The following is a 138,638-nucleotide window of genomic DNA, read 5'->3' on the forward strand; positions in this document are numbered from 1 at the left end:
ACACCATAAATGCTGTCGACTAAATGGAAGATTAAACAATTAATCTTTTTAATCAGTGGTCGTGAAATAGGGAGTACTGCACTGTTGAAGTGGTGGTTGACATGTTTGAGTTGCCTTAAAGGCCAAAAATTGAATATTCACCTCACACTCAAACTGTCATATTTTTTTTGTGAGTGTCACACATTTTGGTGCATGTGAAAAGGTTTTTTAGTGTGGAAGATTTTTTTCCCCCTAAAGTGTGAGGCAATTGTTTTTTTATTTGTGTGTCCGTGTGTATGTGTGTGTGTGCGCACGCGCGTGTGCATGTGTGTGCACGTGTGTGTGTGTGTGTTTGTATGTGTGTGTGAGACTTTTTTCAGTTAGTGTATGTGTGAGAAATGATTTGGTCTTTGTGAGTGAGGAAAATATTTCCTACATGGTGCATGTGAGAGTTGCTTTGATGTTTGCGAGAGATTTTAGGCATGTGTGATTTTTCGGGAGTGCGTATGAGAGATTTTTGTTGTGTGAATCTGAATTTTTGTGTGATAGTTTTGCATGTGAGAGAACAGAATGATTTGGCCCATCAACAAACAGAAGAAAAAGTCCACGTGTGACTGTTTGGCTGACTTTCTGATGACATTGTCTCATAACTTTTTCATAACCTGGCTGACGTCATTAGAAGAACAAGAATTGTGTGCCTGTTTGTGCGCAAAACAAAACCTGTGCGCGCTTGCGTGTGGTTCTATTATAAGCAAATACGTTGTTAATGCCCTTTGCATTCTCTCCGTGGCACTGTAGTGAGTTTCCTTCCAAATTTACGTGCTTTGAATTTAGGTCATTGCATTTTTAGTTCACCACTAGATGCCACTAAATTCGACACAATGTACGTTTAATGAGCACAACAAATCATTGTAAATTCAGATTTAATTTAGGGGGGTTTGCCCGGGTGCCAGAGGTTTCCTGCAAACGAAATAGGCGCTCATAGACGGACATAGATGACCGAGTACTACCAATCACTGAATTACAGGTTCCCACCGACCATTTGCCACATTCAATATGGCGGCGCGTTACTTACGCTTTTGATCGAAGAACATTTGGTTTCTACAACACAGGCTTACGTACGTGTTATCTCTGCACGTTTGTAGTGTGTATTTATTCCACGCCATGTGACTTCCTGGCTACGTGTGTGTTTGCGTATGTGTACAATCACGCCAACTTCTCGCTTTGTCACTCTGTACTGCCTTACAAGGTAATTCAAGGTGAGTCTTTTCCCTTCGTCTTACTGTCCAGTTTATATTTGTCAACAATAACAATTCATAGGCGGACAGTGGCAGCTATACGGTGAGGATTTTTTTTGTTGCATCTAGAAATAAAAACTTAATTTTTCTCGTGTCAGCGCGAACGATAGCAATGCTAGGCTAACCTGTGATCAGTTGTCCTGTCCACCGAGCTTTAGCTCCACTTTTGAAGCTTATACCATTTCAAAGCAAACATAAGTACAAAACTCTACATTGTTACTCTTATCATCGCGCTCGGAGTTTAACAATTGAAATATAACCAGCAATGTTGAGTGTAAAAGATTGTTTTGAGGCCTGTTGACACGGTCTAAATTAAAACGTATCCATGGAGGCCACCTTGAACATTTAGTCGATAAATTTCCTATCCATTAGCTTTATATATTAGTGCCTCGTTGGGAAGACCGACCAGCACACAAGAAGAACGACTGGGAATCGTGTCCCAAAAATACTAGGGTTACTCTTTAGAGCTACTATTACGACCTTGAATTGGATATCAAGGCTGAAGCTGTTTGAGCATATGTTCAACAATAACCCATCTACTTGTTCTCTCTGGTGTAAAGGAAGGCAAGACCGATCCTAGGGTGCTGCTGTCATGCCTGTTTTCCAGTATTCCATACTGCAGCACGCCCATTTCGATTAATTAGCTCACCAGCAAGCCCATATAAGAATGACAACGACCCTGATCATTTCAATCACGTATTTGAGCAAGGGAAACTTCTAAAACAGGCAGGATAGCGGCTCTTTACGTCTACCCCCGCACTAGTACGATAACATTGGCAACTACATGCTACCAGTAAGGCTATGTGATGCTAGTACTACCAGTACCATTTTAAAATTATGCTAGTTAACATCTTGCACATACCTAGTAGTTCATTAAGATTATTCAGTATTGAAAACACATTTAAACAACTTGCCATGAACCCAAAGCCTGTACTAGTACACAGATATCACTTAAATCCTCCAATGGCTTGCCATACTAGTAATGTTTTTCACTAGTAATTGGCCTAATATTATACAATTAAAGTTTAGAAGAAACTTATTAGTTAAAAAACCCAACATCAACAATGCTTTTACTAGCGCACTGAACTGTGACGACAAACAGCGTACTAGTACTGCAACCTTAAGATGGACAACAAGTGCTCAATGGGTGTCTGTAATTTACTTTTTTGCTAAATTGTGGTGAAATGCAGCAATGAAACTTTTTTTTTTTTTTTAGATTTATTTGAGACAGTCCTCTGATATCAATTAGTAATGGAGCAAATATTTTTGCGATATCTCGTATCATAAAGAGCCGTGGTCTAAAGCGCATCAAAGCAATCAAAAGCCCTAACTGTTTGAAGCGTTGAGTCAGTCAAGAGAATGCTACTTGCACAATCAATGGTGTTAGAAAATACATCAAACAGTGGATGTCCCTCATGAGAAACGAAAAGTAATTTATGGCAAGTTACTACTATGTGGCAAATTTGCAATTCTATTTCAAACCTGCTGATGTTTAGTGGTGCTGAAAGCTGAACGTATGCTAATATGCTGAAATACCTTACTAGTGAGGACAAACTAGTACTTGGGTTGTGTATAGATAGATAGATAGATAGATAGATAGATGTACTCAAAGGTCTGGGTGAAGTCTAACCATGTGACGGTTGCCTGATTGATGAGATTATAGGTGTCATCTTGCAAAGCCTTCTTGTTTAGTGTCAGTCTTTACAGCAGCGGATGGTTGGCCCGTACGATTTGGTGTTCTTTGAGGACACAGACGGGAAGGTACACATAGGTTTAATGCCCCAAACGCACCAGGGAAATTCTCAACCGTTGTAAAAATGTAGTTGGGCTGTACGTAATGTCAATGACGCTGATGTATTTCTGGATGGAAAGAATGTCTGAACCTTAGCTTTCCGGTGCTTTCCCACTGGCTTTCTGACGCCACCTCTTTTGTCAACCAGAACAGGTTTTGACAGTCAGCGCCCCGCCTTGACTCTTTTAATGTCATCTCTGGCGGTAATTGTGATATGACATCTTTGTTTGCTCAACAGGGAGCCAGGATGGACTCCAGGTCTGTCCGACTTCCATTTTGCCTGTCCAGTTCAAAGTCGTCATACACTTCTAGTTCCAGAGCAGCGTCATCATCATCATCCTCGACGTCAGCGGGCTCCAGCAGGTTGTATAGCCGGGAGACTCTGCCTCATCATGACCACTTTCCGAGGGTGTCATCCACTTACAAAGCAGATGTGGACCAAAAGGTAGTACTATTTGTGGTCTTGCTGTATGTTTAGTCAAAGGGCATCCACCCCAACCCACTTCTTGACTGCTCACATCAAGTTACAGCTTTCCCTGTGAATATACTGATATGTACTATCAACTTTACCGGTCAACTTAATTTAACCTCTAAACTTGGAATGTTAAAATCTGTCTATGACTTGACCATTTCCTAGCATGTCCACTTTTTTGCCTCTTAAAACATCTTGTCTGAATTGAGCAAACTCAGCTCCATCCCATAGGCTTGTGGTGTCAGTTAAAAAACTTGCCTAAGTCGCTCACGCTGATCAACGCTGTCCAACTGCGTTAATGCTTGCTGTCATTTGAGATGGCTTCTATCAATGTTCTCAACTTGCGTTCTGAGCGAATTAGAGCAGTGTAGCCATGTATGCAGTGTTGCCATGTATGTCAGTGGAGAAACAGTCGACTCATCGGGGCTCTTATTATAGAACATTCCCTGGCAGCTAACGCGCGTGTTTGTGTCCAGCTATTGGTCAAGACGCCTCTCACAAGATAGTGTTACTGATGGTCGGAGTTTGTTTCTGTTTCTGTTCCTGTTCCTGTTCTTTCCAGGAGAATCCAGGTTAATCCAGGTTTAGTGCAGGCACAATAACAAGCTTGCACATGTCTAATTCAGAACTAATTTTATTTTAGATGCCATGCTGGAGTTGATGCTTTTTACTCTGTTTTATGTTGCGAACTCTAAATTTACAGTCCTTTTTGGGGGTGCAACTAATCGATTTATCTGATCCAGATTTAATACTGTCCAAGTTTTTGGACTTTTAGTGTCACGGTTTAATAGTCTGATTTCCGTAGCCCGCCACAAAAGCACTGAGTATCTTTGTGTTTAATCAAAATTAAACAATTGTTTACGTCAAAAAAACAATTACATTTTGCATATCTTCTGACATAACCCTAACCCCAACGAGTAACCCAAGCATAATTTGCGCTTTTTCTGCAACGTCAATGTGAAATGTCAAATTTCAAAAATGAAGGGATGGAAATCAAAAGGTTATTACTTTTTTATTTTTGTTTAATGGATAAGTCTACAGAAGCCATTCATTAAAATAATCATTAGCTGCAGCGCTAGTACTTTTTGGCTAGTACAGTTTGTATCGCCAGATACTCAAAATCAAGCGACTTGGACCCGGGTACAAAAAAATATATACTATCATCAGGACATCTCAATTCCTAATTAAGAGTCAACTGTCAATTTTGCAAATGTCTGCATCCCTGTTCCCGCATTTCATTACAAGTGAACAATTTTTTTTTCCTTCTTCATCATAATTAGTTAGTAAATTAAATATAAATGTAACTAAAATGTTCTATTTTCTAGAGTTCTCGCCTGCCCAGCTCATCCAGAGACTACAGCAGCTCTGACAGCCGCAACAGCTGGAAGCCTCTGACATCTACCACTCGATCTTATGAGCGTCCATGGGCAGAATCTTTACTCAGCAGCAGGACTAAACTGGTACTAAAGCTTTAACAAGATTTTGTTTGTAGCATGATTCATTAAGTTGTGGCCCTTCTCCATTATACCGGTTCTATCTCAAAATTGGCTGTTTTAGCCTTGTATGGTCATTTAGCCATTCCGTTTTCTTGGCGGCGAGCTATAATAGTTCCTCAGAACCTAGATCTAGAACGCAAGCCGAGGAAGGCCGTAATGTTACTGTCATCTTCTGATTGTTCGAGGGATTAGGGCGTTTCTTTAAGTGACGTGGTAAGGAACTCCACTGCACACTCCTGCTTCATGGTTTTAAGTGAGCCAGACACAGCCCCCTGCCAGCTGCCTTCACTTCAATGAACATGCAGGTTTAGAACAAGTTTCTCTATAAGGCAAAAATAGGCCAGCCCGTTGTGAAACCTGTAATGGAAACGTGCCTTTAGTAAACAATATGCATCAGGGACTGGGACTTTCCAAGTGATTAGAATTAAACTGAGGAGATCCAGATCCAGCTAGTTACTGTAGAGTCCAAAAGACTTTGTGATCTGAAACACCTACTTTTTCTGCAGACTGACTCCGAGGAGAACTTTGGCCGTTCAAGTCTGTTGACCAGAACTGATGATGGAGACAATAAGCGGGCCAAACTGACATACAGCAGCAGAGGACTGTACTCTAACACGCCCAGCACCTCACAGACAGGATCCACTTACGCTAGTAGTGGGTTTAACAATGCCAGAGGTACCTTAAAACCCAATTTAACCAACAACAACAAAAACGCAGTTATCTTAGCAGCATTCTCTCTCTCTCTCTCTCTCTCTCTCTCTCAAAGGGATGAGCTCAAATTGGCACTTAGAAATGTCCTTAGTTTTGAAATAAAATCACTATTTTTTTTCAATGAGGTTAACGTTAACCCAATCAGAATATATAGTTAATGTGTTAAATGACTATTCTAGCTGCAAACGTCTGTTTTTTTTTTAATGCAATATCAACACAGGTGTATAAAGGCCTATTTCCAGCAACCATCCCAGTGTTTTAATGGTCCATTGTGCTAATTGTGTTAGAAGGCTAATGGATGAGTAGAAAACCCCTCAAAAAACCCTTGTGCAATTATGCTAGTTTTCATGGGATATACTAAATGGCCTGAGTGACCCCAAACCTTTGAACGGTAGTGTATACAATAGGTCTGTAAGTAAAAAAACAACAGCAATTTATTTTTCTACAGATTGGCATGCCAACTTCAGGAACTAATGTAAGTAGTAGCTAAGCTTGATAGACTAGATAATGCTTCTTTTCCATTGCCGTTGATTTGTCGGTAACCATTTATGATTCAAGAGGTAACAGCCGGTCAGTGATCAATTGTCACCAATGGCCAACACCGTTTAACATATTAAATCATTTTTTTTTAGGGTTTGACAGTGAGTAACATTAAGTACAAATCACAGCACCAACAGAAAAGTTATCTTTCATTATTGTGCTTGTTTTTACACTCTGTAAAGACATGGACAATGCAATGTGATTTTCAGCCTATATGGCACCTAATTTCTGTACTTTTTCAGCAGGTATTAAAGAGAAACACAGCGAGTCATCCTGGACTTCGAGCCATTTTCTGTCGCGGTCTTCACCTTTCCGCTCAAAGCCCCTGTTGCCAAACAGAGAAGTGGAGACGCCGAACGAGTCGGGTCTGTCAGAGCTGCGTGATGGAAGGGCAAGATTTCAAGAGCTGAAGTCTTTGTGTAGGTTCTTTTTGTGAACATTCTGAGGATTTGCCTGTTTGGTTGTTGACATGCTGTCTTTGCTGCCCTCAGACCACACCTCAGACCGTCTGACTTCCACTTACGCCCAAGGAGCCCGACCCAAAGACTCGGCCTACTCTTCTTGCTCCTTCACTGCTGAGCGAGAAAGGTCTCCTGGCGGTCAAGTTGCCTCCACCTCCTCTGCCCATCGCTTCTCCACACCACGTGACTACAACAGCCGACCCTCAACGCGGGTCTTGAACGCCTCATCCAGCTATGCCCCATTTCAAGAACAGCCTTCCTCCCGCAGGCGTGAAGCCCCACTGCCTTCGAGAGTTACTTCCGACGGTGGTGACCGCCAACGGCGAACCTCCACACGGCATCTCTTATCCCGCCTCCTGTTCTCGCCCCGCTCCAGCCAAGACTCCTCCTCCTCCAGTAGCTCATCCAGCGGCCTCTCGGTTGATGATGACAGTTTGTCTTTGGAAAGCGACGAGGGCGCCGGGACGGCTGCGGAGCCAGCCTCTCACCGGTGGCAGGCAAACGCCACTGGGACCAGGCAGTGCAGAGCTGACCTCTCTCCAATATGGGAGGATAAGAATTGCGGTGTGGCAGGAGCTAGGGTGGTGTCACACAGAGAGCCTCAAGTTATGAGCAGAGAGGCGGCCAGTGACGGAAACTCCAGGCTCTCTTCCTCCCTGCGGAGCCGCTGCTCTCCTCTCCTCTCTCGTCTTCAAAGACACGCAAGGGGAGTTGGCGCACAGTCATCTGCCAGCCAAAACCGTCCTCAACACTTGCTGAGAAGATGGGACAATCGTGAACAGAGAGCGCCTCAAAATGATGACGAAGATGAGGATGACGACGATGAGGAGGAAGAGGAGCAAGGGGCGGTGGGTCTGAATCATTATACCACTCCTCGCAGGCAAGAGGAGTTACCTCAAGTAGAGGAAACTTTAGCGGGCTTGGCGCACCGCCGCAGGGGAGATCCACTCCAAAACGAGTCCACGAGACCTCAAGTTGGCCCTGAGAGGACGCTGGACGTCGCAGGGAGCAAACAAGAGAAGCTTCGCATTATTAAGGAGAGGTAATTGACAGGGCTATAGGGTCCCGACAAAGAGATGAGCAGCACTTTGGGAGGGGGTACATGCCAAAGCATTGTATTGCCAAGAATTTACAAGAAGACAGATGTACAAAGTCCTTTTGTGCCGCACTGTCAGAAGACGAAGGCTATAAAATCTATGCTCAAATTCATTAAAATTGAATTTAAGTGATCCATTTCTAGCGTTTGTTAGTAGTGTGTCATCATGGTACAAGACAAAGTCACACTGATGCCTTTTCCCCCCTGCTAGATTGCTGCTGGAAGATTCTGACGAAGATGAAGGAGACCTGTGCCGAATTTGCCAGATGGCAGAGGTGTCGGCATCCAACCCCTTGATTCAACCATGTCGATGCACAGGAAGTCTGCAGTATGTCCACCAGGACTGTATCAAGAGATGGCTCTGCTCCAAGCTTGGCTCAGGTGAGTGGTGTCAATTCGCAGTAGGGCTTATTTAAATTTAGGCTTCACGCGGCAAAATAAGCAAGCTCAATGCTAATGAATTCAAATGACCCTTGCATCAACCTTTTTGGTTTTCTAACAGCCTTGCCACAGTGTACCATCTACAGTATTTTCTGTCCCATAACGTGCTTCGGGTTAAAAGGAGCAGACTCAATTATGGGGGTGGCCCATGCGAGTTAAAACATATGGTATACAAAAAAGGTAATGGGACCAAAACACTGAGTTCGGCTGAACTTAACAGTGTAGAGTACGATATTCACATTGTTTATCAATCTTCATCTACAACTCCAAAGTTCTCATCTTTTGTCTCCGAATGAAACTGCTCGGCAAGTTCACCAATAAACATGCCAAGTTTCTTCTTGTCATTATAGTCAGCCTCGTCACGTTGCATTTCAGCAATCATCTATTTTTACCAGGCTTTTTTTTTCTCCCAAGTTTCTGTTAAACTAAAGTACCTGTATTTCTACTTAAGCACAATGTGAGATAGTTTTGCCAATTCTGTCTTTTAAGCCATTTCAACAATCATCATCTATTATTACTAGGCTTATTTTTCCTTCCAGGTTCCTTTTTAACTAAAGTACCTGTATTTCTACTTAAGCACAATGTGAGATAGTTTTGCCTATTCTGTCTTTTAAGCCACCAACATGGAGGCCATCACAACTTGTGAACTCTGCAAAGAGAAGTTGTGCTTGAACATCGACAACTTTGATATCCAGCAGCTGTACAGGACGCACGCGCAGGTAAGGATGTCACTGTCGACCTTTTCGGAAACATTAGCGCACAGTGTGCTGAGGCGTCTCGTCTTGCTCTACAGTTTAAATATGACGACTTCATCAGCCGTGGTGTCCATCTGGTGGTCCTGTTGCATCTTTTTGAACAGAGGTTCGCTGATGTCCTGGGGGCAATCGATACAGCCGGGGTGAGTAAACAAGCATGAACACACACCTTTTCCGTCTACATCAGAGTCCAAATCCAATAGTGTACTTATATTTCAAATGAAATACTTCATAAACATTTGCCGACCAATAACTAATGGCAGGCATATCTGTATCTGTATGCTTTGTTACACCCATGATTTCACTGTGTTGTATAGTTTGACTGCTTTCTGTTATGAATGAAACTCAGAAGTATTTTACTGTTTATAGGAATGTTAGTTTTGAAAAGAGCCAATTGTTCCCTCTTCCCATCCAGTCATTTAACCTGGTGAGAATTCTTCCAGAACACTTGGACAACCCTGAAAGTATGTCTCTTATTTTTTTCCTCACATGCTGCAAACAAAGGCGCGCACATATATTTATATTTTATATATATATATATATATATATATATATATATATATATATATATATATATATATATATATATATATATATATATATATATATATATATATATATATATAAAAAAACGTTTGAGCATTTAGTCCAGTTTGACGCCTATTTCACACTGACTGGAACGGCGGCGTTGTGGCCTCCGTATGGAGGGTAGGCTAAAGCATTGGATCCAACATGGCAATCCACAGCATAAGGTTTCTATTTTATCTGGATGCTGCATGCGTGCTTTCATGAAGCTGAAGAAATTACGGGAGATGGACAGCAAGTCGGGCATCGGAATAAGAGTTAGATCTGGTATATTTCCAAATATATATATATATATATATATATATATATATATATGTGTATTTTCAATACATACATATACAACATACAGCTGCATGTGGGGAAAAAAAACGCTCAAATGGCTTTCCACATTTCCGTGCACGCGCGTGCCAATGGTCTGGTTCATCAACTTTGTCATTGTTGCAGATCTTCTCGAGGAAAGTCTCCGCCAGGGACAAGACGACCGACCTTCTGTTGACTTCTCTGACTCGGACGACAGCCTGGACGAGGAATACTGATCATGAATGAATCTGCTTGCGGGAAATGGGAAGCTGTTGAAGAATTTCTTCCATATCCTTGATATTGTTGCTGTTGGGCGAAATTGTCCCATTTTCAAAATTGCAGTTTGTGAAATAAGAGAACTGGCTTGCACTTCTGTTAATTTGACAAAAAAACGCTGAGTTAAGTTTTTTTACCTTCAGTGTCACAAAAGTAAATGACTCAGGTTACATCACCTCAAAGTATATTTTCAAAGGCCAGAGACATCAGTGATGCAATTAAAACTTAATCGACTAAGGAGTTTAATCAGGAAATTAATCTGCAGACGAGACTGTCATTCACTAAAAAAAACGTCTGGACTTTGAATATTCACGGGACATAATGGTGCATGACCCCAACAGTTCTCAACAGTTCACATTACCTTTCCCCACATTATCTGTTATTTACACATAATTTCCCAATTAGTATCCGTTTGCATAAAAATGAGAAATGAAACCAATTTGAAAATCACCCAACAGCGAAGGTTGTCAATGCCCCCCCTTTGCCTCATTAATAATGTGGTTTTTGTACCACTAAGCCAAAGTTGTCCCAGTGTGCAGCAATCGTGTCCAGTAGTGGGGGGAAATGTTTTACTAGTAAGACAATCACTCTACAAGTGCACTGCAATGTCTCACTTGAGAGGACAAAGAGTATTCTAGTGCTAAAGGCTTGGTAAGGCAAGGATGAGGAATAAATACTTCACTCACAGTTTGGTTTTGATTGCCCACTCTGCAAACATTTACAGATATGCAAACTACAAATGCAGTGGTGTGTGAAATCAGTTGCTTAAGCACGTTTGGTATGAGTGCACTTTATTTCGTATATTTCAAGACAAATGCAACCACAAGTGCTTTAATGTTGACAATTTCTTTTGGTCTGCTTTTCCGCTTGAGCGCAAGCGTGTCCAGCTCTCAGATATCTTCTTTTCAGTGTTAAAGGGTGAAAAGATGTGTTGAAGTTGAGTTTTAACATGTTTATCGAAATAAAAGTTGATTGTGAAAAGCTATGTTTTAACATGTTTATCAAAATAAAAGTTGATTGTGAAAAGCTTAACAGGGAGTTACTTTGGTATGTTATTGCTGTTTGGAAGTCGCCTTTCTGTGATTCCTCCAGTCTCTGTTACACCTGCTGATTTAGCAAATTTTTTTTTTTTACTAAACTTCTAATACCTGTTCAGTTTGCCATTCAGCGTCCTTGCAATTTGTAAAACGGTCAGTGCCTCCCCAGTCATGAACCTCACCACACGTCACTGATTGATACCTTCACTCCTGCTCCGTGAAGGTTGGCGTTGACTGGTCTTTGGGTGTTTCCCGACAGCTCTTTCAAATGCTACTGAGTCACCTTTCTCACTTGAAAAGTTGGTGGCTTCAAACAAAAGGTGCTTTGTACTGAGATATTCAACACATCAATATGTAAATACCTGGGATTCTTAATGTCTTTTGATTTGAAACCCCAACGTCATTGGGGTTATATATAACAAAAACAATGCAATTGACCTTGCCGCTCCAATGCTTTTAGGGGCGATTGAAATTAATCACAATTAAAAGGCAAACAAGTATTTTGAGAGGAACATTTTACTGTAGAGACCCCATACCTGATTTTTAGAAAAACAAATCTGCTTTACAACATAGAAACCAAATTTCAAGTTAAAAACAAAAGACAAGCTAAAGGCTGGCTTTCAAAAAACAAAGCATCTTTGGTTTGTTTGGAAAGCAAACACCAAACATACAAAGCATGGCTAGCAAACATGTGCACAGAAGCTTAACACTCCAAGTATGTCTTCCACGTGGTGCCGTTAAAGTGCATTCTTGCTTAGTAGTCTAGTGCATAGAAAAGTCTTGCAAAGGCATCAATTGGGAACATTTGTCTGATACTCCCTCTTCAAGCAAACATCTCATGAACGTGCGTTACTCGTGGCCCATTCGAACCGAGTAACAAAAGGCATTCCAGTGATGTGACAGCTCCCATTTGTTTTCAAGATATCCAAAAGGCACAGTGCGTGAGAGCCATTTTTTTTCTTCCTTAAAAAGGCACACACCTTAAAATAACTATTATTTCCTTCGAGCGCTTCCTTCAGACATGAGCACAAATTAACGGGACATTTTACCCAAAGGAAAATTAATTCCACATCCTGTTCATTTGTGCAATTGAACCTGCCATGGCAGAGATTATGTTCTTGTGACTTTTCAAAAACTCCATTTAGTTAAAATCAACTTCTGTATAAAAACAATGTCAAAACAACCAGCAGTACAGTGAACCCACTAACACGTGCACGCAATATTAATTTATAGGCCCTATTTTTCTTTGATGGAGTAGAGTCACCGGTTTCCTCCCGCATCCCAAAAACATGCTTGGTAGGCCGATTGACTGCTCCAAATTGTCCCTAGGTGTGAGTGCGAGTGCAAGTGGTTGTTTGTCTCTGTGTGCCCTGCGATTGGCTGGCAACCAGTTCAGGGTGTCCCCCGCCTACTGCCCGATGACTGCTGGGATAGGCTCCAGCACGCCCGCGACCCCCGTGGGGACTAAGCGGTTCAGAAACTGGATGGATGGATGGAGTAGAGTCATATTTGCCCTGGATGTGTTGCTTCTCGTGTGTCAATAGTTCTCTGAATATTTATTGTTACCATAACATTGATGCTACTTTACACGCGAAGACAAATTGTGCATCAAATTCGTGTGTCATTACTAGAATTGCAAATTGTCTTCATTTTTAATATCTTTTTTTTAATATTCGACCAATTTTTACTCCTCTGATTTGAAAACGAGTTATTTGTCAGTTTGTTTTGTAGCTTTTACTGTATGAGGCAGGGGTGTCGCACTTCAGTCCTCAGGGGCCGCGTTCCAACATGTTTTCCAAGGTTCCCTCGTTAAGGGCACCTGTGTGAAAAGTTAGGCTCCTGCAGACCATGAAAATGAACTGAACTTTTCACGCAGGTGTGTTTAACGAGGGTAACTTGGAAAACATATTGGAACGCGGCCCCTGAGGACTGGAGGTCGACACCCCTGGAAGCTAGGGTTAGAGTTTCAAACAACTCATCTGATTTAAAAAGGAGTTATTTGTCAGTTTGTTTTGTAGCTTTGACTGTATATAATATGAGTTGCTCATACATTTATGTGGGTTGACAGTCATAATGGCCCTCCGAAAGAAGCTATGACTACAATGCGGCCCGCCAAAAAAATGACTTTGACACCCCAGCTCTAGGTAATTAGTTTTTGGTGGGGTACCAAGTTACTTGAGGATCTTAACTATTTGCGGCAACACTCAGTCCCAATCCCCAAAAATACAATAATCCCTTGTTTATCGGAGGAGATGCATTCGATAAGCAAAAAGTTGCGATTTACAAATTGTATTTTTACACAATATTAGCTTTATAAACCCTCCCTCATAATTTTTCCGCTACATAAACCTATCCCATTCCCTTAATAACCATTCCCACATTGTTCTGTGCATGAATTGTACCTTCATCGCTGCTAGTGGTCTCTCCTTACCCGCTCATCAGGGCGTGTATTTAAACGCTGTTCTCCCACCACTCGCTGCCAGTTAGTCTTGCTTGTCGTGAATTATTTTTTGCATTAATTTCTTACAAAGTCCGTGAAATATTGAAGCTGCAAAAGGTGAAGCCTGAAGTGGCAAGGGATTATTACTGTGGCATAATTGTTAGCATTAACCCAGGCGAGGTTCATCTGACAAAATTAGATTGTTTGACTGAGACGGCGGTAGCAAATACTAAAAGTGTGTTTTCGAGTTTTAAGTGTGGTTAAAATGAGCGTAAGGGCTGCTTTATTTATTTAGTTTATTTAATTTACCTAAATGTGTCTGGTCCCGCTGAATTGTAGATTTTCACCTACAATGGGTGTGTCTGTATCATATCGTTCTGATGAACCGGGGGGCTCACTGCACTTCAAAAATATAAAAGATTCCAAATTAAGTCACTGCATTCAAGCAGTCTGATTATATTTTTACCGTCTTCATAGAAGCAGGTGGGAGCATTGATAAATAAATAAATTAACCAATAAAAAGGTTGGGGGGGGGGGGGTGAATAGGCTTCACAGCCAAACTCCCTGAGGCAACCATGCCGCCTGTCTCATTCGTCTTCTGTAATAATACTTGTGGTGTCCAACTCGTTGGTGGTCCTCTTGTAGCGCACTGATGAGGAGAAGTGGGCTCGCTTCTTCTTGTACACGATGAAAGCCACGGTAAGCACGAGAGCGATCAGGATGAACACAAAGAAGCCCACGGCCACGGGAGAACCAGAAGGCTCTGGCAACACAAAGTACACTACCATGTCAGAAAAAAGAAAACTCAAGTGAAGCACAGCTACCTGATAATCGACACAGTCGTACACTGGCAAAATATTTGTATTTCATAACTTGGAGAACAGACACACTCACTGGCTTCGGTTTGACAGACGACACGACTGAGGCTGGCCTGGCAGCTGACGACACTCCAGCTCCCTCCGTCCTCGGTCGCCATGACGGCACACGGGGCCTCCTTCTGCCGCGCCGCACTAACCAAGGCGCCCGACTTCCAGTTGGAGTAGGACAGAGCGGAACCATCCTCCCAGCCTGTGGGAGAACCTAACCAAAAAGACTTCCAATCAAATCTTCACACAAACACACTACGAACAAAAAATATTGGAGCAAAATCAAAACTTTGCTCGTCATGGAATCATGCTGGATACCAAGGATAGACAATACAAAAAAATGGATTTATGAAAAGCTCCTTGCTACACCTGGGCTATGGATGTTATATCACCATGAGCAATCTTACTAGTGAGGACAAAGAGCGTAATCGTCAATGAATGCAATTTTAAAAAAATGCTGACAAGGCAGTTAGTTTACCTTGAGCATCGAGGGCAACGCCGAGCCACAACCGACTGGTGATCAGAGGGTCATCGCTCACGTACTTGGCCACAAAGTCATTCTCCTCTTTGCTCTTGACAGATAGCAGTTGAGCGTCTGTCAAAATAAGACAACAAAAATGCCAGCGGTTAGACAAAGGTGGCTGGCAAAAGTGGATTGGCATGAGTGGAACGGACGAACCCATGCTCTGACAGATGCTCTTGGCCTGCTGCATGTCGTAGACGCTGTAGTTGTAGAAGCTCATGTCGAAGGCGTAGCAGCGGTCGTTGCGCTGCACCCACTTGGAAGTGCCGTTGCTCTGAGGGCAGTCGTTGACCTGTGCGCTCGCCTGCAGCTTGGCTCCTGGTGCCAGAACACACACAAAGCCAGAGGTTTGACATTGGGCCTTGCACAGAGCAGGTTAGGACAATTTTAAGAAAATTAACAGAGAAAAGTTGGAATATTTGTGACAGAGATTGAGCCCTGCATAGAGCATGGAGTTCACCATATCAGATGGTGCCATTTTGTTACTAAGACATGGCTGTAGCCTAAGCACAAAAACAGCAAAAAAGTGAGTTTGGGAGGAAATAATCAGGAATAGTTTAGCCTAAAATTCAACAAATTTGCAAAAAGCCAAACCGAGACTACTATGTGGGAGTTGTCATTCATAATGGGTGGGAATGTAATTCATTTTCAGGGTTTTGTTCTTAATTGTATGAGGATTTAAACCCATTTTTTGTATGTTTGCTGTTAATATATGAGGGTTTCATTTGAACTTTTTTTCCTAATAGTTTTTGTGTTCATTTTGCAATTTAGGAGATTTTTTTTTAATTGCAAAATTACAAAAATTATTTAAAATTAAAAATAAATAGCATTTAGGCGTGTCTTTCAAAATTGGCATCTTACTCTGGAATGGGGTGCTGACGTTGGTGCTGTAGCAAATGGCGCCATCTTGCAGTGAGTAGCAGCTGCTCCTCACCCAGGCACCAGAAGGTGTGACAAAAACACAGCTGCCCACATCTCGCTCGCCTTGGCTGGCGCCATCCACGGACTCGGAGATGTCCGCTTTGTACTGGTAACTGGTCCCGTCCGACCACTTCCAGGACTCGCCTTCTTCCTACATGGATGGGGACATGACAGGTCACCTCGTTAGCATGTGAGCTGAATTTGTAGAAAACAAACTTTTAAAGGAAAACATTTTCATCCTTTTTTAATCAACCCTAGAATAAGCAGTATGTTTTCTATGTGCATACCTCCTGGTTGGACAGGCCAATCCAGAGTGGGTATCCATCTGTCTTTGCGAGGAGCTTCACATGTGCGTGGTGCTCGGCGTCATGCAAACTGGCTAGGTGGCCTCCACGCTGGGCGCACTCTTCCAGAGCCTGGTACCAACTCAGCCCACGTCGCGTCACCACCGTGTAAGTTAAATTGCCAAGGTGCTGGTAGTCACTGGTGGACTTGGAGTACTCCTGTTGTTGCTCTTCGGAGAGAAGAAGTGTAAACATGACATTTTTTATGAATACTGCCTTGATGGAATAAGAATCAAGCAGATCAGATTAGTCCACCTGTTTTTAGACATGTGAGAGTGTAGACGTTTTGACATTTCACTGCTCTTTCCTGTTGATTGGAAGTCACTCGGGCTCACATTGAGGACATCATGGTGTCAATTTCAGTCGACGGCAAAGGGTGGCAGAGGGATAAAAACTTCCATCCATCCACTTTCTGAACCGCTTAGTCCCCACGGGGGTCGCGGGTGTGCCGGAGCCGATCCCAGCTGTCAACGGGCAGTAGGCGGGGGACACCCTGAACTCGCACTCACACCTAGGGACAATTTGGAATGCTCAATCGGCCTACTAAGCATGTTTCTGGGATGTGGGAGGAAACCGGAGTGCCCGGAGAAAACCAACGCGGGCCCGGGGAGAACATGCAAAATCCACACAGCGAGGGCCGGAGGTGGAATCGAACCCGCACCCTCCTAACTGTGAGGCGGACGTGCTACCCAGTGCGCCACCGAGCAGCCCAGATCATATTACTGAAAATAAAATTTTGGACTGAACTTCCACCTTAGAAAGGTCGTCACGCTTAATATTATATATTTTTCGGCGACAGACACAAGTATTACTTAAGAATTACAAACCATTATCCAGTTTGCATGCCACGATGGATCTTTGCCTGAACTCGGAGAATAGCATTTGGTTGGTGGTGAGGACCCATTTGCCTTGGAGATTGACACCAGCCATGAAGTCGTCGTCTATTTCTGGTCTACCATTCCTCCAATTGGAATATTGGACATTAGTGCCATCGTACCACTTCAACTGGTTACCTATCGCAATAAATCCACACACATTTAGTACTTTGATAGACAAGAGTACAGTAGTAGATATTTATATTTCTTGAAAATAGAGTACCGTATTTTCCGCACTATTGGGCGCACTTAAAAACTTAAAATTTACTCAAAAAACCACAGTGCACCGTAATGAGGGAAATGCTCACAATTCAATGAGATTTGAAACAAAAATATCAGCCTTTCTTATTGTTCTATATCTAATGTGGCTGTCGTCGTGAGAGGTGTTTCTAATATTTTAGTCATATGGATCTTATTCAGTTGTGCAAGTGAACCTAATGTTGTGGTCCAAGATCGTACATGCAAAACAAGCAAACCAATTGAAACACTTACTACTGGTGTTTTTGAACATCCCCAGCCACACAAACTGAACCAAGTTTTGAAAGGGCAGAAGTTGCTGCCTGATAAACTCGTTCTCTTCTGCATTCCGGATGGTTAGGATATCCGCACCTTTGTCTGCAACACAAACATCTCATCCAATTCTCATATGACACTCCTTAATCTGATTTCTTGTAGGTAGTGACATTCTCACGAAGGTTAATGCAAGTTCTGCGGATGGGCCCTAGGGCCATGTGCTCCCATCTGGATGCAGCCAGCTGAAAGGAGTAGCAGTTGTTTTTGAAAGGGATCCAGTTTGGGCCGTTTATTTTGTGAGGGCACTTGACTGTAACGTCTTCCGGTGTGGTTATTATTTCTTCTGAAATACAAAAATAGAACATTCAACCCTCTGCTGGCCATTTGAGTCCACAATACATCCTGTTTTTGAACCATTTTTATGTAATGAAAGCAGATTTTCTTTGACCCGATTTGGAAAAAAAACATTTTCACTTGATTGGGTAGTGTTCAACATTTCTTTTGAAATAAAAAACACATAAATCCTCACTCACTGTGTGGTTTGTGGCAGATGGCACCTCCGAGCTCCTGCTCCCACTCGGTTGCTTTCCAGAATCCATCAGTGTCCAGGTAGACGCAGGAGCCCGTTGTGACCTCAGCAGACCAGCGACTGAAGACAGTGTGACTGTGGTCTGCCCAGCGATAGTGGATCCCGTCCTGAGTGGCGTGGGTATGGAGAGCTTTTTGAGCATTTGTTCCATATCTTTGATATCCATCTTAACGTTCACATCCTAGTACAATCTATGTCCTTATTAGCAGAACAATTCCGGATACGAGTAGAAGACGAGTAACAAACTGTCTTACTGGTGAGTACAAAGAGCATACTAGTTCTCACTCATTAAACTGGATATCAAGGACACTGACTAAAATCTGAAATGTGAGCGATGTGAGCCCTTGCTTGACACGTACATCTTCCCTGAAGAGGCCGATCCACATGGGCGTGCGTGCACGGCTCACGTGCACGCTAAGTGTGGACTGCAGGAGGGTATCGGCAATGCTCGCCAAATTCATGCCCATATTTATGCACTGCTCCAAGGCTTCGAACCAGGTGACGTTCTTGATGAGTAGCTGGAAGGTGTGGTTGTTAATCTGGAAGGGCTCGGTTGTGACGCTAGGCTCCTCAATTTGATCTGAAATGTCAAGAGGGCTACAATGAAGGTAGAGAAGGTGGTTCCTATTTTCAGTTACGTCGAAGAAAGCAGATTAAAAGAATCAAGCAAAAACTTGTTGGATAGCAAGGGAAAGAAGTCGTGATTGACCTGCATAATGTTGGCAAATCGCCGCATGTTGGTACTGGGTACAGGAGGTGTAATCCCATGTGCCCATCACAGCCGAGTTAGGGCTGTTAATCATAAAGACACACAAGTCCATGTTGTCTGGCTCAAGCGGCTGGCAAGAAAAAAAAAAACACACATTTTGAACATCAGCAGATGTTCAAGACCAAATTCACAAAACAAGGGAGTAAATTGAGGACTGTGGCGCTGGTTAATATAATGTGCACAAGTATGATGACCTCGGACAGCCCCCAAGGACCATGTGGGTGGCCCATGGCCCTGTCCTAAAAATAACTCATCAGTGATGGGACGCTGTTTTTTTTTAGGAGAATGAAACCATGAACAGTGGCAGAGATTTTTAGAAATAAAGTTTTGCACGTAGATATTGATGTTTCCCAATGACTACACGAAACATTGACATCATCATTGTCTCACTACAAACATTTATGTAGGTAGAATTTTTTATTAGCGTCTTCCCAAACTAAAAACATTATTTTACAGCTGATTCCTTTTGAGGATAAAGCAGTTCAGAGGATGGATGGATGGATGGATGGATGGATGGATGGATGGATGGATGGATGGATGGATGGATGGATGGATGGATGGATGGATGGATGGATGGATGGATGGATGGATGGATGGATGGATGGATGGATGGATGGATGGATGGATGGATGGATGGATGGATGGATGGATGGACGAATGGCATTAACTCAAACAGTTTTTTCTACACAGAGTTGGCTTTATGCAGCCATATGCGCATCTCCTCTCTTGCTCACAGTACATTTATTTATGTGAAGGTCTGCCTTACAGCGAAACGCTCCTTAGCCTTTTTGCCCCCCAGACAGCTATTGTAATAACAGTCAGAATAAAAACCACTCACATTGACATTTATGGCCTTGAGCATTCCACCGAGCAGCGGATGGAAATTAATGTAATTCACCGGTGAGTTGTCCACCCACTCCAGTTTGTTATGTTTCAGTTTGAGACCAACCCATATGCCTCCCATGTCCTTCATTCTTGGCAACAGGCTGGTGATGAAGTCTATATGTGGGGAAAAAAACCTTGTTGTACTTTATGTGCTAAAAATATAATTTGAGACTCTTGTTGGTGTGTCTGTCAAAGACTTACCTTGCTCCACTTGGTCAGATATGATGACCAGGGTTCCCCTCACTGACAGGCACATCTCATTGGCCGTCTTGAACGACACTGGCTTTGTATTCGACAGCAGTGTGTAGCACTAAAAAATATATATTTATGTATGTACAAGACCAAGACATTTACTTTTCCTCTGTCAGGCTCTCTCCCATTTCTGATCATTTGAATTGCATGGGCCAATACTAGTCATTTTGAAGGCTCTAGGTAGATTATATTGACAAGACAACTCTAGCTGAAATCTGTATGCCCCACTGTATAGACTGTTGGGATTTAATGAATACAATTAATGGAACAAATACTAGACTTTTGGTTGTAAATTCAGGTTAGTGCTTCGGTTTATAGAATATTTATCAACAAGGCACTTACCCCATTGTGTCCATTCATTTACGTACATGCTCCTGGCAAGCAAAAGGATCATGACAAGTGCATATCAAAAGTATCAAACCTTATTTCTGAAAGCCAGGGAGGCATTTCCACAAGGCAAGCCCCCTGGGTGAGGCTCCAGGGGGTTGCTCTCCACGGTTGTGATGTTAAGCCTTTCGCACACAAAGGGCAACTGCTGATTGCAACTGTGCTCATACTCTGCAAGAAAGCAGGGAGAAAATATATTTATTGTTTTAAAATAATACCTTCTGCTGGCCATGGAAACAGTTTACAATGTAATTAATGAAGTGGCAGCTTTCTTTACTGGCTGTAGAAAGACAGTACTAAATTTACCGATATAATATAAATGTGAAGCAAGAAAGACAATTGAAGGGGTAAAAAATGATAACTAATTGATGACTAGAACTGATGTTAGTTAAAAACTATGTGGTAACCGGTAGAGGAAGCAAATGTATGACAAACCTTAAAAATGAGACTTTTTTTTAGATGCGAACAAGGGAAGGGGATCGCAAACTCAAACAAGGCCTGTAGGTTAAACACATCGGGCTCAACTTTCTTTACTCACTCTGAATGAAGCTCTCAGGACTGATGGAGGTGCATCTTCCAAAGAGAGCTGAATAATAGAAGTGCAGCCGCGAACGCCTAAAACAAATGTATACATACAGAAGTCACACGCCATAAACTACAAAAGTGAAAAATGAACAGCCAGGTGCATATGGTCTTACGTCATAGGGAACATCCGCTTGGGATCTCTCAGATTGAGCCACCAACCTTGCTTGGGAGAACTTGACAACTGCAGAGAATCATCAATAGCATTACCCTTCTGGCGCATTGATTGCTTTCAGATTCTTACGTTAACATTGCACAAGCATAACGGTATGTTACAACTCCATTTACCAACACATATTGTATTAGGTCAGTGGTTCTTAACCTTGTTGGAGGTATCGAACCCCACCAGTTTCATACGTGCATTCACCGAACCCCTATTCAGTGAAAAATATATATATTTTTTTCAAATTCAAGACATGGATGTTTTTTACTGGTGCGCAAAATGAGTCATGCATGCTGCTGTTGCTTTTGTGAGACCAGATCAGATATGCGTCATCATGAATTCACACGATAAATCAGGTGTGTTCGGACCTCTGCAGTGGAGGCTCTGCCGAACCCCTGAGACAGACTCACCGAACCCCTAGGGTTCGATCGAACCCAGGTTAAGAACCACTGTATTAGGTTGTGCCTTTTGTGCGTCCACTAAGGAGTTAGTGGCTCTACTTCACGGTGTCATCACAGGGACACTTGCCTTTTGTAGGTTCTCATGGATGACTCTGGCAGCAGTGGAGCTTGGCGGCGAAGCAAGCTTGCTGCCATTCATATTGCAAAACAGAATCGCCTCCTCAAAAGTCAGCTGAGGTTCATTCACAAACCAATACTCGCCTCCATCAATGAAGATGGACGTTTCATGGTGCACACCTGAAAAAGGCAACAGAACTCAATCATGACACTCTTGACGCTCAAAATTTTTATTCTATATGAAGATGAAGCTAAAGCTAAAGCGCTTTGTACTGTAATTTCCATGGGAAGTGAAGCTAGGGAACTTTCCAATTGGCAACTTTCCATTTAAATCAACTAGGGGTTGTGGCTGATTTAATGGAAAATTTATTATATTCAATATAAATACAAATGTTTTGTTATGAGGAGACATCCCTGAAAAATAGACAGCTCTCCTTGACCACTGTTTTTTTTTTTTTTACTTCACTTGTACAGATTGTAACTCAAATTTTAGCTTGCACAACAACAACAAATATCCACCAAGCGTCGGCTCCTAACTGAGAAAATACAAAATGAGTTATTTCAAGGTCAAAGCAGACCTAATTTACTGCACCCAAAAAACAAAAAATAATAAATGCTTTATCACTTTATTACCTGGATTGTACCAGTCTGGATACGATAGTTGCTTTCCTGTGGAATGAAAAGCAAAGTTCAGTTTTTAAGCACTACATCTTAGCTTTTAGATTACCTTAAGACGTGTCTCATTACTGCAATACTAGTGTGGCCCATTCTAGACAAATTCCTTGTGTGTTTTTTACATATTGTGATACTAAGCCGGATGATTCTGATCCTGATTAATATCATATGATAGGAATAATGTGTTAAGAGCCCGATGGTTAACATAAAGGACATTTCAGCATTTGTTAGGTTTACTTCATATTTTAAGGTAGCACAAGTAGACAAAAAGTAACAATAGTAGCAGAAACAAATTATTGGGAAGACAATCATTTTTTTTCTACTGCACAGAAACATTCTGTACAATTGGACTAGTTTATCAGGGCAGGAGGATCATTGCACTCACTGTATTAAGCATTCAATCATGTTTCTAATGTGACTACAGTGCTAAAAAAATAATAAAAAAAAAAAACAATTGTAGTTCAGATTTCTTTATATAGTATATTGATATGGCTTACCGCGAGGAATTTGGCAGACCCATTCCAGCTTGGCATCGCAGTGAAATGGTGATGCAGAGAAAGGTTCGGGAAGGTGGTCGTGGAATAAATAAATGAACAAATGCTTCATGGTTCTCTTCATTGTCTAATGAGAACAGAAAATTGTTGCATTATTGTCACTGCAGCAAGTTCATGTTGAGATCATGTTGCTCCCGGTGCTAAGAGGAGGGCAACCCTATGGAGGACTAACACAAAACAAAACAGAAAAATACAAGCGCTCTTAAATTAAGCACAGAGGCCTTGTGATATTTTCCGAGGGCCAGTTGTGATAATGCAAATATGTAGGGCCCAGCCGATCAGTTGGCCAGCTGATTTGATTGGCCGATATTACAACTCGGTCAAGGGAGTTGGACGATTATTACAAATTTTTCTCTCTGTTGTAAAGGCAAACAAATACTAAAGGACAAATTATTGTACAACAGGCAAATGTTCTGCCTGTAATTGTTATTGTAAGTGTTTAGTGACCAAAAAAGAAATTATTTTGTTCATCATAATTTTTTTTTTTAATTAATCAGTTGCTTTATCTCATCAATATTTTATTCTAACAAATATCAGAAGTGTCATCAGCCTAAGGGAACAAAAATCATTTGGGCACTAGCAAAGAATTGTCCAAAATGTCTTGAAGAATTCACATTTAGGGGAAATAAGTGGAGAACTGTAGCCAAGCGTATGCAGCACAGACCAATTTAAGTCACCTTAAACGCAGTGCAGTCCCGACTGTACGCATCATCCTCATGGAAGTCTTGATGTAAAATATCCATAGTCACCTAAAGTACAGACAAAAAATAAGATTATTGTTGCTGTGTCTGAATGGACACGTCTTCACACACATGCACAATAGAATGAGCTAAAAACACAGATGTCAAACTCAAGGCCCGGGGGTCAGATACAGCCCGCCATACAATTTTATGTGGCCCGCGAAGACAAATTGTGCATCAAATTCGTGTGTCATTACTAGAATTGCAAATTGTCTTCACTTTTAATAATATCTTTTTTTTTAAATATTTGACCAGTTTTACTCGTCTGATTTGAAAACGAGTTATTTGTCAGTTTGTTTTGTAGCTTTTACTGTATACAATATGAGGTGCTCATACATTTATTTGGGTTGACAGTCATAATGGCCCTCTGAAAGAAGCTATGACTACACTGCGGCCCGCGAAAAAAATTACTTTGACACCCCTGACATAACAGAATGCTCAGATTGAAGTTTTACTCACAGGACGGCCATCACTCCACTGCCAAGAGCGGTCGGCTGGGTTTCTTCTGTTCAGGCCGACCCAGAAGTAGCGGTCATCACTGTAGCAACAAGAACATTGGATGCCAATCCACTGGTTAGGACTATTCCCTCCCGTTCAGGTGTACGCTTCATTAAATGTAGAATAGCCACAGTCTATACCTGATGGTGTCTCTCATGACATCATGTAGCACTTTCATCTCATCCAGAGTGGTGAAACTGGGCAGGTTGGCTCCAAGGGCCTGACAAAACCTCTCAGCTTCCTCCCATGAACGTTTACGACTGAGCCTCTCCTCATGAAACACCTGACGCAGACAAAGAAAACACCAGACACTGACGATTCTGAACTGTCTTACTTACTAGTACAAAGAGTGTGTTAGTAGAACTTCAAGGATATTGAATAAATGCCTAATTGGCTTTCAGTGTGTTATAAAAAAAAAAATTGCTTTTGTGCTAATAATTATAATGCTAGTGCTAATGAAGCACGCTTCCTTGGTAAAACACTCACTCTTACCTTGTAGCAGTATTTGTAATCCGGTACGGATACCCATCCATCCGGGCATGGCAAGGTTGGGTCTAGTTCTGGTTCTGGTTCTGGTGGCAGAACTGGACTGAGGTCTGTCCTACAAATGGTGCCGGCCTTAAAAAGCGTACAGTTTTTCACCTCCCATTTGCCCAGATGGTTTGCAGCGGCAATCACAGCACAACCTCCACTGTGCGCTGAAACAAAGCAGAATCACTGAATAGAACTTGAATTGAATAATTTCTTGATGTAGGTTTGGAGTAACGCATGTAGACAAACACACATGGCTGAAATCATTGCCTCATTGAGTCATTATCAACAAGGGAGTAGCAAGATACCATTCATTCATTAATACAAATTTGTCAATAGCAAAAGTGCATACCTGGTTCAAAAGAGCCCCAATTGGAGTACGTAACTTCACCTTGGGTATTATTCTGGACATGCCATTGATACTCTCCAGTGTGCTTAACGTCTTGCAGCCCAATCCAAAAATACTGAGGCACATTACTAATATAAGGGCCAAGCAAATGGCTGATGAAGGCCTGCTCAAACCTAAACAAAAGAAATGAAAATGACTGTTCAGACATGCAAAGGACAGCTTAAGACCTGTCAATCACACGTGCTGTGCACAATTTAATATGTCATAAAATATCCTCGCCACTGCCTCGCATAATTATTTTGAGTTATTAAAATACAAATAATTTAAAGTTCCTTGTTTTATCATCTACAATTACTTTGCTTTTACTGATCTTTTAGTCTTTGGTCGCTTCAGTATAGGTAGAGTACCAAAATTAACATTTTGCTATTGTGAAGATCATGCCAGTGTGTTTCTAGGTGCTAGTCCAGTCTTCAGGTGAAGCAACTCTTACCTGTTTCGTATGGTAATGTTACAGCGATCTTTGAAGGACACTTGTGTGGTGTTCACTCGGTAACAGGAGTTGCCGTGTCTCCTCCAGCCCTAAATATCAACAGCAGTGATATATTGGCAAACGTGGTCAAAAACCAACTTAATTCAGTTTGGACACAAGCTTGTCTTCGAGTAAGATGGACATATACAGTATTATGTACATTATACATTATTTGAAGGAAGGTTCTGTAAACTACTGGAATACTGAAATATTCAAATCACCCATTGTATTGATGTAGTTTTATTATTTAATATAACCCTTGCTTTAGGTTGCAGGGATAACCAGATAAAAATAGTTTTCTATTTTATTTGTATGGTAAGTAGTGCTTTAGTTTGGGTGTGAGTGGATCAGTATGTCAGTATAAGTGAACTGTAATTACTAATCATTTTGAAATATTGATGATATGACTTTTTTTTTTAATAAATTGAAATCTAAAGGCAAATCTGAATTCCTGTAAAAGCAAGTATCCAGAGGAAGAAATTACACCCATGTAAATCACCAAGAAATAAATCCCCCAGATTTTATTGCAGCCATAAAACTTGAATTAGCTGTCATGCAAAGTGACAAAAATGGTGTTTGCCCACTTGATTTTTCAGTGGCTCAACTATAATGGAAATAAAAGCCCAAATTGTGAAAATGGTTCAGAACTTCACACTTTGAGATCTGGTATGCAGACCGTACTCACGTCTTCAAAGCGACAGCCGGCTGTCCCCGATGGTTCATTGATTTCTCCTTTCGTCTGACACATGAAGGCTCGTTTCTCAGAACAGCGGCCAACCCGCCAACTGTGAGACTTGGGGGACACACAAAGAGCTATTATTTTCCATTCAAACTCACGTGGAGAGCATCACACAGACACAATGGTGGTCAGCACCAGTGGTGGCAAATAACAATGTGCAAATACAGTCCTGAAGACATTTTTTCAGGTATCTAGTAGCGACAGTATTTTTTATTTGTGAATTGACTTTTGAACTAAGTTTGCATAGCAAATGAACTTTCCCAGCACTGACAAAACACACACACATAAACACACCTCAGAGTAGAAAACGCAGCTGGTATCTTGGAGAGGCTGCAGTGGCTGGTTTGGGCCCCAGAATGTGAAGGTGACTGGTGTATGGTCCACCCATTTGAAGACAGTGGGATTGACGCCATCTCCCAAAAGACCAATCCACACATTCATCTGCTGGCCATCTGACAAACAATAACGTACATGTGACTGGTTTTTAATAGGTATACACATAAAGTCATATTCTGTTATTTTCTAAAAACTCGGGTCATGGCTCATGCAAAATACTGCTTTGACGACATCTAACAACAACCATTCATTGTTTCAGTACTTTTCCTACAAAAGATGCTGAATAGCAAAATTCTCAACATGTGTTTGAGACGTGAAAAAATTCCATGGACATCCTTTGTGGGAATCACCCAGTCTGTTTGTATCTCTGTTACAGAACATCATGATTGAAGTCTCTCGATGTTGAGGTACTGATCAATCAATTGTTGAAGAAGACTGTTTAAGAGTAGTAATTCCAAATGAGCAAAGAAATGGTTGATTATTAAAATGCATTCTGGTTTTCTCTTGAAATTTCACCCGAAAGCCGGATATCGAGTACTGTGACATCGTCTTATTTCTCTTCTATTCTGTAGATTTAAAAAAAAAAATGAAGGGAGACAAACCGGCATGAAAACTCGTGGCGATCATCTCCTTGCTGTCAATGGAGTGGAGGCTGGCAAGAGAGCTTCCTCCCTCTGTGTAGTTACAGTACTGCTGTGCGTCGCTGAAGTTTGACGGGTTGTCCGTTACTAATTTGTAACACCAGCCATTCCATGGGACCCAACCAGGAGCACACACTGTGTCTTTATACATCAGTGATTCTGCAGGCAGGAAATGTGGACCAAAACCAGGAAGCATGATCAACAAAGGCTTAAAAAAAAAAAACAATATAGAAAAGCTGACATTTATGTGAGTTGTAAGCTACCTGTTGGCCCTGTTTGAGTAGCATTCACTACTTTCTTGCAGATGTATGGGAGATGTTTGCTGCACGCTTCAGCTTCATATTTCTGCTTGGAGTTCAGAACACCACAGTCCGACTCGATGATTAGAGAGATGGGAGGCATTCCTGACAGAAGAATACAAAAACACTTCATGAGAGCAGACATTTGCTTCTGGGTATCTTTTAAATGCTCACATTATCCGTTATCTGAGGGGTTGAGTTAACAGCAAGGAAAACAACAGATTCTTGAAGATGCCCCCCCCCCCCCCCCCCCCTTCTGAACCAAAAGCCTTTTTCAGAATGTCCCAGACATGTCTGGGCAAAACGTCTTCAAGAATCTTCGATGGCATGTTGAAAGTAGCACCAGAGAATATTTCTCTTGCAGAGTTTGAAAGCGACTATACCATATTTTAATGAGAAAATTTCAATTCATTGGAATCAATAGGACTTATTCAGTAACACCCATGATGCAACTGTAGATGCCAACAATCAGCCACAATGAGTTTCTTCACCACAACAAGCCAGTAGTGACATTGTTACACCAACGGCCCACGCCAGTTTAGAGAGCGCGAGATTACATCAAGATGCATATTTGGTCAAATACAGGAGTTGTTTTATTAAAGTGAGGTAGACTGCAATATCTTCACGTTATTTACTTTTGGTAATACTTTTTACCATTATTACATACACGAATCATTGATTGAAATTATTTTACATAATTATTACGATCTTAAATTACATCTGCCAACATACCCTTGCTAATAAAAGCCTTTTAGTGCTCTAGATGAAGAGGGAAAAATGTGAGCTAGCTAGATGATGACTCAGCATCAGTCTAAGTGCTCTGGCTGTGGGTAGATTAAATACAGTCCAGTACACAACTGTACCGGGGATAAAAACAAATAAAATGATACCAAAAAAAAGTAAATAATGAATGCCTATATCAAAAGGTTCAAATTTATCAAAATTCCCACACATAACTAAACTGAAAGTTACTGGAAACCAGGGCTGAACTGATCATCTGTCATGAAAGGCAAGGCTTTCTTTTGGGGCAACTGAATGCTGAACAGAGGCTGTGATGTACTGAAGTCAAATTCCTTGTTTGGCACGCTCAAACATGGTGAATAAAAATTCTTGAATCTCGAATCTGAAGCGCTGCCTTCATTTTCCCCCAAAAGATCAACCCACAGATTACAGAGACCATTCCATTAATCCATTTACAATTTGTACAGGAAACTAAAGCAATTAACGACAAATAAAATGATATTGTACCAAGAAATTAAGCAAAGCAAAATGTTGCTTTTTACTTTGACTTGACCCTGCTTGTATTATTAGTGTGTTGTTCAAGTTTCTGGATATGTGTGCATTTTATTTCATAAAACTGCCAATGGTATGATAAACATCTTCTCAGTTACAGAAAGGGTTGCGAGCATGTGTGGAACCTTGATAACACCAAAGGAAAGGATAGCAAGCTGCATCACCTGCTTCCCAACGCAGGACTGAGAGCGGGGAGCCATCTGACCACTGCCAGCCCTGAGAAGCGTCTAGCTGATGGAGGCCTATCCACATTCTGTCAGGCATCACATCGAAGCCATCTAAAACTGAAACAAAGCAGACACAACAGGATCCCGTGAGAAAAAGAAAAGGACAATATGTACTATATGAAGGATGTCAAATAAATGCTCAATCGGCTTTGAATCTGAAGTCTTGTAGTGTTTTGTCAATACATTTCATCAAAACAGATTTTCTCCATTCTTACATGTAGGGGAATGAAGATCATCGGGACTAGACACACTGAGCAAATCTGCTCCTTGGCTTCGACAGGAATCCAGAGCTTGCTGCCAGGTCACAGCGGCATTGGGAACAAATTCATAGCAGGAGTTCCCCTCCGGTCCGGTGAACAAAGTCTGGCAACCCGTCTCTGAAAAGTGAATAAGACAGTTGAGTGCTTGCTTTTTGTATAAAACTAACCCTGATTCATCAAATGTCTGCACGCACAAAAACGACATAAAAAATATGTAAGCTGATCTCATAGTCATAAAAGTTTCTTTTATAACATGCCAGGTTTTAGACAGGTCCCCTTCTGTCTGTCTTGATCGTAGTCAGAGGAGGTGGCGCACCAGGAGAGTCCCGGCAAGTCAGAATCGGGGAGGCATCCATGATGCCAGCTTCCATTGTACTTGAAGGGGAACTCGCAGGGAGCGCCGGCAGAATTTCCATTGGTGGTGTGAATGACTGCATGAGAAAAACAAAACAGGAACACATGTAACATGTGAAAAAAAGAATGTCAAACGGAAAATACTGTGAGTTCTGAATGCAGAATCATTAATCATGAAAGAAGTCTAATGTTTCTGGTGTAAGCCTCCCACTTACACAACTTACATCGTATTCTGTGTTGGTTAGAGAAAGTACTGGAAAGACATGATGTTGATGAATCCGCAGGGAAGGACAACAGCAAGAGTGGGAATCACAAGATACAATTTCAAGTCGATAATTTAGACATTTTAAGTCTTTTACTCACACTTTATAGCAACCTAACACCCCCCCCCCCCACTAAAATGAAAAAAATTACTTCATCAAGAAAAATAGCACTACATAACACAAAAATGTGTAGTAAAATAAAGCCACTAAAGAGTGTCAAATGGCTGCATAAATAAAACGGAATGTAAAGAAATGAACTTTTAACCGCCTTCCAATGGATCCGATGACACTTGAAGATGTATTCCTTAACATATTATTCGCTTACTCTGGAGTAAATAAGCCATCAATCATGTGCTTTCAACTTATATCAAGCACTCGGTTTGACCAAGCATAGGTTTTCACACACTTTTGAGAAGGACTTTATTTTACTACTGGAAATCCCGTGCATAAAAGCAGTCCAGACTGAGAGGAATGAGGGTTGACGCCTCAATGCAGGTTTTAGAAATGTACAAGAACCAGTTTGGTCAAGTGACACTCCTCTTTTGGCTGTCCCACTTTCATCTTTTACAAACAAATTCATGAACTTTCTGTTGTCTTAAACACTATAAGATGAACTGAGCTACATTTACAAACTACATTCTAATATTTGCTCACAGTAAATGTATTTATTACTAACAATTTAATGTATCCATTTCTTAGCATTTTTTTGTCTGGAGGGTGCGTGCTTGTCATGTGATTAATAAACTATCCAAAACGGTTGTTTGTTATCCCTTGGCATTAATCAGTGCCCAAAAAGGAGCTCTCAGGTTTAATAAGGTCTTAAAAAAGTACCATAAAAAACAGTGGGATAGATCTGGCTCCTTGCCCTTGAGGTTGACAATAGAATGTGTTCCTAAAGTTTTGGTCACATGTCACTTACCCCGATATGGCCTCTGGCAGATGCTGTCCAAAGAGCCTCCTCTCACCCACGTGTCCTGGCCGTACCGTTTGGCTGCTAACTGGCCTCCGCTTACCACCAGGCCCATTTGGTAGACTGTGAACACAACTCCATCCAGGCAGTGCCACGATAGCAGCATGTTCGATTCGCAGTCCGCCAGGGACAAAGACTTGGATTGGATGTCTAATGCCAAACAGAGGGAAGTGGCCACATGGAAGAGGCGGTGACCTGAGCCCCACTTCCACAAGTGGAACGACGTGCTGTTTGCATCACAGGTGGAGACACCCAGACTTCCCGAGTCCTGAGCAGATAAACAATTCCCTGTGATGGAGTGCTGGATGGTGAAGGCATCCTCCCCTGTAACAGAAAACAAACTCAGATGAGTACAGTGGTACCTTCACTTACAAGTTAGGAACCCTGAAAAAAAACCTGCGATGCACTTTCTGCCATGCATTCTAGGATACAGTCGAAATTACAAATATGCTGAACTAGCACGCCCGTGACCCTCGTGAGGATAAGTTGTTTGGAAGCAAAATACATGAATGAATAGTACAGCCCCTGACCTCACTCATTAGGCAACGTCCCCTAAGCCACAACACATGGATTTTTTACACTAAAAAATAGGTTTGTATTGTTCTATTTTTAATGTCTTTAGATGTCTATTTTACAATACTGAGGGTTTTTTTGTTTTTTAAGCAAAGAATGGAAAACATATCAACACTTACAGACATCGCACCGTAATTGACGTATATTATATTATATTATATTATATTATATTATATATTACAGAGGAAAAATCGAAAGCATCCATAGCTTTGGCGTTTCTCTTTAAGGCAAGCGGATTGAAAGGCTAAGCTTTGTGGTGGTTGTGTTAAACAGACAATGAGCAATTTGTTTTATTTCAGGTTTAACTTGGCAGTAAACTGAGAGTGCCTGTAGTTGCAGGTCAGTGATTGTGATCGTGAAGAGCGATGGGCTTGCTGGTTTTGACGGCAGACCACTGGACTTCGGACTTAATATGCATTGTGCGTAATGTCGTATCGATTTCTATTTCAGGAGCACTCTCCACTAGTTTCGGACATATGTATATACAGTGGACACGCCCCAAGCACCTCTACAAGCACATACTACATTTACATATTGTAGGTAACTTGGCATGAACATGCTGATGACACAGTGATTCGGTCAAAGTCAAACTTTCGGTACGAGGGAAACCAAGCAAACGCTCATTTCAAGCACTTTTATAAATTATTTATTTACGCCCATCGTATTGTTGCGCAATAGGTCAGCAGCTATTGTCCTGGTTCGTGTGTAAAACAAGCTTTTGGGTTGACACATTTGACCTGCATTAATATTTCGCCTTGCTACTGAGAGGGAGGAAAAGAACGAAAGTAAAGTGCAAAACGTGTTTTGAAGGTGGCTGCTTACCAGAAGTCGAGCATGTCCCCCTCGGTACAGTTGTCCACAATAACAACAAAAAAAGTGTCAGCGTTCGGAACATTTTCAGCAATTTTATCATCTTCTTGGCGGAGTCATGAATACTGTGGCTTCCGTGAAGAAGAAAGTGCGGTCACTTGCTTTCGCCTGAATCGAAAGTGAAAAGATGGGCATAGAGTTAACGCCCGCTGTGCTGTCAGTTGGTCAAGCTAAGTGAAGTATAATTTCCGGTACAACGTACAAAATAAAAGTACCTTTCGGTCGTCTGCGAGACCCCTTCAAAAGAAAATGCGTCTACACGAAAACATTGTTACTACTGTACTTAAGTATTTTTTTTTTTTTTTTGGGGGGGGGGGGTAATTGTACCTTGGGTATTGTACCTACAACTTAAAAACATATTTTATTTTATTAGTTTATTTATTGTAATATATCCAAAGTATTTATTTCGAAAGTGGCAAAGTACTCAAATTTCAAGTACGCACTGTATTGCAACAAATTGAAAGTAAAATAAAGGCCGACATTATTTTGTGTGTATAGTTCATTTTTTCATTGTGCTAAGTTATCAAAATAGGCACTGTACATAACTAACAGTACAAATTGAGTTTTAACTTGAAAAAAAATGTACTTCAGAAGTTGAATTAATGCTTGTACTTTTGCCATTTTTTTACACAAATACCTGTATTTTCGTCACCTCTGAATACTGCACAAACATTAATATACATGTATATTTTTTGCAATGAAAATATTTACATGCATGCAAATAATTTCATTGCAAAAATAAATAGTTATATGTATACCTATGAAAGTACAGTATGAAAAGTTTGAATTCAGCTTTGGTAAAATGTGTTTGAAGAAAAGACTAACACAAATTGGGACAATATCAGTAGAACGATATCGCTTGAATTGTAATACATTTTTTTCTTACAGTTCTTTGGTACAGATTTGAATTGAACTTTTCAAAACCTTTTGTTCCAAATTCTCTGTGTACTTGTGCACACACACAAAAAAACGAGTTTATTCTTAGAACAAGTTGCAAATGCTTTGGTGTATGCGCATCCATGCAAATGATTATGTGCACGTCTTTGCTGTTTCTAACAGTATCAATTAGTTGTCAAGTTTCTCAATGGGTCGCTGTTGAATTGCCATGGAACAAACGCTAAACGCTCCATTAATATCCTCTGCTTAGAAATTCATGTCGTCCTTTTGATTCTGTAGAGTGCAGCTGCTGCGGTTTTACTCCTTCAAGGTAGCTATGAATTATTAATTACATCCTGCTGTCGGATTCTCTTCAGACTGACAATAGATGCACTTTGCTGTCACCATTTTTCGAATGATTCCTCTCTGCCAACTGCTCACCTCAGTTAAGAGCAATAATACAACATCCCAACTTTATCATGCGACCTTTAAACTCCTTGGCAATGATTTCGGAATTGCAAGAGGTGTGTAATATACTAACAGAATAGGAGATCAAATAAAATATCACTCACCTTAACTTGCTTACAACTGAAAACAGCATTCAGGTGTCATTTTATCACTCAAAACTTTGTTGGACCTCCTTGAATTTATTGAAATACATTTACACACAAATGTGCAAATTACAGCTTATAACTTGCTTTGCAAAAAAATAACACATCCAGTTATCTGTCATCTTACATTGAAAGCCGTTTGGTTAGCATTTATTCAATATCCTTGATATCCAGCTTATAGGAGAAGTCAACCCCAAAATAATCTTTACTGGTGTGTCCCCACCAGTCAAAACACAGCATTCTGATTAATATTGCGTTTGTGGAATGAGTTACTACGTAGCAAAATCCAACTGCGAGAGCAAGTGGCAAAATGGCCACCCCCTGAGATGGATAAAAACAGGTGGAATTTGCCACTTGTAATTCATCTTCCACAAACGAAACAATCACAACACTGTGTTTCCACTAGTTAGGCTGCACTAATATTACTACCAAGAAAATGTTGGGGTTGACTTCCTCTTTAAGTTCTATGTCCTGGTATGCTCTTTAGCCTCCCACTAAAAAAAAAAAAAAAATCAATGGAGTAATATAATACAATGAGAAAGCAGGATATCAAGGAAATTATAATTAATGCTTCCCATAACCTTATACAGTTTGAGGTTTGACAGATTTTAACGCAGAAAATCAGTAAAACATGTATTTACATCTATATTAGTAATACTGACAAAATACATGTACTGCAAGTACAGTTCCAGCAACACTAATTGGACTGTTAATTCAAATGTACAAAGCCCAAAAAGTAGATTGTAACAATCGCGAAAAGTTTCGTTTTTACTACAATTTTTTTTTAGGGTGAAAAGAATTTAAGTTTTTTTTTTTTTTTTTTTACCCATAGCATTACAGTATGTGTACATGATACCCAACTCAAAACAGTTTTCATCTTGATTTGCTTCCCAGGAATTAGTTACCCCTTATGTCATGTTAATTAGTGAAGATATTATACATTGATCATGAGCTGAAATAGTTCAGATGGGAGAGTAGTAGACTGAAGATCTAAAGGTACCTGGTTTGATCCTGGCTGTCGGCAGAAAGCATGTATTGTTTTTTTATAGGAAGCTCAGATCTGTGGAAAGCCAATGGAGCATTTATTCCATTTATATCCCTTTTAGGGGCCATGTGTTAGTACCCACTTAGTCCTCACTAGCAAGACGATTCAGTACCACTACACTCATGCAGACAAGTCGAACAGCAGTCTTAGTAGTAATTAATACCTACAACTACATGCTAGCAGTGAGGCAAAACTACTAGTGAAGATCTTGATGTTAACAAGTAGAACTCTATAATGTCACTAGTAGTACTAGTAGCATGCAGTTGTCAATTAGTGCACAGATATGTCGTAAAAGTAATATGTAGTTGTCCTATTAGTACGCCAAGGTTGTCCTACTGGTGAAGCCAAAGAGCGCAGTAGTAAATGGACGCTATCAAAAGATATTAAAGCTGCTCGAGCATTTATTCACTATCCTTGAAATCAAATAATAAATCCTTTGTATTAATGAACCAAAATGGCATTAATAGTGGAAAAAAAAATACTAGTAAGACAGTCATTCTACTCTACCCTTCCTAGTGAGGACCGAGAGCTACAGTACATGGGCCAATGGAAAAAATGTTCAAATGGCTTTCTTACACGTGCTTCTAAAAGTGAATCATAAAAGGTTTGCTACCACTGTCTGAAGCAATGTGGCAATGTCAGTCTTTCACGTTATCCTGTGTGATCGTCCAGCTCTGTGATCAGCACATTACCATCAGACTCTGCCGCTTGGGAGCCACTTTGTCGGTAATAGGCGCTACCGAGTGTAGGAAGCCCCCGGAAATGTGCAGCGTTCCTTCTGTAAGCAAAGCACAGCGCTCCTGCCAGCAGAGCGAAGATCAACACGGCCACTAGCACAGCAGCAAGGATGACGCCGTAATGTAGTCCTGAAATGCAAAACACACAATGGTTGGTTTAGGGTATTGTGTCTCCATTTGATTAAGCCACGGAACCACTTTCAACAAAGTAAGAATATCACATAAAAATGCTCCTTAGCCCAAGTTTTTGTCATCTGGTAGTAAACCTAAGAAACTAACAATTTTACATGTTGATTTTAGAATGGAAACCGTTTGATTCAATCCGGTCAATAAAGAATTACATATCATTTTCATGGGTTTCAATTGTCCAAAAGTGGCCACAATAGAGCCAAAGGGTATAATCTGATATCAAATTAGATACTAACAAAATGATGTACAATACATTTAAAGAGTTGAGTTCGGAAATGACAAACAATTCTTCAGAAGTGTTTGCGCTAAATGCCAGCAAAGATCTCAGCAAAGAGTTAACATGCACCATATCAAAAGAGGAACGGAAGAAACCCATGACAGACCAATAAAGAGTTGAACAGTAATTAAAGTGAAACCCTCACATGACAGCCCAATAAAGAGTTGACTAGTAAGTAATTCAAATGAAACTCACACGACAGCCCAATAAAAAGTTGAATAATAATTAAAGTCCACTTTACCACTGATAGGTTCCACTTCCACCTCAGTAGTTACATCTGCAAAAGAACATAAGTGAGGTACTTTTTGTTAGTTTTTTTTCCTTTTCAGAGCGGAAAAAAACTTCAGTAGCAAGTGTGTATAAGAGCATTTCCATAGTGTGTGAGAGGTGAATCTCCTTGTGATTCTTCAAGACAACCACAGATCACCTGATATGGTTTTGCACACAAAGCCGAGGCGCTGGGTGCACCCTGACAAGCGCCAGATTCCGTCAACCGCCCGGGTGGTGACACAGGTGTCTGCCTTCAGCGTCTTCAAGTCTGGAGCTTTGTTGGTCCAGCTGCTGTAGTCCAAAGGTGAACCGTCCACCCAAGCCATAGAATCGGCTACAAACAGAGATGACACGCTTTAGTGGCTTGTCGGTTCAGATTGTAACCAAGTGGCCTACTTAACTGATATCCATATACAAAATTTGGATTGTCAGACTACTAAGCAAAATCATTCAACTATTGCACCCTAGTTCTTTTATTGGTGTGCTAAATTGTCACTTTGGATGTCTCATAATTATTTGATCTCATTTGGGTGTTTAATAATCATTCGATATTTTCAATATTTACCTTATATGTAGTTGTCCTACAAGTATACCAAAGTTGTCCAATATGTTAGTTGTGTCCAGAAATGTCAATCTAGTAAGACATAGTTGTCTTACGAGTGTGTCATTCCACTACTCCTAAATTGTCTTACGAGTATTTAGTTTGAGATGATATCAAGGATATGAGATAGTAAGAGTTCAACGTTTGGACATGGACTTTATATGAAAGGATATGGAGTGTTCAAACAGCTTTCCAAATAGTGAAGGAAGCAGATGCTTACTGTCAATGTTGAAGTAAAGCCCCAACCACATATTCTGGTGAAGGAACCCTGAAGACCACAGCTGCTCCAGGACAAAGCGGTTCTCGACCTCATTCTCGATGGACAAGACATCTGAAGTGTTGACTGGAAAAACAAATAAGACACTCAAAGTGATTTGTCTTTTTTTTTTCTTGGATTATATACACGACTCACATTTTTCAGGTGAAATTCACAAATGAACTTAAATTTCAATATAATTTTCACAGGGGAAATTTCTATTTTAATTGGACCTTTTGAAGTTGCGTTTTCAGCCTTTCACATCAACTGACTGACTGAGTCAGGTCCTGAGGAGGATGGATTTTTTTCAAAGGTACTTCATCTTTTTAAATTGATGCTAATGTTGTATTTAACTTTGGATAGAGCCAAATTGTATTATATGTTGCCCCCTTGGCACCGATTGCAGCCTGGTTATCTTGGAATGCGTTACCACCCCCATCAGTGGTACTTTGGCTCAATTAAGATTGGAAAACTTTGGTCAAGTAGTTTGTACACTTCAGCTCAGCAGTACCACTGTTGTCCTGTAGAGAGAGTTCCTACATTTACATTTTAAGCACATTGTATCAGCTTAATTGGGAGAATGCAAAATAACCTCAGAAGCAGGATTTCTCCTCTAGAAAATACTTGCAAAACATCCAATAAAATAACAGACAAACTAAAACCACTAAGGCAGTAATATCCAGTTATATGTGTTTACATCAAATGTCCGGATTAAAACAAATTTAAATGTTATATAGTTTCTATATATTGCGATTGTCACCTGTTGTGGGTCGAATCCCTGTGACTCCGAACAGGATAAGTGCAAGAAAACAGATGGTGTGCCACTCTACCTTTTCGTCTGCAGTGCTCACGCGCCTCCTCAAAAGTCAATCTCTGCACCAGAGGCTCAAAGTTGTAACAGCCACGTCCAAATTTCACCCATGTTGCGGGGCACACAGCCTCATAGGAAATAAACGGCTTATTTCCTGCAAAGGAGAGCAGTAAACAGTTGTGTTCTTTTGTGGGTGGCAAAAAAAAAAATTAAAAATCATAGACATTAACTGCAATTCATGGCAATAAAAAGACAAAATAAAATGTGAAGGTTAGACCTTAATAGGGAACTTTAACTTGCTGTTGACTTACAAATACATTTGTTGCAAATGTTTGTATTTATACTTGAATATGATACCTTTTAATTAAATTAGCCATATTTCCCTGTTGATTGCCATAATTGTTGTGAAAAGCTTACCATTTTGAATAATTCCCCAACTTAACCTCCCATGAAAATTTGCTGCAACTTTTCCCCAAATTTACCATCAGTTAGCCATCCCTTTGCAACTCAAGTTGTGTATCCAGCACACATACAAAGCAGCAAAGACCTTGCATCAGATTAAAAACTATGTTTGAATTTGAAAGTTTACTTGGCGGAGGAATGTGACACAAAGCTCCTGGTAGAAGAGTTTCACAGTCAGCTCGCCGCCACCCGCCGTTAACGTCCATGTAAACGCATTCCCCGGTCTCTTCGTCATCTTCGGCCGCGTCCCAGTGTGTGTACACCGTATCACTGCCATCTGACCACTGATAGTTGATGCCACTCTGTAAACAAACATGATCATTATTATACATTGTGTATAAACTGAAGGCGATAATTAAATATTTGGTATTAAAAAAAGATTGCTTTCCAAGACACACTGTTATGTGTAGGCAAGTAGAATGCTTATTCATTTATATTTGGCAGAAATTACTGTAATATTGAATCACATAATTAGAAGTCACTTACATCTTGGCTGTACAGTCCAATCCAGTGCGGGACTCCTAATCTATTGACAAGGACCGTAAGGAAAGCCTGGTGGTAGGCATCTGTGATGCTCACTAGGTCCAAATCACTATCTATGCACATATGCATGGCATCATACCAGCTCATGTTGCCTGAAACCACCTTGTAACTGCGACTTTTGTACTCAACACTGTCGGGGAGAGGGTGGCGAGAAGAGTGGGCTGGGGGTTTGGATGCATCTAAGAAAAGAAACGAGAACTCTGTTAAATACAAATAAGATCTCAATGAGACGAATAAATGAGCTTTATGGTCAGGATCAAATGATTTTCATGTTCTATTGTACAACTTTTCTACACCCATAAAAACCCAAAGATGAGTGAGTATCAATCTTCATGTACAATTTTATAAGATCAAATGTGAGAAAACTGAATAAAAAAAATAAAAAAAAATCTGCCTCTCCAGATATAATAGTTCTCAGTTTTGATTTTACTGAGCAGCTTGTAACAATAAACTTGTAACACTGTATTCCATATTCAAACTATGGGATTATATTTAATGGGCTAAATGATAACATCATCCACTGAAATAAAAAATATAAAAATAACTGGTAGAAGTTTTGTGGCTGGTACCTTGAGGTTTTTGGCAAACAAAGCCATAGCCATCCTCACTGCACTTCTCATCATACCATTTCCCTGTCAGGTGAACGTTGTGGTTGTTGGACAGCACAGTGCACAGAGGTTCATCGATGGAGCTAATGAGCAACTCATCCTCCTGGGGTTACACAAACATACCAGTAGACACATGGACATTTATCATACATGCATGGACTCTTCATCCTACTTGAACACCACCTAAGCATACCATAAAGTACTTGTGTTTTTAACTACAGTGTATAAAATAGTTTAGTTTCTCTAAAAGGTCAAGTTCTTCCATGAGAAAAGGACGTTCACTGTCTTCATTTCACAATATGTTTGTACATTAAATGTCATCAAAATTCAGTGACTCGCATTGATGATAATATTTAGCAATGTAGGGCATGCTCTCTCTTACATTGAGGTAGCTCTTTGGTTCAACAGGAGACCAGTTGGTATAGCTGACTGGCCTCCCATTAGTCCATTTCATGGTATCTTGATTCCACAGACCAATCCACACGCCTACTGAGATGCCTTGAAGCAGCATGGTTATGTATGCTGCATGAAAAAGACAAAATGACATGACAGAAGAAGCTATACAAAAAAAGTATACATGAATTGTAGATCAGAAAAAGAACTCTCATTTGAAGTTAAATTTAATTATGTTACTATATGTCTTCATAAAGTATATTAAAATTAGATGCTTTTCTTTGTCATTAAATAAAAACGTGACAACAATGTGTTTTTAGGGGGAGTCTGGAAAGGATTAATATGATTACTATTCATTTTAAGGGGAAAGATAATTTGCATTTAATCAAGTAAACTAATTGAATTTAATCAAGTAAACTAAATACCTTGTTCAATCTCATCTTCTATAGCCACGAGTGAGCCTTGGAAAGAGGAACAGATGGAACGGGCGTCGTTCCAACTCTTTCCCTCCCTTGAAGTGTCAGGGAGGTGAAGCAGGAGACACTACACAAGCACACAAGGGGAAATGTCTCATTTGCATGCAGTTGCCTTTGCGACAGAAGCAAAGGAAGGGACAAGCAAAAGTTTCCACTTGGTTACAGTTCATTTAGTGCACAATTCATGCGGAACCTGCTGCTCTATTTCTTTTAATCAATTGGGCGGTGTGTCAAATTTACGTTTTTTTTTTTTTTCACTTCCATAAACAGACGACGTGTGTCAAGTCAGTTCAAATTGAGTCCCATGAATAACAGTTCAAAGTCAAGTCGGGTCTTTCATCAATTTTAGCCAAGCGTCAGGTCCAAAAATAGGTGTCTTAAGTCTGATTTTTGTGACTGGAGCCCCCCCATCTCTGGTGTCTGTACCTTGTGTCCAAAGTACAGCCATTTCTCCGGACAACCACCGATGTAATGCGGTTCCCTCGGAGTCTCCACTACAGAGACGGTCTTTCTCTTACAAACATATCCATAAAGATCGTTGCATTTATTGGCTGACCACTTCCCTGAATCACACGACAACACACAAAACACATCGGTACATGTTACACAAATGTACATTTTCTAACTAGCAGCTGTATGTTTACCTGTTGATGATGACATGGTGACACACAACCCATTTTTCTGAACATTGTGGCCATCACTTCCTTGTGCCCAGTTGGCAAAGTTGACCTCTGTCTTATCACTCCACCTGCAAAACAAAAACAAAACAAAAACAAAAAATTTGAAACCCTTATCAAGTGCTTCATTTAATTGCATTGCATGAAAAGCCGCTCGGGCATTTATTTGATATTCTTAATAATCCATACTTATGGCCCATGTACTAGTATGCTCAGGTCTGGTAAGACGATTCAGTGCACTAGAAGTAAAATTTTTCCATTAATATTGCTCGAGTCGTTCTACTAGTCTTACTCGTGAGGACAAAGTACATGTTTCTTAAACTGGATAACAAGGCTGTCTTTTTTTTAACCCAAAGTATTATTTGTACGAAACGAATACACAAATCAAAAATTTTCCAAGGCATCAATATTTCATTTTGTTGAGTAAGCTTCTCATAGTACCGTGAACATGAGCAGTTGAGAGAGCATTATAGTCTGAAGATCTAAAGGTTCCTGGTTGAAACAACAGTATGACGGAGTCCTATATTTTTTTCCCGACCAGATATGTCAATATACTGTAGTAGAACACTCGTTTTTCTCACAGGTAAGACAATTCAGCAAGTTATACAACACAGTTGTTCTACTAGTGCGTATGCAATATGCAATATGAAGCAGTTCAAAGACACACACACACACCTGACCTCCTCTCCATGCTGGTCAATGGAAAGACCAATCCACCAGTCAGTGGGTCCTACAGAGAGCTGGGGAGAAAAAAAAAAGCCATCAACCAATGAACAGTAATATGACTTTTGTCCATTGTCTAGTTTTGTGCCGATAAGAGGTGGAAAAAGTACTCACACTCGAAGCTTAACCAGAAGTATGGCTACTCGTATTAAAACTCTTTTACTTGATAACTAAAAATACTAATTCAAACAAAGCAAAAAGTATTGTTGGTGTCTGCACTTTTGCCTTTCTAGTAAAACAGTGTATTGAAATCCGCTGATAAATCTATTAATCAACTTGTGTGATTTAAAAACCAAAAAATGTGAACAAACGAACCCGGCGCAAGCGCTCTTTAACAAAGCTCAGCTCTTCTTTGGAGTGAATGGACAGCAGGTAAGCTCCCATCATCTGACAGGCAAGAGAAACGGCGTCCCAGTTAAAGGGCTGCTTGGCCACCAGGTACTCAGCTCCACGGTAAAACACCCACGGCTCACTCTCTGTGGGGTAGGTTAGGGATATTTGGCTCTGGGTTGAAATTTGAGGATGAATCTAAAATGCCCTCTAAGCTTTCATCCATAAATGCAAGTTCTAATACTGTAAAATTCTCTATTCAGAAAAATTAGTGGAGTGGCTACTTTTGTAATGTACAAGGAATATCACGGCTTTATCGCGACCTTGTAAAATGAATTGATATTTGTTTTGGAATACATTAGACAAATTTGGAGATAATTGCTGAAAACAGTTACAAACATTGAAAACGGTGGTGCTGAATTATGGAGACATAGCATGAACTGTTTTTAAAAATGTGCCTTAAATAAAAAGAATACACTTACGCTCAGTGTACCAGTAGGGCTTTTTCAGTTGATCTCCTAAAACATGAATAGATTTTGCTGAATCATTTGATTGCACCTTATCGCGCTTAGGCTAATGACTTTTACCTCTGGCTACTTTACAGATCCACTCATGTTGGCTTTCACATGGCCGTGGCATGAGGCTGTTAGGCAGGTCACTGTACACTGCACAGTCCCTCCTGTCATCCTCGTCATTTTTATCCTCGATGAAGGAGGTCATCACCTGCACAGAAATATTCAATCTACATTCATCTTCTAGAGATGCCAAGCCATTTATTTGGATAGCCTTGATATCCAAATTTAGCTCAACGATCTAGCCTGCCTTTTGTCCTCATCTGTAAAACAATTAGCCACACAAGTAGAATGACTGTCTTGACATACTAGTAGGTTACTAGTGAGGTATTTTTCTTTTACTTTTTAAGGTCCAAGAGGGTACTAGTGCGTGACACATGCCTACTACTTGGGGATAGTGATGTTACTAGTGCACCCCAGTAGTTTAATAAAATTTAGTTGTGCACATCATCATGTTGAGAGGTGCATGTAAATGCCAAATGTTAGGGACAATTGTTATTTGTTAGGATACAACATTTTTGAAATGGTTATAATTTGCATTGGACTTTGGACAGGTTGTGTGAAGTGCCCCATGACTGCATATGAATTTTGGAGGATATTCAAATGGCACTTACGGGAGAACCATCAGACCATTCCCAAGCTCCTGCATGTTCAGGATCTCTTTTATTAAAGCCAACCCACAGCCAGCGACCCTCTGTTCTGAAAAGCAGGAGGAGAATACTAAGTCTGATTATGTGTGCAGCATACCAGATTCTTCTCACATTAGACTCATTCTAAGATGGATTCTGCAAGAGGGGTTGGGGTAAACATTAGCCAAATTCACTTGTATTTTATGTCACAATTATGAGAGCCTATACCAACCCTTCAAACATGGTACTGAGCAGTTGCTTGACAAACACTTGCTCCTCATAGGTGCGGAAACTGGCCAGCTGAGCCCCAAGAGCCTGGCAAAAGTAATCAGCTTCCACCCAGGAACGCTTCATGAGCACCTTTTCATCATGAAACACCTAAAAGAACAACGCTTGGTGTCAGTTCAGTGTACAATCATAATTTTTCTGTGAAGCAAAATAAACAAAAATAAGAAACACAGAAAACATATTTTCAAGAGTGATGCATATTTGAAAAAGGTTAATGATCATACTTTAAAACAATAGAGGAGACCGGGCTGTGATTCCCATCCTGGAGGACAGGCGCTGAAGGCATCGATGTGGGCTACAGGTAGCAGCTCGCCTTCTTGGTAGTTGCTGATGCTCTGCTTACATACTGACAAGGCCTTGTGGGAATTGCAGTCTTTCACCTCCCAGTGGCCTAGAGCAGACCCACCTGACATCGCAACACAGCCATTGGCACTGACTAAAATGGGAAAGAATAAGCAGGTCAGTAAACTGTCCTTTGGACTATTTTTGAATATTAATAAATTTACACATTTTCTAAGGTTAGGGATATGGGCAGAAGCGTGCCATTTTACATTTTTCAGTTAATACAAGAAAAAAAATCTAATATAAAAACAAATCAGTCAAGCAATAAAGTAGTATCATGTATCTGTGGTTTCAGAATTACAAGGAGAAATACACATGGAGGTCATCTACACACAAGTAGTATAAGATACTTTCAAATTTGTAGATAACATATCTGAGAGCTCTCAAATTAAAAAAGAATGGGACCTAAGCTTGACCCTTGAGGAACACCATAGCAAATGGGTACAAACTGACTTATGCAGTCCAACAACAATGAAAAAAAAAAAGGATCCTCAACTTATCTATGATAATAACATCTATGATAATAACATAATAATATTTATGATAATAAACAGTGTCAAAAGAAGAAACCAGGATTGGACATGGTCAAACACAGACATAATAAAGAAACACAATAAATCAGCCCCCAAAAACCTGTTAAAACTTTATTTATACCTGGCTGGTGTTTGTTCCAGTTTGTGAAGGTGAGGGGCAGATTGGAGCTATTGTGATGAACCCATTTGTATTCTCCCCTCTCTCCTGAGTCTACAAGGCCAATCCAATATGACATGCTGCTGTTGGCCCCATTAGCACTCAATAAACTGTTGACAAATGCTTGCTCAAATCTTTTGGAGAGATGAAAAAACATTGGGATACAACCATAACCATTTTTTAAATACATGTCAAATAATATATTATTACAGCACCTGTTTTCCACAGTAAGCAGAGGCGCATTGCAGTAATAGCCACTCTGTGCATCTTTATGTGTCTGCTCATGGCTGGTGATTGTGTAACAGGAATGACCATGACGCTTCCAGCCCTGCAACAGTAACAAACTCAATTAGTTAATTTCCCATTTTAAATGTGGTATCTGGGTAAATCTCCTGCTATCTAACTAGGTGTTGTAACATATCAATTTGTCACCTAAATGACCCACCACATCAACTACACTTTCATCAGCATCAGTTTTAGTCAGAGTTTCATTTAGACAAAAGTAGCGCTTTGCCATCCTATTGTGATATCTATTGGCAAAAAAAAACTTGTTGGGCATCAAGTACTCATAGATCTGAGTCTGAGGCTGGGCCTTCCACAAATAGCAGAGTTCTATTGGATTTCTTTTCAAATGCAGTGAGTAAAAGTAAAATGGCATCAGAAAAAAAAAAGAAACTTGAGCAATCTCCTTCTCACCACTGACCGAAACGCAGACAAAAGCAGAATTCTTAATAAACAGACGGGGGAAATATCCATGGCTGCGTCATCTGGTCGGCGCAATATGGTGTTGTTGTGTTTCTGAGTGATGAATCAGGAGCGTGACATTCATGTCAACACGGTCAAGGAGCAACACGAATGCCAGAAACAACGTCATAATTCCAATGAATCAGCTCCATTGTGCTTCAGACTGGCAGTTTGGAGCTGCGAGTTTCATTGACGCAGCAATAACAGTTCTGTGTGAAACCCTCCTAGAGTGAATGTTTGAAAGAATTCCCACAATAAAGAAATTTTACATATTTGCTCCTCCTTTTTGACGCAGTCAAACAATTTCAGGTCTATATTTCTTCATTTCAATGATTCAATCATTTCCCCAGCATTACATTTTTGCGTCACCTTTTCAGCGTTCACACGTTTTTTTTGTGGGTGTACAGAAACTGAATTATTACTATTATTATTGTCATTCAACTTCTTTAATTCTAGTGTATGTAAGTCCGTGTTTCACCTCAGGGCAGCCTTCATCCCAAGTTCCAGGTTCATGCCCCGATGTCTGATGTTTCTCCATTCTGCACACAGCTGGAAGTTGCTCGTCACAAGAAACCAAAACCCAGGCGCCTTCCTGTGAAAATGAAGTAAAATCGTTTACAATTCATTTAGTGTACCTACAAGAAAGAAAAAAAAAAACTCTTTCATGAATGTCATCATAAGTGAAGTACAGTATACAGTACTCCCCAAAAAGTTAGGGATATGGGCAGAATCAGATACCTGATTTTAATTTTCAGTTCATTGTTAGAAAATTAAATAAATTGTATTCTTGTACAATTTGTTTTGTACGAATGTGTTGCTGCTCCGTGTGTTTTAGTCGCAGTTGTTTGAAGGTTTATAATTATCGGATGATCTATGCTAGTTTCTTTGGTTTGTTTGGTTGTTTTTTATTGCGGTATTTCTATATCACACTCTTATGCCTAATTTGGACAAACATTTATAGACAAATAGACTTTCCAATCGACAGTGTTGATAATATTAATATTTGGAATTCATACAGTGGCGTTATGATGCATCATTAATGACTCTTTCCATCCAATAATTGATTCCTACGGTGATCAAATGATAGGGTTTGTTGCCCACCTTCCTGTCGGCCTTGGCACAGAGAGTTGCACCAGTTAGGTTGTGAGGAGGGTGATACTGGTGCCACATTGTGAGAGTTACTGGCGAGCCATCAGACCACTCTACACTAGCAGATGAAGCTTGTTTCCGGAGACCGATCCACATTGCTGAAGCCTCGCCAGAATCTGCAAAATGCAGCATTCAGATGCACCATTAGCCGAAACTAATATCATACATTCCTGCGGTGCAGTTGAAATAAAATATCTTACAGTTAGCCAGAAGGCTGTGAAGGATCTCCACTTCAGCGAGAGAGTGAAGGCTGATGAGGTTAGCATTGCGAGAGCGGCATGCCTGAGAAGACTCCTCCCAGCTTCCTGCATGCGCCAGAATCTGGTAGCAGAAACCGTTATGAGGCAGCCAGCCATCATCACACACTGTTTGGATATACTGCCAGTTCTCTGGACAGGAGGAAAAAGAGAGCCTGAATCAGAAGGGAACATTTAGGGATTGTAGTCATAGCTTCTTCTGGAGGGCCATTATGACTGTCAACCCAAATAAATGTATGAGCACCTCATATTATATACAGTAAAAGCTACAAAAGAAACTGACAAATAACTCGTTCTCAAATCAGACGAGTAAAAACTGGTCAAATATTTAAAAAAAAAAGATATTTATTAAAAGTGAAGACAATTTGCAATTCTAGTAATGACACACGAATTTGATGCACAATTTGTCTTCGCGGGCCACATAAAATTGTATGGCGGGCTGTATCTGACCCCCGGGCCTTGAGTTTGACACCTGTGTACTAAAATATGAAAAATATAGTAAAACACCTGTATGGGCAAAAATGGACATAAGCAGAAAGGATTGTAAACTCAAACAAGGCCTGACAAAACAAATACTCCACATACCATATTTTATGTACATGATTATTTTTGTTAAGGAATCACCAACTACCCTAAATCATTTTGACTATACTTTGTATATTTTAGTATTGCATTACATCACCGCCCAGTTGGTGGTACTGATTGATAAAAACAAACCTTACACAAGACTGGCTGTATCTGACCAAAAATGGCCACAAACAAGCTTAAAAAAACAAATCTGACAATTTCACTGCAGACTTTTTGTTTTGGTGTTGCTGCCTCTGACGCCATACAAAGGAAGGTCAGATGTTTTTTGTCCAGGTGCAGAGCAGCTGTTCAGCCCAGCAGCAAACACAGCTAAAAAAATCTTGGACATTTATTTGACTCTTCTTCTTCTCCATCCCTCATATAGTCTACAGTACATGAGATGTGACTCTAACAACTGGAGACGGAGATCTTTTATGTTTTTAATGTTCTCGGCTAATAAAGATTATTCTGATTCAGTTGTTTCTCACCGAATGGCTCAGCTCTGAGCGTGTCATTGGGCGTCTTCTTGCAGATGTAAGGCAAAGCAGACTCACAGGAAAGACTCTGCCAGAGTCCTTCAGAGCCAGAGTTGTACACTCCACATTGTCTGTTGTCTTCCAGAGGGCTGGCCGGCAGCGCTGAAGGAAATAACTGATTACATGTAATCCCACCACAAAAACAGGCATTACCCAATTTCATATAGAAAAAATTCATCATACCTGTGGTGAAATTAGCCAATGAGAGAGGTGCGCCATCTGACCACTGCCACCCCCGACCGTCCTTCAAGTGGTTGAGCCCAATCCACACCATTGCTCCAACGCTTTTCAGCCGATCTAACACAAGTACCACATGAGGTCATGAGCAAGCAAAGTAACATCATTGGCGGAGCTAGTATTGTTTTCTTCATGGGGGGCATGGGAGGGTCAAGAATATCTCAAGCGATCCACAAAACAGAATAAAAGCTACCAAAAAACTCTTTAAAAAATGTTGATGGAGTTTTATTTTAATTTTTCTACAGAATATGGGTGGAAATGCGGGAAAGAAAATCTTGGAGAAAACGGAAAATACCTCAGTCAATCATCTGGCTTGGCTTAACTCATATTCCACAAATGTTATAGTCATCAGAATGCTGTGTTTAGTCTATTGGCGGCAACGTACAAAATCATAACAAAAGATGATCAAATAAATTGTCCGATTTTAGTGGATGATTGTGTCCTCTACACTCGTGCACATGCACAGCAAAGTAATATTTCATCCTGATTCCTGTCATCCTCAAGCAGATGCATACCTCTGATGTACCTGTGCTCTGCCAAGCTGGTGATGCTGAGCAGATTTCCACCCTGAGCCTGACATGTTAGCATTGCTTGACTCCAGGTCAAGATGGTATACAGGTTGAACTGGTAGCAAGCACGAAGCTCCTGGTTGGACTCCCAAAAATGCTCACAACTGTAATCTACCATGGAGATATTAACAAAGACCTTAAAATGGATATCAAGGATTTGGAATAAATGCTCAAAGGGCTTATCATGTAGGTGGAAGTAATTACCATGCACCGGACAGAATCCCCATTTTTCAGCCTCATCATATCTAGTGGTGGTCGAACACCACGGAAGATGATCTTCACGGCCCTCAGTGGTGCACTCCGAGTACCATTTGTTGTTGTATTTAAATGGTAAAGCACAGGGCATGCCGTGTGCATTTCCCAACAAGGTGTGGATATCTGCAGGGACGCAGTATGTAATGAACTAAACAACAAAAGCTCATTTCTGCTCACCAGGACCGTAATTTTACCTTCATATGGATTTGAGCAGGGCCCCTCTCTCGGAGTGTTGTACCTTTTCCACTCATGATAAGAGTTTCTTTTCACCACCACCAAATTCCCAGCGACAGCCACCTTCCACCGGGATGCCCCGTACAGCATATTTCCTGTGCAGCGCCACCACAGTACGGGAAGGTCCATGTCGCATTGGAAAGTTCCGAGGGGCTGCGCGGGGTCAGACATATTGAGGCCCAGGCATGTGCTGGTGCCAGCGTTAAAGAGACGATGGTGGGAGACCCACTTCCACAGCATGCGGCGGGTGGGACGACGACAGTCCCGGAGCACCAGGTTGGATCGTTCCACTGTGACACAGCGTTGAAGAAGGTTGCTCTCCAGGATGAAAAGACCCTTTCCTACAGAGAAGATGGATGACAAACTATTTTGGGTGTCGAAAGGCTATGGAAACAGGTATTGTACATAAAGTACCAAAGTACCGAAATTATACCAAAGCACATTTCAGTATTTTAATTATGTACATAATAATAATAATTATAATAATAACAATAATGATAATAATAATAACAATAATAATAATAACAACAGCAACAATAAAAATAATAACAAACCCAGAGTAATTTGCCACCTCTCCTTAAAGTAAAGTACATAGATTATTTTAAAAATACATTATACATTATGTCAACATGGTGTACTTCTACCGGAGTATTTTCTTACTACTCTACTCAAGCACAATTAACGATTAAAATCTCTCAAAAGCATATGACTTATAAAATAAAAGATTTGATCAAAAGTATGTTTGTCCAAAAATGCAGTACAGCGAGTACTTTGCCACATCTGGATCAGATGTCAATCACTTCTCGCGCTTGACATCCCGCTGCATATATGAGCCGTAAGTTCTCCTCCATTTGTATACATTCAAGACACTAATGCCTGCGTTTTTTCAAATATTGTCAGGGCTTACTGTAAAACTCTGTTAGCTTTTCTTGCTCCAGAATCACGCCGTCGTCATCTTCGTCCTGGGCGGAATACGCACAAGTTTTCAGCAACAATAAAGTTACACAAATAGCCGTCACCACGTCCACGTCCATGCTGCGGAGCAACCGTGAGAACATTTCGACGGCGGGTTGCAAGGTCTAAAATGTTTAAACATTCCGAGAGGCCAGTTCTGGAAGTCAGTAAAATCGTTGTTCGTTCGTCGTCGTCGTTTTCCCCCCAAATCACTCCCATCAAAAGTTTAGCAGAGGACTTTCTAGAGTTTCAGTGGGGGGCTCCAACGTCACGTCCGACGGTGGAAACCAAAAGAAAATGACTGGCTGGATGGATAAATGCATTTTTGATTGATGGAAGAAAGAAAGAAAGAAAGAAAGAAAGAAAGAAAGAAAGAAAGAAAGAAAGAAAGAAAGAAAGAAAGAAAGAAAGAAAGAAAGAAAGAAAAAGAAAGAAAGAGCCTACTTTACATCAAGTGTCATTTCTTATATAATAAGATATAATAAAAAAAATTCTAGTCTCGGAAAAACTTGTGCCACACCATTGCATTTTATTATCAACATTGAAGGCTCAGCCTTATTTTACAATAAAAAAAAAAACATTGAAAATCAAAACTTAGCATTTACATTCATTGGATGACAACAAGAACATTTATTCTTCTCAGTAGTCGACCACTCAAATATTTTAGTGTTCTCTCTCAGCTGTGCGTTACCATGTTGAAGCTTGTAGGTTCATGCACCAGACAGTGTATTCTTACTCAGTGTGCATTTGCACCTGCAGGCAAACTGCAGTTAAACAGCAGCGATGGATGGCACAGAGTTTTGACTGTTCATACGGTTGTCAGTATTCTGTCTCTTACGACTCCAATTTAGGGCTTCATGCAGTCATAAAAAAAAAAAAGACCATGTTCAGATATCGCTTTACACACACACGCACAACAAACACCGAGGATGTGTCCGTGGGTGGTTGCCCACCCCAAAGATAAGCCGTGCCCACCCAGAGGAATCATCTGCCTGTCTAATAAAAAAATCTAAAAAATCACCGTTATTTCGATTAGTGCAAACCACAACGACACTTAGATAATGCGGTACAGAAGTGGTCAAGTGAACAGCTGTAAATTTGTTTGTAGCTAGCTGCACTCAGCAATCTAGTAAATAAAACGGTTAATATCTTAAGTTCATTCCTATGAGTCATTTTGTATAGTTTCACTGTTGAGTTTTTATGTTTTGAAGGCTGTGTGTTTCTTTTAAGTTACCAGCTCACTTGGTGAGCAAAAATTGGATGCTGTAATTATATTCTCTCCCACCTCAAAATTAAACCACAGCTTATTTACATAACCTATTTAGGAAAAGCAACATGTTGCCCACCGAAAATCACATACTAGTAACATCTCTGACACACACACTCACTCACACAAACAAAGAATAAGTGCACTCAGATGCCGGTCAGCATTGCCTCCAGCGAATCATCAGTAGAGGTCCATTGTAATCATCTTCTCCTGCTCTCTGTTCCTGTAGGTAACATTTTTAAAAGTAGATGTGGAGCTTCTGAACAGTGGATTGGTACCCTGAGTGGAAACACAAAAACAAACACGGCATTCATTTTGAGTTCAAATGAACAAGACACAATGTTCACAGTTGCAGGACATTTCTCTTGTTTTGTATCAAATAACTTTTCTATGATCTTGCTTCTTCTTTACATGCTGAAGAAACTTGAGAGTGAAAAAAATGTTGCAAAAAAATTCTTACCGTTTGCCACTTGGCCTTTGCCCTCTCAGCCTCAAACTTGGCCACCTCTTTACCGTCGTGAACTGACACCAGCACTTTCCAGACAGCCAGCAGGATCAGCCCAATGCACACAATAGAAAGCGAGACCCCCAGGATGATCATGGGGATGTTGGGCGCTTCGGGACAACCTAGGACAGGACACAAGATTACCGTCCGACCCTGTAGATAATTCTTGACATTGTTTTGTGCTCATTCACTCATCCATACATATAGCCATCCATCCATCTATCAATTGTGCTTACTTTGTTGCCCATCTTACCAGACATGTGAGGATTGTAGACTGTCATCACGTCCCTTCCAAGCACACTAAACGAGATCCAGCACTCATTTTCGGACATCAGCATGCATTGCACAGAGGCACTCTTGTCTACTTCTGGAAGGAAATTGGAACATATATAATGAATTGTATATCATCTTCCCTCTCAACACCGAGGCGAGAATGTAAAAGGATATCCTCGTCTCTGTTGTGCTGTCATTGTGATTTCCATATCAAAGACGACAATCTGTGTGTGTGGGAATTTTAATGTGGGAATTTGTGTGTGTGTGTGCGTGTGTGTGTGCGTGTGTGTGTGTGCGTGTGTGCATGTGTGCGGTCTGGATTATTGTGTTTCACGTTTGAAAACTCTGCATTGATGATCAAATATCACTCTGAGCTTGCACAAGTATAGAGTGTTTAAAATAATCTCTTCTTTAAAGGAAGCCACGCTCCATCGGCTGTTCACATGCACCACAATGGCCAGGCTTGTATAACAAGGTAAAGAATATGTTCGCCATTGTCCGATACTTGCTGAAAGGCCATGGCTCATGATCAGATAGTTCAGTACATCAAGCACCGCTTAGTAAAATACTTTCCGAGTACGAAGATCTTGACTAACATTAGAGGACAGTAGCATAGTAGGGCTAGGTGTTCATAGAAATGTGCTTGAGGTTTTAGCTCTAAAATAGATATTGAATATTATTGCAAGCCAATGAAACTTTACAGTTTGAACATTGACATAGTACTTCAATATAGGAAATTAAACATGAGTTTAAATAGTGGTTATTAGGATGAAACAGTAATTTACTCATGTGTCCAAGGAATTCACTAATGCATTGAATTAGCTTACAATCATAGTAAGTAAATGCTGAAAGCACTTTGCACAGAAGACCCGGGATCGAACCAGGGACCTTTAGATCTTCAGTCTAATGCTCTCCCAGCTGAGCTATTTCGGCTCAGTGCGGAGTAATAATATTTTGATTTACACCATTTTGTACGCCTAAATGCTTTAATTGAGCTAACAAGCATAGTGTGTAAACGTTGAAAGAACTTTCCACAGAAGACTTTGATGCCGAAACCCGGGACCGAACCAGGGACCTTTAGATCTTCAGTCTAATGCTCTCCCAACTGAGCTATTTCGGCTCAGTGTGAAGTAATAATATTTTGATTTACACCATTTTGTACGCCTAAATGCTTTAATAATTGAGATAACACGCATAGTGTGTAAATGCTGAAAGAACTTTCCACAGAAGACTTTGATGCCGAAACCCGGGATCGAACCAGGGACCTTTAGATCTTCAGTCTAACGCTCTCCCAGCTGAGCTATTTCGGCTCAGTGCGAAGCGATAATATTTTGATTTACACCATTTTGTACGCCTAAATGCTTTAACAATTGAGCTAACAAGGATAGTGTGTAAATGTTGAAAGAACTTTCCACAGAAGACTTCGATGCCGAAACCCGGGATCGAAACAGGGACCTTTAGATCTTCAGTCTAATGCTCTCCCAACTGAGCTATTTCGGCTCAGTACAGAGTAAGAATATTTTGATTTACACCATTTTGTACGCCTAAATGCTTTAATAATTGAGATAACAAGCATAGTGTGTAAATGCTGAAAGAACATTCAACAGAAGACTTCGATGCCGAAACCCGGGATCGAACCAGGGACCTTTAGATCTTCAGTCTAATGCTCTCCCAGCTGAGCTATTTCGGCTCAGTGCGAAGTGATAATATTTTGATTTACACCATTTTGTACGCCTAAATGCTTTAACAATTGAGCTATCAAGCTAAGCGTGTAAATGTTGAAAGAAGTTTCCACAGAAGACTTCGATGCCGAAACCCGGGATCGAACCAGGGACCTTTAGATCTTCAGTCTAATGCTCTCCCAACTGAGCTATTTCGGCTCAGTGCAATGTAATAATATTTTGATTTACACCATTTTGTACGCCTAAATGCTTTAATAATTGAGATAACAAGAATAGTGTGTAAATGCTGAAAGAACATTCAACAGAAGACTTCGATGCCGAAACCCGGGATCGAACCAGGGACCTTTAGATCTTCAGTCTAATGCTCTCCCAGCTGAGCTATTTCGGCTCAGTGCAAAGTGATAATATTTTGATTTACACCATTTTGTACGCCTAAATGCTTTAACAATTGAGCTATCAAGCATAGCGTGTAAATGTTGAAAGAAGTTTCCACAGAAGACTTCGATGCCGAAACCCGGGATCGAACCAGGGACCTTTAGATCTTCAGTCTAATGCTCTCCCAGCTGAGCTATTTCGGCTCAGTGCAAAGTGATAATATTTTGATTTACACCATTTTGTACGCCTAAATGCTTTAACAATTGAGCTATCAAGCATAGCGTGTAAATGTTGAAAGAAGTTTCCACAGAAGACTTCGATGCCGAAACCCGGGATCGAACCAGGGACCTTTAGATCTTCAGTCTAATGCTCTCCCAACTGAGCTATTTCGGCTCAGTGCAGCGTAATAATATTTTGATTTACACCATTTTGTACGCCTAAATGCTTTAATAAATGAGATAACAAGAATAGTGTGTAAATGCTGAAAGAACATTCAACAGAAGACTTCGATGCCGAAACCCGGGATCGAACCAGGGACCTTTAGATCTTCAGTCTAATGCTCTCCCAACTGAGCTATTTCGGCTCAGTACTACCCTATAATCTTTTGATTTACATCGTTTTGTAAGTCACAATTTCTCCCAGTCAAACGATTAGTTTTCCTCCATGACTTGGTGCCACATTTGTCCAATTAGGACACATTTCAACCTTCCTAGTAAGCTACTGTGCTGCACTATTAAAACTACAAGGCCACATACCAGTAGCCTCCTGGACCCTACTAGTAACATCACAAGTAGTTTAACCCCATTAGGAAAGCTGTAGCTGTACTACTAGTTTGGCAAAGTTGTTCAATGAACGTTAATACAAAACACAACTAGTAAGCTACTTGTTCTAGTTATGTCGTCCTACCAGTGCGTTGAATTGTCAAGAACCCAAGGATGTCAAGGATATTGAATAAATGTTCAAAAGGTTTCCTGTATGGGCAGGCACTCAAGAGAGCAATCTATTTGATTAGACATGGGCGATTAAAAAAATCGGTAATCCCTTTAAAAGCAAGGCAAAGCGGTTCAATGGCGGCCTCGCTTGATAACAATCCTTTACGAGTAATGTACCTGTTGTTGTGTTGATGTGAATCTTGGGGAGACTGCACTTTAACCCACACGGCTCAGCATCCTCTTTTGCTTGGAGGTGGCACTCCACACACGTCCTGGAATGAAATTTAAAGTCCATGACACATACTACAATAGTCTAAAGAAGTCACAGTATCAATCACAGATACAGCATTTTCCCAAGGCCACCCTTCTTCTTGTTAACGTAGCTATCAAATGGCACGAGAGGCAACAGCTGCTTTACAATAGCGAAAGGAAATCCTTCAGTGCCGTGTTGAAGACATTGCTTGTCTTTTGATGTCACCTGCAGGGTGCAGACACGTGAACAAGGAAATCCAAACCTGATATGCTACTCAGGGGACAAGGCAGATCACATTGATTGTGTGCTATACACCATCTCACACACCTAACCCTTACATATTGTTCAATCCCCTTGGACACGCATACAGTATGTACTTGGTCACTTTTGACCCAAGACAACAATACCCTCATAAAACTAACCGTTTGACCACAATAAATGAATTCTTAATCCTGAATCAAGAATTAGGGTAGGATGTATTTTTTAATGTTTTACACCACTTAAAAAAAAGATCCGCTGTGAATTGGACACCGCCTTCCATTCTCGATTCTGTGTCTATTTGTGATTACCTGCTTTTAGCTGGTTTAATGTCTAGTCTACCTACTGTCAGGTACATTGGGGGCATGTAATAGAAAACGCCCTTGGTCGGCTGGAACACCCAGAAAGGTGCGGCACGGTCTGTCAAATTCCTAAACACGATAAATTAGACTTGCCCTGGCAGGAAAATGAAGATGCATGTGGACCTGTCTACAAAAAAAGCCCACAATGGTTTGCTTGTATTTTTTTTATCTCTGTCAAATGTCAAGATATCACAGCTTTATTTTTACTGTTGTTAAAAGTCAAAATAGGTAAAAAAACAATTTTAAAAGTCCATGTTTGCCCATGTCCGATTGCAAGGATAAAGCCAGCAAAAAAAAGATGTCATGTGCTCTGACCTTGCTATTGAACAGGCATCTCCACATGTGGGGCACTTCTCACACAAGTCCCCCGATGCTCCCTGAACCAAGCAGACACAGTGGCCGCATTCGCACTTGCCCCGGCCGCTGCACAGGACTCCATCTTGGGAAAGGCAGGCCTCGCTGCTGCTGCTGCAGTTACAGTACTCCCCTGTCCAGCCACTTTGGCACTGACACTCCCCACAATCACACACGCCGTGGCCTAAAACACAAATACGCTAAAAAGACTCGCCGCAAAACCACATGAAGAATCCATAAGAAATATAATTGCCCCACCTCCACAGAGCTCCCCACGAAAGCGAGCACAAGAGTAGTTGTCACACTCGCAGTAAGGTCCGTAGATGCGACCAAAGCTGGATGTGTCACACACACACTCTCCGCAGTAACATTGCCCCTGACCGCTGCATACGTCGCTCCCATTGTTTGCCGCGCAGTTGCTCAACAACGCGCTTTCCTCATTGCATTCGCACTCTGCTCCTGAGAAGCCCGGCTGACACACGCACACGCCACAGTGGAAAGTCCCCTGGCCTTCCGTGCATCGACTGCCGTCGCCAGCTTGAGGAGGCTGTCCACAATCGCAGGAGCACAGAGATTCTAATTCGATGTCCAAAGCATCCTGGAGGCCCACTGGCTTGAAGGAGAAGCGTCGACTTCCAGACAGGCATCCTGGAAGCTCCACAGACACATTGAACACGACCTAAGAGAGGAAGAGTCAGGGGGGCAGTGATGTTAGTTACAAACTTACAATAGACTAACAGACGGAAAGACAGAAAATTGGTGCAAGGATGTTTTGGAAAAGCAATTATGTGTGAGCACAACTTACCGTCTCACCAGGTTTGACATTAGAACATTGTTTGAGCTCTGGCAGGACTGTACCATTTGGACAAATAGCAGCAAAGGACATCCGGAGCCCTTCAGTGTCTCCAAGGACCTCTAGTTCAATCTCTGATCGCAATTCCTGTAAACCAGCAAAAGCACAACATCTTTATCAAAGAAACATCTCACTCAAGGAGCACTCCTCTGAAATCTGTTATTTCATGATTCAGCGGACTTTTCCATGTATTTTCAGGTCAATTTCACTTTGTGGTGACCCGTAATGTGCAAAGCCTTCCGTCTTTGTGCTCTTTTAAAGGTGAGTCACCATTCCAGGTGTTCTGAGCTGTAAAAATAACCCGAGGAAAGACTGATGGCTCACCTGAGCAAAAAGAAAGGCGTAGTAGACAAAGGAACTTTGTGACAAGGCCTCCACGTGCTTAAAGGCTTAATTGCTTGTTCTTTGAACACTTGCAATGTCTTTAGTTGAACAAAAACAATGATTACATACAATCAATTATATGATGGAAAGCTGTTTGAGCAATCCATCATATGATGGATTGCTAATGATACAATTCAGAAATGAGTAGAACGGCCATAGCACATTCATGGAACACCTGTGAAAAAGAGGTTCGATACCAATTTTTTTTCAAACCGATATCAGTACGAGCAAACAACTCTTAAGCAGTCATTGACACTGGTGACAATTAATGGCAATTTTTTATTATCTTTTTCTATTCCCATACATACAGAAGTCTTAAAGTACTTTAATGGGCATCTGTCAGACATGCATGCTTTATTTTTAAGTTCTTAATCCTAAAACGACAACGAGAGGGTGCTGCAAGTACCGATACCTAAGAATAAGGCCGGCTATCAGCCCTATAAAAATACCTGGTATTGGTATTTGCTCCCAATTCAATGTTTTTTCAACTATTACTGCCACTTTTAGCCTCCTAGTATTCAAGAAATCCAACCTCGTAAACTACGCCACTGCACTAATAACACTACTAGGCTCAACTAGAAGGCATGGGTCGTACACCAAGATCTCACACGGGAGTGTAAGGCTGTTGCGTGGGAAAAAAATATTACTTGTAAGACACAGTCGTTCTCTACTGGTATATACCGTAATTTCCGGACTATAAGCTGCACCGGACTATAAGCCGCACCAGCTAAAATTCAGGGATATTTTTGTTTTTTTTCTTACATAAGCCGCACCGGACTATAAGCCGCACGTGCACATGAGTTTTTTACAAAGAAACACAGTACACAGAACCCATAAATACGCCGCGCCGCCATTTAAGCCTCAGGGTTCAAAGTAACCTTCTGAATAAAATGCATTAAAAGTTCACATTCATTACAACTTGTTTTTGGTGAGCAAAATGTCAGAAGAATTGAATTTAAATGCTGATTGATTGGGTTTTAATACAATGCAGATGGTCCAACAAGCGCCACTGCTTTGTGTAATCTCTGAGTCACATAGCAGAGTAAGAGACAGGGTTTAGAGCCCTTTGACGCAGGTCACCTAGCATGCATTCCTACTAAAGCTCATAATAGCCACAAGCAACACAGTCAGAATAAGCAGCAGCCATAGCAGTGTTTCAAAATAGTATTTTTGTTGTTGTTTTTTTCTTCAAGATACCGCACGACAGTGGTCCACAGCCTTTTTACGAGTGTATAAAAGTGATCAAATCATCACAAAAATCACAAAAAAAAAAAAATCTTATATAAGCCGCACCTGACTATAAGCCGCAGGGTTCAAAATTTTGGAAAAAAGTCGCGGCTTATAGTCCGGAAATTACGGTGGAACTGTATTGTCGATGGACGCTAGTTTGAGAAATGACTCATGTCCAGAAATGTCATTCAGAAGAAAAAAAACATTTTAAAGTAATTCTTTTGCACCCTAATTGTTCTACTGGTGCACTGAAGTGTTGATATCTTGAGGACGAAGAGCATACACAGGCCATAAACTGACAAACATGGACTGAATGCTCATAAAGCTTTCCAAGACTTCTGTGTATACATTAACCCCACAATAAGAGAGTCTTCACCAAATAGTCACGCTTGTGTTAGCAAACACACTGGAATTGTTCACAAATGATGTAACTGTCACTGAATGATGGGAACTTTGCCATCACAACCTGGATTTACACAAAAGTACAACGAGGAAGCACGAGCTGCTGAGAAAAATGAGTGAGACAAAAAAGACATCAAAGCGTCGGGACAAGACAGGACTTGCAGGTGAACATGCTGACGCAAATCCCCATGAGGTGTAAGGAAGTGTTATAGGAGAAAGAATGAAAGAGGGATTTGAAGAACAAAACGCCTGGGAAAGTTCTTTCAACCACAAACAATTTTTGCTCAGCACTCACTTTGTACGCCGTTAAAATCAGTTCAAGGATGTTGTGAGAATCCGTGGCCACGACTCCAACTGTGGCACCAGGTATCAGATTTGCATAGTTCTGTGACGGTGAAGGAAAAGCAGTCCAAGCGTTAACGCAAATAACAAGGCTAGCATCTTCAGTACAGGGAAGGCGCACTACAATAATAATGTTTTTAGAATCTTACTTCATAGTTCTGCTTCTGCTTTTCTGTCACAGCAAATATCAATAAGATATTGTTCTCCACTACTTTATCAATCAACTGGCCCAGAGTTGGATACTCCTAGGGAGAATAACACAAAGCATTAAGAGCAAGGGGTTGATTGTGATCGTGGCGAGTTCAACATGAGCAAAGTGAAAATGAAAGGGCTCAAAACCTGCTTTGTGGACATGGCGTATTCATTGTTGGTGTCCAGGTGACACTGGCCATCGTTGGGAATCACGATGCCGGCCATTCTACTGTCCATTCCAAAGTGTGAGTCAGCATCGCTGACAAACACCAGCAAACGCATGGAATCATTCCGCCAACCTATCCTGTCCTATCAGGAGAACATTGTTGGTCTCGCTCACTTTTGTTGAGTATTTGTGTTTGAATGTCACTCTTACCCCGCAAACAGCTGCTTGCATGACGGCATCGAAACCACACTCCGGAATATCAACGTTTGCAGACACATCCTGCACAGAGACCATCTCGTTGAATTTGTCCGTGTTGCTCGTAAGGGACAAGACGTGTTTGTAGCCAAACGTCGGCAGGCAGATCGCATCGGCACTACTGTAACAAAGAAAGAAAAAAAAGACAGCCCTGGTAAATATTAAAAAACTACAGAAAGAAGTAACAGAGCTCAAAACTTTCATCTAGTCTTGTTAGATGACTGCAGAAAAAGTCTGACAATGCCAATCTGTAAGTACATAAATTGTGATGTCTTGCAGTAATTTTTAATTAAGTAATAATCAATTGCAGTAATTAAAACAAAAACAATGACTGACAGTGATGTGAAATATCGTGTAATATTATGACCAACACTTTGGTACAGCAGTAGAGAAGAAGGCTATAATCAGTAATTAGGTCAAATCTGGTTTTCTCTGATTTAAGTAATTTTAACTATATTGGTCAAGTCTGTGTTACCTGCAAGGGTTGGCCAGCTCCTCTTCAGTAATCTTGATGTAGGGCAGAACTGGTTTCTCCACAAAAGAGCCAAAACCCATGCGAAATTTACCGGTAAGTTTGGCCATCTCCTTGGACAGGGTGGAGCCAAGGTCCTTGATCATCTGCAGATCATCATACATAGACGCTGACAAGTCCATGAGATAGTAGAGGTCCACAGGGTAGTCTTCAGTGTGCTGGATTTTCACCTGGAAAGTCACCTGACTGCCTGTCCAAAAAGAAAACCAACACGCTTCATGGAGACCCAAAGCTCAGAATCTAAAAATTGCCTACCAGGTCGTAGCTTGAGTGCCATTTTCTGTGGGGAGATCTGAGTGACGTTCATATTGCCACTCTTCTTCCCAAGTGGTTGATCCTGGAGGATTTCTCCCGTAGAAATGGGAAACTCCAACAGGCTCTCTGGACATCCATTTGCCAGCAAGCGCTCTGGTGAGTCACATCTTTCACTGACTGACAACCAGTTTGTAAAATTCTGGGATGAAAATGGACATTATTATGCTATGACAAAAAAATCACACATTTGGTCAAGTGTTTTGTGGTTTGGGATGCTGCTGCCAACCTCTTGTGTACACCAGGCACAGTGTGGACCAAGCTGGAGACATAGATCACAAGTCACAGCACCATCAGCTGAACATGAACCTACAAAGCACACACACAGACAAAAATCACTTTCAACAAGATGTGGTACAATAACAGTTTTACTTTTCCAATGTACCTGACAATTCATTACAATATACATAACACAATAAAACAAAAGCATGTTTTTAAATTAGCAGAACAGCACTGGCAGAAAAAAAAAGAACACCCAGGGCTGACTGACACCAAAATCTAACTCCTAGCAGACCCTCGTGACAAATCTGTTCAATGACTTGAGTCATCCAAGCCCCCGGCATGTAAGTACTCGTGCTGGACTGACTAATAGTAACAGCTACTAACTATCGCTAACAGCAATCAAGGCTTTAAAATTCAGCTATAACTACGGCAAACCTTGTGTGCTTCGTTTGAATGTGTTCCTGCTCCATTTGTGTTAAAGTAGTACTTATATTAAAGCCTATATTACAAAATCTATGTGAATGTTCACATTAAGATAGTTGATTTGGATGAATAATATTTGTTTGTGATTTTTTATTATTGGGTTCAACATTTTTGTTTTTAAATATATACAACAAAGAATTCACAAGACAATACTGTATTAAAATAGAATATTGAATTCCAGTTACTTTTAATTAGTTTTTCAAAAAAGTTTGTTAACATTTATAAGTTTTAATTTTTTTAATGCTTAGTTTAAACTTAGTTTTTAATCGTTATAGTATTCAGTTTATTTTTTTTTATCTGGAGAATTTGTTGAGTCCAAAATTTAAAAAAAAGGTCTCTATGTATTGTGACAGTTAAGTTAAGTACACTACAACTCTTGAACAACCGACCTTGGTTCTTTACAGCTAGGAATGTGCTGTACAGCAAAACTAAATTAAATACATGTAATGAACTTGTGTATGATGAAAGAAACGAAAGTGAAGGACATTTACACTATAATTATTGATCATTTTAGTTTTATAAACGCAAGATGTAAATTTCAGCTAGATTTCATTGGAAAACATTTGTTTTATTTTGGGAACAAAAATGTTTTTAATTTAGTTTCCATTTCTTTGGTTTAGTTTTCATTTTAATATAACAACACTTTTAAGTGTATTTAATTCATTTAAGAGGGATAAACCTTTGAAGATATACGTATATTATTCTTAATTGGCTTTATATCGCAGATTTTCACTTATCACGACTGAATCGACACTCCCCGCGATAAACTGGGTTCAGGAGGAGTAAACGTTGCAATTACTGAGGTCAGGTGTAATAAACGACTATATGGTTGAGATAGTAAACCAGAAGGTGGTATCACACTTGCACATTTTGTTTGCACATTTTGTTTGCACTATACACACATAATAGACAAATACGTATACACTCGTTGTGTGCTCGCTCACCCTCCACCGTGGTGATCAAGTAGTGGAAAATCAGGCCCAGTTGGAGAAACCCCATTTAGTAAGTCCGTGACGTGACTTCAACTTGTCTCATATTTACACGCCAGCTTCTCCAACGAAGGTGGTGCGGAGGAGACGCGCCGCCGTGCACTTTTACCTGGCGAAAGGGGACGGGGAGGGGAGGGGGGAGAGGAGGAGGAAGAGGAGGTGATTTGCAGCCTCACCTGAGCTACCTTTTACGATCACTTCCGTAGACCGCTAACTCGTCAACATGTACATGCTGTGCGCTCTTATTGAGGAAGCTTTAGAAAAAGGGAGGAAGCTTGCGCACTCTCAAAATGTCCATTACGCGCACAATATTCCTCCAGCGGGTCTGTATCATCTTATTATTACTTAAAATTTCAAGCACATTTATCTAATTTATTTAAAAGGGGAATAGGGAGGGCTTGTAAGTGCTTGTTAAAAGTAAAACCAAATTGCAATATTAATTTAAGATTTTTTGGCAGTATAAAAATAATTCAAACTTGCAATTCGCTATTTTAGGCGTGCGCCTCGAGTTCCACTGCTGTGATTTATACATGTATATAGTCGCCCATACACTGCCGTCTATAACTTTTGACAATGCTGCGTTAAGATGTGTTCTTTAGTTTATAATAATAATGATAATAATAATAATTTTAAGGTGTAATAAGACCAAAATAATAAAATAAAAAAAATGAAGGGCCAACCTTTAATTTAAATGTATTAGTTCAGTGGCAAAAAAAATCTACATTAAGAAATACTTCTTTCCCATCAAATCATGTGTATTACCACCCCTTTTGTTCATATTTTGTACAACCCCCTTTTGCCAACCAGACAGCCCCATGTTTCACAAGATGGGAGGATGCACTCTTTGGCCATTCCTCTTTGCACAATTTCTTTAAATCATGCGCTCCCCTCCGCTCCAAAAGTATTCAATGGAGAATTTATTGGTCAAAAGCAAATATTGTATATTTCGGCACATATTTTCCATCACAAAAACGTGACTGAACATGCTTCCGTTATTCGGTACCTCTTGCCATCAAGTGGAAGAACATTTAATTGTTCAGCCGGTCATTATATGTCACTGGCATAGAACGTTGAAAATTAATTGCAATAATACAATTCCATTAATCAACAATCAATCAATAAAACAGCAAATTGGATCATTTTCTGTGGTGCAGCTGAAGATTAGGTGTGCAATATAGTACTAAAATAAGAACATTTGTATCTTTTGAGCTGCACCACATATGTAGCCTACTCTAATAAAATAACTTTTCATGGCAACTTTCCACACATGCACATACACATCAATTAAGTGCAAAGTTAAACTCACCAACCACAACATGAGGAGCACAGTCACAGTCTAATTCTGCCCAATATAAGAATAACAATGCCCTGGCAAAGTTTATGATGATTTCGATTGAGAAGCAGTGGTCTTAAAGTTGTGCAGTGTACAGTATGTGAAGCACAAGTGCACAATAATAGGAGCATGAACTTTGATAAAAGTCAGACAGGCCACACCATTTGTAAATAACGCCTTTCTTTCCGTATTGCTCAGGCACATAACAGGAGCTCAATTATTAACAGCACTGGTGGCATGAATATGAATCATAGTCTGGCCAGACATTTGTCAGTCTTGACTTCCTTTGAAAACAAACCAGCCACACCAATGAGAAGGTGTTGAACTGTAAACACCTGCGGGGAAAATATCAGCGTTTTTCATTACGCTGAAGAATCCCTGCATTCAGCACCACGCCCATATCAATCTCTCTGGGGGAGTTCCATCCATCTGTCACCCCGCCAGCCAACTGGTACATTGCTAACCAAAGTCTTTGAATTTTGTTTTGCTCTTGCTGCTATTACTACTTTGAGAGACCAGCATAAAAACACAACAAAACCATGCTGGTCGTTTCAACATACTGGTCCTGACGAACGATTTTGGCTCAGTTGGTAGGGTGAGTTGCGCTACCCGGTGACTGAAGGTTCATCAGTTCAAATCTTGGCTGTTTTGCCTGGTGTTGCTGCTGTTTTTAAATAAAAGTCTTCTAGTCAACATGTGTTGCTTTGCCTTTAGCACTAGTAATATGCAGATGCAAAATGTTGCATAATTACAGCAGTAAAATGTAGTTGTCCTCCTAGTGTGGAGAAGTGTCATAAATTTGTGGAAAAAAACATTAAGCATTAAGAAGGATAAAGTTTTTTTATTATTGCACCCTTGTCATTCCATGAGTGTGCTGAATTGTCTTATTAATGAGGACAGTGTACTCATACATCATCCTTAAGCTCAAATTCCCATATGCTCAGGCCTCTCGGCTCTATTTTTGCTCCACCTTGCCACTTTTGAAGTGACACTCTGTGAAATGTTTTTCTTCACCATGCACTTGGACATATTAGAAGGACAGCAAGAGACAGTTATTTTAGTGAGGCAAACGGCAAGTGCGTATCAATTTACATCTTCACACTACTAGTGAAGTGCCGGATGTTAACTGGTAGAATTTTCTACTGAAATGTCATAAGTACTACAAAGTGGGAAGCCCGAGCACATAGTATTTGCCTCACAATATGCAATTGAATCTTATTAGTGAACTACTGAGCTACAGGTTAGTGGGCATGTGGCAATTAAGCTCGAGTAACATAGTTGTCATTCCACCTGAATTTTAAAGAGGGTCACTCATTCAAATTCAGCATACCGTAAATCATTCTCTCACAAATCATATGATCTACTACTACGACAACTAGCGTATCGCAATGCCTGCAATGTGAGGGCTCACCTTCAGGGGCGTCCTTTGAAACCATGTTGCCCCATCCGGCTGCGTCGTCCTCGCTGTCATCCGGTGAAAAATGGCGAGAAGTGGGGCCGCATCAGGGCAACGCATTCATTTGGGCCTATTGTATCTCAGCTCTGCGCTCAGAGAAACAGAAAAGCCATTGTAATGGCGCCCTTTATGAAGCATGGGTGACCCCGCTGCCCGTGTGTATGTGTGTCCCAACGTGGGTGAGTATGTGTGAATGTGTGTGTGAGTGTGTGTGGTGTGTGTGTATGTGTGAGTGAGAGAGAGAGATGACAATGAGTGACAGTAGCAACTGTTGCCTGAGAGCTCCACTCTGCCTCTTAGAATAAAGTGTAAAAGTGGAGTGCATTTATTTGATATCAAGTTTAAGGTCCCTGTACTCATACACTCTTTATCCTCAATAGTAATACGAATTAGCTGACTAGTAGAACGATTAATGCGCTCCAGGAAGGGCTGTGTCAATTTTCCATTTCTAGTGGCACTCTTGGCCCAATAATACACAATTGTCACTCAGTAGTAGTCTTGTGGACTTTTCGAGTAGTACCAAAACTTTTTTGGCCTCACCTTTAACCTGTACGTATGTTGTCCTACTCCAATGACAGGTGTGCCACTTTTGTGAAGAAATGTCATCGATAATAATGATACAGTAGTGTAAAAAATATTTCGAAACTAGTAATGTTTTGTTCTACCAGTGAGGACAGAGCGTACAAGTTCAGTAGTATAATACACGATTCAATATCCCTGATATGAAGGTCCATGTACTCGTACGCTCTTTGTCTCACACAAAAAGCCTCTCAAAAACACACACAAAAAATTATGAATAACATCATCCTCACCATAAATACAGTTTATTAAATGTTTACTAAAACGTAATGTGTGCAAATCGCACCAGATGCCTTTTACCAGATGAAACTGGCTCTCTCCGAACCAATCACTCATCAACCAACCAATCAGAAAATGGCCAACTGCTGACATCACTGAGGCTAGCACTGTGACGCTGTGAGGAGCACTTTCAAATTTGATTGGAAAAGGAAACAATCCCATTGCTAATACAGTTTAAGTTACATGGAGAATGTCTGATTTTGAACGCTCTGGGCAGATCAGATTGACATGGCAACACATAGAAGCTGAAATCTGATTGAACAAAAACAATAACAGGCACACAAGAGAAAGACCAACAAAGTAATACAGCTTCATAGGTCGTAAATTCAATTGTTTCTCAGATCATTGACCGCCACTTGCCTCGTACTCAAGAATATATTCCATAACGATTAGCGGGATTATTTGAGTGACAATGATAGGCCATTGATAGAAGATAGCACTCGGCATCTGAGCCGTCCCACGTGTTCAATTACTGATTGTATCACTACATAAACCAGATTAGACACTAAGGCGGCCCCCCTCTCGTCCCTCTTTTCATGTCGCTGCCCCGTGTCTAACCTTGAGCTTTCTCAAGGGATCAGTGCCATGTGTCTCTTCAGCTGTGGTGAATTAAAGCGAGAGGCAGAGGGAGAGAGCGAGTGAGAGATACTTGGCATGTTCCACGTGTTGGTGGGCTTGATGCCATTAAAAATGGAATGTGATGGACATCTGTGTGTGTTTTGGCCGGATGTGTATTCCTGGACCTGACATTGAATGGTGCGTCACACACATAGGAAACGCTGGTTTCATTTATGGGAGTGTCAAAAATACAGTGCCAATGAAAAAACACACAAAAACAATGCATTGCTCTCTTTTTGACCAAAATTCATTGTACGTACTAAGATATAAAATTTAGAGACAAAACAAATAATTTTTGACATTGTGAGAGTCAAATATTGAGTGATGGTTTTGTTTTGGGATGTGTGCATTGTTGATAGCAACAACAACAATAAACCTTTCATTCGCCCAAAAATCTTTCACAATGTGCAAGCCTGTTTTTGTCAATTTTTTTCTTTTCTTTTTTTGTCCAAATGAGAGTCAGATTTTGTTAGAGAAGATTTTGGTGTGTGAGAAAGGTTTCTCAAGTCTACTCAACTGTATTTAAAGAGCACTTTAAAAACAACCAACACTGCATACAAAGTGCTGTACATTAAGTCATACAACAAAAAATACAGTTAAATAAATACAGTAATAATGATGACAGTAAAAACACTAAAACAGTCCAACTGAAACCAAATCTCGTGCTCAGTCAAAAGCACAAGTGTTTTAAGATGAGTTTTAAAGATGGGTGGTGAGCCTAACATTTGGTGGGAGATCATTTCAAAAAGTGGGACTGGCAACAGGAATGGCTCGATCCCTCCAGAAGACATTTCACGAAGACATTAATTACTGATTCTAAGTGCTGTCGAGAAAAGAAGGGTTTTCTTTTAGCCAGCTGCCTAAGATGAAAAAAGATCAATTCAACAACAGCACCAATTTGCTGGTCCGATTTAAAATCACTGAACAGTTTAAGATCCAAGTTGGAGACTGTTGGCTTTAGATAAGTCAACAGGAGGCCCAAGTCAAGAGGATGAGATATACAAGGGCCACTGGGACTAAACAGCATCTTTATTTTCATTTCAAGTTTCATTGAAATTCAGGAAATTCAGAGCCCTCCAGGTCTTGACTTCCTCCATACAGGACAAAAGTGGCCTCAATAAAAAAGCTGAACGGGATATAGTACACCCGTCATTTATTTGTTCTGTATGAAAGTTTTTGGTATGGTGTGTGAGTAACAGAGGTTTTATGTATGTTGAGTTTTTCAGTGTGAAGTATTTAGGGTGTTTTAAGCGTGAGAGTTTTTTGTGAGTGTCAGAGGTTTCTTCTGAGTTGTTTTGGTGTGGAAGAGGTTTTGGCAGAGTGTGCACCGTCTTTTAGTGAGGGAAGGTTTTTGGGCAAAATGACTTTTATGTGCCTGTGTGTGAGAGATTTGGAGTGTATCTGTGAAAGGTTATTGTGAATGTCAGATTTTTTTGTGTAAAGGTTTCTCGGAGAGTATTTTTTATTTTCGTGAGAGTTTTTTTCTGAATCAGATTGGCGGTTTTAGTGAATCTAACAGATCTGTGACGTTTATTAGCGTTGACTTTGTTTTTCTTTTTTGTTGTGTTTGCGCATTTTTGTGTTGTGTGAGTTTTCGAGTAGATGTGTGTGTGTGTGTGTGTGTGTGTGTGTGTGTGTGTGTGTGTGTGTGTGTGTGTGTGTGTGTGTGTGTGTGTGCGTGTGTGTGTGTGTGTGTGTGTGTGTGTGTTGTGGGCCCGGCAAAGGGTGTGATTGCTAATCTCACACCCAGATGCTTCTGATCCCTTTTGACTGGTAAGAGATGGATCTTGGTGCCTTTATGTCTCAGGGATCAGCTGCGCCTAAGTCCGAGCTTAACTCGGGAGATCCGGCCTAAGAGTTATAAATCTACTGAGGCTGCGTGCCCCAAATAGTGCAGCACACGCACACACTTGTCACCTGTCCGACTGAATTTAGATTGCCCTCAAGATCAAACACAGTATGAAAGGCTCCTATATAGTCTCAGTCTGGGAGCGCACAGCGTCCTCTTCTGGAAGCTAATGTGTGTCATTGAATTATTACAGAGGATGGAAAATTTCTTGATGCTCAAGTGTTTCAAATGTGTGTTTTAATTATGTTCAAAACAAGTGTTTCACATCATGGTTGCTAATGATAACGGTCACTCCTATGTCTTTTTGTGACTCTTCCAGTCTCTGTGTAGCACTGTTGCTAAAATGCTGATGACACTAAGGTCATTGGTTACACACTGACCCTAAAATAGACAACAGCAATAGAATGGAATCAATGGAGAAAAAGTGTCATTTGTAAAAGTTAATGAAACTGAGTGTGGCATACAAGGTCAGAAGATACAGCAACTTGTCATGTCCACATATGAGGTTACAGGCATCCATCATCATCAAACAGACTTGAACCTCATCAGAGAAAGAGAAGTCTTTTATTTAGCACGGTTTCAAATGTTTTCAGAGAAGGCAAGGAGATGATTATTGTTTGTGGGTGACAGGGCAAACAATGAGGATCAAATGTACAAGATTGTTCCCCCCCCCCCTCCCTTTTACCCCCCCCCCCCCTCCCATCCCAGAGCAATAAACGTTCACAATGTGAAATCACCTGCAGTAAAAGCTTAGTTACGGAAGTATTTCCCGATTGTGTGTCCATAGAAGTACTGCCTGACCAATCTTAGCTATGACGTTTTCTTTCATATAGTATCATAGAGTTCATCTTTATACTTGAGGAGAAAAGCAAAGCAAACAATACGCTTAATTTCTCATTTGGCCACCAATTTATATGAAAACAAAACAACCAATCTAGCACCAGCCATCAAGCATTACTACTCGTGACTTCTAATTGCGGTTTTGAATCAAACGCTGCAGCAAAAAGCAACCCAATATGTGCCATTCACTGATTTTTTTTTCCATAAACAACAATTCTGAGATTGTAAAACTTTTGGAGAGCCTTACAGGTTTGACCTATCATGACTTTAAAAACAGACCAACTTTCAGGGGCTGAGAGGCTTTGCATCGACGAAGGCGGATACTTTCAGCAAAGAAATGCGTGAAGCCTGCATTCATTTGCCGAAAAGTACTTGCGGAGCGAAACTGAACTAATTGACTCAATCTGTGGTGTCAAACTCATTTTTATCATGGGCCACATCATAGTTATGCTTTCCTTTTGAGGGATGTTATGACTGTGAAGTATATTCACATCATATTATAATAAAATTTCCTCCACCTGACATTGCTATAAATACTTATAACAACAAAATGAATTTAAAATCAAGTCATGAAAGTAGTGAAAACCAAATAGAGTACAGAATAAAGTAGCTATTATTTTCGAATGAACTTAAAATGGTTTAGAACCTTCACAGGTTAACTTAATTTGACCTTGTCTAACCTTTTACATGTCTTTCAGTGCATATTGATTTTTGAGAAACCCTGTAGTAAGAAGGGATTTGTTTTTTTAATGTTTGGAATATCAGTAACAAGAGAAGAAAAGAAAAAAGCAGGGAGTTGCCACACAATAAAAATGAAAGGAACAAATCAATTCAGTAAGAAACATGAAGACAATTTGTCAAATCCAAGTGGCAGCCAGATGAGTTTGACACCTATACTCTAAATGAAGCACTAAACTAACCTCACATTCTTGAGAAAGAAAAAAAAAAAAACATGCAGACAATAAGCAATGACAAATACGTAACGATGAGGCAAAGTGAAAAAGTTTCAAAAGCATGGAAGAGAAACTGCTGAAAGTGGGAGGAGACGTAACGCTTGAAGTCCGAGTTGGCCAGCTCCTGAGCGTGGCTTTTGTTCTGCTTCATCCACTCTGGTGCAAAAAAAGGGCTTTACCTGCAAACCCAACCACACCGGCAGACTCAGAACCATGAGGTAGATATCACCGGTCAAACTGACCAAGAGAGGAAATTAAACACACACAAAAAAAAATAAACAAACAAAAAAAATCACATCACAAAAGATGCCAATTCTGTCATTTTCAAAAAAACACATCTCTTGCTTGATGTCATTTTGATAGCTAATAAAAAAAGCAAAGAGGAGAAATATAAGAATTATGCTGTTTGAGTTAGTCACTATTCTTTTTTTTTTTCTTTCCTCCCCTCGGTATTGCAGTGGAACTCTCATTATTGCTACCAGAAGACTGGATAGCGACAAACTTGCCGTGTGGGATCAATCAAATGGAAATATGATACCTGATCAAGTTCAATGAATAATGTTGGAAGATGGCGGTAAGGAAGGCACCTTTTCCGAGAATAAATTTATGACATGGTCACCTCTTTGAAGCACGTGATTCTATGACAATTGTGAAACCCATCATTGTGGTTAGTTTTTTTTCTTTTTTACTTTAAAAGTCAGTGCAAACAAGGTTTTGCAGGGGGGAAGTCACTATAACATCATAAAAACCTAGAAGGGGAGGGCAACATTGCAATCTCATGCATGTAAAATCACATCATACTGTGGATAATGGAGCAGGGGGCAGGGCAGGGCAGGGCAGGGCAGGGCAGGGGTGGGGAGGTGTCCTCTGGAATTTGAGAATCCTTCTTGAAAAAAGAGAAAATCTTGAAGAGCATGTTGTTTCTTATCAAAATAAATCTTTTTGTTTTTCGTGATTAGCCAACTGCTTGAGTGCATTTTCACTGTCCTCGTTTTCCAACACAAGCATAAGGGCTGTGCAAAAAAGGTCCTGTGTCTGGTCCAATAAGAGAGGGCTGGCTGTTATAACTCCCACCAACCCTCTAGCTCGCTGAGTGATCGCTGAGCCTAAAAATACAAACAAAATAAAGAAGCATGTTTGAAAATGACCCCTCTGGAGTAGGGTTGTAAAGAGCTGGAAAAGTGGCATTAATGTTCCCTTACAATTTGTGGAAATTATGGAAAAGAAATGCAACTTCAATGTAAAGGTACTGTATTCTAGCATGAATAATGAAAAACGTCTTGTTTAGTCATAACCCGACAGACGACAAAATAACAAATAAGCGCGAGGACATTCCTTTGATAATAAAAATAAAGGGCTGTTCAATTTGACACGTTAATAACCGTGCCAAATTTGAATGATTAAAAAAACGTCAGCTAAATGCTTTTTACAAATGGAGGCTACTTCATTAGGCACTTTAAGCCTACACATTAGGACCCGACCAATAATATTTTTTTTGTATAGGCTGATGCTATTTTGCAGGATTAAATTCGGATCATCAACAGATTAATCAATATAGTTAACAAATGAAATGACCCTTTTTGGTCTCAAACACTCACAACAATAAAGATGTGGATTATATACTGTTTTACAATATGAGAAATATCTGCAAAAATTGTCAGGTTTTTTGGGGGGGGGCATTTGAATGTCATTTGTCTTATGTTGTAATGACTTAATGTGTGTGTTTTTTTTTTTTTAAACATTTCATCTACCTCCTGACTAGTATACAGAGTTTGAAGCAGATCTATTATTATCTCAAAGCCTTCAGTGGCTGGAATATATCCCACTAGGTCATTGCGGGACTTTCCAAGCCATGACAACGAGGCGCTCTGAAGCAGCTATGCCAGTACAAAGCCCATGTTGTCCACAATGCTGGCTGTCACGTCAGACCTTTCTTCATTTGGCTCTTCCACCTTCTCTATATGATGTACGCGCACTCAGAGCTGACTAAAATAGCCATGACAGTCCCAAAATCTGGTCCACACAATTTATGGAAGCAACTGTATTAATGTCTCTGTACATAGTACACTAATACACACTCACATGCACATTCAAAAATGTTCGCTTGTTTATTTGTCAGTCTCACTGGAACCTTTTGTACCAAAATTAAAAAACGAAATTCGTTTGGCGCCATCTTGTGGTATCTATAGGCGATCACTCATTTACATTTACACTGATAATAAAAAGTAGCACGTTTTAATATAGCTTTTGTTTTGGTAAAAATCAGTTACAGGTGAAAAAAAATATATATATATGAAATACCAAAATACATGAGTCAGTACCTGTAGTTACTTGCTGAGTTGACTGTAAGGAGACGAGTTGTTGGAAGAATCCACTTGTTGTGGCGTGCCGCTTTCCTGCAAAGTAATTTGAGCAGGTAAGAGAGTGACGCAATTTCGGTGTAGTACAACACTGTGCCAGGCAGCACTAAGCACAACTGGATGCATGGTTTACAGTAAGAAGAGGACAAAAAGGTGCTCAACTAAGCTCCAGTAATAGTCACGATCAATAATTGCAGTGCAGTTCTACTTTACAGTAAACTACAAATGTGATTGTTTTAAAATTGTGCTTGGTGAGTGAGAAAAAATAAACGTGCTCTGATGATTTTGGAGGATGGACAGAATGTGGAGTGAACCTACCGCTGCTGCTGGCAGAGGAGGATACTGCGGCATGTAAGCACTTTGCACCCCCGGGTTGGCTGCGATGTACTGTGAAACAATGTTACATACAGAATTAGTGCCATGAAGTACTCTTTATTGCACAAAATTTCATGCATCCATACTGTACTTGAGTATCATTATCTGTACTTCTACTACCACATATTTGCCACATCAGTCCAGAATTGTACTCACTGCTCCAGTGTTTCCTAGGGACAGCTGACCCATTTGCTGAGTAATCATAGTAGAGGGGTGCAGTGACATGGATGGATCCACAGAGGGAGACATCACCGGTGCCTGCAAGAGACATAGAGCAGCTGGCTTTCACAGCAGATCACATGACAGAGTTCCTCCAATGAAATCAACTCATGTATAAAACGTGAATAGAGCATGAAACAAAGGCTGCCGGTGTTTTTCGGAACATGTACAGTATCAAGTACAATCGGTGCATAAAGGTGAAGCCAGGAAATGTTACCGCAACACCTGATTATATGAAACATGTTACGAGTAAGCTAAAACTGACTGCAGTGGGGGGGGGGGGGGGGGGGGCATAATAAGAGCGAGATTAAAGATATGAAATAAATCCTCAAACAGCTTTCCATTACACCGCCTTTAGGGAATTGAGCATTTCCCAGTAAAGAGTCGTGGGAGGGGCAGATCTGCAGAGACACTCGTTCCATTGGAAACCATCTGTTGGACGAGTCAAAGAGTCACAAGACGGTTGCTGCTTCAGGCATTTCCTGCTGGATCCAGAGAGAGGGAAGGCTGCTGGAGGCCTTCGCAGTCTTCCTACTTGTTCCATTTCTCTCTCATTCGCTCACATACGCACGCACACTTGTAACATGTAAACAGATGCGTTGTACTTTTTTTGATCAATGTAAGCCAGTAGAAATTCTTTTGAGCGTTTATCCAGATCCATCGACTGGTACACTTCTTGCCTTAGCTGTGGTAGCAAGACAATTACAGACACTTGTGGAACAGCTAAGTTGCATGCAGTATTAGTAGTAGTAGTATTAGTAGTATTAATAGTAGTAGTACTAGTAGTAGTAATACAACTTTGTTTTTTTACTCATATTGTTTTCACTACTAAATGACATTTTACCTCCCTAGTGTGCTGAAATATACAGCAGTGGGAAAAAACATAAGTAGTAAAAAATGCTTCCATGCAAGTCCTTCTGTGTTTAGGGGAAGTTGCTGTTTTAACCGTGTCAGCAGAACAGGCTGAATTTAAGTAATGAGTGAGTGTCTTCTAGCTGAAGCCGAGGCACACACCCACTTCCTGCACACACACACACGCATGCACATAAATGCATGTTGTCTTACCGGGTGCTGCATGATGTACGGCTGATGTGCCACCCAGGAGTGACTTTGGACCTTTGGAAAGACAGGACAGGCACAGTCAGACACAGAAAGGAGACAAATCCATCTGAACATCAATACTACTGTCTATCTGAACAATATTGCCGTGGTTACCTTATAAAAGCAACTTCCTTTATTATTACATTATTTATGACTTGATTTTAAAAGTAAGTTTGATTACATAGCTACATTCAGATACGGACAACCATTAACATAATAATGGCATGATTCTGCCAGCCACTTTGTTAGAAGCAGATTTTTAACTGGCATTTAAGAGTTTTATTCAAAATAAAGTGAAGACAATCTTTATGAGGCCAATCATTAACAATTTTGTTAGATCAAATGAACGAATATCGTTGAACATTTAAATGTTTGAATATACAATGTTTAATTCTCTTTTGTTTATGTCTCACTATTATAGCAAACTTCAACTGGGAGGGAAAAAACCCAGCCTTTTCATTCTCTCAAATTGAAGTTTGAGGATAGTCTGACATTTCTTGAGAGTGAGAAGAGGCACTGCAGAATACTTCAAAACTTGTGCTTACATTCAAGTGACTTTTAACAGTTAATTTTCAACTGTTGTGGAAGGGGCTGGAACGAGCCCGTGGTAAATAAGGGTTCACAATTCTCTAATGTTCCAAAGAGGATGTTGTAAATCTACTATCTTTACCCACTACAAATTGCAATTTTTCATTTCAAATTTTATAGCTAAATTTAGCAAAAGCTCAATATAACGCTCAGAGAGCAAAGGAGGACAGCACCATAAGACATAGCCAACATTTTCTTTGGAGTCAAGTCACTCTCAGCTGTGACCGAGAATTGTGGTAAAGACTTGAACTTGTATATGATTAAAGCTAATGTGTCCTTGGTCCTTCTGACTACATAATTTAAGAGCTTTTATAAGGCGTGCCTGGGAGGAGGAGCAAAATATAAAATTAAGTGAAATAAGGATAATGTTCAACCAACGAAAGACTTCTTGGAAAAAAAGAACTACCCTCATCTAAAATGCCAAATACTGTATAGAAGAAGAGTGAGGATGGATGAACTACATTCAATAATGTTTATAATTGGTAATACCTGGTAAGCAGAAACGGGAGACATGTAGGGGGACATTGCTGGCTGCACGGTCATTATCCTGTTGGTCACTGGATATGGAGATGGATAGTACCTGGTGAACAGAGAGCATCTCAAAATAAATTTGGATGGAAAAACTCCTCACATACAACATACCATATGATGTGACTTACCCATTCTGCATAGCTGCTGAGGAGGGATCATAGGTAAGAGTCATCGCGCCCTACAAAGAGGAATTTCACATTACGGAATATCAGCTTTTGGATCGAAGTATTTCGTCTTATGCAAATGTGGCAGAAACAAAGACAATTTGCAAGATTTAACGTCTGAAATCACAGACCCCACTGTCCCATAAAATTACACAAACTGCATACTACTTGGTTTGGACTTTTTTAAAATTTCTCGGAGACCTTTTAATAACCAACAGGTGACTGTTTCTGCGATAACCTAAGCAAATGTATCGAGAAGCAGACCGTCTTTGGGACTGTTTCAAGCTCCCTTTTGAACACTACTACGATTGCCCTATAAAAAATACGTATGGCATGTGCACACAATGGTAAGACTAAAAGGTCAAATTTAATCTCGTAGGACCACCTCAGTGAACACAGATTTTGTATTTTCTGTCCAATAAGTAAAATAAGTTAAGCAGCGACACTATACGTATTCTTATTGTTGTGTCTAAACAGGTCAAATTTGACCCAAATAGTATGTAGCCAAAAACTGTCTACCTGCTTAGATCTACTTTTTATTTTATGTTCAGAAAACATAAAAGCAGATACATACTAGTCTGAGATCGCCTGTCTGTCCATTGGGAACAAATCCACCGTGAGCGTGTTTCTTCCTTTGACTATCTGCAAACTTACACAACAAGGGCTGAGAGGGAGCTGAGGGAAAAGGAAGGGAATATGGTTAAGAAGATCCATTTTCATCACCGCCTCCACAAAGGGGACTGGCTTTCATACCCAGTGCTCCGGAGGCGATCTTGATAAATTTCCCGTTGAAGTGTGAGATCACAGCGTTGCACTGCTCCGTGGTGTCCATCCTGGTGGGAGAGGAGAGGGCGCAACAACAATAAAAAACAGACACTAACCCTAGCACACGGTGGTGGAACAAAATGTTCAATTACATGACAACATTATGATTGTTGTCAAAATCACATTAAATTTGTTTTTTTCATAACGGTGGGCGAAAAATTTAGTGCCAGGGACTTACCAAACTTAATCCACCTCTAACACCGCCACGATTACATTGCAATTATAGAATCCGTCAATGTTAAACAAAAATGAGCACACAACTGTGCTGCATACATCATCTGGCTAAGTTCAGAATAATTTTCAAGGGTGGCTATGGTCACCCCTGGCCATTGCCTGGAGCAATGGCATATCCAAAGTTCGCATCAAAATTAACCAAGCAACAGCAGGGGACTTGAAAATCTTATAAATTGATGTAAAAAAATAAAGTTAAAGTGCACATATAAATACAGGAATATTTGCGTGAATATTTTAGTCAGGTATATGCTAGATTATTTTCTTCCAACAACATAAAGAGCTAACCAGAAATCTTGTAAATTAGTTGTTTATTCCTGTGAATGCCTATAAATAGTAGTATTTGCTGATTCCCATGAAAAATTCCCAACTTTGAAAATTCCCAGAACTGTGCAGCACTAGTCACTCCTTTATCAAAACAAAACAATAACCAGATAAAAGGCAGTTTTTCAACTGTACTGTTATATTGGCTCTTCTATGACTGACCTGGCAAAGCCCACGCCCCGGCTGTTGCCACCGTAGTCACGGAGGATACGTGTGGAAACGACTTGGCCGAAAGGCTGCAGTATGTTCTCCAGCTCTTTCTCATCCACAGACAGAGGCAGGTTGGAAATATATAGATTTGTGGGATCTTGCTCCTGTTGCTGCTTGCAGACAAGAAGGGAAAGAAGAGGAAGCATAGTCAATGTTTAAGTACTGAGACAAAAAATACAGCCAAAATAAAACATTAACACTGTTGTGCAGTAAACTCACTATATATAAAACTATATATGTACTGTATTTTTGCTTCTTCTTCTTTTTTTTTTTTTTTACAGAATATATCCAAATCTGAATTTAGTATGGCTCGATTTCAGGGCAGTACATACCACATTGTGGCACAACATACTGGGCAGCACTGGGTTCTGCACGAAGACATGCAAAGTAATTAACAGCAAAAAGTAATAGAACAGTAATAGCTCTTATTAGCACAGAGTAGGAAAAAAATATGAATATTGTTCGAATACACAATAGTTATTTTTCTTTTTGTTGTATTTGTGTGTAAAGTAACAGTTGTTCGGCGGCTCACAATTACAATAACATCAATGCTAATTTGTATTAGCCCACCTCAGGTGTTTTCTACTGTATGTTAGCCTTAGGCTAGCCGCTTCCAAATGTTCAGTAGACGGACTTTGAAAAGTGTGTTTTAATAAGTATTTAATGCATGTGAGAGGGTACAGCTAGCTGAAAAAAATCATTTTCTGCGCTCCCTGATTTTTACCTATCACACATGGGTCCGGAGTATATCCTGTGCTATTCACGCTCATTCATCTTTTGACAGTATGCTTAAGCACGAGACATCTGGTAACTGTAACAAGCACCTCACATGACCATTCACTCAAAGACACATCCATCTGCACTGCAGCAGCTCAGTGCCTCGTCGGCCTCCCCGAGAAACATCAGGAGAGCTGCGTATCCAAGCCACAGCGACGCACAAACTGCACTGTTTGTTCCCATCAGCTCTGCTATGTTCAAGTCTTTAGAGAGCGACTCCTCACTAATTAACTCTTATCTGCGGATTCAAGCACCGGTCTGGGCTGCAGAAGTGGCAGAAAGAAATGGTGAGAAAAGACAGAAAGAGAACCGAGGATGACTCACAGTTAATTATGCCGTTTTCCTGCTACCATGCAGATGTGACAACTATGCATGAGACTGTGAATCTCTCGCAATAATAATGCCAGTACATTTAATTACGCCTTTCTTGTCATTTCACAAACAGGAGTTTAGCTACTTGTGAATAAATGATACTGACATGGTTGGAATAAATAACGGAATAAGAGAGAAAGTAAACAGACTCAGGGAGAATGAATAGATGTAAACGGAATATTCCACTTATGCTCACGGCATTTGCGAGTTGGTATAACATGAAGTTGTACCGCCAGCGTGGTGTGTGTCCATGTGCAAGCTGGTGGTCTGGTATGCGACTTAACTGACAGGTTACTTGGCAGAGGGAGACATGACATCTGGTTATACAGTGAAAGTAAATGAGGTCACGGGAAGAACAGCTTGTCAGCTGAGGTCATGTGACCAGTCTCATGTCATTCAGTAGTGCACAGTACACATTTTTCAGAGAGGAAGAGCTGACAACCTTGTGGAAACGCAATGCAACATGCGGATGTGTGCGCGCGCGCACACACACAATCACGCACTTACACAATCACACACACAATCTTACACACACACAACTCCTCACCTTGGCCATCTGGGCTTGAATGCCGCTGGTTTTCAGAGCGTGCACGGCTTTCAAAGCAGCCGCTGGGCTGTCAAAGTCCACAAAGCCATAACCTGTAGTTGGCAGAGCAGTACTATGTTTACATGAACAGCCAATAAATGAAAAGCAGATTCATAATCATCTCTATTGGCCAAATACAGTGGCTCCTTGAATTATGACCATCTCAAAACAGAATAATAAACAGTTCAAACAGATTGTGCATCATATCATGATTCAACGCCCACTGACATTGTGCACATCGTGGTGTGCGCGTCTTGGCCACCAGGGGGTTGCATATTACAGAGATTCATAATTAACGAAGATGAGTTTCAGTGTGCTGTTTTAATCACTAAATCATAGATGTCAAACTTACGGACCATTGTTTTATGTGGCAAAACCAAATTGTGTGCATCGACTTTATGTTTGTAGTCCATAGATGCCACAAGATGTGGAAAAGCACCACTTAAAGCTCTTTATCATAGATCCTCGGCATCTCCACTAAGCCCAAAATGCTGCTGCTTGCTTCTTAACTGGAGCTCGTAAGAAGGAGCACATAACCCCAATTCTGGCCTCCCTCCTCTGGGTCCCAATACATTTTAGAGACTTCTATTTGCTTTCAAATTGTTAAATGGCTTCGCCCTCAGATTATCACTCGGAGCTCCTCCACCCCTACGCACCTGCCTGGTGCCTCAGGTCCACAGACCAGACACTACTGGAAGTGTTGAGGACTAAGCTGGGCCTCAGAGGGGATCAAGTCTTTTCTGTTGACATCATCTCCTTGATGTTAGGCAAGCCTCCTCACTGTCCATTTTTATTCTTTGCCTTTTGACTGACTTACTGTTCTGCTACTGTATGTTAATTTGTGTTTCAATTTCTAGTTTTCACCGTCTTTGTTGTTGCCCCATTGCTACATATGTTACAATGAAATGTAAAAAATGACTACGTGTCACAACAAAATTACAAGTCAGTTGTTTAAGAGGTCAGTCTTTTACTGACCTTTACATTTATTGGTTGTCTTGTCCAGGATTGCCTTTGCCGACTGAATCTTGCCATACCTGCACACACGGGATGTAGTTAGTAGTAAATAAACAGCAATTATCGTCTCCTAGTTTCGCCTTGTATAAAATCAGTGTCAGATTAAAAGCTTTTGTAATTCTTGGCAGGAGAATTTTCCAAAGACCAGACCTTTTGTTTCCAACAGAGTAGACAATTGAACACTAATTAGGGAGAAATAAAGTGGCTGTAACGATTGTACTTCATTTGGTCTTTGCTTCCTTGATCACAAACCTTAACCTGACACGTGAAACAAATTGCATGCTGCTTTTTGACACAAGCGCGCAAACAGTCTGAATGGCGAGCTGACATCACCATTCAGACCTTGTTGCTACGAAAAAGCGCTTTCATTTCTGCTTTGTGCTGGCAAACAACATTGGGAGCGTGAACAAAACAAGCCAAAAGGACACAAACAGCTGCTGCTGGTTACATGGATGAATGCCTCACTCCATATGCTTGCGGGGAACGAGAGGAGACAAAACTCGGCTAATTACGGCATCTACACCGTTAAATGGCCACATGGACGGTGGCCCAGTGGATCTAGTATCCTGTGACACTTTCGATAACAATACTTTGCTTATTTTGAGACAATGGACTAATTGGCAGGCTGTGATTATCAAATTTATAACCTGGCATAAAACTTGCTAAGGCAGTCACAGCCCTGAAGTAAGCATGAGCACTGTGCACTATGTAAAGAAATGGGCTCTTCTTTTGCATAATTTGCTGCAAGAAAATTAATATTAAACAACATTTGTTGAGCGGTATGTAGCTTCCAAGCTGACGCCAACTGTGCAGCCGCACCAGGCAGGAGAGATTGACAAGAGTATGATCGGGTCACAAACGTGCTTCAGAGCTGACCCGTTTCCATATTTCAAGCCTTGACAGAATGTGAGAAACATGGGGGGGACCCCATCAGAATGTGACAGGCTGAGAGGGAACATCCTGGCATCTGTGGTAAACCGACCGTGAGAAAACCTAACAACACTTGAATACGGGAAAAAAATAGCCAAATGTCCACGCCACACTAAATATCAGCCAAACGAGGCTTGCTGTGGCCAATGTGAACACGCATGTGTGTGACAGTATAAGACATTCATGCACTCACTGGTGACAGAGTTTGACCAGATCCAGGTCAGTGGTGGCAGGAGGGAGGCCTCGGATGTACAGATTGGTCTTACTGAGCTGCTCCAGGCCTGTGCTGCTGCTGTTGCTGCTGCTGCTAGGACTGGACGGAGTCATGGGGTACGACTGCACACAGGAGGGTCACTGTTATCGTCAAAATGTTACGGGAGACACATAATTAAATTTCAACTCTGGTCAACTGTTATCACAAGGAGCTCAATTCTGTGAGGGGTAAAAAAAAAAAAACACTGAAAAATAAAAAAAAGAAGGATCAGATTGTGCACACATTCCACATTAATGCCGCATGTTTTTCATCAATCTAAACATGGTTTCATAGTCTCTAAAACGTTTTGGCATTTTTGTACGAGCTGAAGAAAACATTGTGGTTTTAAATACCGATGAAGTTCGACATTTACAGTAAGTCGCTATAAAAACATGGGCTGTTTTCAAAATCACTCCCTATTCTGGTATCCACTCGTATGCAGTGCTGTTTGAATGTGCCATGAGCATAAGTTATCCCCTACATACGTACGTTGTTCCCTCTATTATGCATTGTAAAAAAGTCAACAATATAATTATGACCAAAAACTAAAATAAAACCTAGGATACAGAAGCAACCACTGTGCCATGGCACATTAGGGGACAAAGGCAAGTCATATCTCTCAAAAGTGAACTCTTCACATAGCAGAGAGCCTTAAAGCAAGCATGTCCAGCTTTTGAGTCAGGTGTGACATGGAAACAGGCAGGAGAGTGGCCCATGAGGACCGACTTTAGACACCCCTGCCTCAAACCCCTTGATCGTTATTATCCCTTTGACGCCAGAAGTGTCATACTCCCGCCACTCCCTTAAAGCCTCAGGTGAATGTCTATCCCTTGTGGATCGCCATGAACATGGCGATATTTGAGCGGCTGTTGCCAAGGACAGCACCACTTGTGCATTTCACTGACCGAGATGCTCCACGCTTCGCTGTTCAGGCACAGGTACATATGAAATTAAAAATATACTTAAGTAGGTATTATCATTAAAACATATATTGGATATACTGTACTGGTAAAGCATGCACAAAAAGTAATTTATTGTTGGGTAATTTTTATTCTATGATTCATGTCTATTTTAAAAACCAAACAAACCATGCGATTCAATTCAAACTAGTTGCTGCTGGTCAGCCTTTCAAGAGAACTAGTTGTGTAACCACACACTGTGCGAGAGTTTAGTATACTACACCAAAATAGGTGTGTTCAATTCAAAATCTTTGCTAAAATCTGTTCCATAACAGTCTTCATTTTGAATTACATTGATCAGAATCAGCTTTATTCACCAAGTTTGGCATGCCAAACAGGGAATTTGACTGCGGTTGATGCTATCGCAAGCATTTTTTGTTAGCCAAAAAATTACAGCAGTTAAACTATTTTGGTTGACATTTGTTTTGGAATTATCAACTCAAGTTTCTGTGTGAATGCAATGTGATAATCAGGTGATGATAACATTCATATGAAGCCATGCTATTCAACCTGCAATGAATGGCAAAAATCTGCTGTTAATTGACACCTACACAGAACAAATGCCACAAGATGGCGGCGAAGAACCTTTTGTTAATCAGCAAGGCTATGGGCTAGCAAAAGGAAGCTTTTCCCCTCAGATCAACATAGTTGTTAGCACAAAGACGGCACACATTCTGCTAAAAAAATACCCGGATATGACATTTCGCAAATAGCGTACGGCGAATGTGAACCTGTTCTCAATTGCCTTAGCCTCTGTTTCCAATGACGTCTGATTTCAAAACTAGTTGTCTTCCATTTTTTGCATTGCTGCAACAATTAATCGATTAATCGACAACTGATTGATTATTAAATTGTATATGATTTTTTTATAATTGATTAATCGTTTAGATTTTTAAAGTTACTTTTCGATTCAAAATTGGAAAAATCCTCAAAACTTTGGCTTGTCAACAGTAAATATTCTCTGATCTATCATCCTACATGAAAGCAGACTGATTATCTTTATATTAATAAATATTTGCTTTTACTTTAGAAAGTAGTGATTTTTTTGCCTATTTTCCCAACATATAATTTACATATTCTACAAATCAATTTGAAACAATGTTCTATTTTTGAATAAAGAGGTAGAAATTAAAACGTGTTTTTCTGTCCGACAGGCGAATCGATTATTAAAATAATCGGTAGTTACAGCCCTTTTGTTGTGCATGGTGACATTATTTAAATGCTTTCACAGACATCATAGCGCTCTGAAAACTTTAACTATGTTGTGGCCTGCTTCAAAAAAATGTTTGAAACCATCGCACCCCTGCAGTAGATTATTGTATTTTGCCCTTTTTTTCATTCTTGTGAACCAAATCATCACATAACTGCTCTGTAAAGCATTTCCTTCCCCTTACTCATCCTTTAAAATAGCTCCCAGCCAGCCCAGAACAGTTCAAACACAAAAGCACGGCACCATTGTGCCATCTGTCCGCAACCAAAGGACAATCCACTCCAAGACCCACGGCTATGGATACCAACCACCACAGTCATGCCAAACCCAAACAGAATTTCTTACCCAATGATGGATGAATGTTCAAATCTTTGCAGAATGCTGCGCTGTGGCAGGAACATCTGTTCATCCTTCAAGTAAAGGCCCTTTTTATGTTGGTATGCAATTACTGTACTACTAGGCTATTTTTTTGGGGAGCGTCAAAGAGAGCTACAATGAGACACTGTCAGAAAGGAAGGAGTGTGTGTGTGTGTGTGTGTGGGGGGGGACTTCCACACTGACTCACCTTGACTGAATCAAATGACCATCATTTGATGGAGTGATATGGATGGAATCTTAAAGGTGGCTATCAATGTGCTGGAATAATTCACTCCAATGGCTCGGCTGTGCTCATATTTCAACCACAGGAGGCCATAAAATCTCCTGCACCCTGCATCAATCTTCCATCACAATCAGAAGGCATGACTGGAAGCCAAGATACCTTCTGATTCCCCCTTTTTGTTCACCTGAGAGGTCAAAATGAAGGGTGCACATTGATATGACCCCCCCCCCCCCCCCCTCTCTCTCCCCCGAATTCAGTGGGTAAATGCATGGAGACAGGAAAAGAGGACTACAATAACCATGGTGCATGTTAAGCAGTGTGGCTGGCCAAACAAGGTTATATGGACACAACAATTAAAGCCTCTCGCAGATGGTTTCATCCATATCCCGACTAGTCGCTTCTATTATTTTTAATTACTTGATGTCGAAGGTTGTTTAGTTGGACTACTGCAAAGCAAAGACACCGGGGAAGGGCTTCCCAATGTCATTTCGGGCTCGGATTTATTTGAAAAGTGACAGCAGAAGTAGAAAGCAAAACACAATGGCCTACCTGCTTGCGAGTGGCAGCTTTCAGTGGGTTGCCTGTGTTAGCAAAAATCATCCTGCAGGTTAGAGATATTCGATGTTCTGTAAAGATCTCCCCTCTTTACAAAAACAAAATTTAAAAAAAATCGCAGAACCAATGCAATGGTCGGAGGTGATGAGTAAGTATCGAAAATAACCCGTCTGGTTAAAACATCGGCATACTGATTGGGTTGGTTAAGTTGAACAAAGCGTGTGTGCCCTCTCTTTTGCTTTGGTAGTGACACATTTATCCAGTTAGCTCAGTTTGTTGTACGCCAGCGTATCGAGCGAGCCTCCGGTTCGGTTCATTGATCTACGACGTCCTGGTGCAGACCGCTCGTCAGTCCCACCTACTACGGACCAAACCAACATTCGTGTCGCGGGGGTGTTTAGCGTCAACTCAACTGTTTTGTCTTCTCGTAAAACACCGACATTTGACGTTTAACGGCGTGGTATGTCGCGTGTTACCGAGTGGGAGTCTTGGGGGAATTAAAAAAGCGAAGTGAACGTGATTTTAGGCTGTCATTTGTCGGTGGGCGAAACACTCGCCGCCTTTCGTGTTGGTGTCGTCCGCACATACCAAGCATTCTTCACCCCCACCTCCCCCAACCACACACTCAGACACACGCAACCACGAACACACGCACGAACACGTACACGTACACGCACACACGCACGCACGAGCGCGCACACACGCACGCACGAGCGCACACACACGCACGCTTTCCCACACACACTACCGCACACACTTCCTCTTCCTACCCTTCCCCCCATCCCACACACTACATGTCAGAGAATCAGGATGTAATGAAATATAGGCAGGCACTGGCCTGGGCTGGACTGGGCGGCACGGTGTCGCACTGGTTATCACGTCCACCTCACTGATAGGAGGGTGTGGGTTCGGTTCCACATCTGGCCCTCCCTATGTGGAGTTTGCATGTTCTCCCCATGCCTGCGTGGGAACTCCGGTTTCCACCCACATCCCAAAAACATGCTTGGTAGGCTGATTGAGCACTCCAAATCGCCCAAAGTGTGTGTATGTACCGTTCGTTGTTCGTCTTTGTGTGCCCTACAATTGGCTAGCAACCAGTTCAGGGTGTCCCCCGCCAGCTGATGGTTGGGATAGGCTCCAGCATGCCCGCGACCACCTGGACTAGAGGTCACACAACGCATGCAAATAAAAAAATCATATAACGCATGCAAATAAAAAAATTAACTCGCTCACTCACTCTCTCAATCGATCAATTGATCTTTTGTGTCACATGACAAGGGAGGAGAATTGCTAATTTTGACATGTTATGCTTTGACTTAGGTGTACTCACTTTTGTTGTTAGTGATTTTGACGTTACTGGCTGTATTTTTCAGTTATTGTGTCATATTTATATCTTTACATACTTTGCATTTTAGCAAAATTGTCACACATTGCAAATGAAAGGGTATGAGTCCCATAGGCTTGAAGATTAGCTTAAGCGCTCAGTGCAATGTGTTGGGTGACTGGGTGTGAGCTGTGGTCAATAGCAGCTCCTGAATGAGCCATTCTGTTAGCGCTTGTGGAAATAAAGCAACAACTGTGTCATCCTTTTAACACCAACAAGGATGTTCCTTTAGTGTTGTCCCTTATGCTTATACAAAAAAAATATACACAAAAATATGAGGGGTGTGGTCAATTATGTGATCATCCATACAACAATTTTCAATCTACTATCAGTAATTAGCAGTCAATTTTGTTGCGGGTCACTTTGTAATTGGCTTCCCTCAGAGGGCCGTTAAGATGGTGAAAACATTTTTTATTGTCTCTATGTGTCGTTACATGCGTACATTGAAAAGTAAACCCAAATCATCTGCTGCGTGTAGAGAAGCTTTTGAAAGCATCACATTTCTCGCCCTTCTCCCTGCTGGCTGGTGGGATGACGGCTTCATGCTGGTGTCATGTTACAAGCCTCTCGTGTTCCTCGAAAGCGGCACACTTTCCAAATCAAATAATCGGCTGCAGCAGTCTTTGTTTAGAAGATTCCGTGTTTATGTAATGGATTACAAATGTTCATTTAGTGACCGAAGAGGTCCCCATGTGGTTTCCATACACATCTTTTACACATAAAAGACATCAATGTCATGCCTCTCTCTCCATTGTGCCAACTTCAATCGGCGCGATGTCCAATAGGTCAATCGCTCTGCCTAATTTGGTATCTTCAACAAAAAGCTTGTGACATGACTTCCCTGCTGAGCAATGACATGAATAGGTTTTGAACTGAATAAATGGCAAACTGTCAACCAATCGTGTCCAGAGCCGAATTGAATGAGGTAACCCAGTCAGCAATAATGATTCAGCAAACACTTTGCTTGTTTCCTGCATTGTCTTGACCCTGATCAATGTATTGCCATTCGCCCACACCTGTCCAAGTCACAGTGAAAGGGCATTTTAAAGAGATCAATTCAATTTCAAGATGCAACAAGCAACCCACATTCAGGGAACATTAGCCAACATCAAAACCAGATTAAGTAAGACAAAGCAAAAAAAAAAAAAAAATCAGATCCCTTGTAGAATGACAAGGGCAAACTAAACTACCCTCTACTACTGTAAGTTATTTCTGAGCAGTAGTCGGACAATTGTGGCATACTAGTAGTCAGTCAACTACATGTTATCGGTGAAGCAGAATTATTAGTAGGCATTTCAGACCTATCAGTAAGGTCAAGGAAGCTAATATTGTGTTACAAAAGTCTGTTACGGATACAATGGATTACAAAAGATGCATACTTGGAGGCCAAATGTGGTACCAGTAGAGGGAAAACAGATTTCCAAGTACGCAGAATTGTTTGACGAGTGTGCCCCATTTTTTTTTATTAGTGATAATTAGTACTAATATTAAAAAGCTATCCAGCAACTACTCAAATCATCATTTTGTTTTTTCAATTTCCTTGAAACCACTTTAAAGTCGATGTCCTTACTACTAGGATGACGATGTAATTCTAGTGGCAAGTTCTACAAGTTAACTTTTGGTGCCGACTATTTGGGCCGAGTAGGGTTTATTTCCACTATATGCAGTAAGGACACATCCACCAGCGGGTCGGAGACAACATAAATAATCCAACGATTGAAAGTCTTTAACCTAACCTTAACCCTAACGCTAACCCTAACCCTAACCCTAACCCTAACCCATAGTGAAGCTCAAATGGTCATTGAAAGTGATAAATTGTACGTGAGGGAAGCTCATCTCGGCAGGTCGGCTGAGTATTGAGGTAGCAGGAGGTCCCGTGGGTGTGGGGAAGGAGGGACTGAGGAATGCAGAGTAGTTCTTCTCTTTCATCATCTGCAGCGTAAGGGAGGAATGTAGGTCCCAGCCAAAAGCTCAGTTTGCCAGCAGACCTGTCTGGGAGGACTTTTTAGCAGGGAAGTGGCAGTGCTGGGTGGATTGTGGGACTTGTAACTCCTCGGCAAGAACAAAAGGAAAAAGCGTATTGAACAAGCTCTGGGTGTGTGGTCTGGTTTGGGGTTTGTGACTCCTTTGGGATAGAGTAATGCTTTCAACTCAAGGAATCACTCAAGGTCTCTAAAGACATACAGTGAAGCCCTGTTTGTAAAGGGGGATTTGGAGAAAACCTACACACCATACGTGATGACCCGAAATACCAAACTGCACACATGGCCAAAACCAAGATTCAAATCCAGAAACTTCCTTGGCGAGGCTGTGCTTGTTCAACTCAACCAATTAAAATGCACTCAAACAAAAAATCACATTCCCCAAATCCTTAATTTCCACAGAATTGTTTTTCATGATGGAAACATCCATTAAATGAAGCAGGTGTCCCAAATTCCAAATATTCGGTTCATTCAGAACTCTTTAGGACATGTTGTCCACAATCTACAAATTCCTTGCATTCCCCAAATTCCTCACTGTTCACACTAACTTTGCCAAATTAGGAGATCGTTTAAATATTTACATCCTCCTTCCACATTTCTAGACACATTCAAACCATTACAAAACCAAGTCTCTCACTTCTTACAGTTCAACATTTCGGCAATTAATTACAATTCAATCAAATTCAATTCAGCTCAAGTTCTACAGCATTCTTGCAACTCTACAGGAGTTGCATTGTTCATTTATGAAGAGAAAAATCCTACAAAAAATGGGATTTTCAACATCATTTGAATCGGAACGAGTAGGGGCAGGGATTACATAGCAGGAGAAATTAAAAGCTATTAAGGTTTTACCACATTTACGGTATCATTTTTAATGTATAAAAAGTGTATGTTTCTGTATTTACCGCATTGATTATTTTAAATTTCCCAAATGGGACATTCTGGAATGACCCTAATTTATAATAATTATTATTATGAGAGGATATTAGTAGAGTTTATACGTTCAAATCGTATTTTCTTGTCATTTATTATTCTGCCAGATGGGAATACGCTTCCCCCAGCGCTGCAGGACCACTGTATATAAAATGGATGAACACGCCATCGGTTCTTGCACGTTACGGACGGATTGCACCCTCAGTAAATGTGGTTTTAGCGAACCCGTGTGTATTTCTTTTGTAATTACACTTAAAGCGATTGTCGACGTCATTGTGCGACGGAAGTTGTTCAATGTTAAACATCATTCTGGCTGATTCATGGTAGCCGGTCAGGTCGATTCACGATCGCTTATTAAAACAACCTGTAAACGCTAGAAAACAAAAAGGTAAGTATATCTAGGCCAAATATGCAGTCGCGTGTATGGTTATATGTGCTATTCGGTATGATGGCATCATCGTAAACAATTCATTGCAATTTTTCTTTTGGAAGATAACACAAGGCTAGCGTCATGATCATGCTAACAGAACCCTGGCCTCGTTTGGAGTGTTATCTTGCTTCTTTAATGGGAGAGCGATCTAATGGAATATATTTTCGTGTTTTACAAAGCTGTGTTAAGACCTCAAGGTTTGATTCCAAGTACAACGCGTGGTTGTCCATAGAGCTATAATTTAATGCTATGTAATGATAGCGGTCAGCTAATCTCAAGAGTTTACAAAGTGGAAGTTGACTTTACAGACATGTTCAATGACTGTAATGTAATGGGTGAAAATCTTGATTATTGTTATCCAAAGTAAAAACTGATTTTATTCTGATTCAACTCAAAAAAAGAAGAAAATCGGTCTAATTTTTGGGGAAGACTACAGAAATCCGACATATATTATCCAGCATTCATTTTATGAACCTCTCATCCTCACTAGGGTCACAACTCACAATTATCAAAAATATGTATACATTAAATTGATAATTGATTAGTTGTTGATTAATCAATGTGCCACTCGTTTGCATGACCGCTTTACCTCATGTTGTTTTTCCATGTTTTGTTTTTTTTTTCTTGGTGTGATTCTCTCAAATTATGTAAAAACTCAAGCAAAATAACGTGTCACTGTCAACAGATTCTGACATGGACCGTCTCTTGAGGCTTGGTGGTGGAATGCCAGGTCTTGGCCAGGTAAGACTATCTAAATTGTCATTAAAACATAATTGTAGTTATTCTGATGACACTTTAGTTCAATCACCTGCTTTTTGTTTTATTTATTGAATTATTTCCACATCTCCTTTGCGTGCTCAGGGTCCCCCAACAGATGCACCAGCTGTGGACACAGCAGAGCAAGTCTATATTTCATCATTGGCATTGCTCAAGGTACACTCCAGTTCCAGAAGAACCTTGACCTATGAGTTTTATTCATTCTGTGTCCATGCTCATAATGTGGATGTATGCTAGAGTTAATTATTTGATGGTATGATAATCATGAGCAAAAATAGCATGATGTTAAAATTACAGCCCTAGAATGTCTTTTTTTAAAATATTTTGGCAAATAAAAAAAAAAAGCATTTTTTTCTCAAGTGAACATACAGATTCATTTATTGCTTGTATTTCTTAAATAATAATTGCATATTAAATTCTAATCGCAATATTGAGGAGGACATTTTTTTAATTTGATATTTTTTAAAAATCACTCAAGTCCACCTCATAGCTGAATATATTACAACATTGTATACTTGTGTGTAACCTCAATTGTCTTCCCTTGTTAGATGTTAAAGCATGGGCGTGCGGGTGTACCAATGGAAGTCATGGGATTGATGCTGGGAGAATTTGTTGACGACTACACAGTGCGAGTGATTGATGTGTTTGCCATGCCCCAGTCTGGAACGGTATGTTTCATTTATTTTTAATCTTAATTAAGGGTTGTAATAACTACCTCGGATGTCCAATTTGTTCCAATTTATAAACAAAATAAATAATGGAAATGGAGTTTATTGTTTCTTGGTCAAATTCTCACCATTATAAAGTGTAAATAGTCGGAGATCTTAATGCCAATGACAGGTATGGTGGTCATGTCATATGCGGCGATCTGACTGTCAGAATTGGGCAGTACTCTATAGTGCTCCTTATAGTGTGGGACAATATAGTGAATGAGTTGTTAGTGGATAAGGGTGGACATGCGAAGCAAATGGATTGCGTGTCAGAAAACCACCACAGCACATCATATGGATAACCAAATCTGCCGTTGTACCAAGACTGACCAGTGAGAGGCAGCCTGGTGCCACATGGCAACCAACTGCTGGAAAGTACAAAACCAGAAGCTGGAAATACAAGAAATGGAAGAAGCTAGGCTTTGGCAATCTGTTTGAGCTTTCAATATCATGATTTCCAGTTTAAGGTCCACTTTGTCCTAATTATCAAGATAATTTATCGCACTATCAATTGTTCAAAATTGTGTGTCTTAAAGCCATTTAAGCATAAGTTTTCATTCATAATAATCAGACCAGTAGTGAGATATTGAATAAATATTCACTTTGTAAGTTCTATTTTATGTACCAGAAGTGTTAACGTGTCGAACTATGTGTTGCTTCACAGGGTGTGAGTGTTGAGGCAGTGGACCCTGTCTTCCAAGCTAAGATGTTGGACATGTTGAAGCAGACGGGCAGGTAAAACATTGTACACTGGCAGTGCCTAAGAATTGTCCCTTTTTCAGTGTTTCTATGTAGTACTAAAGAATTAGCTGGTCGGTCTGCCAGGCCAATATTGTTGTATATGGCAGACCTCCTCAGGGGGATGGGACTGAGTCCTGCCATGGACAGTGAAAATTCATGTCTTGCTGCTCATTGTTGCTTTAAGTTGCTGTTGTTTGATAATTATGCAACATCTTTGCAAATTTCTGTTTGCCCGTCCATGGCATTTTGCAGTATGTAAGCATCGTGCAAGCAGACATTCATCAGTTTAATAAGATTGTGCAGGAGCGATAAAAGTATTATTTGCTTTCTATCACACGGTCTGGTTCACCATGATAAGCGGAGGTTCACAAACTGTTTTTATTTATCTACACGCATTAACCGCTAACTGTTCACCAGGCCCGAGATGGTTGTGGGTTGGTATCACAGCCATCCTGGTTTTGGTTGCTGGTTGTCCGGGGTGGACATCAACACGCAGCAGAGCTTTGAGGCGCTGTCGGAGCGAGCGGTAGCTGTGGTGGTAGATCCTATCCAAAGTGTCAAAGGAAAGGTGGGTATGCATTTTAGGAGCTTTATGCAACGAGTCATTATAAAATCTACTCCCCTAACGTCGTTTCCGCTACAGGTTGTCATTGATGCCTTCAGACTGATCAATGCCAATATGATGGTGTTGGGTCATGAGCCAAGACAAACCACATCAAATCTGGGTCATCTCAACAAACCCTCAATCCAGGTAATGGGACACATACAATCAAATTAATTTATTACAGTATTTTTGTTCTAATAAAACCTAATCAGAATTGATACTAGTAAATGAGTCAACACTTTCTGCAAGATTAGTATTCCTGAGTTTAGTTTATTTTTAGTTAATTATAAAATATTGATATTTTTAATTTCTGTTTCTGCAGTATACTTATTAATGGCAGGTTTTCCCAAATCATAGGCTCTGATTCATGGACTGAACAGACATTACTACTCAATCACCATTAATTACAGGAAAAATGAGTTGGAGCAAAAGGTAAGACTCACTCATCTTTCTTTATGAAGGTCCTATTATTGCTGGTATATGTTCCAGTCCCACTGGTAATAAGTAGTACAAATCTGCAATGGGAACGACTATTACTGGAGTTGGGTGGGAAAAGCCAAGAACAACATTTTTTCAATCCTCTACTTTATTTTCTGGAATGGATAGATGGAATTATGCTGCAATATAATTAAGCGAGGTTTCACCGTATTAATGTTCTGCTACGACCATGAGAATCATGACTGACTTTCCTGTAGATGCTCCTCAACTTGCATAAGAAAAGTTGGATGGAAGGTCTCACCCTGCAGGATTACAGCGAGCACTGCAAACTCAATGAGACCATCGTCAAGGAAATGTTGGAGCTCGCTAAGAACTACAACAAGGTAGCAATCCTTTTGTCTGCAATTTGTACAATACGAATTAAATAGCACTGATTGCAAAATACCCTGCAAAACAAAATCAATATTATCTTAATCGTTACAATGCAAAATAGAAATGTCATGATTTTTAACACCAACACACACGGAGAATGGACGCATTGCTAAGCAAGTTCGTGTCACTGTTGCGTTTCCATCCCAGGCTGTGGAAGAAGAGGACAAAATGACACCAGAACAGCTGGCCATCAAGAATGTTGGAAAACAGGTAACATTTACACTTCTTCATAAACCATTTGCATCTAGTTATTATGTCACTCCAATATTAAATAGGCTTCTGAGGTGCATGTTGATTTGATTCGGGTCGTAATGGTCCCTAATTTTCTAACAATCCTGTACAACACGGTTTTGAAATTCTGAAACGTCACTTGAAAGCCTAACTTTTGTGAGTAGTGCATATTAGGACAACACGTGCAGTAGTCTCATTTGAAAGCAATCTCTCAACTAATTTGTGAATGACATTCAATTGCATGATGTAGAATGTGACTCATTGCCTCTGAGTTTTTTTGTAAGAAATAATTCCTTCTCTCCCTTTCCATCTCTTGCAGGATCCAAAAAGGCACTTGGAGGAGCACGTAGATGTGTTGATGACATCTAACATCGTTCAGTGCCTCGCTGCCATGTTGGATACCGTCGTTTTTCAGTGATGACTCCTGTTTATATCTGTTAATATTGCAACCATTTCCTTTTATATTAAATAAATGTTATGTACGAAATTATGCCTGCCTTCATTCTCCTTTGAAGGACGTTTGAAGAGTTTTTTTCCGTGTGCCTAACAGGTTGTAGTTTTCTTTCAAACCCATTTTCATTTTATGCTCCTGAATAAAAATGTAGATACTAATTAATCCCACTATTAGGGTCTTCTTTGGATACTAATATACAAATAAATCATAATGAAACACTACTAACAAACCAAGACTTAAATATAAATTGTGCCAACCATCATAACCATGTGGTCATTTTACTGTCCCCTTGGTAGAATGATGGGGAATTCCAATAAGTGTGAGTAACAATTAAACTAAACAAGTCTTGAATTAATTTTCAAGCCAGAGGCACACGGCTACCATTAACAGTCAAGTTCTCACACCCCTCCAATATGATTCCGGCAAGGAGAACCCAACACCATAAATTCCCAAAGGGTGATCACGGTTTCCCAATACAATCCATGAGAGTTTACCAGATGTCTGTCAGAAACAAGAACACACTCCATGTGCTGTGTTCTCCCTTTCCACTATGTCCTCACAAATGTGGCTATCATTAACAAAAGGGTTTTACGGTTACATCGTTTTTGTTCCAGAACAAACTCTTCTTGACTGAGCCTTTTAAAATGTCGTACTTAGCTTATTTTATTTGGATAGTAAAGCGCCTCATAACAACTAATGCACTGTAGCAAAGCCTTTTCTCCTGACCTAAGCACTATCAGAAACACTAAACTGCATTCCAAAAGATGCGAATATGAGTTCCATAAAATGGTGGTGTTTTTTTTCCCAACAGTCTATTCTCTTCATTTCGTAGCACTTTTCTTGGCTGTATTGTTTCTGCTAAGCATCTGGATGTGTATTTTATGTAACTTATACTTGTATATTTAGCAGTGTTTCTTTAATTAAATTTCAAACAGTGAGACAGGCCTCTCTTTAGAAAATATCACCAAAGAAAACAAGTCAAAATAGAGAATCGTTCTTTTCTGTTTTCTCAAGGTGGCCGAATAGATAGAAGGCACAAATTGTATGGTAACAATTCACTTTGAAAGAATTGCAAAAACAGCAACATTCAGATTCAAGATTACCCTTCCATTTGGTTTCCTACAAAACTATCCCCAAAATATACTGATAATACCCAATGGCTTTAATAACCTGCAAACAAAATAGCTATCTACCTATTTTTACAGTGGATACGCCACCATTTTGTCATTCTGGTAGGCCAGGCAGCAGCCAGAAATGGACTTTGTAGGTAAATCAAGATAAACGATCATTATGGAAACTGTCCGGGAGTCTAACAATGCAGAATATGAGGTAATCTACCGGAATACCTTGAAATACTCAAAGTGACTGATGATTGATTGCCACATGATTAGTCACTCTTAAATAAACGCAGATGTTTGATTTCAGTCTGAAGTTTGCTAAACGGTTCTGAATTACCTGTTGGATTGAATCCATGGTGTGATATGACGTGTTCCTCAGAGAGCTGCAGGGATCCATTCTGGGAACATATATACTATATTTTCTGAGTGATTGCTGTATTGAAGCAGGAAACCCCAGGGTCGTCCGTCACAAACCATGTACTATGGTCAGATCCAGTAAAAACAGAAAATGCTTCTGATTTCCCAGCAAACAGCGTGGGTTTAGTTCCCACTCAATGACGAGCGGTATGAATGTGAATGCTTGTTTGGTGACATACTATGTTCCCTGTGATTGACTGTCGACCTGTACTGACAAATTTTGCTCAGTTGATGGGAAAATGTCAATGTCATTAAGGGTCAGTGTTCTGGCACTGTGGGTGTAATTGTGATTGCTTCCAGAAACAGTCCCATTTCTAATATGATGCCTTGAGATATAAGTTTAATTAGCCCTCTAATGCCAAATATTTCCCCACATTGGAATAGAGATGCCATTTATCCATTCCAACCCCACTCCATCCCCAAAATTTAGAATTGGTGGACTCCATAATGTCGATAAATATATATAATATTAATAAAACAACCATGGTGACCATGTCAAAGTGTCCTTGAGCAAGACACTGAAACCTGAATCCCACTTTCTTCTTATAAATGATCTCTATTTTATTTCTTTAGGCATTACTAATCAAAATGTGTAAATATATACGCACACACTTACAGTTTACCTGTTGCTTAAAGGGTTATGTAGCATCAAGTTGACAGACTTGAAAGCTAAGCTACAAGGCCGTTTTAAATACACATGGATTTGTTTAGTTTTGTTTAGTTTGGCAGTAAACATCTGCTGGAAGTATCAATAAATACCTTGAAACTGCTTTTTTAAAGAATAGCTCACTAATTCTGTCTACCAAGCTATTGATTGTTGGAGAGAATAAATTGTTGGAAATTATTTCAGACAATTTATTTTAGGTTGTAAACATTGATTAATATTGAGATGCGTGACTTTCTCTACGCCACTAACCGTGCCATTCTGTGTGTGCAGGGTGAGCGTCATTGTTTACAAAGAACAAATGTTTTCACATGCGCGGTTGAACCTCTGGTAAGAGCGTCCCTACGAACCAGCAAGCCACTCGTCGAGCATTCCATATTTGCTCGATTTCCACAGACCACTTGCTTTGCTTCAACAGTTGACCATTCTTTGAAGCCAATTTAACGTGGTGAGGCAGAGATAATGTGGATCATTTGGACATTGTTAGTGAAAAGAAATTTTGCTGGCCAGCTGTGTTGTATCAAACTCCCTCCTTGTGTCGGAGGAAACCTCCCAAGCTTTTCCTCGTTCTGCTCTTTTGCCTGAGCTGGGGGAAAAAAACACATCTTTACTAAACACTGGGCAGAGCTGAAGAGCACTTGGTACCTACCAGCAGCAATATCTGACAAGTCCCAGATGGGGATTGAAGCCCTGAAGTGGCTCTGATATGACAGTTTTGGAAGATTATAAATCAGACACATCAGTTCTCGAGTTTCCTCGCAGGAGGGTACATTTGCACAAAAAAAGTTTTTTCAGCATTTGATATAACTTTCCTTGAACACTTCTGTTTTTGTCAATTGCATTTCTCAAGCATGTATGTTTTGTGCAGGTATAAAAAATTAGCATTTGATTTTCCAGGTTGTAGAAATGATGATTGGTTGAAAGTTGAGCAGGGCATCATTTCAGCACATTCAGCAGACACAACCACAGCATGATGTTTACTAGATTTTTAAAAAAAATAATTCTGCTTTAGCATTTAGGTTGTTAACTCTCTTTTCTGTGGTGTGTCAAGTTTTTAGATCTTCCATTTGCATTTCACAGAGTTTAAGATGTAAATGAGTGCAATCTTCCCTGTATAACTCAAGTAGAGCATCTATGTAAAAAGAAAAAAAAAATGCTGCGTTGGTAGTTTGTGACAACAGCAATGTGACTACGGAACTCTCTTGCACTCAATCCCAATCTGCTGATTCCCGGAAAAGGAAACAGTGTCCAATTGTTTTCAAAGCTTTCAATCCAATTGTGTAAATCTGCTATAACAAAACGGACCAGTGTAGCCATACGTGGGGAACTGCATCAGCAGTTTTTGAAATTGTTATGTTGCAATGTGGCCATATGCTCCCTATCTCACCGGACAGTCAATGCAACATAAGAATTTGGCAGAAACACTTATCATCCAAAGTACAGATAAACATGTCAGCCCTCCGCTTCCCGCTAGCACCTCCTCACTGATGTTTTGCTTCAAAACTGAACGTTTCATCATAGATATTGATGGTTGGAAAAAAAAAAAAGGAATTTTTTTATGGAAAGCCAAAGCCTACAAGTGGCTGGTATATGGTAGTAGTGGGGGGGGAAGTTTAATAGAATGTCTAACTGCCGACAGTCCAGGAAAAAACAAAAAAAGCAAATACATAGACAATAGACTATTACATAATACATGACCACATTGCGCATGGTGAATAAAATGTTCAAAACAGACTAAAAACAGATGCAGCACTGAGATACAATATCCTTCACTAACTTTTCAAATACCGTATTGATATTGGAATGAATACAAGTTTAACAGATGTTGCAGAGTCTTACAATTAGTTGGGGAAGAACATTGAAAGATGAACAAGAGGTTAATAAAATGGCTCAAATTGAAAGTACAGGTAGCAGTATGCATGATGAGCAGAAAAAAATATGGGGTGGGGTAAACAGTAACTTGGTTTCTGTATATGCAATGTATGCAATTAGAGTTCACATCGTAGTGTCCTAGTAATATGTATAAATGTCACAGGGTAATGGAATAAATATTACTCAGACAGCACCAGTTGCTCTCCTCATGTGTTGGATTGAGTGAGATGGATATCAATTAAATGTTCAAACAGTTTTCCATTCATAACTTCAATTGCAATTCATATAATCCACTTACTTAGTTTCCCTCAAGAGCTCTTAATATGTTTTCTCTCGCTTGCTCTCTGATCGTTTCCACTATTGCAGCTTTCACACTCGATGACCAGTAATGACAGTAACACGTGTGATATTGTGATGTTTCCCGTTGCCCAGGACCACATTTCCACCCCTCTTGCAAATTTTATTCCCATGGTTTCGGAAACATGATGTCACCGGCCCAAATGTTCTTACCTTAGCAGAGGGACTAGGGGATTTAGTTAACAAGAAGTGAGTCTGTGATCCACATTAGATTGGCAAAAAAAAAAAAGGTATATTATTTTTATCAAACAAATGTTGTTATGCGGTCTGAGTGGTAGCATTAATTTGTTGGATTATTTTGGACCTATCGTATGTTAGTCAAATAATAGTCATGTAATACTTTGGTGCCATCTTGTAGTGCTTCATTAAGACAAAACTAGTGCTTTGCTGCCCTCTTCATCCCAACGAACTCCTGAATGCTTTAGTGAGTTGAGGAGTTTCAGTTAGACAAAAGTAGCACTTTGCTTCCATCTTGTGGAGTCAATGGGTAATTTTATATATGTTTAGGTTTGGTACCTATCCATGACAAAATACATTTTTGTTTGGCAAAGTTATTGATGACATGAATGATATGTTCAGGTTATCCCACCATTGCCTTTTTGTTGTTCTTGTATCACTCAGATGAAAGTCTTAGTTCCTATTTTTCATGTTCGGGTTTCATACATTAATTACTATTAGATGCACTCACACTCGGTACTTAAGTAGAACTAATGATACAGCACTTGTGTAAAATGAAAACAAGCACTGACTCAACTGCTTCATGCAAGTCAAAAGAAAAAGTACAGACAAGAAAATGCACTTAACTACAGTGTAAATCGTGTTTAATGTCAGTTATATGTAATATCCGTACAATTTCAAAAACTTGCCACAATGACAAAAAATCTACATAGTGCTCGCACTGAGAGAAAAAAATATGCTAAACGTGATTCATGATGGGCTATGGGTGAACATCCTTCCAAAACGTACACATTTTTAAAAAGCCGCCTGAGTGTTTAGTTCAAGTAGAGTTCAACCTGGTATGTGCATTTCAGGGCCAGCATACATCTTGGCAGTTAATCACTGCTATGCCATTTTTTTCTTAACCTGTATGTACATATCACACAAACTGTTGGCTCACACTTGTCAGCTAGCCAGATGAAGGCCTAACAACATATTGCTTAAACCTCTAGAATGTGCAAATGTGAAGTTGTTCCAGAAAACTCATGCACTTGGATGTAAGAAGTTTCAAATATTTTGTTACTCTACTTAAGTAGATTTTTCAAATATCAGATTTCATATATGTACATGCATGAGGTTATCATGTGTGTCCCTTGGGATCATGAACAATTTAACATTGTCAGAGTTGCCGGGTGAGCCTCAGTTGATGATTTGCAGTGTGGCTGACCCGGGTTATGAGTCAGGGGTCATCTTTGCTTCATGCAAGTCTGACTGAGTTAGGCTCAACAACTCCTTTGTGACTTTTCAAGCAACGATGTTAACTGGATTCTTTAAATTTCTCATAAACACAGCACCGATCGGACACTTACGGGAACAACTGAGTAATGACATACAAGGTCGCACACACCCAACTACTGCTGCTTTGGTGCCAGATCATTTCTTGATCATTGCGTGCTCCCTTAGACTTGTAACTTAACTCTCCGTTTTGCACATTCCTAATGTTTTCTCCATGCTCAAAAGCATTCTGCTGGGAAATAATGTAATGCAATAGTGTCAGTGTGCTCCGCACACTATGAATCATCTCACAGTTTGCGTCTGCTTTTTTATAACTGCATTGACACGAATGTGAGTCACGACCAACATGAACGTGATTGTTGAAGTGTGATCTAATGAGCCCAACGGTAACTATGCATCTGCGTAAACAAAACTGCAGGCAGTCACCTTTCGGTAGGCTTAAACCAGGGGCGTCCATACATACGTTTGCCTCTGAAGGCTGCTTATGCAAGGATGCAATGGCCACTTTGACCTTCTTCACCTTAAATCTATTTAGGAAACTAAATAGAATTCATCAAACAATCCGATTTTTAATACACAATGTTCTAAAAATCAAGTTTAGGATTTTTCAGGATTCCTACTAGAATGGATGGCGGCCTCCAAACGGCCCCAGGCCCCATTTTGGACACCACTGGTTGAAACTGTTGTGTGGCTGTATTTAGCTTCTTGTAGATTCCAACATTTTGGCATTTCCTTTAGAAAACAAGACTACAGCACTTAGTCTGAAATGAAGCCCAAAATAGAGGAGAGACTGAGACCAAATAAGGTAGTGGAGAGGAACACGGACGGGATGGTGAGAGAGTGTTAATAATCTCACCCATGTGAAGTTGTTATTTGATGAGCCTGCCTGCCGGGATGTAACGGCAACACTTGGAGCCAAAACATGATTTGTTTCCATGCTTGACAGACCTTACTACTGCACACGGCCAATATATTAAACCCATCATATGGCTATGATGATGGTCTGATGACTATAATATACTTTGATTTAGTCTCTAGTCCATTTCGTATAATTATCACAGAGCGTTGTCGGGATGATTCACATGTTATTTCGCAAGACATCCATAAAAATGTCTCGCATAACATTCAGACACGAACGCCTTAATTTGTGGAAAAGCTTCATAAATATGTCCAACTCCTAGTGATTTAAAGTTTTTCGCTCTCAAAGGAACGTCCTTTAACGTAGTAACTCTTTTCTATGAGCATCCACTCATGCATACTTTCTCTTGTCATCTGAATCATTATTGATTGATTGATTGATATCTTTATTTCGAACATCCAAAACAAAAAAGAAAAAACAAAACAAATCACACTCTAAAGTGCCACATATAAGTCCATACAAATAACAAACAAAAATATAAACCAACAAACAGAAAAAAATACATAAATAAATAATAATAATAATACATAAGTAAATAAATCAATAAAGAATGCTCGAAAAGGAGTAGGAAGAAGCATAGCTTTTTAGATTCCTACCCCTTTCTCACTTTATCCATTAAACCAATGATTCAACATATACTGTAATTCTACAACAGAACACAAGTAGATACACTTTCACACTTATTTTTCTGTTTCATTTTTACTTGTGTGTAGCCCTTTGGCACTTTTAGCCTTTGTACCCGCTAAACAACATATTTTTGTACATTCTTTTAAACTGGTGGATATTTGGACTTTGCTTGAGTTCCTCACTTAGATTGTTCCATAGTTTGACCCCAGTTATAGTGATGCAGAAACTTTTTAAGGTTGTTCTTATGTTTAAGATTTTGAATACAACTTGTATATATTTTAAACTAAAAGGTGGCCAAGCATTCAGCCTTGGCTTTTACAGCGTGAAAAAACGTTAAACAAAGGTGTCAAATTGCCCCTTGTTTTCTACACCCCCCAAAAAAGTTGAATCAATGTCATCAGCAGCCTGAAACAGATACTATAGACTGAGACTGGAAGAGTCACAGAAAGGAAGAGAAGTGGACAAGAAAAGAGAAACATTTGTTTAGAGAAGTTCAAATGAAGTTCACCTGTAAAAACGATTGTGCAGCTGAAATTCCACCCCAAAGCCCAAATTCCCAAACTTGAGTAGTTTATATTGCGTGTTTAGCATCAGCACTGGCACTTGATGATAAAGCCTTTGCACATTTGCAGTGCCCACATCGTCACCTCCTTACCAAAACTGAACCAGTGCCATTCCACTCCTCCAGCTAGCCACTGGTAAATCATTGTGTGGGTGCGAACTGTGACCTATGCTTCACTCAGTGCACCCGCTCTTCATCCATCCATCATCATTCCCCACCCTGTGATTCAAGTCTGCCCAGCCAGGTGCGATGGAGCAGTGGTGTTAAAACAGAACGCTGACACGAGTATGTCTGCAAGATGACGGTGAGCATGAAGAGCTGGTGTGTTTGGACAACTCAGGCTTCGTTTACAAGAGCCATGCAACACGGAAATGTTCGGGAACAAACGTCGGTCACAGACTGTGTTTGCTGAGGTGTCTGCATTGGGGGAGAGTCTGCGTGTTTTTGTACTTTTGCAGAGCTTTCCGACAGTGTGGCTTTCTTCAATGAAACTGGTTAGACACAGTCGTATAGAGAACCTTTAACCATCAGTAGGGAGGAACTCAAAAGGCAATTTTCACCCTGAGTCACTAAGTCAATGTATTCAATTCCCGAAATAAGACTGACTTCACCTGAGATGAGACAGGTGCCCCCCTCCTCTGTTCCCTCCACCCACTTCACAGGTATGTTGACATGCTTATGTCGTCTAGACAGGATCAAGTGAGTAATAGTGACGTTCGACTAATGGTGACAGGAGATGGTCAGTTAATCATATTCCCCACATTACCTGAAAAGTGAGTGTGTAAGGCAAATTTCCATCTATCCATTTTTTGAACCGCTTCTCCTCACGAGGGTTGCGGGGGTGCTGGAGCCTATCCCAGAAGTCTTTGGACAGTAGGCGGGGGACACCCTGAATTGGTTGCCAGCCAATCTCAGTGCAAAACAAATTTAAAGGGAACAATAATTATAATACATTAAAATGTTCTTGTTTTTACGTGTGTACGTGTGCTGAGGGAATTAGCACTCTCAGCGAGATGTTTCACACCAGTGTGTACTTTAACAACAAGCTGTTTTTTGTGGGAATTTTTTTGGGGTCAAAATAATTCCCACAGCACACCTGTTCATCTCGAACAGCACTTTGTTTGATAATCACTGAACCATTTTGGGTTGCTTCTAACCCAGCAGGGACAATTACAGCTAAAGTCAGAAGATGAGGCGCAAGAAATATACCACAGACATTTTCATATCTTTTGTAATCATTGGGAGTGATAAAACTGTTGAAAAAACAGTGAATGCATCCCAAAGGAATGGGCTGGTACCTCCTGTCTACATTGGTTTCATTTATTCTGTGGTCTGGCCGTGGTCAGCAAAGGTTAAACAACCAGCACATGGAGTACAATGAAACACGTTTTCTTTTAAAGGGCTCTTTTGCTCCCCATTGTACAACAAAAACGCTAACACATGTTTTACATCATTAAGGTCATGCTTACAAGATGTCCATATCCTTACTCGCACAGGGAGCAGCTAAATCTTCTAAATTACAGTCCAAATTGGCCTTGCTTTTGTTTTGAAGAATGAGCTTTCAGTAGGACACCTTTTCTGGTCCAACACTACAAACTGTTCCAAATAAAAGAATTACTTGCATGGCTGCACAGCTGCATGTCCAGACATGACCACAGAAAAAAAAAATAACAATGGTGCCTTGTTTAATTTAGTTTGTATCACGAACAACCCCGGTAATTAAAAACACTCGAATTTGAAATCATCTTTCCTCATTGAAATAAATAAAAATGCTATTTGTCTGTTCCAGCAACCTCACCCCAAAAAACAAAGAAAACCCATCAAAATTATTTGTGATATATTTTTTAATGTGAAAAGTAGCCCTCTATGACATTGTACTTTGTACACATATGCTTTAACAAAATAAATAGAATACACAGAATTAACCATTTTTAACACATTTTTTGCATCACTTTGGACATTGTGCTACTCCCTCTGCTGTGTGCACTTTGGCCTTCAGTGGTGTTATTATTTCTGTTTTATAATTTCTCTACATTGTCGTTAAATATTTTTATTTAAATATTATTGTGTGACTTGTAGTTATTCTTTTTCATTAGGATTTTTTTTATGTAGGGCTGAAATGGTAACAAATGACATTTTACTTTATTTCGATGGTCAACATTAATTTGCTACCAGAGCAAATTGAGCGAGCACTGTACTTTTGAAATCAAAACAATTGCAAACCAATAACTCTGACCTTTGATCAAAAAGAGGCTTCAAGAGTCAAATGTGCTGATTGTACTCCCCATCATCTGCTGTCACTTCCCAAATGGCCCGACCCAATCATGTTTCCATGGTAACTAGGCATTGTAGCACGGTGTTGCGGAATCTTTGGGAAAGTACCTCATCAGAGCGCCGGTGCGCCTGCTCACGGAGACCTCTAGCCTTTGTCGTCAGTCAGCACACAAACAAATGCTCTTCACATCCTGCACCTAAAATCCAGACTGCATCAAATGAAAGAGATGACAAGAAGCAGCGAGAATACTGACTGCCTCAAAATAGGCTTCTCAACCTCATAAATAGTCACTCGCTGGCTCTTTGCATTCAATGTAGTTTTTTTTTGTTTTTTTTAGGCTTAAAAATCGAGCTGTCCAGGTTAAACTCCATGCACTAGTACACTCTTTCTCACCATTACGTAAACATAGAAACGAGTAGCATTTTTCCTCACTCTTGTGTCATTATGGCCTACGAGTATATTAAACTTTAAGCCAGAACTACTGGTCCGGACTATGAAGCTCAACTAGTAGATTCCTGGGCCCTACTAGTAGCATCAAAATGGTAGGTAGTATGGCAAAGCCGTCCCACGAAGTTGTGTAAGTGTCAAACAGAAGTGGAAAAATGCATTCTACTAGTGCGCCCAGGACGACGTTGGCTTGACAACTAAATGCTAAATGGCAGGGGCGCTACTAGCAATTTTTCATAAGGGTGGCCAGATGGAGACAAGTAACTTCTCAGGGTGGCACACCAAAACTATGGCTTGCGATTGTCAAATAGCCAACAATTTTCCATAATAATTCTATAATCTTGTTACTACTGTTGTTACATAACTGATCATAAATACACAGACCCCTTAGTTTCTCCTGAGTCTTAATCATTCAGCTTGGACAACCTGCAACCATTACATAGTAACAGTTTGGGGAAGTTTCCTTGCTCTGTCAGCATGTCTGAACGTGTCCGAGTGCACAAAGCAAAATTTGTCATTGTATTTGTCACAAAAAAAGACATTGCAACTGTTCTACTGTTTATTTTGGATAACCTATTAAACAGATGCCATTTTTTTCAGGTTACCCTAAAGACCTAAAAGAATGTCATTTCCACCATCTCCAGTCATTATGTATCAATCAAATACTTTACTTCCATGAAACGAATATTACATTCAAACCATCTATCCAAACTATCATAACAGCTGCCATCATTCTACGTTATGTAATACTGTAAGGAAAATGCACAGTGTGAGTGACCCCCCCTCCTAAAAAAAATGCCCTCTGAGTGTCGGATCAGATTTTTCATCCACAATTTCAACGAGTTTAAACAAGAATCACAGAGAAAACAACCAAACCGCACATAATTTTTGTTGTAGTACAAATTTTCCGAGTAAGTCAAACAGCACAGCGAGCATTATAGAGAATCCCCATGATATACACCAGGCGGCCTACCAGATGTTTTAACAAAAGACTCAGTAAATCTGATACCGAGACTTCCCAGCTCAGGAATTCAAGTCATGCTCCCAAATTGCACCATTCTTGTCTACTTTGTGTGCACAAATATTTACATCTTCTTTCACGCTGGCTTTTCTGCAATTCTGCACAAGCGCAGATTTCCAGATTTCTTCTCGGTGGAAGAACGGACGTGACTTCATTTTGTGTCAAACTAACTCAACTTCCCGAGTTGGTCCAATTTTTAACCCAAATTGTGTTGTTTTTGACCCAACATTTTTGAGGGTGCCTTATTTGCATCATGCACTTGTTTTACCAGTGTGCAGAAATGTCAGATATGTGGAAGACAATACTGGAAATACAAGTAAGACACCATTTTTCTTCTCATACGTCCTTAATTGTCTTGACCTGACACTAGATAGCAAGAATATTAAATGAATGCTCATTTAGCTTTTCAATTCTATGTAGTGCATGCTTAAAGTATTTCACAACATGAATATGTAAATGTGGAAGTTGGTAAACTCAAGGCTCAACACGGCCTGTGTTCGAACTCACCACAGCTTGGCGTAATTTCCCGAAATGGAAACTTTTATGAAGGACGTCTTCCACACGGGAGGTTACTGACTCATTTGTACTCACTTTAAAAACGATGTTATTTCCCTTTCCACATTTTCATTCTTTAGCACTATAAAGCATAACTTGTTCTGTTGTTGTTGTGCTGCCATCTTGTCGACACTGGTGGGAAAAGTACGAGAACTCTGCTGCAAGTAGAAGAACTGATTTAGTGTTTCTTTCACTTGATCAAATTACAAAAGTACTGACTAAATTTTCCGATGTTGTCATTGTGTAATATAATATATAAAATATATAATAATACAATAAGATAAATGGTCGGCCCTCACGCGTTCTACCCTCAACAAATCTGTCCCTATTTGCAAAATATTAGGACACCACTGGCTTTATAGTCACAAAATAGACAAGGGTAATGTGAGATAATGAAAGCAGATCTCGTTAGTATCCACAGCAGTAATTCTAAATGTGTGGTACAAGTAACACTTTTAGTGGCATTTGAAAGAATCACTGGATTCAATGTTCAAACTATGTATTTTACTGGGACATTTAGGTTCTGTTATTGTGACTGATTTCAACCTAATTAATACTGTACACCCTACATAGTGTTTTTTCTATATTTGAGTGCAGTGTTAATGTGCATGATGTTACAGTGGCTTAGTAAAATATAAAATGTATTTTTAGAAACACCTGATTCCATGTTAATGGTCGTATTGCAGTGATTTTTTTATTCATCTGTTGAGCTGTGCTAGATGCATATGTGCATGTTTTTTTTGTGTGGGAACACAAAAATTGACCATAGGCACACACATGCCTCTGACAAGCTTTTGCCAGCGACTGTGATTTTGAATGTCGAATTGTTAAAACAATTTCCGAAAGGAAATGATGGAAGCGTTGCCACTGAGTGATGAGTCAACTGGCAGTCCGAGGATAGGTCATGTTTGTTTGTCTCTACTGCCCGTCATAGACCTGGGGCCGCCAGGCGGCTGTTTGGACTGCCACACGACTCAGCAGGAAGTCTGGGGGGTGTCTGACTTCCTTGTTCATCCAACACACTAAATATTTTAAGTTTTGCTAATGTGAAAATTGCAAAGTTACAGACCTAATTGTTCCCCGTATTAAAGATATAAATCAAAACAACTCAACAAATTGTTTTGGAGCAAACAAATTTCTTGCTTTGTTGAACTTTCCCTTTGTTTTGTTTTCCCTACAATTGCCATGAGAAAAAAAAAAATCACAGATCTTTGCACAGCTGGTGCACAGCACAATGTTTTATCATGTTACATGGTCTGGCTGTGATAAGTAAAAGTACTGTAAACTTTACAGATATGGATTCCATTTACTGAGCAGAAATGCAAACAGAACATTTATGAGATTGCTAATCTTTTTTTAAAATTAATTATTCCCCCCCACCTATTTTTCAGTTCAAGATTTGCCATCGCTGATATTATTTTCCTGATATGCTATATTCCTATGTACGTATAAAAACACAATTTGTATTTTTGTCATTTGTCTTGTTAATAATGGTAATAATATTGTTTGATGTTATGAATGATACATTTCTGAGGATGCAATGAGCCAATAAAAGTTATAAATGGAATATTTGAAATTAACCTGTGATGCTCTCTCTGCAGAATAACCTAACTCATTAATTTGCATGACTTTTTCATTTTCATACAATAACAAAGTGCAGATACTTCATTACAGAACTGTTTTTCTAACATTTGTTTTTGTACTTTTTGTGTTACTTTGTGTTTTTGTAAGAGTCGAATAAGAACTCTTTTACCAGAGCATGTCCCCCCCCCCCCTATTTTTCAGCACAAGATTCGCTGATATTATTTGACTGAAAGAGAGTGTCAACAGCCTCCCTCCTCAACAATGGAAGCCCAGCTGCCTCCTCCCTCCCGCCCTCCCTCCCAACCCTTTAAAAGCGCTGCGAGTCGGTCACCTCAGCCTTGCGCACCGACTGCACGGCAGTGGGTACAACAAAGCCCACTGATACGATCTGAGACTTTTTTTTTTTTTACTTACTTACTTTCTTTCTGTCTTTGTCAGTTTATTTCTTTAGAGAGGGAAACTGTGCTTTCTTTTCACTTTTGGGTTTTTTTCTTTTTGTGCGTAAAATGGCTGGTGTCCCACTCACGAGCGTTCTGGTGGCTTTGTGCGTGTGCAGCGCAGTGGTCCACGGTGTGCCAAAGAATAAACGACAGAGTGGACAGTATCAGGTGTATCCTGATTTCCACGACACCGAGGCTATCAGCACAGGTTTGTGCATGCATTTTTCAGCAACTTTTTTGTCTTGACCCATAATTGCAATTCTAAGTTTATTAATCACCGTTTTAGTGTGTTCTTGTTTTATGATCTGCATTTATTTCTATCGTGTCTTTACAACTATAATAATAATCCTCACATTCAATTGACAGTGTTGGGAAAACAATTGCATAGTTGCGCAACAGTGGCTCGCTAGATGTTGACGACTAGAAATTCCTAATGTTATTTAGTTATTTTGCCTCACCAGAAATATATGCCAAAGTCGTCCTCATAATGGAATAAATGCTCAAACAAGCTGTTAGAGTAGTGCACTAGTAGACTATTTATCCTGACTAGTAAGACAATGTAGTGACTATGTAACATTTTTTTTCCTGCACAATACTTTAGGTAACTCATGAGGCAAAACTACTAATGAGCATTTTGGAGCTACTGGTAGAGTCCTGGAGGCTACGAGTGTAATACACTCACCTTGTAGTTAGGTCTAGTAGGGTTACAAGTGCAGTAAGGCTTAAGTGCATACTCACAGGCCAAAGGTGAAATTAGTAGTGGAAAAAAACATTCAATCTACCAGTGCCCTGGACTGTCTTACCTGTTCAGACAAAAGCATACTAGGACATGGACCTATTAAGGATATTGAATAAATGCCTTTCCGTCTGGGTTTGAATATTAGAAAAAAAAACCTCTCAGGATGTTGTGCAAAGTGCAAGACTTTGTGCAAGCTTTACCCAAGCTGCAAACTACAATCTCAAGAATTAATATATTTAGACGGATCCCTTTCTTACCGTGCGTGAGAGACTGCATATTTTTGTCTTGATTGCTCATCTAATAATATTGTGACCAGGAAGCATTTTTGTGATCTGTACTGTAGTTGGCTGCGAGGAAAACGGTCGCTCATTCAGAGTGAACGAGCAGTGGGAGAAACCTTACCGGGGCAGCACGCTGTTATGCACCTGCAATGGAGCACAAGGCATCAAATGTAAAACTAAGCCTGAAGGTTAGTGACATTTTTTTAAAATATTATCACGCTCATTATCACACATTATAATAGGGTACCTCAACTTACTCTGCGGTATACGGCAATTTACTTGAGCAAGCGCACAGTTTATTCCACTTGTGTGCAAAGCAATTGTCTCGCAGGCAGCCCCTCTGACTACTGTATCGTTATTATGTTGTGCTTCCTTTGTACTTTTCTTAGTGGAGGAGTCTTGTTATGATAAGTACAATGACCGGACATACCGGGTTGGTGAAACTTACGAGAGACCAAAGGACGGAATGATGTGGGACTGCACTTGCATCGGATCTGGTCGGGGCAAGATCAGCTGTACCATCGCAAGTGAGTTACCTCAAATATGATGGAGAGTTTGCTTGTTCAGAAAACATACTTTTTTTTTGTATTAGCATTTTTTAATTTGAGAGTACAGTACAGAAATACGTTCCTGATCCACCCCCACCCATGATAAATGAAAAGTTTCAAATGCATACATGTTAATTTATTGGAAGACATTTTTTCAGTGACGTATTATATCATCCAGCAACTTCTCCTTTAACGGAACATCAACACGTACAAGCTGAGTAACAGAAATACAATTCTCTCTACTAGCTGATTGAACCTATTATGTTGTCATTTGTAGATCGTTGCCATGAAGGCGGAAGGTCTTACAAAATCGGTGACACCTGGCAGAGGCCTCATGATACTGCGGACTACATGCTGGAGTGTGTGTGTCTTGGAAATGGCAAGGGAGAGTGGACCTGCAAGCCTGTGGGTGGGTAACTAAATTGCTAAATGATTTTTTTCCCTGGTTGGACAGGCCATCTTGCAAAGTGCAGACAGCCACACTCACAAACCTAGACCAACTTATGTTTGATGTCACTGTAAATAATTTACGGGGCAGTCGAACTAACAGCAGAAAAACATTACTACTAGTAAGACACTTGTTTTATTAGTGCATGTCTTAGTATGATGACTAAGAGTGTACTGCTCCACGCACATCAAGCTTGATATAAAGTATCTTGAATAAATGCTGAAACCGTGTTCCATACATGCTCGCTTATCTGCACAGCTGAGCGTTGCTACGACAACAATGCCGCCTCATCGTATGTGGTGGGAGAGACGTGGGAGAAACCCTACCAAGGCTGGATGATGCTGGACTGCACTTGCCTGGGCGAGGGAAATGGCCGTATTACGTGCACCTCAAGGAGTAAGCAGAAGCATGCATATATTAGTGATGTGAAAATGGGGCTTCAATATGATTCATGAACCAGTTGTTGTGGTTATTGAGACCTCTAGATGGCACTCTCTTTTCAACATAGGTCGGCAATTTTATGGATGAAGCATGAAGCTTCATTTCCCCACATACACAGTACACACGCACACGCACGCACACATTAGTCATGCTGTCATAGCCGGTTCTGAGTACTCTGGCTTTCTTACTAGATCGTTGCAATGACCAAGACACCAAAAGGTCCCACCGCATTGGAGACACATGGTCAAAGAATGACGCCAATGGGCACACGCTGCAGTGCTTGTGTTTGGGAAACGGTCGTGGAGAGTGGAAGTGTGAGCGCCACAATGCAGGCCAAGGTGAGAAAGGAAAGCCAACATATTTCACTTTGGCACCAGTGTTGAGAACCGCACACACGTTCAATTACTTTGGTCTCGAACAGGCACAGGTTCGGTGGTGGTGAGCCCACTCCATCCTCAGCTGGAGCTAGAGATTCCCACTGAAGGAACCTGTCGCACGGACTCTGGAGCCACCTACTACGACGGACAGCGTTGGATCAGGAGCCAGGGCAGCAAGCAGATGCTCTGTACTTGTCTGGGTAACGGAGTCAGCTGTCAAGAGTGGGGTGAGTAAAATTGTCAAGCTTCTCGCCCTCATTCGGGGTTCCAAGGAACCTCTTCTGACAAATCAATAGGTTCATGGAGTTTTCAAAAGCATCAATTGACAGCAAATTGACATTCTTGATTTGTACAGAGGCCCGCAGCCAGGTGTACAGCGGCAACTCCAATGGTCAGCTATGCGTATTCCCATTTGTGTTCATGGGAAAGACCTACTACTCGTGCACCACGGACGGACGCACAGATGGCCAGCTCTGGTGTTCCACCACCTCCGACTATGAGCGAGACCAGCAGTACTCTTATTGTACTGAGAAAACTGGTAAGAAGATGTTTGATTCAGTTTTAATTTACAGGACAAAATTGACAGACTGCATGGAAAATGAGCAGTGTATAATCATTTTTTTCCTCCATATGACCAGCCATTGTGGCCACACGAGGAGGCAACTCCAATGGCGCCCTTTGCCACTTTCCTTACCTGTACAGCGGCCGCAACTACACCGACTGCACATCGGATGGCCGTCGTGATAGCATGAAGTGGTGCGGAACCACGTACAACTATGATGCTGATCAACACTTTGGATTCTGCCCCATGGCTGGTGAGTGTGTGAACTCCACTTTGAGAATACTGAAGAATAGAATAAAATTTCATACAAACTTGCATGCTAAGAGACCATTGAAATACAAGCAGGATGGCTGTTTTGAAAAAGTGTATTTCTTCTTGGGCGTGGTCATATTCACATATGCAGTTGTCACTTCCGATGCTAAAAAAAAAACAGTACTTTATTTCATTTGAACATGTTGCACATGGTTGAAAATGACATTTTTTTATTTTTAATGTTATCCCTCCTCAAAAATTACATCAGTTAATCACAAGAAGATATTACACTTCCTAAAATACGATAAAACGTAATTCTTTTAAATGGTCAGCAGATGATTTCTCAACTACAGTCAAAATCACATCAGTCATTTGCTCCATGTTAAATTGCAACTTAAATTGTTCCCTTGTCCTAAAATCAATCAAAAATGTAATCTGGTTGAAAAAAAAAAACACCAAATATTCAAGAATATCTATAATAAAAGCCATTTTATTATGATTTAATTCTGTAAATGACAAGAATTTTTTTTTTAAATATAATTTTCATGTGTTTTAATTTGCTCCAAATAAAGCCAAAAAGTGAAACTTGACATTGGCGACATATTATTGACTTATTTATTGACCGATTAAGATTAGGATATTGCTAAAAATGACCCTTGCAAAGTTTCATTATATTTGGATTGGGACAGCTAAAATGCTCCCAAAAAAAGAAAGATGGGCACTATTCTGACATGGATTTATTTTGTTGTTGAGTATTTGGCATCCGCTACACTGTCCAGATCAGAACTCAAACAGAAACAAATCAATACCCACAAGCATGTGTGCCAGCAGACTGTGCCAGATTTTGTCCTTATTTGTGTGCCTTTCCCGTAGCTCACGAGGAGGTGTGCACCACTAACGACGGAGTCATGCACCGCGTTGGTGACAAATGGGACAAACGACATGACGTCATGGGGCACATGATGGAGTGCACATGCCTCGGAAATGGTCGGGGGGAGTGGAACTGTATCGCTCACTCACAACTGCGAGGTGAGAGCCGTCAGATGTCATGAAGCTCTTGTGTTATGTCATCTGTCAACAAGGTGTGTGTCGTTTTTGCATGTCCAGATCAGTGTATTGTGGAGGGCTTGACCTATGACGTCAATCAGGAGTTCTCCAAGCGCCACGACGAGGGCTACATGATGAACTGTACTTGCTATGGGCAGGGACGCGGACGCTGGAAGTGTGATGCTATTGGTAAGTTCTTGGCCTAGTAAATCACTTTGTGTATAAGCCATAAATTAGTTTTAAAGTCGATGTAAAACGAAAAGAAATGCCTTCTAAATTTAACATACCACAGAGAAGAGTGTTGTGAATAACCCTTCGAAATTTGATTTAATAAAATTGCTGCTTATATGCTTTAAAATCAGGAAAAGTAAGCCATTGTCTCCACACCCAAATGCTGTGGGTGTGTCCGCTGAGAAATAGATGCTACTTTGTCTTCTTATTTCTTATGTCAACACATCCTTTTCATGTTTGATCCACTGGATCATCATGGGATATTCCACACCACAGCGAGAGGTGATAGCCACCAGCTAGCTCACAACCTAACAAGCTTCTGAGGCTTCTCTAGGTCCGCGGATGAGCAGAGGGCTCAACTACAATGTCATATTCCCACTTGGGAATTAAAATAACAATACCTCTGTAAATTGCTCTAGTGATAGAAATGGGCCAAATGATAATAACTGAGAAATGCGTAATTGCACCACTGAAGCAATTCAGTTGCCCCACTGAATGTTTGAATGAAAATTCTGTCCTCTCACATAACCATTAATGTTAAAACTTGAGGCAACAAAAGTGAGTACACCCATAAGTGAAAATCAGCCATTTTCCTCCCTGATGTCTTGTGACTTGTTACAAGGCTTCTGGCCTCAGGTGCTCTTACACTCAAAATATTTTATATCTTGGAAATGTTTTTGGGCTAGTTAAACAACCACAAGCATGTCATTTTCCTCTCCTATAACAGATCAGTGTCAGGAGCCACAGACAAGGGCGTTCTATCAAATCGGAGAGTCATGGGACAAAGTCATCCATGGCATCCACTATCGCTGTTACTGCTATGGCAATGGGATTGGAGAAATGAGGTGTGAACCCCAGCAGAATTACCAAGGTGGGAAACATTCAAACTCATGATCAACCTCATCCACTGCCTCAGTTTAAAAAAAAAAAAAAAAAAGACTTGTGCAATGTCAATCCTTTCACTGTAGCTCTCATTCTAAAATTACACAGTAAAATATTTCTGCAAAGGTCTGACCAGCACCAATGAATAAAAGATACATGCCAATAAAGGTGGGCAGATACGTAAATAGTGGTGAGCCATAGTACTCAAGTGTTATGTCACACTGTGAGAATGTTTGTGAGCATCAACCCACACCTACTGTAACACCATCATGTTAACCTACTGGATGTCGCCTCCAGCTTTTTCTTTCTCTCATCGAGTCTCACTGCGACTTTCCAGGCGGCCATAGGCCAGTTCAGGTCATCATCACGGAGGCGGGCAAACAGCCCGACTCGCACCCCATCCAGTGGAACCCCCCCTCATCTGTTCAGATCACGCAGTACATCCTCAAATGGAAGATTGTGAGTCACGATAACGTCTCCCTGTCTCTCACTGATTTGCAGTATGTTTTTTTACTCTGCTCCATTAATGATGTAAGGACTATAAAAAATTTAAAAAATGGTTGTCGCTCATCTCATCTTTTTGTTGTTCCTAGAAAAATTCTCGTAGCCCCTGGAAGGAGGTGGTCGTTCCCGGTAACCTCAACTCCTACACCATTTCCGGTCTGCGTCCGGGGGTCACCTATGAGGGTCAGCTGATCAGCATCTTGCGGTACGGACAACGTGAGACCACACGCTTCGATTTCACCACCACCCATGGTTCTTGTGAGTAAACCTACAATTTTCCAAATCTTGTCTTCATATCAACTCACACATTCAACTACAAAAGCTATTTCAAAATGTTGCTGAAGTGAGGCAGATCATACAAGGATGACTTTCAGTACTTCTTTTCAAAGATAACAAAATATTTGAAACGTCTCACAGAATGAAGCTGTGTACAACTGAAAACATTCTCTAAAATAGTCAACACCATACAAAACAGTATCCTTTTTCTTCTCAAGTGGAAACCTCAGAGGGAGAGACAAACAAACCTCCAACGCTGGTCGACACCTCCGAATCTGTGACGGAAATCACTTCCAACAGCTTCGTCGTGTCCTGGACGTCGGCCTCGGCCACCATCTCCGGCTTTAGGGTGGAGTATGAGCTCAGCGAGGAAGGTGCACAGCGGCAAGTCTTGGGTAAGAAGAAACAACGACGTTGCGCAAATGTACACCCACGCGCAGAGGTGTTCTGGCCGCAACTTTACGTTTTCTATTTCAGATCTTCCTCGAACATCCACTTCTGTCAGCATCGGTAACCTCCTGCCAGGGCGCAGATACAACGTTAACGTCTACGAGCTTCCGGACGAGGGCGATGCCAACCTCATCCTGTCCACATCCCAAACGACAGGTAAGAACAAGCGCATTTGCTGTATGCAGGTCAATCTAGTTTACAGTGTGATTTGTATTGAAGATGTTAAAATTTTAGAATAAAAGCAATAAAAGTGTGCCAATGTGGCCTTCATTTCCCCAGCTCCTGACACTCCTACTCAGCACGCTATCGATGATGTGGGAGAGACCTCGATCCGCATCAGATGGTCCAGACCTCAAGCTCCTATTACTGGTAATCAACTTCATATTGTATTTGTGGTAAACAACAGAACCAGAAGGTTTCTTGTCATTTTACATGGAACTTTATGGCAATCAACATCAAATCAAGGGGAATCTAATGAACACACACATAAATATTTATGGGTAATATATATGTATGGTTGTTGAATGTCTGCGTCTGTGTGCAATCAGGTTACCGTGTGGTCTACACGCCATCCGTGGAGGGCAGCAGCACCGAGCTGAACCTGCCCGAGTCAGAGACCTCTGTGACCCTGGTTGACCTTCACCCGGGTGTACTGTACAACATCAGCATCTTTGCTGTGGAGGAATACCAGGAAAGTGAGCCTGTTTTTGTCCAAGTCCATACGGCTGGATCTTCTCAACCAGGTATGTTTGTCGAATGTTGATGTAAGCTCTCGGGATGTTTTTTTTTTACGATTTTTGCACATCGCAACCCCTGCATGACCCTCTGTATGATTCACGGTGGTGTTCGAAACAGACTTGTGCAAAGATTAAGAGAATGGAATGTGAGCACCACCAACAAGCAAAGAAATGCTATCTATCAGTTCTTATCGCAACCACAGCTGAATTGTTGACTTGTCAGGCTAAAAATGTTTATTAGACTTTCAGAGTAAAACCAGATGCTGTTTTGTTGAAGAACATTTCTCATCTATCATTTGTTTAATCTGGAACATGAATCGTAATATCTTACTCCATGGATATCCAAATGCTGTGTCACAATCGTATACTGAAGACATTTACAGAAAATCATATCAACACTTCAGTTTGTTTGCTTGCTAGATATCTTTACATACCTTATAATTATAATGGATCTTTAGAGATCTATCGACTTAAGGTGATATTTTCTTTTTTTTGTCAATTCATTTGTCTTGATTGATTTTGTGCCGCAGAGGAGGTGGCAGCCCCCACCGACCTGCAGTTTTATGAGGTCACCGATGTGAAGATCACCCTCACATGGAATGGACCACCCAGCGAGGTGACGGGTTACAGGGTGACCTTTTCCCCCGTGGCGCCCGACGGCACCGAGATCAGACCCCTCCAGTTGCCGGTGTCGCCCAACGCCTATGCTGACATCACCCACCTGCAGCCAGGCACTCTGTACCGCTTCTATGTCTATGCCATTAACGGGGGTGTGGAGAGCGAGCCACTGATGGGAGAGATGTTTACCAGTATGTGTTGTTCTTTGTGTGATTGAATATTTGGGAATTTTCATCGTTGGTATTATTCAAAGGGAATTTGCAGGAATGAACGAGAATATAGCCTACATTTGCTTTGCCTCCAGAACCAGATGCTCCCACCAGCGTGCAGTTCACCGACATCGGTCCAGACAACGCTCTGGTTAATTGGGAAGCTCCCCGTGCCTCAGTATCTGGCTATCGTCTCTTCTTGAGTATCCAGGGCTCCAGTCCTGTTGAGAAACGAATCCCCGGTGATGTCACCCAATACGCGCTGAGGAATTTGCGTCCTGAAACCGATTATACTGCTACTCTGCACTCTGAGCTGAACAGTGTGCTTAGTGAGCCCATTACCACGCTTTTCACCACAGGTGAGTGATGTCTCGAGGTTGGCCTCAAGATGAGAGGTTTCGAGTGTTACATAATTTGTTAGAACACTTATCCCCTTTGGTGCATTTGACTTAATGCTGATCAGGCTTCTGCATGAACATTTGCACCCACTTAAAGTCAAACTGGTTGAAATTGTCATATGATATCATTCTGTCCTTGTTTTCCAGCTCCCCAGATGGGAAACGCACCTGCGTTCAGCACAGAGGTCACCGATACCTCCATCATCATCTCCTGGATACCCGTCCGCAGGTTTAGCTACAAGGTAGCAGCCACAACAAGCTCGCCACATGAAAATTACCGTATTTGCCGGTGTATTGGTCGACCTTTTTCGATCCAAAATCGACCGAAAAAAATCGACCTCGACTTATACACCGAGTCATAAAATTTAACTTCGTATTCATCGCTTCAAATGTGATGGTAACCAAGGCCGTTTCTCATGCATCTCATTGTGCGTTGCACTTAGAAAATTTGAACCGGGCGGCGTGCGCGAGTGCGCGGCCCGCTGGAAGTCGAATGAGGCGCCGCGACCACCTCCGCGGTGCTTATAAACAGCCGATCCGCTCGGCGGGGGCTATTTTCGGCCACTTGGCTCGTGCGCACGGCCTCCCGGATGTGCCGGGCGGGTGCGCGAGCTCGCCGGCCGCTGGAAGTCGAATGAGGCGCCGCGACCACCTCCGCGGTGCTTATAAACAGCCGATCCGCTCGGCGGGGGCTATTTTCGGCCACTTGGCTCGTGCGCACGGCCTCCCGGATGTGCCGGGCGGGTGCGCGAGCTCGCCGGCCGCTGGAAGTCGAATGAGGCGCCGCGACCACCTCCGCGGTGCTTATAAACAGCCGATCCGCTCGGCGGGGGCTATTTTCGGCCACTTGGCTCGTGCGCACGGCCTCCCGGATGTGCCGGGCGGGTGCGCGAGCTCGCCGGTCGCTGGAAGTCCAATGAGGCGCCGCGACCACCTCCGCGGTGCTTATAAAGTGCCGATCCGCTCGGCTTGGAGCTATTTCCGGCCTCCCGTTGGTGCCGGGCGGCGTGCGCGAGCTCGCCGGCCGCGATCTCCTCCGCGGTGCTTATAAAGTGCCGATCCGCTCGGCTTGGAGCTATTTCCGGCCTCCCGTTGGTGCCGGGCGGCGTGCGCGAGCTCGCCGGCCGCGATCTCCTCCGCGGTGCTTATAAACAGCCGCATGCGCGGAATTTGAACACATTTCGTCAATAAATTTCGCATATTGAATTTTGAAGTTTAATATAATGCAACAATTGAGCTCGACTTATACAAAGGATATATCATAAAATCGTAAATTTCCGTCGAATTTTAGGGGGTCGACTTATACACCGAGTCGACCTGTACACCGGCAAATACGGTAATCACTTTATGAATGGAATGCAACACCTTATCGGGAGGAGCGTATTGTGCAAAATATTCCAGAGTGGGCTTAGAGCGTTGCGAACAGGTCAAATGAAGTTCATCCTGAAATTTCACCCAAGAGCCCAGTGTCAGTAGCTTAGATTCAATCTTTATGACAGGCTCAGCATTATGATGTAATGTCTTTGCGGTCTACAGTAATGTGTGCTTTTCTCATTGAGTGATCTGATCTTCTTTGCAGCTGTCTGTGCTCCCCAGCCAGCAAGGAGAGTCTCCAAAACACAAGACCTCTGACACTGGGCGCCTTTATGTCAGCGGTTTGATTCCCGGAACTCAGTACACATACAGCGTTCAGCCCATCTTCAATGGACGCCCTCGTGGAAGTGCCATTACCCGCAACGTTGTCACCTGTGAGTAACTCTCAAACAGTTTTACTGACCAGAAGCACCCGGGAATGCAAGTGCAAGGCTTTTGAAGGGAGTAGATGCAAATACACGTGCTAACTGATTTTGCGTCTTTACATAGCGAGTTGGAACGGAAAGCGTTACAAACTAAGAACGAGATGTCTTCCTTAAACTTTGCTCCAGTGGTGCTCTCATATTTTACACAGCGAAAACCATTTCAGACCCATTTGGCTGATTGTTATGCATTTGCTCAATGTCCCAATGCTTCTACCGCGGTCTCCCTGCAGCTTTGTCTCCTCCCACTGACCTGAGAGTCCAGTCCAACTCTGACACAGGAGATCTCGCTGTCCACTGGACGGCCTCCAAAACACCAGGTAAATATTGACCGGGCTGCCCGGAGCCCACCGAGTCTAGACATTGACCTCCGAAAACACCTCTTCCCGGTACATCTTTTCGACTTCTCACGGTGACTCATACGTAAAGGAACAAAATCTGACGTCCGTTCCCACCCTCTCACTCTGCAGACATCACCGGCTACAGAGTGTCCAGCACGCCTACCAGTGGACAGAAAGGAAACAGCATCGAGGAATTTGTGAGGGCTGATCAAACCTCATGCGTGTTGGAGAACCTCAATCTTGGGGTGGAGTACAACATTAGCGTGTTCACCGTCAAGGAGCATTTGGAAAGTCTGCCCGTGTCCACTATTATCACCCCAGGTAAGTGCAAATGGAAAAGACATTGACACATGCTGAATGAAGACTACACTCTAGCGCAGAGTAAAAAGTGTGTTTGCCGTGTGGGAAATAAGAGAAAAAGCTGAGTGAGATTGTGGAAGACACTTATTGTCTTTGTTCCCCACGTCCGTCAGTTTTCACGACGGCTAGATTTTCATACTGGAGCTATTTGCAAAGTAAAAAGTGGAGAGAGTTTGCTCAGAAGAGTTTGTGTGTATGTGTGTGTCTTTAAAATGCAGGGAGTAAAAATAAAAAGTGGTCAGAAAAATACATAATCAAATAGGTGCAGAGTTCCGGAAAAAACACTTTCCTATTCGAACTTTATTGTTTAGTTTAGAGCAAGTTATACTAGCATCATGAGCATAAACCCCAAGGATACTTTATCCTTATTTATGATCACACATTCCACCAATGCAAAGTACTCCTCTCACCAAAATTGCGGAATTTAAATTCTGGAAAGATAAAAAAATCTTTTTGGGCCACTCGGGGAGATTTTTTTCTGCTGCCAAAAAATCAGCCAAAATTCTTGTTGATTATTGTGTGTGACACTGCACTATTAAATGTAATTTGTTGTTTAATTCAGCCTGCTCCATTATAACCTGCTGGGGTCTTTGGCTAACATTTGCATGAAAGTCTTGTGTGTCATAATCATTTAAGTGACGCATGCCCTCAACTGTTGATTTGCTGTCCGATTTGAATGTTGACTGTATCGCTCCTGGCACTGAATGTTGAATTCATTGAATTAATCTGTGTACGGTGATCATTGTCTATGTCTTTCTCATGTTGCTTGCGCTTTGCACCTGGCCTAACTCTTCTAGACATACCTCCACCGAGACATATTCGCTTTGTCGACATTACTGACACCACCATTGGCCTGCGCTGGATCCCACTGAACTATTCGACAATAACGGGTTACCGGATAACGGTAGCGACGGCGGGCGAGAACTTGCCCATTTTTCAAGATATGGTGGACGCATCAGCTGGTTATTACACGCTTCGTGGTTTGGAGCCCGGCGTGGACTATGTCATCAGTATCGTCACAGTTACGGAAGAGGGGGAAAGCGAGCCAACCGCACACACAAAGCAAACTCAAGCGGGTGAATTTCAGATTTCTATTTATGTGTGAGGAGAACGACACCATTGATTTTACAATTTGAAAATTCTAGCTTTCTTATTTTGTACATGGGTTATTCCAGAATCGGAGGGACCACTTTATTTAAAAAAAAAAAAAAGTTGCCAAAAAAAGGGAATATTTTGATTCGTTCAGCACGGCCATCAAAAGACATCGTGAGATACAGTGTTATTTATCTATTGCTAAATAAATCAACAATTAAAAATGGTACATTTAATTTGAATCCTGAAAAGGTTTTAGGAAATGTGTGTATGGCGAGAGACACCACTTCAGAGGATAATTACTACTATCGTACTGAAAATATGTCTGTGATAAAACAAAGAAGCTTAAACAAGGAAGACATCAACAAAGTCATACTCCCAAAATACGCAGATTTATGGTAACTTGTAACTGCCTATCTATTTTATTTGAGCAAGTTGGTCATCAGTAGAGAAAAAAAACATTGTAAGGTGTCACAGTTCTCAAGCGGTATTTTAAATGATATTTAGAAATAACTTTATACAGAAAAGGCATGTTTCTGTATTTTGTTTGTGGGTTATGTCCTCCAATTCTGGAATGATACGTACATATACTAAACAGTGGTACCCTGACTTATGAATTTATATCATTCGTTCCATGACCATCCTCATAACGGCAATCACTAGTAGCTTAAATTTACTTTACACATTTAAATGATTGGAAATGCCATTAATACTACTCCAGAACACCCAGAAAACTGTAATGTTTCTTTTTTTGATATGCACAATAGAACCTTACATTAAACATAAGGTAATACCGCAATCCAATGGAATGTAAGAAAATTAAGACGGCACATTTCCAGTCAAAGTGGTATGTGGTTGAAAACTTGTAATTCTCTTTTTCGTATGTCTAGTTTTGCAGCAGACGTCAATTGGCATTGGCAATAAACAGCTTGAAGCAAGCACACTTGGCTTCTTTTTTTGCAGAACTGTTTGCAATCTGCCAAACTGCACACACACAAATCAAGAAGGCGAAAATAGAAAAAGAAAAAAGACATTTGTCAAAATACCTCCACAAGAGATGGACAATGTGAGTACAAAACAATGTTTACAAATACTTCCACACTGAGTTTGCTGCCACCATCTAGCGGTGCACAGAAATCAAACATGTCGACCATGCGATGAACAGAAAACTCATAAGTCAAGGTACCACTCCAAAAGCAAAGTATTGTTGGTCTAATGTTGTTTTGCTTTCTACATGAGATCAAGCTGTTATTCCCTCATATCCTCAGTGATTCCAGCTCCAACCAACTTGCAGTTCGGAGGTGTGGGTCCTGACCACATCAGAGTCACATGGACAGTCCCACACGTTGCCATTCCGAGCGACATTTCTCGCTTTGTCATCCGCTACAGCCCTGTGACTGACGACCGCGATTTTAAGGAGGTCAACGTGGGCGGAGCCTCCAACACCTTCTTGCTGGAGAGTAAGGCCACAACACAGCAACCGACCTATGACAACTATGGAGCCGTTGTTTTGAGTTGCAAGCCATTCTAACGAATTGTCTCCCTTCCCATTTGTACAGATTTGCTTCCTGACACAGAATATCGCATTAGTGTGGTATACATTTATGGAGAACGAGAAAGCAACCCTGCCACAGCAACACAGAGGACAGGTGAGTGAGACAAAAGCTGTATCACTAGTCAGGACAAGTTGTATCACTAATCAGGACAAATAGTATCCTTTTGAGCACAATGAAACATTTTGAGTTTGCTGCCACCCACGGAACGCCATAGTAATTCTACAACGCCCTGAAATGTATCACCTCGAGATTATACGATTGTATAATATGTATACTTTTTCTTTCTAGCTGTGGATTCCCCAACTGCTTTGGACTTTTCTGACATCCAAACCAACTCCTTTACTATTAACTGGCGGGCTCCGTCCGCTAGCATCACGGGTTACCGGATCCGCCATCAGAAGACAAGTGGTGGACGCACCAAGGATGAGAGACTTCCCCCTAGCAGGACTTATTACACTCTGACCGGGCTGACTCCTGAGACCGAGTACCTCATCGCTGTGTACGCTGTCAAAGGCAACCAGGAGAGCCAACCTGTGACGGGCACACAGGCCACCAGTGAGTGGCTTGCATACGAATGGTGTCATCTTTCTCATTTGTTTGTATTGAAACCTAATGAATCTTCTCCACATCTCCAGTTTCTGATGCTCCCACTGACCTGGAAGTCGTGTCGTCTTCGCCCACAAGCATCACCATTCGATGGGACGCTCCCTCTGTTGCCGTCAATCAATACCGGATCACTTACAGAGGCACCAGTATGGTTTCTTCTACAATTGTCATTTTTACCCAGTAAATACTCCTCAAATTTTAGTGATCAATAGTTTAAAAAAATGTTTCCACCCAATTTTCATGGGAAGTGAAAGTGGGGAACTTTGAAAATATTCTTAATTGGAAAGTTACCATAGAGATTGTGGCAATTTCCCTATTGAGAGCTAACTTTTAATTTTGTTCGTGAAAGGTTTGTATCTTTGAAATTTTGCATCCATAATTAAAAGTGGGGTCTTCTGTCGATTTCCAGGTGGGGGAGCGCCTCAAGAGTTCACCATCCCTGGTACTCAGACCACAGCCACCATCACCGATCTGCAGCCGGGTAGCGACTACACCATCACGGTTTATGCTGTTACCGGAAGAGGGGATAACCCCGCCTCCAACACCCCGGTCTACATCACACATAAGACTGGTAAAGGAAATTGAAAGAGGAAAATATATTTAACTCGGAACTATGAGTGGCTGAAATTCAATTTGTTCTTTAGATATTGAGCCGCCCGCTAGCATGGATGTGACTGATGTGAGCGACAATGCAATCACAGTACGCTGGGCTCCTGCTCGGGGGCCCATCACAGGCTATAGAGTCACTGGCGCACCTAAAAATGGCCTTGGACCATCCTACTCAAGGGACGTGTCTCCCGGTAAGAGTCAGTTGGATTACAAGTCTTGGGACACATGGGTTAGATTAGGCCAAATTCCCTCTGAATGTTAATTTGATCAAATCTAAAATCAGAGATTAAACCGGGCATGCTGCTTTGGCAGTGATATTTGATTTACCAACAGAGGGAATCCAACTGCACCACACGTTGTGAATCAGTTCCTGTAAATCATTTAAAATGTCAGCCTGACCTTGTCTCAGCTCCATGACATGTTCTTATTTTGCTCCACCTCCAATAGCCACAGATGTATTCGTGTCCTAATACTCTGGTCCATATTTTGTGTAGAAACAAGTTTAGTCTTGCATTTTTCCAAACATGCTGTGTTCTTTTTTTGCTTTATAGCTCAAACTGAGATGACCCTCACAGGCCTGATGCCAACTGTGGAGTACGTTGTGAGCGTCTCTGCCCTGGGCACTGATGGCCAGCCTTCCTCTGCAGTGGTGGAAAATGCCATCACAGGTCTGCTTTTGATCTTATCTAGGAAAACTGAAAGGGTTAAATGAAAACTCTTAACTACTAAACTCATGTGGAATCACTCAAGTGACCAAACTTTGACAAAGCTTCTATAGTGGGTCCCATAAATTGGATGGTTCAAGGTTCCCTTGCTCCTCAATAAACTTCAATATAGTTCATTTCCTTGGTTTCTTTTCACCTTCTCCCCGCAGCGATGGATCGTCCAAAGGATCTGACCTTCTCTGACATCGATGCCAACTCTATGCGCATCGCTTGGGACAGTCCAGAGGGCGCAGTCACATCCTACCGCGTTCTCTACTCCAGCCCCGAAGATGGCGAGAGGGAGCTGCGTCCGTCACCCAGAGGCGATCAGGATAGCGTGGCCATAAAAGGCCTTCGGGCTGGAACGGAGTACACTGTCAAAGTCATTGCTCTCCATGGCCGCACACCCAGCACACCATTGGTGGGAACGCAAGCCACAGGTAGACACAACTTTGCTGATGCATGCTCTTAACTAAGAATGAAGAGGGCCCGAATTGCTCATGTATTTGCTCCATCTTTGTGTTCGTCTGTCTCAGTCATTCCCGCTCCCACCAACTTGCTCATCTCAGAGGTGGAGCCCACTTCCTTTGCCGCGTCGTGGCAGGCACCTAACGCACGACTGTCGGGATACCGTGTGGTTGTCAACCCAGAGAACATCAACAGTCCCGCCAAGGAACTCAATGTTTCTCCTGACACAACACGCGTGGTCATACCCGGGCTTATGGTAAAAATTGAACGCTAGATTTTCCATTTTATAAACTTGCATGGTGATCATGTTCTGTTCTCGCAGTTTTTTTCTGCCCAAGATATATATCAATCAATTAATCAATCAATCAATCAATTTGTCAAGGTTAAATCTGCCTCTTTCTATTTACTGCATGTCTTTTTATCTCACAGCTACACCCACTGAGGGTTTTTTTTTTTCAAGTAAAACAGACACCATGAACGAATTTGTACATCTTTATCTTGTACTTGTACCACAGGTAGCCACCAGATACCAGGTCCATGTCTATGCTCTGAAGAACTCCGTCACCAGCAGACCACTGGTGGGAGAGGCAACCACACTGGAAGGTAATCTGATATTTCAGCACCTTCTATTCCAGTAAAGTGTGTGTGTGGCTGGCACACAGTTGTGAAATGTAGTGACCAACAAGTGGTGGCCCGTAAATAGATCTTCCTTTCCCATGCAGATCTAAGTCCGCCTAAGCGTGTGAATGTCAAGGATGTGGGGGACAGCTCTTTCACCCTCAGCTGGCGTGCTAAGGTGGAAACCATTACCGGTTTCCTCCTTGAAGCCACGCCCCAGGGTAGCTCCCGTCCCACTATCACCAAGACCATCCCAGCAGATGTATACACATACACTGTCAAAGGTAGACCACCCAAAAAAATCATTTCAGAGGAAATCATATTTGCCATTACTCACTGTGTGCTGATATGTTTTTGAAGGTCTCCAGCCAGGCACCACATATTCCATTAACCTGTACACTCTGAACGGCAACACAAGGAGCGCCCCGAATACACTTACTGTCCAAACAGGTACTGTCTGTGTATTTATATGCATTTCTGCGCCAATATGTTAATTCTATTAAAGTTAACTAGCAGCATGTTGAAATTTGTCAAATGTGCTTGTAATTGCTTAAAAAAGCCAATGAATGGCAGCGGAGGACTACTAGAAAAGGTTCCATAATAAGACCAATTCCACAGATTTTTTTGAATTTTTCTCTGTAGCTAAACCGGTCGTCCAAGCTCCCACCAACCTTCAAGTGACGTCTTTGAACCCCACCGACATCTCATTCACCTGGCAACCTCCAGCCACGTCCATCACGGGTTACTACGTCACCTACGGGGAGCCCAGAGCCACTCCACAGGAGTTGAAGCCACGGCCCCACGCTGGACAGAACTACGCCACCATATCTGGTAGGCTTTTGCTCCACATAATCCTCTGGGCTCTTTGGTCCATATTTTTTTTTAACAATTTTAACTAGATTAATCCAAATGGAATGAAACCATTCATTTATTGTTTTATTTTGTCATTTCTAATTATAGCCTTTTAATTACACCAATATGTGTATTCTATGTGTTGCTAGGCAGGAATGAACATAAAACAAATGTTCAAGACTTTTTTAGAACCTGCACACTGTGCAAACAAAACTACAACTTGATTAATGATGACCAGAACTATCCATCCATCCATTATGTAAAAAAAAAAAAAAAAAAAACCTTAAATGTTGAAATGTTTTTCTGTACTTCTCTGATCAGGCCTGAAACCAGCCACAGAGTACATCATCAAGATTGTTGCCATCCAAAACACACAGAGGAGTACTCCACTTGTGGGACGAATCAGGACTCGTAAGTGTTCCAACACTTTTGACTATCAAATTGTATTTGCTATCCTTCTTTATTTCTTGTCAAACACTCACAACTCTACATTCTGTTCTGGATGAAAGAAAAGTTGAAGCCACTGTAACATTACAAACAGTTTGAACCTTTCACTCATGGTATCCCATGACTGGTAAAATCACAACTTGATCTGCCTCTCCCAGGACCTGACTCCTTGCTCCCTGTGCCGCAACCCCATCGCCCTGGAGGTACCACTGATCTGGACAATAGAGTTCAGCTAGTGGGAAACAATAACCAGGATGGTCTCGGTGGTCAGAGCCAGCATGTGGAGTATACTGAGTACAACAACAACAACCGGCCCACCCCGCAGACCCCGTACGGCCAAGTTCAAGAGCCCCTAGTTTTTGTGCCCCTCCCTGACGCCGGTGGCCGGCGCAAGCCCTACGTGAAGCTCAATGTGCCCTATGGCACCATCTTTGCCAACGAGACAGGTCTCCCGCAGGAGGCTCAAACAAGAACTTCCATTTCCTGGAACCCGTACAGTCAGAGCAACGCGTACTTGGTCTCTTGCAATCCAGTAACACATTTGGATGAGAAAATGTTCCAGGTAAGAGCGGCGATGGAAAGCCATCGATTTGATATGATCGACAACTTTGAATTTCAATGCAATTTCATTTTTCTACACTAGGTACGCTTACCAGGCTCCGCCACGACCGCCACGCTGATCGGCCTCACCCCTGGGGCTGACTACAACGTGATTGTGGAGGCTCTGAAGGGAGCGCTCAAACACAAGGTCCTTGAGCAGCTTGTTACCGCTGAGAACACCGGTGAGTCCCAAACAGTTTCATCTTTACATTCAATGTATCACTACTTTACTGGAAGGTAAACATGTCACAAAATTGCAAAATATTAGCAATGCCTTAAATCTCTCATAAAAAAAAAACTAATTGGGATTACTGTATTTTTTACACATGTATTCTGTTTTACGTGACTTTGTCATCTTCCTTCCCGCCAGTCCAAGAGGGAGTTCCTCCGACAGACGACGCCTGCTACGACACGTACACCGCAACCTACCACGATGTCGGCACTCAGTGGGAACGCATGTCCGAGACGGGCTTCAAGCTGTGGTGCACGTGTCTGGGCCTCGGAAGGGGACACTTCAGATGTGACTCCTCTAGTATGTTTCGACCTTCATACGACAGAAATGCGCTTCTCACAAAAGGAAAAGTTTAGCGAAGGTCAACTTAGGTTAACTAAAGTGCATTTTCAGTTCATCTTGAAATTTCACACTGAAGCTTAATATTTCTTACCTTGTGAGTGTTTTACATGCAAGTGAGAGACAAATTGTGTATTTCACTTGGATCTTTTATGGTGTTGTTCTTTAGAGTGGTGCCATGACAATGGGCAAAATTACCGCGTCGGAGACAAGTGGGACCGCCAGGCCGAGAACAATCACTTGATGAGCTGCACTTGCCTGGGCAATGGCAAAGGAGAGTTCAAGTGTGAACCACGTAAGGCTCCGATACCTTCATTTGTGGTCGTCAAATTGCAGCTCGCAAGCTATTAAATCCTAAATTATAGTGTAACCCGCATATTTGTGCTAGAGCCAAAACTCTTTCTAATATTAAAATATTGCTTTGGAACTATCTGTTGATTCACAGATGAATCAGTGTGCTACGATGAAGGCAAAACATTCCAAGTGGGCAACCAGTGGCAGAAAGAGTACCTGGGCGCCATCTGCACCTGCACATGTTACGGCGGACAGCAGGTACCATACCAAACAGTGACCTTTGTTTAAACACCGGTCGGGTCACGTATGTATGATGGTTCCTTTTTTTATTTGAACAGGGCTGGCGATGCGAGAACTGTCGCAAACCGGCATCGGACGCCGACGCCAGTGTGGTGCAACCTGTTCAATACGGCAAGGTGAGTCTTCATATCCATCTTGAGCTCCACTACTAGTGCATGACAAATGCCTACTAGTTGGGCCGGTGGTGTTACTCATGCAGCACAATAGTTTACTCGTAAGGTTAAGGTATGTACCAGTGCCAATTATTGATTAAAAACTTACTAGTAAGACATGGTCACAACTACTAATCTTATTTCCAGCCACTTTTACCCATACTAGTAAACCTAAAATTGTTCATTAGATTGTGCTACTGGTGTCCCAAATGTTGTGATCGGGGAGTTTATGTCCTTTTGCTCAACACTTCCCTCTCCTTCCAGAACATTCACTGCCCCATTGAATGTCTCCGACCCGACCTTCTGGCAGACACGCTGGCGGTCCGGGATCCTCTGGAGTGAGAGAACCGCCCGTCGGACTGACCGCTTTGCTCCCTTATTGTCTGATTACTGCACTGCCCGAACCCAGAGCTGTCGTTGTCTGCCGTGGCGCAAACGGCCTAATCATTTTCTGACACATGCTCATTCAATGTTAAACTGCACTTCTGCCTGATCAACATGATCCCTTCACTCATGACCATTTCTAACTTGGCTCTATTATAGGAACGGCCATTACAGTATTTTTGTAACTCAATGTGTGTTTCAGGCATAGTTTTGTTAAACATTGTTGCGTTTCAAAGCATTCCGCTACTGCTGGCAAGAGGGGTCACACTGTCTCTTACTAATTTATCCCTTTAATTTCTGTGTGTGAATGTGAGTGGAATTGTCGCTGTTCTATTTTTGTATCTTGTTGTCCATGCCAAAGTTGTTTCTACTCGACAGAAAGTCTCTTATTGTAATAAAGTTGGAAAGAGCCAAGATTAAAGCAACGCAGTCTGTCCCATTGACTTGAGGTGAGGTTCATGAGTGGGGAGGCAATGACGTCACCCCCCCCCCTCAGTAATGTGCATTCCAGTTCTTTTAAGTGAACTGAATCTTTAGAATCACTTCACGCGAAAGATTCGTTCAAACGAATCGCACAACGAATCGTCCCCCCCACACACACACGCACGCTGATCCGTTTTTTTTTTTTTTTAACTTCAATATCACATACAACTAAGCAATACACCAGACAAATAAAATCAAGTAAACACATGGTAATGTCGACAACGGCAACGCACACATTTTTCTCTATATTACAACATCTCGTGGGAACAACATATACATCAAACAATACAACTACACCCCCCCCTTCCTAAAGTGATTCGTTCTTTTTTTTTAGTTCATATGACTTCAACCAGTAGGTGTCAGTAATGCGCATTGAAGCTGGTGCCACCTCGCTGTAAAACAAAACGAAGAAGAAAATGACGTAACTTCCCTTCACGAACGAGTCGTGAATTGCAACTGAATGGATCTGTGAGTGAACGAGTCAGTGAGTGAGTGATTTGCATTTCCAGTTCCTCGCGAGAACGGATCAGTGAGGAAACGAATCCTGACTTTCCCGTTCGCGAACGAGTTAATTGGGAGAACTGCCTTCTCGTGCATCAACGGATCAGTCAGTGAACGTGTTGCGTCTCCTGGCGTCAACTATGTAAGACAGAATGTCGATTTACGATTTGCCAAGAAAAGAAAGAACCACTCACTGAAACACCACTTCTTTTATGCACGTTTTCTCCAAGCTAACGGTTAACTTTATTGCATGAAGGGATGCGCCGTTATGCAACAACGGGGAGATTATGCTTCTCTTTGGGTAATCTTGATTTTATAACACTTGTAGTAGTTTTTAAATAACGTGTATGCATATATACGCCTAAATATTGTTATCCAATATATCTACTGCAATTTCACATTAGATTGCTGGTTTGAAATGTACTTTTAATATTATTATTATTTTCAAATAAACATTTATGTTAAAACTTGTCTGGTGTTTTATTCCTTGTTTTTTTATTCGCCAATTAAAACATAAAGATCAGACATTTGGTTAACTGCTTTATATGACAATATGTGTTTTACGTTGTTATATGAGTTGGTGTCCCCCAAAATAACAAATATTGGCATAACGAATTTTTTTTCAACCTTTTATTCAAACACAAACACATTCAGTATAATAACACCATCAACCACAATCCAACAAATACAAAATTAAAACATCAATGTCAGCATAACGTGTGTCGGCTGACATGGCAGCAACGCTCTCTGTCACTCACTCGTGAATCTTCGCGAACGAACCTGAGAATGGCGGTGTACCTAATAGAGTGTCCGAATGACGTCACAGATCAAACAGCCAATCAGAAAGTGAGGGTGAACCAGGGGCGTCGACCTCCAGTCTTCGAGTGGCCGCGTTCCAATATGTTTTCCAAGTTACCCTCGTTAAACACACCTGCGTGAAAAGATTTTGTTCATTTTCACGTTCTGCAGGAGCCCAACTTTTCACGCAGGTGCGCTTAACGAGGGAATCTTGGAAAACATGTTGGAATGCGGCCCCGAGGACTCGAGCTTGTGACCTTTGACCATGATATTTCCGTAATAGAGTGACCTGTTATTAGGTACACTTGAAAATGGCGGTGTACCTAATGGAATGTCCGTGTGATTCCCTCGTTAAGTGCACCTGCGTGAAAAGTTTTAGCTCCTGCAGAACGTGAAAATGACCAAAAACTTTTCACGCAGGTGCGCTTAACGAGGGAATCTTGGAAAACATGTTGGAATGCGGCCCCGAGGACAAGAGCTCGACACCTGTGACCTTTGACCATGATATTTCCCTAATAGAGTGGCCTGTTATTAGGTACACTTGAAAATGGCGGTGTACCTAATGGAGTGTCCGTGTGATTCCCTCGTTAAGTGCACCTGCGTGAAAAGTTTTAGCTATTTTCAGGTTCTGCAGGAGCTAAAACTTTTCACGCAGCTGCACTTAACGAGGGAATCTTGGAAAACATGTTGGAATGCGGCCCGAGGACTAGAGTTTGGCACCTGTGACCTTTGACCATGATATTTCCCTAATAAAGTGGCCTGTTATTAGGTACACTTGAAAATGGCGGTGTACCTAATGGAGTGTCCGAGTGACGTCACAGATCAAACAGCCAATCAGAAAGTGGGGGTGAGGGCGGGTGTGGCACTTTTCACGTTCACTCAAGCTTTTGCCCTAATAAAGTGGCCTGTGATTAGGTACACCTCATGGACACTTCAATAGGTACACTACACGAGGTAAAAAAAATAAAAAGATTTAATAAATAAGAATGTGTAGCGAACGATTCTTTTGAACAAATCTTTTGAGTGAACCGTAGATTTTCACTGGAATGCACATCACTCGTACAAAACGGTGCAAATGGCCAAGGGCTGTTGAAATAGCCGACTGGTTATTGACACGGGCTCTTGCGTGGTAAGATCTTAGCTCGGTCCCAGATGTGGACACATTCACTCTTGTGATCTCTATATTGGTACTTAGAGACATATTTTTCTATCACCAGAAAATTGTGGTTTTTAGACTGGCATTCACCATGAATCATCCTTGGAGCCTAAATCTTTTTAAATATGGCATAGCTGCGGAATACAGTGGTGCCAACAGGGGGCAGTGTAATATTGACAGCCACACAAAGATGTCAGAGCTGACTCAATAAACTGCAGTGATACCAGACACGTATTACTGTGAATATTATATTTTCCTACGGCACTATTTATGTGTAAATATCCATTCTTTGATAAGTCTGAGCACAAAAACAGCAAATAACAGGACACAGACAAATTCTCGAAAAGACTACCAAACCACAAATACTTGGATAAATACCATTAAATAGTGATAGTTAATTAAATAATATGAATTAATTAATACCATTAAATACCATTTAGCATAATTAGTAAAAAGGAGCAAACACTTGAATGATCTCAAAGGTTTATTAAATGCAGAGTCATTGCTTGGCTACAAAGCCTTGAATCTTTTCACGAGCCAGAAAAGGATTTCATGTGTTACAACGCAAAAGAGAAGCAACATTAAGGTGGAATGTTTCCTTCCCATATCTTCAGTGATAGACAAAAGGTGCCCATTGTAGTCAAGTTGATTGCTCAGTGGTGGAACAATCGGCGTTTGGTGTGGACCAGCGTGATGCCCTGCTCATTGCAGGCGTTGATCACAACCTGGTCTGCAGCAGAACCCGACGGGGCCGCGATGTACTCGACACCGCTCTGCAACGACACGGGCGGCCATTGCAGTCAAAGTGCAGAATGTAAACGGCAACGCATGAATGTATTGCCCGATGTATTTACCCGTTTGGCGCGGTCGATGTTATCTCGGAAGGGAAAGAAGGCATCAGAGCTCACGGCCACTGCCTGCAGGGAGCTGATCCACTTTTTCTTCTCAGTCTCTGACAGAAGCTCAGGAACCACCTCGTACATTGATTTCCAAACGGCCAAATCGGGACCCTTACGAAACAAGACCACCGCCTTTGAAATCAGTACTGCTGGGCTATCCAACAGACTGTATTGCTCATCCTCAATTACAAAGTAATGCTGAGGGCCAGTGCTCAATAGCGTCCTTTGACTGATTGGTAGGAGCAAGACCCGATAAAGTTAAATACAATTGCTTATAAAATTCATTTTAAATTATGCAACAATTATTATAGAATTCTTGATAGTAATTATACTCGGTCAATGTCATCAGCAGGTTGCAAGATGTATACAGAGTCACAGAAAGGCTTGGAACTGGACATTTCTGGGAAACTATCATGGCTCAAATGCTTGCTGTGCGTTTCGCCACTCGACTCCTGTTAGAGCACAGCGAGTTGTGCAAAAAGGACTGAAACATTCAACACAGTCCAAGGCTTACAGGTGAAATTAAGTAAGCATTTCTTTTCTCAATTCATCTCCAAATGACCTGGTGTGTATGTCAAAGGATCTAAATTTACAAATCTGTGCCTGATTTACAACTAAAGCCTACCTCTCCAATGGTGTCAGTGACATACTGGTCGATGGCGTTTGCCATCTCCGCTCGCTTGACGCCACTGCGGAACTTCATGCCGAGCACACGAGGATGGCGCCTGAGCCACCAGTTATCGGCTTTGTCACCCGCCAGTCTGGTGCAGTGAATCCGAGACTGCTGTCCCGCGCCGATCCCGATCACCTGTTCAACAAAAGTCTCGCTAAGACTGAGCTCAATTGTTGATTTGATTTGCCTGTCCGCAAGTTACCTGGCCGTCTTTGGCGTAGCACACCGAGTTGGACTGAGTGTACTTGACAGCGATGGTGGCCACCGTGAGGTCTCGGACGGCTGCCTCGGACAGCTAGTGAACACATTTACAAGTTGGCGGAAATCACAAGTTGTGATTCAACACAAGTCCAAAAGATCGTGAGGTTGAAACATTTGTACGCACCGAGCCCTTAGACACGATGTTGCTGAAGAATTCCTTGTTGATAAGCGCGTCGTTCCTTTTTTGTTTGAGGTATAGGCCAAACAACACTCGCACCTCAGTGTCGTCGGGCTCGTAGTCAGGGTCCATCTTTAGTCAGGACGCACAATGGGAAAATTATACAATAAGCACGGGCCATATCATTGGGTATACCCGTCTGCACACGCTGTCTTCTGTTGCTAAACACGTTAAACAAGATGCTACAAATATTTTCCCACGTGATACAATTAATATAAATTGTATGTTCCACTTTGACTGTCAATCAAAATAACAATACAATACAGTGGAAACTTGACTTAGGAGTTTAACCAGCACCAAAATTAATTTACTTGTATCAATGTTCCCATTGAAATGAATTGTCTGGCACCTGAAGCACACAGTAGTTTCCATTTTTCTTTTTTGACAGGATCTTGAGTGCTTCTTCATCATAGCCCGGTGCAATTATCCCATCAGACACCTGAAAGAGATACAGAGGTACATACAACATTTGAATAAGCAACCTTGAAATTTTACTGCAACTTGAGCGTGACTGTTTTTTTTACCTCTCTTGATATAATTTTGGCAGTAGGAACGTCACACACGTCAGAAACGGCAATGAAGTCTCCAAAAGAAGACATTCGGTCAGAACCTGAGGAAGAAAAATACATTACAAAAACATCATGACTATCGACGTTATCTCCTTACACACTTCTTAGTTGTTTAAAAATATTGTCTCAAATATGTTCATAGGCCTCTTGCAGCTATTTCAACAGCTGGCAACAAAAGTAAGTGCAGTCCTGAGATAAAATGTCCCAATTGTTCAAACCTCTTGCCCTGGCATAGGCGGTGGCCAATGGGCTGAGATCCTTCAACATGTCGTGTACCATGCACACCTTGGCCTCTTCCTCAGTCAGAACAACTCCTACTGCAGCTCCTTCAAACAAAAAAGATGAATTATTCCATTTTCCATGGTAATTTAACGACATCAAAAGACATTTCTCTGTGTCTCCATCTTACCCGCTGGGCTGACATGCTTGAAGGAAGCAGCGGCGGCCATGCCGAGGGCGCTCTTCAGTTCGCGAACAAGCTGCCACGCGTTCAGGGCGTCGCACAAGTTGATGAAGCCGGGGGAGCCATTTACCACTGAGAGAAAATCCAAGCAAATCAAATGGAATAATCTTTAGCTTCCTTCTGAAGATGCTAAATTATACCATGCTGAGACTATTTGGAGTAAAGGTTAATTAATAATTTAATAATTAATTAAACTTTCTTGTGCTATTAAATGAGAAACTGTCCAAACATTTGATTGGCAGTGTAGAAGTAAATTTGTGTAATTTACAAGTATTTCTATCATACTCAAAATAAATTAACTAAATAATTCATATAAACTTAATTGTTCCACATATGGAGAATTGTTTACAAATATTTTAAATTCATTATTTACAAAGAAGAAATCAATTAATGCGACGAATGAATAAAAAACACTACATTTCAATCAAGCAATTTCCTTTAGAGGGACTCCGGGTGATTGTCAAGAGGGCACCTTTGAGTGGGAGGGCAGAGTGCAGCGTGTAGAGCTGGGCGGGTGCTTGGTGCGGGTTCATGCCGTAACGCAGAGCCAGCTGGGAAACACTGCGGCTGTACTGTCCACGGAAGTAATCCGAAATAGCGTCGTCATACTGGGCCGTGTGAGTGAAAGCCTGAGGAAGAAGAACATTGCAGACATGAAGTGATGAAAAAGAAAAATCTAAGTTGACATCTGAGAGATTGCTACTATTTACACATAAAATATTAACACATAAAATAAGTATAAATAATAAGGATAATATCAAAAAAGTCATTTAATTAAATTATGAAGGTATGTTTTTTTTCACTTTTAAAGCCAGAGTCCTTCGTGTTTCCAAAGTGGTATCTTTGTCTTGAGATCCTGCCATCTCCGTGGCAACCAGTGAGTAATCAGCAGGATCACACACGATTGTCACACGTGCGTGATTCTTAGCTGCAGCCCTCAGCAAAGTTACACCACCTCATTGAAAAAGGGAGAAAGATGACAGTTAGAATTTTTTTAAAAATTTATTTTAAGCATTGTAATGTTTGTCAGGGGTGTTTGGCAATGCAGAAATACGACTTACCAATGTCAATCTGCTCTACGGCGTCTTCCACTTTAACATCTGGGTTGGAGACAGTTTTGACAAATGGGTACAGGTTGCACACGACCACCCTAGAGGAAAGCACATAGAAGAGCCTTTGCACGCTTTACATCAATAAACTATCAGACTACTTGCTCATACGTTTGTAACTTTTACCCAAAGGATGAGTTATAGTAGATTTTCAAGCGATTGTATTTGTTGGAATTACAGTACACACAGGGAAGTCCAAATATAGAATTGCATGTATCACACCGTATCACAACTTGCCAGGCAGCACTGACAGGAGAGGACGTTCCCAAATTAGCTGCAGTAATAGTTGTCATTGAATTATCATAACATTTATGCTAATTAGCATTAGCCCGCTTATAGTTTCAAATGATGTTATATGTACCTTTAGTGGCGCATTTTTGTTAGGTAAAATGATTCGGTTTGCATCATCCTTGTGTTTGACTATACAGTGCTTTATTTATTTTTTTTATTTGAATCTGTTGCTGTCACAGGAGAAAAAGAGCACTGAAGAGAGTAAATCACGGGGGTCAATCAATAACCTATCAATGTTACTAATCAGATTCACTGTTCACTTCTAACAAGTCAGATGACATCGGAGCCCTCTTGACCTTATATAAACCCAAGTCATAAGACCAGCATATGGAACCAGCACGTTTCCAATTATCGTGCTGCTAAAATCAACCACACGTGCTTCCCGTTTCTAACCTTTCCACAAATGTGCATGTTACACACAGCGTTTGAAATATGAGCACGTGAAATACATACGTGTAATATGTTCTCGAGGCTACTTGCGCTCTCACCTGACCAGACTGTAGCCGAGCTTGTCCATATCTGCTGTGTCACTGGCCGTCTTTCTGGCCAGGATGCCACCGTGGACTGCGGGATGGAGGGTCTTCACGCGGCCTCCTAGCATTTCTGGATGCCCAGTGAGCTCAGACACGTCCCTGACAAACACACACAATTTAGTGCAAGAGAAGACAACGCAACATTGTTGGGAAGGCTACTATTGACAGCTGTTTAAAAATGTATTTGATATAGATGATTTTCCATTTGATGCCCCCTGTACTACTACGACCTTATCTTGGCTAGTCTGACAATTCAGCACAATAGTAGAATGACTCGGAAGCACTCGTAAAATGACTGTTTGCACAAGCAACTTCCTGACAACAGAGTCGTTCTACTTGTCCATTGAATCGTCTTGCACGTAGAGTATCCAAGACTGGTGAAGAAATGGTCAAACAGCTTTCCACATAGTATACCTGACGGTCAGTCCAGCATCTCGCAGAGCTTTAGCTGTCCCACCTGATGCTACCAGACCCAAACCAACGTCCACGAGCTTTTTGGCAAACTCCAGCAGCCCACTTTTATCCGACACACTCAGCAGTGCTGCATGACACATACACATAAATAGTCATTTACCACTTTAGTGGGAGACAACAAAATTTCGAGCGAAACACAAACGCGCCACGTTAGCTACAATGTTAGCGAGGTTAGCACCACAAACACACATGCATCACTGGGGGAATAAATTCATTAGATAAAACGACACCAACTGTGTAGAATGGAAAGAAAACTGACCAAGTTCAGAGGAAGCCATTTTAACGGTCAGGTTGTCAGCTCGTAGTTAGCACGGAACTTGGCAAGGTTCTTGTAACGTGAACAGGCTCGCAAACGGAATAGACCCAAGTGCGCTTTTCGATGCGTTCAATGCTTCACTTCTATCCGCATGTGCTTCCAAAAATGCTAAGTACCGCCCACCGCCCATCTCCTTCGGCCCGAACCAAGACTTCACACTAGCGCACCCAAGTGGTGCTTCAATCCATAAAGTAATACGTATACGTAATCCATACAGTATTTCATTCATTCATTCATTCATTCATTCATTCATTCATTCATTCATTCATTCATTCATTCATTCATTCATTCATTCGTTCGTTCATTCATTCATTCATTTGTGTGAGTGCGAATGCGAATAGTTGTTCGTCTCTGTGTTGGGCAACCAGTTCAGGGTGTCCCCCGCCTCCTGCCCGATGACAGCTGGGATAGGCTACAGCACGCCCACGACCCCCGTGGGGACAAGCAGTACAGATAATATATGGATGGAAAAAATAATGAATATAAAAAGCGGCTATGATTTGTATTTTTTATTATTATTAATTATTATTATTATTATTGTTATCATTTTCTACATGACGGCTGGGAT

General features: G+C 41.0%; 8 protein-coding genes and 10 non-coding genes across 22 annotated transcripts; 3 read left to right on the forward strand and 15 right to left on the reverse strand.

The window, feature by feature from the left end:
* The first annotated feature begins 1,073 nt into the window (after positions 1-1,073).
* Positions 1,074-10,303, forward strand: marchf7 (membrane-associated ring finger (C3HC4) 7). Of its 3 annotated transcripts, none has more exons than XR_007480694.2 (11): positions 1,074-1,238; positions 3,308-3,514; positions 4,867-5,001; positions 5,544-5,712; positions 6,531-6,707; positions 6,780-7,791; positions 8,057-8,226; positions 8,902-9,005; positions 9,080-9,184; positions 9,411-9,505; positions 10,071-10,117. XR_007480694.2 is itself a non-coding variant. In XM_049718237.2 (11 exons), the coding sequence occupies exons 2-11, from the start codon at positions 3,317-3,319 to the stop codon at positions 10,160-10,162; spliced, it is 2,211 nt and encodes a 736-aa protein (XP_049574194.1). In that variant the 5' UTR covers positions 1,074-1,238; positions 3,308-3,316; the 3' UTR covers positions 10,163-10,303. The 3 variants fall into 3 exon arrangements, 2 of the variants coding, with proteins under 2 accessions (XP_049574194.1, XP_049574198.1); XM_049718237.2 differs by having other exon boundaries at positions 9,457-9,505; positions 10,071-10,303; XM_049718241.2 differs by having other exon boundaries at positions 9,411-9,468; positions 10,071-10,215.
* A 1,017-nt stretch (positions 10,304-11,320) lies between these two features.
* ly75 (lymphocyte antigen 75) lies at positions 11,321-32,733 on the reverse strand. Its single transcript, XM_049718232.2, has 35 exons — positions 32,520-32,733; positions 31,074-31,448; positions 29,795-29,968; positions 29,493-29,654; positions 29,215-29,334; positions 27,722-27,862; positions 27,420-27,617; positions 26,776-26,933; positions 26,428-26,535; positions 25,704-25,792; positions 25,217-25,386; positions 24,826-25,031; positions 24,474-24,616; positions 24,295-24,373; positions 23,773-23,844; positions 23,039-23,162; positions 22,500-22,535; positions 21,877-22,046; positions 21,302-21,369; positions 21,142-21,218; positions 20,638-20,774; positions 20,166-20,274; positions 19,918-20,078; positions 19,020-19,149; positions 18,670-18,890; positions 18,255-18,417; positions 17,900-18,064; positions 17,701-17,823; positions 17,161-17,346; positions 16,277-16,503; positions 15,930-16,140; positions 15,225-15,386; positions 15,024-15,140; positions 14,574-14,759; positions 11,321-14,442 (listed from the first exon to the last, which is right to left on the reverse strand). Exons 1-35 carry the CDS (start codon positions 32,608-32,610, stop codon positions 14,267-14,269), a joined length of 5,235 nt encoding a protein of 1,744 aa, XP_049574189.1. The 5' UTR covers positions 32,611-32,733; the 3' UTR covers positions 11,321-14,266.
* A 1,337-nt stretch (positions 32,734-34,070) lies between these two features.
* pla2r1 (phospholipase A2 receptor 1) lies at positions 34,071-50,745 on the reverse strand. The gene is made up of 30 exons (XM_049718233.2): positions 50,429-50,745; positions 49,482-49,862; positions 49,237-49,410; positions 48,979-49,143; positions 48,410-48,523; positions 48,179-48,328; positions 47,067-47,255; positions 46,819-46,982; positions 46,196-46,309; positions 45,189-45,301; positions 44,938-45,107; positions 44,166-44,377; positions 43,886-44,031; positions 43,639-43,723; positions 43,040-43,175; positions 42,935-42,970; positions 42,438-42,598; positions 42,075-42,139; positions 41,367-41,470; positions 41,149-41,285; positions 40,672-40,789; positions 40,236-40,375; positions 39,815-39,956; positions 39,189-39,424; positions 38,830-39,004; positions 38,260-38,394; positions 37,394-37,516; positions 36,730-36,906; positions 36,544-36,579; positions 34,071-35,965 (listed from the first exon to the last, which is right to left on the reverse strand). Exons 1-30 carry the CDS (start codon positions 50,577-50,579, stop codon positions 35,751-35,753), a joined length of 4,464 nt encoding a protein of 1,487 aa, XP_049574190.1. The 5' UTR covers positions 50,580-50,745; the 3' UTR covers positions 34,071-35,750.
* A 239-nt stretch (positions 50,746-50,984) lies between these two features.
* On the reverse strand, positions 50,985-66,079 carry itgb6 (integrin, beta 6). Of its 2 annotated transcripts, none has more exons than XM_049718234.2 (16): positions 65,843-66,079; positions 63,054-63,207; positions 61,634-61,713; positions 61,348-61,546; positions 61,036-61,282; positions 60,516-60,681; positions 60,287-60,448; positions 60,097-60,192; positions 59,901-59,990; positions 57,542-57,676; positions 56,995-57,415; positions 56,698-56,920; positions 55,687-55,781; positions 52,501-52,614; positions 52,203-52,369; positions 50,985-52,021 (listed from the first exon to the last, which is right to left on the reverse strand). In XM_049718234.2, the coding sequence occupies exons 2-16, from the start codon at positions 63,106-63,108 to the stop codon at positions 51,923-51,925; spliced, it is 2,349 nt and encodes a 782-aa protein (XP_049574191.1). In that variant the 5' UTR covers positions 63,109-63,207; positions 65,843-66,079; the 3' UTR covers positions 50,985-51,922. The 2 variants fall into 2 exon arrangements, with proteins under 2 accessions (XP_049574191.1, XP_049574192.1); XM_049718235.2 differs by lacking the exon at positions 65,843-66,079 and adding an exon at positions 64,405-64,533.
* Positions 53,378-53,460, reverse strand: trnaf-gaa (transfer RNA phenylalanine (anticodon GAA)). The gene has a single exon. It is a non-coding gene; the product is annotated as a tRNA-Phe (tRNA).
* On the reverse strand, positions 53,568-53,640 carry trnaf-gaa (transfer RNA phenylalanine (anticodon GAA)). The gene has a single exon. It is a non-coding gene; the product is annotated as a tRNA-Phe (tRNA).
* trnaf-gaa (transfer RNA phenylalanine (anticodon GAA)) lies at positions 53,758-53,830 on the reverse strand. Its single transcript has one exon. It is a non-coding gene; the product is annotated as a tRNA-Phe (tRNA).
* On the reverse strand, positions 53,948-54,020 carry trnaf-gaa (transfer RNA phenylalanine (anticodon GAA)). The gene has a single exon. It is a non-coding gene; the product is annotated as a tRNA-Phe (tRNA).
* Positions 54,138-54,210, reverse strand: trnaf-gaa (transfer RNA phenylalanine (anticodon GAA)). Its single transcript has one exon. It is a non-coding gene; the product is annotated as a tRNA-Phe (tRNA).
* trnaf-gaa (transfer RNA phenylalanine (anticodon GAA)) lies at positions 54,328-54,400 on the reverse strand. The gene has a single exon. It is a non-coding gene; the product is annotated as a tRNA-Phe (tRNA).
* trnaf-gaa (transfer RNA phenylalanine (anticodon GAA)) lies at positions 54,518-54,590 on the reverse strand. Its single transcript has one exon. It is a non-coding gene; the product is annotated as a tRNA-Phe (tRNA).
* Positions 54,708-54,780, reverse strand: trnaf-gaa (transfer RNA phenylalanine (anticodon GAA)). The gene has a single exon. It is a non-coding gene; the product is annotated as a tRNA-Phe (tRNA).
* Positions 54,898-54,970, reverse strand: trnaf-gaa (transfer RNA phenylalanine (anticodon GAA)). The gene has a single exon. It is a non-coding gene; the product is annotated as a tRNA-Phe (tRNA).
* trnaf-gaa (transfer RNA phenylalanine (anticodon GAA)) lies at positions 55,088-55,160 on the reverse strand. Its single transcript has one exon. It is a non-coding gene; the product is annotated as a tRNA-Phe (tRNA).
* A 4,700-nt stretch (positions 66,080-70,779) lies between the features above and the next one.
* On the reverse strand, positions 70,780-85,542 carry rbms1a (RNA binding motif, single stranded interacting protein 1a). Its single transcript, XM_049718135.2, has 14 exons — positions 85,185-85,542; positions 81,806-81,948; positions 80,644-80,702; positions 79,630-79,721; positions 77,886-78,043; positions 77,097-77,176; positions 76,918-77,018; positions 76,308-76,357; positions 76,138-76,228; positions 75,025-75,075; positions 73,897-73,998; positions 73,684-73,752; positions 73,327-73,401; positions 70,780-72,111 (listed from the first exon to the last, which is right to left on the reverse strand). Exons 1-13 carry the CDS (start codon positions 85,233-85,235, stop codon positions 73,333-73,335), a joined length of 1,116 nt encoding a protein of 371 aa, XP_049574092.1. The 5' UTR covers positions 85,236-85,542; the 3' UTR covers positions 70,780-72,111; positions 73,327-73,332.
* Positions 85,543-89,730: 4,188 nt separating this feature from the next.
* Positions 89,731-94,342, forward strand: psmd14 (proteasome 26S subunit, non-ATPase 14). Its single transcript, XM_049718568.2, has 11 exons — positions 89,731-89,877; positions 90,605-90,660; positions 90,781-90,852; positions 91,245-91,364; positions 92,071-92,141; positions 92,565-92,715; positions 92,791-92,898; positions 93,109-93,183; positions 93,447-93,572; positions 93,769-93,831; positions 94,172-94,342. Exons 2-11 carry the CDS (start codon positions 90,613-90,615, stop codon positions 94,268-94,270), a joined length of 933 nt encoding a protein of 310 aa, XP_049574525.1. The 5' UTR covers positions 89,731-89,877; positions 90,605-90,612; the 3' UTR covers positions 94,271-94,342.
* A 14,160-nt stretch (positions 94,343-108,502) lies between these two features.
* Positions 108,503-129,787, forward strand: fn1b (fibronectin 1b). 2 transcript variants are annotated; one of them, XM_049717366.2, is made up of 46 exons: positions 108,503-108,824; positions 109,699-109,824; positions 110,026-110,163; positions 110,462-110,593; positions 110,891-111,028; positions 111,265-111,411; positions 111,495-111,677; positions 111,806-111,988; positions 112,089-112,265; positions 113,138-113,293; positions 113,372-113,500; positions 114,270-114,413; positions 114,762-114,883; positions 115,018-115,186; positions 115,423-115,599; positions 115,682-115,810; positions 115,934-116,023; positions 116,203-116,397; positions 116,922-117,200; positions 117,314-117,577; positions 117,764-117,858; positions 119,196-119,364; positions 119,646-119,732; positions 119,883-120,074; positions 120,911-121,189; positions 122,474-122,665; positions 122,765-122,854; positions 123,050-123,316; positions 123,397-123,513; positions 123,777-123,938; positions 124,012-124,167; positions 124,528-124,644; positions 124,851-125,120; positions 125,217-125,404; positions 125,664-125,751; positions 125,871-126,050; positions 126,127-126,216; positions 126,409-126,597; positions 126,940-127,029; positions 127,224-127,627; positions 127,709-127,847; positions 128,036-128,197; positions 128,406-128,531; positions 128,682-128,788; positions 128,869-128,946; positions 129,247-129,787. In XM_049717366.2, exons 1-46 carry the CDS (start codon positions 108,683-108,685, stop codon positions 129,322-129,324), a joined length of 7,332 nt encoding a protein of 2,443 aa, XP_049573323.1. In that variant the 5' UTR covers positions 108,503-108,682; the 3' UTR covers positions 129,325-129,787. The 2 variants fall into 2 exon arrangements, with proteins under 2 accessions (XP_049573323.1, XP_049573324.1); XM_049717367.1 differs by lacking the exon at positions 120,911-121,189.
* A 2,988-nt stretch (positions 129,788-132,775) lies between these two features.
* Positions 132,776-138,195, reverse strand: atic (5-aminoimidazole-4-carboxamide ribonucleotide formyltransferase/IMP cyclohydrolase). Its single transcript, XM_049718567.2, has 15 exons — positions 138,014-138,195; positions 137,695-137,821; positions 137,236-137,379; positions 136,409-136,497; positions 136,151-136,302; positions 135,820-135,976; positions 135,294-135,419; positions 135,103-135,210; positions 134,840-134,925; positions 134,665-134,754; positions 134,262-134,387; positions 134,079-134,171; positions 133,829-134,011; positions 133,159-133,314; positions 132,776-133,077 (listed from the first exon to the last, which is right to left on the reverse strand). Exons 1-15 carry the CDS (start codon positions 138,030-138,032, stop codon positions 132,958-132,960), a joined length of 1,776 nt encoding a protein of 591 aa, XP_049574524.1. The 5' UTR covers positions 138,033-138,195; the 3' UTR covers positions 132,776-132,957.
* Positions 138,196-138,638: the final 443 nt, after the last annotated feature.

The sequence above is a fragment of the Syngnathus scovelli genome, chromosome 4 (assembly GCF_024217435.2).
Source record: "Syngnathus scovelli strain Florida chromosome 4, RoL_Ssco_1.2, whole genome shotgun sequence".
NCBI classification, from domain to species: Eukaryota; Metazoa; Chordata; class Actinopteri; order Syngnathiformes; family Syngnathidae; genus Syngnathus; species Syngnathus scovelli.

Bases quoted from the DNA above. Each gene is read 5' to 3' on its own strand.
- marchf7 (XM_049718237.2), top strand. From the start codon at position 3,317: ATGGACTCCAGGTCTGTCCGACTTCCATTTTGCCTGTCCAGTTCAAAG. The intron at 5,713-6,530 runs GTACCTTAAAAC...GTACTTTTTCAG, and splicing joins TGGGTTTAACAATGCCAGAG to CAGGTATTAAAGAGAAACAC. The intron at 6,708-6,779 runs GTAGGTTCTTTT...TGCTGCCCTCAG, and splicing joins TCAAGAGCTGAAGTCTTTGT to ACCACACCTCAGACCGTCTG.
- ly75 (XM_049718232.2), bottom strand. From the start codon at position 32,610: ATGATAAAATTGCTGAAAATGTTCCGAACGCTGACACTTTTTTTGTTG. The intron at 24,617-24,825 runs GTAAGAGTGAGT...TGTCTGCGTCAG, and splicing joins ATTACAAATACTGCTACAAG to GTGTTTCATGAGGAGAGGCT. The intron at 23,845-24,294 runs GTGAGTAAAACT...TCTGTACTTTAG, and splicing joins AGTGGAGTGATGGCCGTCCT to GTGACTATGGATATTTTACA.
- pla2r1 (XM_049718233.2), bottom strand. From the start codon at position 50,579: ATGTTCTCACGGTTGCTCCGCAGCATGGACGTGGACGTGGTGACGGCT. The intron at 49,144-49,236 runs GTAATTACTTCC...TCTCCATGGTAG, and splicing joins GGGATTCTGTCCGGTGCATG to ATTACAGTTGTGAGCATTTT. The intron at 39,005-39,188 runs GTAAGTGACTTC...GTTTGTTTACAG, and splicing joins TTGGACTGTACAGCCAAGAT to AGTGGCATCAACTATCAGTG.
- itgb6 (XM_049718234.2), bottom strand. From the start codon at position 63,108: ATGGGGTTTCTCCAACTGGGCCTGATTTTCCACTACTTGATCACCACG. The intron at 61,283-61,347 runs GTAGGCAATTTT...CTTTTTGGACAG, and splicing joins GGCACTCAAGCTACGACCTG to GCAGTCAGGTGACTTTCCAG. The intron at 52,615-55,686 runs GTACATTACTCG...ATTTCCTTCCAG, and splicing joins TCACATCAACACAACAACAG to AAGTAGACAAGAGTGCCTCT.
- rbms1a (XM_049718135.2), bottom strand. From the start codon at position 85,235: ATGATTTTTGCTAACACAGGCAACCCACTGAAAGCTGCCACTCGCAAG. The intron at 81,949-85,184 runs GTAGGCCATTGT...TCCTGTGTGCAG, and splicing joins AAGCTGCCACTCGCAAGCAG to TCGTACCCCATGACTCCGTC. The intron at 76,358-76,917 runs GTATGTATCTGC...TCCTCTTTGTAG, and splicing joins AGACAGGCGATCTCAGACTA to GGCGCGATGACTCTTACCTA.
- psmd14 (XM_049718568.2), top strand. From the start codon at position 90,613: ATGGACCGTCTCTTGAGGCTTGGTGGTGGAATGCCAGGTCTTGGCCAG. The intron at 92,899-93,108 runs GTAATGGGACAC...CCCAAATCATAG, and splicing joins TCAACAAACCCTCAATCCAG to GCTCTGATTCATGGACTGAA. The intron at 93,832-94,171 runs GTAACATTTACA...CATCTCTTGCAG, and splicing joins TCAAGAATGTTGGAAAACAG to GATCCAAAAAGGCACTTGGA.
- fn1b (XM_049717366.2), top strand. From the start codon at position 108,683: ATGGCTGGTGTCCCACTCACGAGCGTTCTGGTGGCTTTGTGCGTGTGC. The intron at 115,600-115,681 runs GTAAGAAGAAAC...TTTCTATTTCAG, and splicing joins TGCACAGCGGCAAGTCTTGG to ATCTTCCTCGAACATCCACT. The intron at 125,752-125,870 runs GTAATCTGATAT...TTTCCCATGCAG, and splicing joins AGAGGCAACCACACTGGAAG to ATCTAAGTCCGCCTAAGCGT.
- atic (XM_049718567.2), bottom strand. The intron at 136,303-136,408 runs GTAAGTCGTATT...TTTTTCAATGAG, and splicing joins CGTAGAGCAGATTGACATTG to GTGGTGTAACTTTGCTGAGG. The intron at 134,755-134,839 runs GTAAAAAAAACA...TATCTCTTTCAG, and splicing joins CCAAAATTATATCAAGAGAG to GTGTCTGATGGGATAATTGC.